Source organism: Hydra viridissima, unplaced genomic scaffold (assembly GCF_058129835.1).
Source record: "Hydra viridissima isolate aposymbiotic clone 2 unplaced genomic scaffold, HvirCarnegie_v1 scaffold_7, whole genome shotgun sequence".
Lineage (NCBI taxonomy): Eukaryota > Metazoa > Cnidaria > Hydrozoa > Anthoathecata > Hydridae > Hydra > Hydra viridissima.
In genome coordinates this window covers 5,449,353-5,575,394 of record NW_028324306.1, presented here as the reverse complement: position 1 = coordinate 5,575,394, position 126,042 = coordinate 5,449,353, and the positions used below count along the sequence as shown (strand labels likewise).

The 126,042-nt window shown below is 29.8% G+C and overlaps 10 protein-coding genes and 2 pseudogenes across 19 annotated transcripts; 4 read left to right on the top strand and 8 right to left on the bottom strand.

Annotated features, from left to right (window-relative positions):
* Nucleotides 1-7,121: 7,121 nt before the first annotated feature.
* Nucleotides 7,122-10,960, bottom strand: LOC149885806 (uncharacterized). The gene is made up of 4 exons (XM_090093693.1): nucleotides 8,800-10,960; nucleotides 8,443-8,661; nucleotides 8,100-8,321; nucleotides 7,122-7,906 (listed from the first exon to the last, which is right to left on the bottom strand). Exons 1-4 carry the CDS (start codon nucleotides 8,845-8,847, stop codon nucleotides 7,862-7,864), a joined length of 534 nt encoding a protein of 177 aa, XP_089949819.1. The 5' UTR covers nucleotides 8,848-10,960; the 3' UTR covers nucleotides 7,122-7,861.
* Nucleotides 10,961-35,563: 24,603 nt separating this feature from the next.
* LOC145184824 (DNA ligase 1-like) lies at nucleotides 35,564-49,958 on the top strand. Of its 4 annotated transcripts, none has more exons than XM_090094411.1 (25): nucleotides 35,564-35,675; nucleotides 35,773-35,830; nucleotides 35,971-36,012; nucleotides 38,291-38,508; nucleotides 38,611-38,865; nucleotides 39,013-39,127; nucleotides 39,225-39,314; nucleotides 39,771-39,827; nucleotides 39,913-40,009; nucleotides 41,514-41,589; nucleotides 41,685-41,749; nucleotides 41,877-41,978; nucleotides 42,187-42,263; nucleotides 42,524-42,801; nucleotides 42,919-43,130; nucleotides 43,239-43,349; nucleotides 43,528-43,599; nucleotides 43,681-43,749; nucleotides 43,903-43,978; nucleotides 44,268-44,350; nucleotides 48,633-48,785; nucleotides 48,894-49,028; nucleotides 49,216-49,278; nucleotides 49,356-49,448; nucleotides 49,553-49,958. In XM_090094411.1, the coding sequence occupies exons 2-25, from the start codon at nucleotides 35,811-35,813 to the stop codon at nucleotides 49,643-49,645; spliced, it is 2,652 nt and encodes an 883-aa protein (XP_089950537.1). In that variant the 5' UTR covers nucleotides 35,564-35,675; nucleotides 35,773-35,810; the 3' UTR covers nucleotides 49,646-49,958. The 4 variants fall into 4 exon arrangements, with proteins under 4 accessions (XP_089950537.1, XP_089950536.1, XP_089950534.1 ...); XM_090094410.1 differs by having other exon boundaries at nucleotides 35,565-35,675; nucleotides 39,222-39,314; XM_090094408.1 differs by lacking the exon at nucleotides 35,564-35,675 and adding an exon at nucleotides 36,212-36,347.
* LOC145184828 (uncharacterized) lies at nucleotides 45,605-48,092 on the bottom strand. 2 transcript variants are annotated; one of them, XM_080060603.2, is made up of 2 exons: nucleotides 47,972-48,092; nucleotides 45,605-47,239 (listed from the first exon to the last, which is right to left on the bottom strand). In XM_080060603.2, exons 1-2 carry the CDS (start codon nucleotides 47,972-47,974, stop codon nucleotides 45,791-45,793), a joined length of 1,452 nt encoding a protein of 483 aa, XP_079916729.2. In that variant the 5' UTR covers nucleotides 47,975-48,092; the 3' UTR covers nucleotides 45,605-45,790. The 2 variants fall into 2 exon arrangements, with proteins under 2 accessions (XP_079916729.2, XP_089950538.1); XM_090094412.1 differs by lacking the exon at nucleotides 47,972-48,092 and adding an exon at nucleotides 47,314-47,850.
* A 1,602-nt stretch (nucleotides 49,959-51,560) lies between the features above and the next one.
* LOC145184826 (integrator complex assembly factor BRAT1-like) lies at nucleotides 51,561-61,879 on the bottom strand. 2 transcript variants are annotated; one of them, XM_080060600.2, is made up of 11 exons: nucleotides 61,152-61,879; nucleotides 60,731-60,906; nucleotides 59,727-59,857; nucleotides 57,934-58,124; nucleotides 57,464-57,616; nucleotides 57,109-57,301; nucleotides 56,760-56,943; nucleotides 53,143-53,219; nucleotides 52,738-52,936; nucleotides 52,472-52,644; nucleotides 51,561-52,341 (listed from the first exon to the last, which is right to left on the bottom strand). In XM_080060600.2, exons 1-11 carry the CDS (start codon nucleotides 61,430-61,432, stop codon nucleotides 51,664-51,666), a joined length of 2,436 nt encoding a protein of 811 aa, XP_079916726.2. In that variant the 5' UTR covers nucleotides 61,433-61,879; the 3' UTR covers nucleotides 51,561-51,663. The 2 variants fall into 2 exon arrangements, with proteins under 2 accessions (XP_079916726.2, XP_089949116.1); XM_090092990.1 differs by having other exon boundaries at nucleotides 61,148-61,394.
* A 120-nt stretch (nucleotides 61,880-61,999) lies between these two features.
* LOC145184670 (uncharacterized) lies at nucleotides 62,000-70,862 on the bottom strand. The gene is made up of 6 exons (XM_090092989.1): nucleotides 70,736-70,862; nucleotides 65,636-65,797; nucleotides 64,533-64,945; nucleotides 63,019-64,247; nucleotides 62,765-62,873; nucleotides 62,000-62,518 (listed from the first exon to the last, which is right to left on the bottom strand). Exons 1-6 carry the CDS (start codon nucleotides 70,848-70,850, stop codon nucleotides 62,033-62,035), a joined length of 2,514 nt encoding a protein of 837 aa, XP_089949115.1. The 5' UTR covers nucleotides 70,851-70,862; the 3' UTR covers nucleotides 62,000-62,032.
* Nucleotides 70,863-74,566: 3,704 nt separating this feature from the next.
* Nucleotides 74,567-80,380, bottom strand: LOC149885805 (transmembrane protein 121B-like). Of its 4 annotated transcripts, none has more exons than XM_090092993.1 (3): nucleotides 80,242-80,380; nucleotides 76,925-77,004; nucleotides 74,567-75,842 (listed from the first exon to the last, which is right to left on the bottom strand). In XM_090092993.1, the coding sequence occupies exon 3, from the start codon at nucleotides 75,827-75,829 to the stop codon at nucleotides 74,873-74,875; it is 957 nt and encodes a 318-aa protein (XP_089949119.1). In that variant the 5' UTR covers nucleotides 75,830-75,842; nucleotides 76,925-77,004; nucleotides 80,242-80,380; the 3' UTR covers nucleotides 74,567-74,872. The 4 variants fall into 4 exon arrangements, with proteins under 4 accessions (XP_089949119.1, XP_089949118.1, XP_089949120.1 ...); XM_090092992.1 differs by lacking the exon at nucleotides 80,242-80,380 and adding an exon at nucleotides 78,896-78,999; XM_090092994.1 differs by lacking the exon at nucleotides 80,242-80,380 and adding an exon at nucleotides 78,763-78,793.
* A 6,674-nt stretch (nucleotides 80,381-87,054) lies between these two features.
* On the bottom strand, nucleotides 87,055-88,562 carry LOC145184704 (uncharacterized). Its single transcript, XM_080060449.2, has 2 exons — nucleotides 87,801-88,562; nucleotides 87,055-87,400 (listed from the first exon to the last, which is right to left on the bottom strand). The coding sequence occupies exons 1-2, from the start codon at nucleotides 88,473-88,475 to the stop codon at nucleotides 87,119-87,121; spliced, it is 957 nt and encodes a 318-aa protein (XP_079916575.2). The 5' UTR covers nucleotides 88,476-88,562; the 3' UTR covers nucleotides 87,055-87,118.
* A 4,798-nt stretch (nucleotides 88,563-93,360) lies between these two features.
* On the top strand, nucleotides 93,361-94,614 carry LOC149885804 (52 kDa repressor of the inhibitor of the protein kinase-like). Its single transcript, XM_090094268.1, has one exon. The coding sequence runs from the start codon at nucleotides 93,361-93,363 to the stop codon at nucleotides 94,612-94,614; it is 1,254 nt and encodes a 417-aa protein (XP_089950394.1).
* Nucleotides 94,615-96,780: 2,166 nt separating this feature from the next.
* Nucleotides 96,781-98,112, bottom strand: LOC145184571 (uncharacterized). Its single transcript, XM_080060286.2, has one exon. The coding sequence runs from the start codon at nucleotides 97,893-97,895 to the stop codon at nucleotides 96,936-96,938; it is 960 nt and encodes a 319-aa protein (XP_079916412.2). The 5' UTR covers nucleotides 97,896-98,112; the 3' UTR covers nucleotides 96,781-96,935.
* A 1,352-nt stretch (nucleotides 98,113-99,464) lies between these two features.
* Nucleotides 99,465-101,599, bottom strand: LOC145184707 (uncharacterized). Its single transcript, XM_090094187.1, has one exon. It carries the CDS (start codon nucleotides 101,244-101,246, stop codon nucleotides 100,293-100,295), a length of 954 nt encoding a protein of 317 aa, XP_089950313.1. The 5' UTR covers nucleotides 101,247-101,599; the 3' UTR covers nucleotides 99,465-100,292.
* A 5,865-nt stretch (nucleotides 101,600-107,464) lies between these two features.
* LOC149885803 (uncharacterized) lies at nucleotides 107,465-108,409 on the top strand (annotated as a pseudogene).
* A 209-nt stretch (nucleotides 108,410-108,618) lies between these two features.
* LOC149885802 (uncharacterized) lies at nucleotides 108,619-111,120 on the top strand (annotated as a pseudogene). Its single transcript, XR_016454179.1, has 2 exons — nucleotides 108,619-108,834; nucleotides 109,316-111,120. The product of XR_016454179.1 is annotated as an uncharacterized LOC149885802 (transcript).
* Nucleotides 111,121-126,042: the final 14,922 nt, after the last annotated feature.

Genomic DNA, 126,042 nt, shown 5'->3' with positions numbered 1-126,042 from the left:
GATAATCTGAAGCGCAATTCTTAGTAACTGTTAAGCAGTTCATCAAACAGTTCCTTGTAGTTTTGACCTTTTATTTCAGCATCCCAAAGTAGTTGTTGTAGACTTTATAAAAGTTTTTATCCCTTGATATTGCGCATTTCAGTTAAAAAGATTCCACATTTGAAAACAAAAAATAATTTTTTCTGTTTAGATTAATTCATTTCCTGATAGAATTTTTGTAACTAAGTAAAGAAAAAAGGAAAAACAGGTTGTTTGATTTTTAAACTTCTAATAAACAGTTTTTGACAAAACTATGACAAAAAGAGTAAGTTTTCTCAGATACCACACAGATGAATAAAGATGATCACGAAGAATCTAAGGGTATACATGCAATGTTAAAATAATATAATAATATACGTAGTTTGTTCAATTTTTAATTATTTTAAATATTTTTAATGAATTACCTGAAAAATGTGAGGTTCACTTGAAATGCATTAAGGAGAGATCTGTTCCATTCATTAATAAGTATTATTCAGATGGTGAATATGTATTCTGGCCTGATTTGGCATCATCACACTATGCAAAAATTTTAATCTTGCTTAGGTATGTGCACATACCAAAACAAGAAAAAAGTGCATTTTGTTGAGAAATCGTATAACCCTGCAAACTTGCCAGAATGTCATCGTATCAAAATTTTTCTGGAGTTTTTTAAAAGGCCTTGTCTATAAGAGTATTTGTCATGCAGAAAATCTTTAAAAATTACGCTCTAGAATCAAGTATTGCTTTCATAAAGTTGATATTGAGCTCATTCGGAGTTCAGCTTAGTCTATACCTGGCCTAAATGATAAAGTCAGAAGGAATGGTTTAATTGAAAATAACTGATTGTATAGAGAAAAACTAGAATGAAAATACTTTCTAAAACATTTTTCCTTTTTTTTTTTACCTAATACCTTAAAAGAGTTGTGTCGTTAAATCCAGTCTCGTTTTTTAGTTGTCACCCGTTAAAAAAAATTTTCCTTCTCGTAGACTATCAAAAAGTTATATGTAAAAAGTATAACTTTATTTTGTTTCAGGGAAAATTGCTATATCATAACGATTTAATTCTATTTACGTAGTTAACGTTTATTTAAGCGATATTCCTTTTATGTACCGTCAAGCCGAATTTACATGCGAACGCTACAAGGAACATTTTGAAGAGCATTTTGTTCCGGTAACATTTCTTCCGGAATAATGTTCCGCCAAACGTCGCACAGTAGAGTATTTATACGAAAAAGTTGATCAAAAGTCAATTTTCAAAATTTTGTCAAAACCTGTTTTTATTGGTGCATTGTTAAAGCTTAATAAAGGTTACATCCCTAAATGGTCATTTCGGTTACCCATCTCCCTCCCACCTTATAGGGGCAGCTTTAAAAATCGAGTAATTGTGGTAATGAATTCAATTGTTTTTTAACGTTCCTGTTGACGAGCATTATTACAATTGTTTTTTGAGTTTGTGGTTAGTGACAAATTTTAAAAATCATAATTGATATTGAAAGAGAAGGTAAGATAAATTTTTTGGTATATTTATTTTCTCTATTTTATATGTTACTATCACATTTCTCATCAATTATATTTGATGTAAAAAATTTAACGTTTTTTTTATATACACGATATTAAAAAGTGTTTTTGAATATCAATTAAGCCTTATTAAGCTACGAGCTTGTGCTTCACGTAAACCTTAGATATTCTATTTACCATTTTAAAAAAAAAAAGTTGCGCATGTACGCGCCCTAAGGTTTTTTTAATTTTTTTAGTCAATAAGGCAAATACATTTTTTTTGTGATTAAAACTTTTATTTAATTTAATTCATATTTTTATTGTAGAATCTCAAGCTATCGTAATATAGATGACTAGACAATCACTTTATGAAGTCTTGGAGCAAAGTTCCGAGAAAAAAATTGACGACAAATTCGTGTTTTTATTAGAACACCTTAAAAACATAACTAAATGCCCTGCAAATGAAGAAAGTGCACTAAAAACCATTTTTTCACCTTTTAAGTTCCAATTTAAACAAAAATGGGATAACGCTAACCGTAAAAGAGAGCGTTTTTTAAAAAATAACAAACAATGGCTCAATACCACCATAGCTCTACCAACTTGGACGGTAGCAAAACCCGGCCGACCGTCAAAAGAATTTTGTGAATCGAGTTCACCAACGAGAAGGCGAAAAACAAGGGTTTTAAGGGAACATATACCTTGTGGGCAGTTAATGTATGCTGCTCAAATGAGTCAACGTGCTGCAGGGAACAGTGACGCGTCTAACGTTATAAAGGAAATTTTATTTACACCAACAAAAGCCAAACAATATAGAAAGAGTGACACATCTACTGAAGATATCATTAAAAAGCACACACCATCAGAAGCGTTGTCAATTTTTGTGGAAGCTGATATGACTAAAAAACAATATGAAATTATTCATGGAGCCAACAAGAATATCTATCCATGTTATTCACTTATAAAAAAAAGCCAAAGAGGAATGTTATCCACCAGAAGAATTGATAACAGTTACAGAAACTTGTTCAGAAATTAAATTACAAGATCTTTTGGATCACAGGTCAAAGCGGTTATGTTGTTATATGAATGAAATTATTGAAACTTTAAATGAAAAAGAAAGAAATAATTTAGAATTGATTTCGAAATGGGGTTGTGATGGCTCGCAACAACAAACGTTTAAACAAAAATTTCAAAACAGCGATGATAGCGACGCTAAGATATTTCAAAGTTCTTTTGTGCCCCTACGGCTCATATGCCATATTGGTAACCAAAAGAAGGTGCTTTGGCAAAACCCAGCACCATCATCTACAAGGTATTGCCGACCAATAAGAATCCGTTTTATTTGGGAGAGCAAAGACGTAACGAATGATGAAATCGAATGCGTAGAGAACGAAATAAAAGGCTTGAGAAAAAGTGAAATAACAAACGCTTTTGGTGGTAATTTGCAAATAAAGCATGTATTTCTTTTTACTATGATTGATGGAAAAATTTGCAATGCTGCTACAAATACGACATCAACAATGAGATGCTATATATGTGGGCAAACTTCAAAAGATTTTAATGACTTGAATAAAAAAACGACAGAAAGCCGTGAAACACTGAAATTTAGGCTATCAATACTGCACGCCAGAATCAGATTTTTTAAATCCTTGCTGCATATGTCGTATAAAATACCAATAAAAAAATGGCAAGCAAGAACAGAAGAAAAAACAAACCATCGTAAAAAATCGGAAAATAAAAAGATTAAATCTATTTTTTTTTACATTTCATTTACATTTCGCAAACCATCTAAATCTAAATTACTTTTTAAAGTAAATTACTTTCACATGACTTAATTTTAAATTGATTTACATAGACAAAGAAAAAGTAAATAACATTTTTATGTTAATTACTTTTACTAGTAATAATAAATTACTTTAACAAGTAAAAGTTACGAATTTTTAAAATTAACTTTATGTAAGTAATTTTTACTTGTAATATATTATTTTACTATGCTACTTTTTAAAAAATGAATTACTTTTAAATATAAATATATTTGATAATTTATTCTAAGTTATGTAAAGTAATATTTGTTTAAAAGTAACTTTTTTTACATCAAAGTAAGTAAAATAGCTATCCCTAATAGGTTTGTAGCAACTAAATATAAAAACTTTAATCAAATTAGAGCTTTTATAGCTTTACAAGTTTTCTCTCCTTAGGAAAATAATTTCAGATTAATTTCCGATGGAGTGTTTAAATGCGGAGGGAATTTGCGAAAATCTAAATCGGCTTTTGCAATTAATTCACTCTTTTTACAGATTACCATCGCAATTTAATCAAATACATCTTATTATTAGAAATACTTCGTATTTACAGTGAAATCTCGTGATAAATCATCAAATTACATCGTACCTCGAGAGACCTCGTAAGAATTTTGATGTTTTTATTAAGCTAGGGATTCTCGAAACGTTTCGGGAAAAATCAATCGAGAAAATTGTTACGTTACGATACGAGAGGTTTCGATCAGTTACGAGAGCGATTTCGAAAAATCAACTAATTTCTCGTAACATTTCGGTTACGTTACGGGAAATTCCCGGTTGTTACGAGAATCATTACGAGAACGGTTTCGAGTTTCTCGTAATGATTCTCGTAACAACCGAAACTCATTTTTCCCAAATTTTCATTTTCTCATTACGAGAATTATTTGTGTTTCGGGATATTTCGGGATATTTCGAGTTATTTCGAGTTCCCAAAATGATTTGCAAAAAATTTGATTAACCAGTTAATCAGTTGAAGGACGCATTTTTAGGACATTTGACGAGCGCAACAGCTGAATTTCGATACATATCGAGAAAATGAAAAAAATATTAATAAAAAATTTTCAATGGTCATAATTTGCTTTGAGGATGGTTTGCTTTTGCAATGTGACGTAGTTTGAAGAAGTGATGAAGTTAAAGAAATAGTCAAATCGCGAAACGTCATAGATTGTTCGGGATCGAACTCACGACTTTCTAATAACGGGACATATGCCTCAGACCGCTCGACCATTGAAACAGTCTAATAAAATTTTAAAAAAATACATTATTTAAATTATACATAGTACATTTACTTTTTAAAAAATTAACAAAAAACTGATGAATATAAATACGTTAAGAGATGAATATAAATACGTTAAAATACGTTAGCTTTTCTACTTTAATGTAAAGTAATACACTACAATAGTTATTGTAATTGTTTTCATTAAAACAATACAATAGTTCTCGAATTTTATTGTATTGTTAGAAGAAAAACAATACAATACTTATTGTAATTGTTTTTCATCACAACAATACATTACTAAAGTAAAATTTTGTTATTGTTTCTGTAATGCTTGAGTCTTCTGCGGCTGAAAATTCAGCCACTTATAGACTAAAAATTGCTTCTGCGGCTGAAAATTAACGCATGCGCAAAGTTACATCGAAATGACAAATAAATGATAACATCAAAAAAAAACTAAATTCTCAAAAGATTTTCCAATCGATAGGTCGCTCATTGTATTTTTTAAATTATCTTCAAATTCTCTTCAAATTCCTAAAAGATATCTCACAATGATATTTAAGTTAAGAAAATGAAGTAAATTAATATGAATACTTGCGCATGCGTTAATTTTCAGCCGCAGAAGCAATTTTTAGTCTATAAGTGGCTGAATTTTCAGCCGCAGAAGAATTAATCTTCTGTAATATTACGATACAATTTTATTGTATTGTAATGTGTAATTGTATTTAATTTTTACAATTACAATTACAATAGTCCTAACCCTAGTCTTGATAAGTAATATAATAAAAGACTTTAAATTGATATTTTCAACCTTTAATTGTGTTTTTTAAAAAAAGAAAACAAAATTCAGCTGTCGCGCTCGTCAAATGTCCTAAAAATGCGTACTTCAACTGATTAACTGGTTAATCAAATTTTTTGCAAATCATTTCTGGAACTCGAAATAACTCGAAATATCCCGAAATATCCCGAAACACAAATAATTCTCGTAATGAGAAAATGAAAATTTGGGAAAAATGAGTTTCGGTTGTTACGAGAATCATTACGAGAAACTCGAAACCGTTCTCGTAATGATTCTCGTAACAACCGGGACCCGATCGAAATAAATTTCTCGAAAGTTTAAAAACTTTACTCTCGTAACTCAAAAACATTTCGAGAAGAGTTCCGTTACGAGTCTCGTTTCGTAACGTATCGAAACAAAAATAGTTTCGAGAATTCCATGCTTAGTTTTTATTTTTCCAAAATTTCTATGAAGGTTTTTTCGATTAATTACCGTACTTTATTTTGACCATCGGTCGCGTATTTTTACGATGGAAAAAAATCCAAATACGCACTTTTGCTTATAAACCGATGCATCGCCATCGTAAATCTTGTAAATCTCGTACGAGATTCCCGCGAGTCATATGGCGGGATGCTCTAATTTCGCGTAATTTTATCGTTGCATTTTTCGTAAATGGCGCCTTAACATCATTGTGCATAGCTTTTTTCTTTTTGTAATGTTGACAATAGTAACATCGCTGGCAGATTTATTCGTAATGACAGTCTCCTGCAATTTTTGGTATATAAATGGTTAAAAATTATGACAGCTTAATTGATAGACAAACCTTTTGAAAGAACAATAGTTCTCTTAAATACTCTTCGAATAAAAGCAATTAAATTTTTACCGCATTTTATTATTGCAGAAAGTCAACGAAATGACGCATTAGGATCAGCTGTCCTGTTATTAGATTTCCGAAACGGTTAATTGCAAGGACACCTCTTCATCAACCATCAATTTTTATAATAATAACTTTTTTTTTTCAGATTCCAATAAGATTCTACTTTCCTACGGATAAATATATCTTAAATGTCCGTATACTTAAATGATATGTAAAGCTAGTTTACGCTTTTAACGGGTTCTAGAAACAATAACCTGTCTCTTCTTTCAGAAACATTTATATTTGGGAAACTTATACATGTATTACGAAAAACAAATGTAAAAAGAAAAACAAGAATATTCATCCATCATGACTGAGTTTCACAGAAGCAAGCCCTTTGGAAGTTTGACTGTTTTCAGAAACAGTGCATCTATATGTTTCAAGTATCAATTTCAAAAAGAAGAGAAGTCTATTAAAATGTATTATGAACGGAATACAAGCCAAATTGCTTGCGTTTATGCAACAGTCCGGCTGCCTTAGAAATTTTTTTTAAAAAAAATCTCTTTCGCGACAATGAGTTTTACCTTAAATTGACGCAATCACAATCAACAGCGATAAAAGTCTTTAGGCAATTTCTCCAAAAAATCATCTATCAAAAAATATTGGCAAGTGACTAAACTCCTACAAGAGCTGCACTTGGATGGATGTTTTTATAAAAAAAGCTGGCATTATCCTATTTTGCCACAAGAGACCTAGCAACCTACAGAAATATATCTTTAGATAAGCACATCAAATGTGGCGCGTATTGTTTTTATTTTTACCTACTGTCATTGCATTACGCAAAATCTGTATTCTTTTTTAAAAGGAAAATTATTTATAATGCCATAACCAATAATTCAGGTGCCAGAATTTCACCAGATTTAACATTATTTGGGTATTCTGAACAAAAAAGACTACAAGAACAGTACGTAAACAATTTCATTTTCTAAAACGTGGTCAGCAAACTTGTAAACAACAAAATACTGTCACTAAGTCTAAAATAGTGGTTGGCGCCGAATCTAGTCAAGACTTTCCTTCCTACTCTAAGAAAAACCTCTTTGAGAATCGAAATTAGAAAAGAAAATTGATGCACCTTATTACTGCAAAAAATAATCTTGCAAGCACTTATCTAATCATTTTAGTTTTTCTATAAAATTTAAGTTTAAAAATAAATGCAATTGTAAGCATATAACAAGAAAAGTCAGCATTATTAACTGTTTTGTATGAGCAGTAAAAACAGAATTTATCGTAATAACAAACAAAATAGAAATCAACAGCTTACAATAGTATCTGTGCGTGCAACTTAATAAGTTATATAAGTAGTTAATATAAGGTAATGCTAGGTAAAACAAGACACAATAAGAAGTGTTACAAAATTTTTTAAATAAACAATTAAAACGCTTATAACAAAGTAAACATTTAATCTTAAAATTACACTTTTATTACCACCTCATGAAAATAAAACAAGAAAAAAAAAAAAGAAAAGATGATTAGAACCATGTCTCTCGAAAAGAAGAAAAAATTTAGTTTTTTGGTTCCTAAATTTAACTACATCGTAATTTCTGAATTTCCGCTGTTGTATTCTATCAAATTTATTAAACTGATAAAAAAAATTTAACTGTGATATAATAAGAAAGTTCAGAGTATAATTCATTATGACATCAATCACGTTCCACATAACCTTTAAATTGGGTTTGATCTTGAAACTAAACAAGTTTAGTTAACAGATGTATTTCAAACAGTTCAGACTTCCTTAACAGTGTTCTAACAAATTGTGTGTTAAAAATTAACATTTAACACAGAACTTGATCAATTAAACATTTATTCTTCAATATAGAAATTTCAAAAATTAACTGTTTAACCAGTAGTAAATTCATGACAGAAAACTCTTATTATTACCTGAAATGAGCTCATATTAGTTAAACGCTGCAATTCATTAAGGATATGCTGTTTCTCTCTTTCAATACGGTAAAAATTTTCTGTGAGATCATGGTTTTCAGACAAGATTTTTTTTGTATTATCTTTTTGCCTTTCTAACTCAGCTTTAGTTTCTTTTAATTCACTGCGAGTTCTTTGAAGTTCTCTGTTAGTCATCATGAAATCTTCTTTATAAGTCATCACCTTAAAATTACACAGATTGTAAATATTTCATTGTGAACTATGATACCCAATGATTAATGTACTTAAAAATATTTCTACAGTTTGGTTTTATTAAAAGTGAAAAATACAAGGATAAACTAACTTGTTGCTTTAATGCCTCAATGTCTTCAATGGACGCAGAGTCATTCCTGGTATTTACAGGACTTGGTGGTATAGGTTTAAAAGGCGGAGATTCAATTTTTCCTTTTGATTCAAGTATAATTTTTTCCTTTTCAACATTCAATAACTTGTTTTTACATTCATCAAGAGCTGAAGCAACCTTTTTATAATCTTTTTGCCACTGGTGGTTAACTCTTACCAACTAACAAATTAATTAAATTAACATAAATTTTTAAATTCTGCACCAGATTATATACTTTGGCTAAATTCACATAAAAAAATCTTAAGTAAAATATTGATCAAAATAGTATGTAGCAAAATAATTTTGGTTAGCACAAACCTCTTGAACAGTGGATGAAAGGCCACAAGTGCATGCTTTGTTTTCCATGAATTTTTATTTTCCATTAACTGTTATCTATTGATGTTTAATTCTGAAAATATTAAAAAATATTGTAATTTCAAAAAAAGCTAGTATTTCTATGTAACATTTACATTGTATTTAAGCATCAGTGTTTGGAAAAAAATCATTTCAAGACCAATGTCAAGACTTTTTCATTCTTGTATTGATTTTTGAATGTCTAAAGAAAATACAATACCATGAAGAAATACCAAGATTGGATTAAAGCATAATGAAAAAGATTTCATAATCTAAAGTGAAAAATATGACTTTGGGTAAAAATTACAAGTTTATTTCAAAATATATTTATCAAACATCTAAAATTCTTCATGTTTAAGCTTCAACTTTTTGTTGGTGATTTTTACTTAAAATTAAAAAATACACCAAAAGACAAAGAATGACACACACACACAAAAAAAAAGAATGAAAATATGTGGCTTTAGGTGTTAGCTGGTTATTGGATATTGTGGTTGTCCGGAAATTAGCATTTCATTATCAGGTTGCGGAGCAGAGTCAAACTTGTTATTTGAAACAAGTTTCAAATGGTGAATCATCAATTTGTGAAAATTTTGTTGAACAAATAAAAGTTTGTCAACATTTCCCATTTGGAGCATTTTTTCTTTTAAGTATTTGTTTTCTTAAAAGACACAATGCTGACACCAGGTGAAAAAGCTCTCTCAGTGCTTGAAGAAGCAGGAATGCACAGCTATCTCCTTTTTTAATACATTTGTCCTCATGGTTTTTCCACTAAGAGTGGATGGTTTCATTTCCATCTTTGATGTTCAAGGCATTTCTTCTTAGGAGTCCCATTCAGCTTAGATTGAAGATTTAGATGAATTTGAGGTCAAAAAAGAAGCTCCTTTTATTGGCTTGACTTTGAAAGATTCTTTTTAAAATACAAATAGAATAGCATGCCAGAAGTATTTCTATTTATATTAGAATATGGCTTCTGGAATAGTTTCTATTTTGAAAGCTAAGTAGAACCATTGGCGACTTAAAATGTTTCTAAATAATTTCTTTTGGTCTTAGCATTTTTGTAACGCAAATCAATTCCAAGTTTTGTTCTAAAAAATAACTTCTTCTTACTGGAAAACAATACACAATGAAATACCCTGAAAAACATGTACTGCAGAGTTCATAAGTAAAGAAAAAAACATGTATTGCAAAATTAAAAAGTTATGAATTTTATTATCTGTGGTAATTTATCCAAAATGCAAATACATTTATTCCATGTTAAAATAATTTTCAAAAATATTATTGAAAAAAATTTGTAATTTAAAAATCTGAAAAAATCTAAGTTTAAAGATATTTTTGAAAATGTCTTAAATATTTCAAAATGAATCAATAAAAAAAATTGTTTGTTCTTGAAAGAAATAATAAGTTAATAAGAATAATAATAAGAATAATAAGAAAAAATAATTGTTATTTCTTGTCAAAAAATGCATTTTAAGATTTTTTATTTCAAAACATGGACACGTAGTTCTAATATTTATCAGTTAATGTCAAACATTTTCTGTCTTGTACTATAATACATAAAAATTGACAAGAATTTCAATAAGCAACAGAAATTGAGCAAGCTCTCCTTTCAACAATTTAACAATAGGAGCTCACTGTAAATTTATTTGATTGTTCACAGTCAGAGTAATCAAAACAACAAAATTTAACATAAGATCTTATGAAGTAATTGTATTAGGTGACATTTTCAAAATTATGTTTGTGTATAAAAATATTGTATAGTTTTGTGTACAAAATACTTTAAGGGACAGTTATCTATAAACTTAATACTTCTAAAGGAAGTATTTTTTTATATAATAAAACTAAATCGAAATAGATATTCTTCATAAAAGCTAATGATTCGTTATAGATACATCAGAATACAAATATTTTATAGATCTACATAGTTATTTAAAAATTTTGTAAAATAAATTCCATTGGATTTCTTTTTAACCTTATTTTTCCCAGATGGTTTTCACCAAGGTTATTTCCTAAAATTCAAACTCATTGAAACGATAATAATGCATTATGGGATATCAGTTTAAAAAAAAAAAAAAAAAATACAACTTAAAGGCGGATTTCTTTTTTTCTCAGTTTAAACAAAAAAGACGGTTTGTGGTTGGTCTTCGAGAAGTTCTCAAACATTTGAAGGTGAAAAAACTAAAAGCGAAGCGAAAACGAAGGTTTTAACTAAAAGCGAAGCGAAAACGAAGGTTTTCTCAAAGGTTATTTCCTAAAATTAATTGCATTATGGGATATTTGCAGTTCAAAAAAACAAAAACAAACACAACCTAAAGACGGATTTCCACGGAGCGAATTATTTCGTGCGAAACGAATTTTTTCGCGGCTCGTTTTTCGCCGAATCAGAATTTTTATTTCCACCATCAAGTTGGCACGCTTTTTTTTGCTTGAAAACATGTCATTAATAAGAAAAAGGTTGTTATTGATTAGTAGAAAAATAATTATTTTAAAGAAACTGCAAATGAAACGAGAAAAATTAAAGAAACGATTTTGGGTAAGGAAAATTTATGCCGAACTCCTACAGAAAGGAGAGTTTCATTTATTAGTTCAAGTTTTACGTTTGCACGACCAAAAATACTTTATTAAGCATTTTCGTATGTCTCCAACAACTTAAGAAGAGTTGCTTGCGTTTGTTGCGCTTATCATTGTGAAACAAAGAGCTATAATGAGAGATCCTGTTAGTCCACGTGAGAGGTTGGCCGTAACACTTAGATTCCTTGTAACAGGAGATGCTCAGTGTACTATTGCTGCAAGTTACAGAAACAGTGTTTCCACTATTAGTAGAATTATTAGTGAAACGTGTGCAGCCATTTTGAATTCATTGAAAGAGAGGAATTTTCTACACGTCCAATCAGAAAAACGTGAATGGAAGTCAATTGCAAAAGAATTTGAAAATATTTGGGATTTTCCGCATGCTATAGGTGTAATAGATGGCAAGCACATTATTATACAAGCTCCCCATAATGGAGGGTCAAAATATTTTAATTATAAAAAACGCATAGCATTGTCCTTCTAGCAGTTTGTAATGCTAAATACGAATTCGCTATGCTAGACATTGGTGACTCGGGAAGACAGAGCGATGGTATTTGTTTTAACTGCAGTCTTGGTTATGCAATTGAAAATAATAAATTAAATTTTCCTGATCCCAAAAATATTGGTTTTTTTGAAAAAATATTACCATGTGTTTTAGATGCTGATGATGCTTTTGGTTTAAAAAAACACATAATGAAACCGTATCGTAATAAAAATATTCCTTTAGATCAAAGAATATTTAATTACAGACTTTCAAGAGTCAGAAGGTTTATAGAAAATACATTTGGTATTGCAACAACACGCTTTCGTATATTTCGCAAGCCAATTATTGCTAATCTCGATAAAGTTATTTTAATTACTCAAGCGGTTGTAGCTTTGCATAATTTTCTTATGAAAAAAAGAAAAATGTCAACGAATCAGTTCCTGTCTCAATTTAAAAGTGAGCAAAAACTGTATATTATTACTTCTGTAAAGTTTCTGAAGTTAAACTAAAAATATTGTTACTCTTAATAAAAAACAAAGTCGTTTAGATTCAAATGTTTATTTGTGTAATGCATTTATATTTGCATAACTTTACACATAAAAATAAAGCATGAGGAAATAAAAAAGAAGTCATGAGATAAAAAGCATCTTCATAAATTTATGGAAATAAACTTCAAAACTTACTATTAAAGGTGACAAAAAACATAATAATAAACCATATAGTTTCAGGGTAATTTCTAACAATTTTAAAGCGAAATATTATGACACTTTTAAAGCTAATATTATTTAAAGACAAATATTATACATTTGATTTATAAGTAACAGTTGAATCGGTGGAATTCATTTGCAAGATTAACTTTTAACAGTTGGCACATATGCTTTTAATCATATATTAACTACTGTATCACACTTCAAAAATAGCTTTAAATTTTTAATTTTAAAACAATAATTTTCATTTCAATCTAAAAAGATCAGTTCATCTAAAGAAGTATTTCATGGAGCATATAAACCTAAAAGTTTTAATATATATTCATATATATACATATGAATATATTAATCTAAATTTCTTCTTGTTCACCGTATTTCATATTGAAAAGAAGTGTTTTTATCTTTTATCTGTTTTTATCTATCACAGCCCGTCTGAGAGACATCTCTGTCTCTCAACCACTTTATTAACAGGTTGTTGTCGGCCATTTTTAAATTTATTTTATTTTCAACAATTTCGATGTGTGTGTTTTTCAACAAGATTGCTGAGTTTGCATATTTTAAAGGATCTGATTGGTTCCTTATTTAAGGGAATAAATTCGCAACAATTAAAGTTGAAATCTATCCAACTTTTTTGCGAAAAGTAAAAAAATCGTCTGGCGATGAAAAATATTTTTGTGCGCATGCTCAGAAACATTCGCGACGAAAAAAATCGCGTTGCGCGAAATATTTCGCTCCATGGAAATCTTTCTCTAATATCATATTGGTACACAAATCAATTGTAATTGCATAGAAATACTGCTCATAACAAAATCTCGTATTCGATAAAATTATTTTTCGTGAGAAAATTATTTCTCAGGGAAGTAAACCTCGATTTCATAATGTAAATGAATTCGCAAGTTATTTTTAAACAAATTTTATTTTTCGTTCGGCTTAAGTATACACAAGAAGAGTATACTTTAGAGAAAGTTAATAAACTAATCGAATCAATTTCAAGCTGCTGCATGGAAAATATTAAAAATAAGGATTATGCTATTAAATACAACTTTTTATCTCAAACTTAGTTGGTACAAATTTTTTTGTGAAAAGAAATTAAAAAGTTTTCTTTCGTAATGGCAAAAAAAAAAGTTTTTCCCTTAATAAAAATTTCGGAAGTTTTTGTTGCTCACATTCTTAAGTAAATTTAGAAGATGCTCGTTGTTAAAGAAACCATAGAAGCAAAAACCTGAATAAATAAAAAACAAAAAAACAAAGAAAAAAGAGTGTTTAAAATATCGCTCGTGTGACAGTTTATATGTTTACTTTGAGGACTTTGGATTGATAGAGGATTCGAATTACATATTTATTTTTCATATTTGTTCTATAATTTCTTGATGGATGATGTTATAAAATAATATTGGTTTTTCATACAAGAATGCTAGACTCAGTATTCTTATTAATCATGCAGATTTATTTATGTCATTTTTGTTAATTTAGTTCTTGACCAATTCACGTAGCATTTTTACAGTAAAGAAAGAAACTGGAAAAACTGTAATTTAGCTCCTTAAAGGAGTACTATAGCCTTTGAATGGGGGGGGGGGGGGCATGTATCCCCTCTCAAGCCTACATCGAAACGCCATTGAGATATATTATGGTGCTTTATTATTTACCATACATATTGGTAATACAATTATCAAATAAATACACCAGTTTTTTGAATTTCATTAAGGACAGTTTTATACCTTTTAAGAACTGAGTAATTTATTGTTAGGAAATAGGGTTATTTTCTTTAAACTAAATCTTTGATGTGAGGTTATTCTTAAAAAACTTATTTTCTTTTATTAGCATAGGAGTTTTACAAACATTACTACTGTTAACGTAAGTAAATCCTTGAGAAGCTTTATGCTCATTGAGATTTATACTAAAATTTGATAAACTTTTTTTTTTTAACTCTTGAAGTTTGCTTAAAAACCAAAATGTGCTATGATGCATTTACATTGTTCATATCGGCTATGAAATGACGATACTGCCAAGTCAAATATTGTTTTAAAACAGTTTGTTTATTTTTTTGCATCTGGAAATATTTTATTATCATTAATTCAATAAAACGCTATTTTTTAAAACAACTGACAGAACTTTTTTTTTACTAGAAATAACCGGTTTAACTTGTAAAAGAGCATTGAATTTAATTGCGCGTTGGCGTTTGGTTTTTTGCTGTTTTAAACAAAATTTGTTTAAAACAGCAAAAAAGCAGAGCAAAGCACCATTTAAGAAGTTCAATTTTTTTTTATTATTAAATATATTTATTAAATTATTATTAAATAATAAAACCTTTTATATAACTTTAATAGAAGCTTATTTTTGACACTTTATCAAAAAAAAATTGGTTCAAAAAAAGGTTTTATTATTTAATAATAAAACCTTTTATATAACTTTAATAGAAGCTTATTTTTGACACTTTATCAAAAAAAAATTGAACTTCTTAAATGGTGCTCTGCTTTGTGATGATCTAATTAGCATTAAATCTTTTTTTTCTGCTGTAACCAGGGATACAATAACTCCCTCGTTGTATTGACCTTTAAAAAACAACATAAAATGCAAGATTTGTATCCAAATATTTGATTGCAACACAAACTTTTGTTTGTATTGCAATCCATATATTTGGATACCAAAAATTGTTAACAATCTTAAACAGCACAATTCCATTTTTTGACGGTATAAAAGCTATGATCATTTCTGCACTTATGTAATTCTATCGAAAGTGAACAAGATAAAAATCTAAAACTCTGACTATTAGGCATTTTTTCAAACCATTGAAACTCCAAAAATCACAAGTCCATCAACTTCATTTCGATTGGTGCTGTTTTAATTCCACAGGGCTGCGTTTGAAAAAAAATTTCTGTTCCTGGGGGGTTTCTTAGGTAATTCCTAATGAAATTGGCCTTCTAAACCCGAATATGACATTCATTTTGCTTAATCAGCTCAGGTTATTGAAATATAGCACACCTAGTCTTTTTGAGAAAAACATAATTTTCAAGAAAACTCTCATTTTCATCCTATTAATGTAATACATTGCAATAGTCAGCTAACATGTTTATGTCCAAATATCCCAATAGGTACAGATGCCATTTTATTGCCAATGTGTAGGAGTACCTTTAGGCTTCTGCTAGAGGAACCAATAAAGAGCCTCCTTTCTTTTGGTTGGTAAGGAACGCTAAGTGCCTCTATTAAGCCTTTTACATCATTGCAATATGCCAACGAGCAAGAAGAATCAACTTCAAAGAACTTTCGAAACTTTTTTTCTCTGTTTTTATACCAATAGAAGGTAGTTTCCTTGGAGAGGAGATCGCTCTCACTAAGACGGGAACCAAGAAGTTGTGCATTCTCTTTAGAAAGACCCAGATCTCTGGTCAAGTCATTTAATTGACTTTGAGTGAGTGGTCTTGGCAAATTCATGCTAGACGTTGGCTTATACCCAGCAAGCACACAACGTTGAAACAACGTTGAAATAAAGTTGATCAACGTTGATCAACGTTATTTCAACGTTGTTTCAACGTTGTGTGCTTGCTGGGTATGCATAGCAGTCGAGAGAAATTTCGGGCCCCGGGGAAGTTTTCTTAAGGTACTGTGAAAACTTCTTCAGTTCATCTAGCTGTGCAACCCTTTTCGAAGAAGGACTTTTTCTTGCTTATTCTTACTTTATCTCTATATAAAAAGTTTGAATTTGGTTTTGGTTCTGGTATTTCAAATTTTTCTGGATATAGATTTCTCCACACCATATTTTCAATCTTCTTTAAGCTAGCTTCATCTTTATTGAAGAATGAATAGTATTATTGTATTCTTTGACTAGATCACCAAAAACCTTTATATATGCATGAGTTGAATTGCCAGTAACTTATTTCTATTTTTTCTTCATTTTCTGTAGAGTATTATTCACTTTATTACAAATTTCTTTAACTTTATCAACTCAAATTTAAATTCGGCTTATTTTCATTAAATAAAGTTTTAAATTTGTTTACTAAAGTTTAAAACCAGTTTAATGTTATAGAGGAATCAACCAATCATATTTGGAAAAAATACTTATAACTTTTAAAAAGTATTTTACACCTTCATTAATTTTGGAAAATGCTTGCATATCAATAAGATCAGCAGTCTATATTTCATCTATAATAATGATAACAACTTTTTTTTAGCAAATCTTCTCTTCAGTTATCTATGCAGTTCATCAGCGAATTGAGAAAGATTATGCACAAAAGATGTACATGTTTTTGGCATTTTTTGGTGTTTTTAAATAATCAGATATTAAATTCCATTCCAAATTTCATCTTTGCTCTAACAATCTTTTCAATAATAGATTTCCCCAATGATTCTCTAAGCGCAAGATTGTTAACACTATCCATTTTTTTAAACATTAGTTTGTCCCATACGTTATTGAAAGTTTAATCTACTCTTGTTCAATATATAGTGTACATCATGATGATATACAGTTTTGTCAACTCTATAGATTTGCTCCTTTATGGATAGGTAAATTGATCTAAAGCGGTAGCTAGTTAATAATAGAGTGTAATGTTCATCCACCCTTTTTTTTTGGATTATCCACTCTTTTAGTAAATTGAGTTTTGTAGCCTCACATAATTGATATCTTTCTTGTTTCCATTACGACCATTTTTAGAAAGGGTGACTTATTCACCATCATGTTCTTTTTCTTATTTGCATTTCATACAATACGTTCTTTATATAAAGTTTTTTTTTTAAATTTTAAAATACCCTTATGCCAATATATATATGCCATCATATAAAAATATCCCTTTATCATTATCAGTACTCAAAGCCAATTTATTTACTTCTTCGGTATATACTTCATATTTATAATTACGAATTACATTCATAGATCTCATGATATTTGCTTTTCTAACAATCAATTTTCAACTATTTTTAACAAATATTTTCTAGGAGATTTAGGAAAAAGCAGATTTAAATATAAATGTCAATTTGATTATATACATCAAGAACAAAAATAGGGAAAATTGTTTTAAAATCAGATGGTGTTATGTTTAGGTTAGATACAAGCTAATTCATATTTTAAATTTTTAATCTGATTGAAACTTTGAGCTAATAAAAACAGAGTCTTAATAGCACGTCAAATTCTTCTCTGTGTAAAATTAACATCATAGTCAACAGCAGGATATCTTAAGGATTAATTATGATGCAAATGTTTGTCAAGTTCTTTTTATCAAAGATAGCAGGATTTGGGATCTGATCAATCAATTGACTCTAACTATCAATGATTGATTTATATTGTTTGGTGAAAAAATCTAAAGCATTCTGTTGACCCATACATAAACATACCTATTGCATCTTATTATTTTACTCAGAGGTATTTTGAGACTAAATGATCTCTTTTTTCAACATTGTCAATCTTTAGTATAGACGTTCTTTTTACTAAAGATAATAAAACACACTTCATGTTAAATGAAATAAAAAATTCTTGTTAAATGAGATAAAATTATAAAATTTTTATAGTACTTTTATCTAAACATTATCCAAGACTCTTTTCTATTCACTGGTTGCTTGTTCTCTAACTTTATCAACAAGTGACATTTTTTCATCAATTATTTTACAATTGATTTGCCTTATCTCTTCCCTCATTTGTCTATACTTTGCTAATTGACGTTGATCAACGTTATTTCAATGTTGTTAAAACGTTGTGTGCTTGCTGGGGTATTACTAATTCCATTTGAAATTATATGATATTTTTCACTCAACTTTTGCTTAATGACTTGTTCAGATTCTAGTAAACGTTGAATTTCATTAATCTTGAAATCTGTATCAAGATCCAATAAAATGATAATTTTTAATGCTTGTTGAGAAACAAAGGGTAGAGCTTTGCTCCATGGCTCTTTCAGAGCTAATGCTAGATGAAATTTTGTTACTTATTTCAATTCCATTTATATAAATAAAATAAAAAATTTATCCCTCCAAATAATTCAAATTGCATCAACCTTTTCAATTACTTCATCCATATCAGAATTGTTTTGAATGCTAATGATAACACCATCAACGCTTTCAACTAAACTTTCATTTTTTAAAGTCAAGAAATAATCAACATTTCTCAGAATATAGATACAACAGAACATAATGATATAACTTTAGTTGTACCACCAGGCATTGCAAAGATTTCTTGAGCATAAATTTCGTCTTCATAAAAATGATGTCTTTAAAGCAGCTTTTTTCTACAATCTGGTTTCAATCTTTCAAAACACAGTTTTTGGTTGTTGTATTGTTTTTACTTCTTAAGGATAAATAAATTTATGAACAAGCATTTCTTTCTGTTAAAGAAATTTTTTCTCAAAGTATCATTTCCAAATAAATTTATTTAGCTAAAAGGGCAATTTGGTCCTTGTAGTAAACCGTATCCTATAACTATATAGTCCACATAATTCACGTCCAATTCTAGATTCAGCATATAGCTAAGTATAAACCTTTTCTATCACAAATACTGCTACTCTTTTTAAGATAAATTCCACCTTCAATTTCAGTCATAAAAGCTACTTGACTTATGCTCATTTTAACAGTAACTCATTTGCCTCTCTCAAATACCTTTATAATCTTTTTCAGTTGTAAACAGTTTTGAGGCAAGTACATTTTTATTTTTATATGGATTTTGGTCTATTTTTTAAATTTATACAAATAGGGGAGACCGGGACTAGTTGGCTACAGTTTAAGTATTTGAGCTCTGTGCATTTCTGGATGAACTTGCTGGGGTAAGTTGCCTACACTCTCAGGGTGTAGGTCTTTTTTATGAAAACTCTTGATAATTTTTATCCAACAATATTTTTTGACATAAACTTTTATTGCCCTTAAGTCAATCGACTAGACTTTCCCTCTATAAAAATAGCATCAACAACATTTTTTGTAACATTTTTAGAATTTACAGGCCTATCTACTTTTTTTTTACAATTTGGCATGTCTGTAGATCTGAAGTGTTATATAACTTAAGTGAATTTACGGCTAATGCGAAAAGTTGTAAGTTTGCACATGGTACCAACTAGCTTTTTGCTCACAAAATGGCTTACAAATCCCCAAAAACGTGAAATATTGAGAAACACAAAACGTGACTGGTTAGAGTAAATCATACAACACCTACATCTATTCGAGTTTACTTGTAGCTAATGCTTTTGCTTTTTAAAATTGAAAAAGTAATATAGTTACAAAAATTACGAAATTAGTAAAAAAAACACTAAAATCGCTATAACTTCTATGTGCATTCGCTTATATCTCTAATACAACACTGAAAGATGAATTAATTAAGAGAGAGAGTTCCATGTGAATTTCGGAAATTTCTGGTGGAAAATTCCGTAGTTAAACGCAGTGTGTTAACTTACCCCTACAGCCAACTAGCCTCGGTCTCCCCTACTCACAATTCAATTTGATTTCACAGCATCTTTTATTTTTTTAATTGGTATTTTTCATTTTAAAATAATATAAAATTTTTACAATAAAAATACTAAATAAGCGCTTCATTATGCGGAGCACAAACAATTGCACTATCTTTTCTTATCAGCTTCTACAATATTTGTTACTCTTTGATAATACAGATCATAAATGCAACACCTTATATTATATTCAACCTTTTCATTAACAAAATTTATCTCATCAATTAAATGTAATTAATGGAAACTTTTCTTTTGATATCTTTTCCAATTTAATCTATTTTCGAGAGATTTTTTTTATTTCTGTCATAGATTCAATAAATTCTTTGTTGGACTCGGTAAGATATTTAATAAATTCTTTTAAATACGGTCTTCAATGTCTAACTTTTCTAATTCTTTATTAAATTCTTTTTCATTTTTATTAATATATTTTTTGAATTAGAATGATATGCATGAACAATACTCTTCTATAATCTTCCATTTCTTATTATCTTACCTACCTTTTTCGAACATAATTCAAATTTTTGGCGCAAATATACTTCTAAGATCTTCGATTATTATGAACTTCGCCAATATCAGTTATTCTTTGACAATGTAAACAGCAAAGAAGATTTTTATAAGACTTGATACAACTTCCATTATATACTTTATTTCTATCCATCTCTTTTATACATTATTTATCAATATCGCTTTTATCTCTACAAACTTTGCAAGAAGTTTCTATCAAATTGTTTTATCTTCTTCATTTCAGAATGAAACACATCGATATGAACCTACTTTATATATAGCTGGTAGTCCTTTCATATTTATACAATTACAACTATTATTTAGCTTAATAATATTACGTTACTCTTTTTCAAAGATATCATTTGTAAAATCTTTTGATCGTTTTAATGATCTCTTTTCCAACTTAGCAATGCTTTTCTGTTGTTACAATCTTTTCTATTGATTTCTGGCGCAAATATATTTTTTAAATAAAAATATATTCAAAATATTTATCTATAAATCTTCATTTAGATATGTTAAACCCTCCATTAGCTCATGAGACACACCAATGCAACTATTTTAAAGTTAAATATAAAAAATATAGAATCTCTGACGGTATTCTAAAAATTCTCCAATTTTTGTCATAAAAACATATAATATCCATTAATATTTCAATCTCATTGTTTTGAAGTATGGATTTAATGTTCAGAAAATCATGATAAAATAAAGATTAAAATCAAATTAATCTTCATTAAATGTTAATTTCGAATTGTGTCGAAAATAAAATCTCAATGTCTAAATATATTTATGTCAGTCTCTTTAAAAATATTTCTATTATTTCTATTATCTAGATAAACATTTAATTATAGACTGCAAATTTCCCTTTAAGATCATTAAAGTTTATTAGATTTCATTTAATAGCAACTTTACAAGTGAATCAACAAGGACCTGGTATTATGGGGACTGTTCATTAGATATAAAACAGCGTGGAATGATATTTAAATTTGAATCTTCATTTATGAATATTATTTCATTCACATTTAGGAAAGTAAATTGAGATAAATAGAATACTTAAAAAATTTAGCGATTAAAATTTATTGGTAAATCTTTGATGATGAGAGATGGAGAGAATGAATTAACTTCATTCATTTAAATATAGTTAAAAAATTATTTGTAGTAGAAAAATAGCAAACTTTATTCAAAAACAAAAGTTTAGCATAATTAAAAGAATGTACTTCTCTACTATTAGTTTTATGGGAAAATTCTGTTGAACCAGTAGGATTACAACATAAAGAAGTTCCATGCAAACTTAATAATTATATTTGTAATAAATTTGGAAAATATTTCAGAGCCTAATCTATCAGCAAAGTTTAGCGGTGACATTTTAATGAAAATAATTTTTAATACTTCTTGTAAAAACTTTTTTATAAGTTTTGTACAGTGTCCGACAAAAAAAAAGCTTAGATAGACGTGCAAGAGAACTCAACTAAATTTCTACAACTGATATAGAAAAAAAAAAAAAAAAAATTTTATTTGGGGCATTGATTCGTAGATCAGAAAAAAATGACGAAAATTTGAGAATTTTTATTGAAATAACGAAATAGACCAAACTAATACTTTGTGGTGAAGCCACGGCTTTTGATCACTGCCTTGCACCGACGAGGCATACTCTCATCAAGTGATTGTAAGAGTTCCCCAGAAATGTTCTTCCATTGATTTTGAAGAATTTGAAACAACTCTTCTTCATTTTTTGGAGCTCTTGTCTTGATTCCATGATCCAATATACTCCAGAGATTCTCGATAGGGTTCAGATCAGGACTTTGAGCTGCCCAAGAAAGAACCACTATTTTTTTGTTCTTCAAATAATTTTTCACATTGTTTGCCGTATGTTTCGGGTCATTATCTTGCTGAAAGACCCAACTTTTATCTTTAAAAAGCTCATTTGCACTAGGTATCAGTTGATGAATTAAGATTTGTTTGTACATTTTACTGTCCATAATACCAGGAATTTTATACAAACAACCAACACCCGATGAAGTAAAACATCCCCATACATTCACTTTTTTATCGTGCTTTACTGTTGGCTGTGTTACTAATGGATCGTAACGTTCATTATGTAACCGCCAAACACGCGACCGTCCACTGAAGCGCAAACAAAATGGTGACTCATCACTCCATAAAACCTTTTTCCATTGTTCGATTGTCCAATTCTGATATTGCTTTGCCCATTGAAGTCTTTTTTTCGGGTTACTTTCAGAAATAAATGGTTTTTTACAGCTCCAGTAAGATTTAAATTTCCCAATAAAATGGATCTTTCGAAGAACCGTCCGTTCGTCAACATCCAGTTTAAAATTTCTCTATATTTCAGCCGCTGTTATCTTTCTATTCTTTCGAACCTCTCTTATAATTAATTTGTCCTCTCTGGCAGCTGTTTTACGCCTTCTTCCGCTCCCTACTTTGCGTTTAAAAATTCCCGTGAAATAATACTTGAACAAAAATCTTCGAATTGTAGTACACCATCGATTCAATTTTTTTCCAATTTCATGGTCAGTGTATCCACTTTCATGCCATGTCACAATTTGGCCCTTTTCAAACTCAGTGAGTTGATTTCTTTTCTTTTTTTGAGTTGTCTGGCGCATTGTTCGACTTGGGTGCTTTGATAGAAAAAGGACAATTGAAGCAAGAAAAGTAATTTAGAATTACGTTTTCGCTCACAATAAATTTTTTTTTTCACAACTCGCCAAAAGTTTGTCCGGAATTCGACATGTCAAGCTCTAATTGACAAATAATAAAATGACGTAAACATGTAGTTGTAGTTTGCCCAAAGATATTTCTAGAATATTAAAGATACACTATTGAAATAAATTTTTTTTTCCTTAAATAGTATTAAAAAATATATATATTGTAAAGAATATTTGATTGTCATTCTTTTTTGTTGTAATATTTTGAGAGTTTACTTAAGCTTTTTTTTTGTCGGACACTATAACTGTAGCAGTTTTGTATAATAAGGACTCAGTTATAGATCTTACAATTGGATTTACAGAATATATGAAAAAATTATTTTACTAAAATCAATTATATGCTATCCAAGTAAGCACACAACGTTGAAACAACTTTGAAATAACGTTGATCAACGTCGATCAACGTTATTTTAACGTTGTTTCAACGTTGTGTGCTTGCTGGGATTTGTAATAAATAGTATGTCATATTTTCTTAAAACAGTTCCATCTTATTCCATCATACTCACATATACACCACATGTTGCACATGCTTCACCACATGTTGCTTCACCACATGTTGCACATGCCTATCTTAATTTTTTATGCTCACACACACCTGAACCTTAACATTACACATGCACAGTTACATTCATATTTTCACTACACATTTTCATAACAATTATTTTTAGCTCTAAGGCGAATACTGAACCCTTTTTTAACCCTCACTCAAACATATTCTGGATTGTGCTGTTCTATCATGCTCACATTGATACTTAACCTACTTTGCTATTAAATAACCTCTATAAGTAATACATGGCTTTAATTATTTTTCACACTTTATAAACTGCTCTTTCACTTTATTTTTCTTGCATCTTATAAAAATTTTTAATGTCATTTTATAATACAGGAGAAATTTTTTTCATTTTTTTAAATGATATTTTTCAATCCTACAATCATTGAAATTTGACCGCGCATTGATGGTTCCTTAATGGTAGAGATAAAAGTGCCTATAATTTCTACCACAATCTTTAAAAATGTTTGAAATTTGACTATTTTTTAATGGTTGAGCATATGATTGAAAATGGCTGATGCATGCTGGGACTTTTCAGGTTAATTTTAAACATAGCTTAATGGTAAACTTAAGTAGTTGTAAAATGAGAGAGCTAGCCCAGCTAGTACACAACGTTGAAATAATGTTGAAATAACGTTTTATATGTTTCAACGTTGTGTGCTTGCTGGGTAGCCCAGCTAGCTTTTTCATTTTATAACTACTAAAAAAAAAAAAGTCTACAAATAGTATTTCTACTTATAGCTGAAGGGCTCAGTGGAAAAATTACATAAGTGTAATTTGACCGTTTTGAGAAAAACAAGGTCAACGTCTTTAATATGAGACTGAAACACCTTGCATTTGTTTAAATGGACTGAAACTTTTATCAAGCACACACTGCTTCATATTTGAAAAATTTTTACATTTTAACTTAACTTTTTACAAATTTAAACATTTCCTTAAAAAAATGTTGATTTTGTGGCGAAGTTTTTTTTTAGCTTAACAAGCAATATTTAGGTAATTAAAATGTTTTTTCAAGTCTATGATAATTCCCAGCTGTTGTTATACTGTTTCAAAACATAAATTGATGAAAATTTTACTGAAAGTTCAAACAACTTATCCGTTTGCATCTACCTATCACTTTAGGCTATATTAAATGCCATAAACTACAGATACCAATCATATTTGCCTTCTTAATTATTTTAATACTTATTAAAAAATCATTTTTTAAAAAAAAAACTGACATTAAATACTTAATGAAAAATAACTATTATCCTTTGATTATGTTTATATCAAAATGTTTACTTCTTTTTAAAACAAAAATATGATATAAGCAGAACCTTTATAATAAAAAATAAAAGAAGCTAATAAAATTATTGCTATATTACAGGGTTAATAAAAATAGGAATAATGCTAATTGGAATGTCATAAATTATTTTACGACCTTGGTGCTGATTTCGAACAACTTTTTTTTTCAATAATTATTAACAAAACATTTAAGTTTAATGTCGAATTCAAATTCATCCACTGGCTCATCCTCTTCTGTACAGATGTAAGGAAAACTGGTACAGATGAAGGGAAAAGTAGAAAGTTACACTCTCCTGAAGGCGAACATGTGACAGAAGTGACTGAATATCGTAAGTTTTCTTATCAATTTCCAGGTTATCTGTAAAAAGATGTTCTACATAAACAATCTTCCAAGAATCATGAAAATTAGCCTTTGATTAGAAACATACATCATGAGAAAATAATGAGAAGTTTCAAAGATATAACTCAAAGCCGTCGTTAGGTACCGTTAAAATGATAATAGTTAAATTAAATTATCGCATTAATTCTCTAACAACTTTATAGTTTTTACTAAAAAGCCGAGGCTAGAGATAAACATTTAATAAAAAGATAACTGGAAAATTTGTTTCAGAGAACCAGAGCTTAGAGGTCGAAATAAAAATACTAAATGAAAGTGTAGATAAAACTAATTGCCTATGCCAGAGCAAAACCTGATTTAAGAAACATTAGCGGACATATAGAAAAAGAAAACTTTGAGAAAATATCAGGGAAAGAAATTGGAAACAAATGGAAAAACAAAAAAGGTAGACTTTGAAAGAATAAAAGAAAGTGAGAAAAAAAATATTTTGGAGAGGAATTTTTGCAAAAGGAAGAGAAGAGTTTTTACAAAAGGAAGATTTTTAATAGATGGAAATAACTTCAGAGTAAACACTCGGACATGATTTCCATAGATGTTAGGAAAGGATTTCTTAAATAAGATTTGATTGCGTCTTACTAATTAGATTCGATAAAAGAAGAATATGAGTTGAAAATATGAAAATTTATCAATTGCTGTTTAAGACGAGAATGATCAAGAGTAAGAATCATTGTTATATATATTTCGACTCAGAAGTTAGTATATCGCTATTATTTGCATTAAGATTTAATGCGAAAGCTTTTCGTAAATCTAAAGTCAATGAGTCTACCATTATACGAACATACACGAATCATGCACGAACCATACACAAACCATGTGAACTACACGCAAACTATATGCGAATACCATTCAACGAGACTCATCCACCCACTCACATATTGAAGACAAGACAAAAAAAAAAAAATTTAAACAAAATACAAAACCCTACTATAGACACCATAAACACCGCCCTCACACTATCATTAAACACCTTGATAAAAAAATCTGTACTCATCACAACTAGATGGCGATCAATGGTCAACGATTGGTAAAGAAATGCCATATATTCAGAAGTTAAAGTAAATGCGAAGAATTCCGCAATGAAAATTTTCGATCTTAATTTAACTCCTGGAGTTTTTGATGCTTAACACAAAGTTCTCAAAACTTGCAATATATATATATATATATATATATATATATATATATATATATATATATATATATATATATATATATAATAGAAGTGGTTATCATTGCCAAATTCCGCAAATAAACTATTGATCATTAAGATCAATAACATTAAGCAATTGAATTATGCTAAAAGTCATAAAAATAAACGCAGTTTTCGGGAATTTAGTAATTTTGTTAGATGATAGTAAATTCAAAATGTTTTTTCAAAACACCAAATTCAAGTGTGATGCAAACCAGGTACAGCGTTTCAGCCGAAAAATTTAACGGCAACAGTTTTTCATGGAGGGTTTTTCAACAGTTTTTCATGGTTCTGGCTTGGTATGGGACGGTATTGGTAATTTTGGTAAAAGAAAACTAGATTTTATTGATAGAAAATGTACCACGTGTTTTCAAAAGCAAGCTTCGAAATCTACTCTAAAGTGCTGAAAATCATATTTAGTACAGTAATGTGCAAAAATAACTCAAAAACATATTTTTTTTGAAAATATAATTATTTTTGAAAATCCTATTTTTTAGAGATAAATTTTTGATTATTTTCTTACATATTTTGATAATATAAAAAATAATGCCACATAATGCCATTATTCCTAATATATGCTAAACTTCCGAAACTTGTCATTTTATAATGCCGACTGGAAACGCTGATACGAACTCTTCTACTTTTAATGAGTTAAATATTTAATTTAAAATAGAAACTAAAGTAATTAGTATTTTTAGTACATTGAAAAGTAATTAGCATGTTCTATTCATTGATTTTATTTCTTACTAAAAAGTGTACCACTGCAATGTTTCCCTTCTTACCAATTCTGCAGATATTTTATAAGTGCTATATTCACTAAATTTGGCATGAGTACCAATATGAGATCACACTTCTTACAAAAGTAATAATTTTTTAAATTTAGTTGCTATGGATACTTGTATGGAAACAACCTACAGATACCAATCATATTTGCCTTCTTAATTATTTTAATACTTATTAAAAAATCATTTTTTAAAAAAAACTGGCATTAAATACCTAATGAAAAATAACTATTATCCTTTGATTATGTTTATATCAAAATGTTTATTTCTTTTTAAAACAAAAATATGATAGCAGAACCTTTATAATAAAAAATAAAAGAAACTAATGAAATATTGCTTAGTTACCGGATACTTTCCTTAGTTACAAAGTGGTAAATTGATATTTGAATATTTTATCGGATTTTTGACCCACCTATATTGAATAACAATTGAGTATTTAGGTAAATAATGTTTTAGGAATAATAAAAGCAAAAAGTAGTGCAAGAAAGCATTATTAATTTTAAATTACATCAAAAAACTATAAAACAATAATATCGTTTGAAGATTGTTTAAGTAATTGTAAAACATCTGAAGGAAATGCTTTATGATTTGTTTGGTGTGATGTTGATTTACGCAGTGATGAAATAACAGATCACTGGAAGCTAGGAGTCTATTAATAAGATCAGCATTTGTTGCTTTTCTGGATGTTTTTCGGCTGAAATTTTCGCGATAAGATTTGAAGTCTTTATTTCTAGCCTCTTGAGCTTCCTCTGGGTCCGATGTCCGATGGGTATTGTAAGGCTTTTAATTATGTCATGTCCATGTATCAATACTTTGTGAACTGATTGAACCATGTAATACCATGGATAAAGGGACACATATAGTCTAAAAGTGTCAAAACAATAATCCTTGAATTTTAAGCAGTCTATTTCATATCCTGAAGAGAGCTTTACTAAGATAGTGTAAAATCTAAATATAAGGTTTTGATCAATACCCAGAATTTCAGCTGTTTGTTCATATGCTGCAAAAGCACGCCTTGAACTATTGCCATCATTGCTTGTTCCAGAACCACCACTTTTAGGGAAATCAACAAGTCCCATTTTGTTCATAAAATCAGTCTGAATCTTTCGTTTAGCTACAGATGCCTTTTCTTTGTGTTCTTTAGATCTTGCTTGCCACTTTCTTGTTTCATTTTATATGCAATGTGAAATACCATCTCAAAAAATCGAATCCATGCATGAAGACTGGAAAGATCATATTTGAACTCACTGTTAAGTTAACCTCTTAAGAGGTTAATTTAATCTCTGTTAAATTAACCTAATAAGAATTATGAATCTCATTTTCATACATACCCCCAATATTGTGTACTTAGCGCAATTAAAATACTGTTAAAACTACGTTAATGCAAAAGTGAGTTGTTGCTATGCAAAATTTGGTACCATAGCAACCAAGTTAAAATATTCATAAAATCTGAACGGGGACGAACAATCAATTAAAACTCGATTGAAGCATCATATAGCTCAAATAAATATAAGACAACACATGGCAAATTGTGGTAATTATTAGTTATTGTGCGGCAAAAAATAAGTTTCTTAAGAAATTTTTTCTTTAATCTGTGATTATCAAAGTATAACTGAGATAACATGCTATGACAAATTTATTTCACACATTGGTTTTTTTTATCTCTAAATACTCTAGAATAACATGTACTAATTTTTTGTTTCAAAAAGGTAGATGTAATTGAAATATAACACAGCGTTGATGTCACCGTTAATTACTTATAACTTTTTTTTTTTATCTCAATATTCAAATGCTTAGAGTCCTGGTAACTAAGGGATTTAATATCAATAAATTATCAATAAATTTCTCCTAATATATGTAGATACTAAAATTAAATAAATAAAACAACTAAAATTTTTCCCATTTTGTCCACCTACTGGCTCACTGTGCAGTGTGAGCGGTGCTGGTGGTGACAGGGCCTCGTTTCTACTATAGGGTTTTCGGTATAATAGGATTCTTGTGCGATACATTTCGTAAAAAAATTAAATATAAAGACTGTTGGATTAATGGTTTGTCAATAATCATCAATAAATTATCGGTTTAGAGATAACAGTCACTAAGTACAGTTTTATTAAAAATTGAGTCAAACGGGACTAAATAATTACTTTTTGACGTTTTATTGTGTAAAAACTCGTGAGCGACTATAATAAATTTAATTATGTACTATTTACACAACCGTCCGTAATCATTCGAATGACTCTACTTTTTTACTGTTTTCAATGTTTTACTAACAAATAGAAGGAAAAATTAAAAAGAAAAAACGATTTCATATTTTTAGCATTCTCTATAACAACTTTTCTATTTTTTGAAAGACTATTATATGCAACTCACTTTTAAATTTTTCCCACATCTTTTTTACTCTTGGTCATTAATTTTTAACTTCAAAAGTAAAACTAAATTGGGGAAAGATTGGGTGATTGGCGAGGCCGAATCATTATTTCAAGTATTTTATTTTTTTTAAATTCACTTAAATGATTCCTTCTTAAAAAGACATTATCTTCTTAAAAAATGAATGGTTCTCCAATCATCCAACTTCCTGAAGGAATGACGTAATTTTTTAAAAGGCCCAAATATAGTTCTTTCGTCATTATTTCCTCTACTTTAACAATATCACCAGTATTATTACCACTACCAAGTTTTAGATTTGACACCAAAAAGAAGCTTTACATTTTTTTGCAATTCGTCCCATTGAATATTTTCTCGTAAATATTGTCGATCGTGTTGCTAATGATAATACGCGTTTTTTTCCCTTTTTTTTTTTTTTATCGACTTTAATAAAAATGATAAAACTAATTTAAAAAATAATTTTCGAGCTTCACTCTGGCAAAACTATTCTATAACTTAACCTTTTGAAATGTAATATAAAGCAAGAGTTAAATGTTTACATTTTTTAGCGTCAATAACCTCACCATGAAAATTGGTCTTGAAACCCGCAGAATCATGATTTATTTAGAGAGTATGTTTAAGTAAAGAAACCATTAACACCCACTTAAGATTTACATTATATCACTATTAAATAAAATTTATAAATTTTACAAAAAAAAAAAGATAATAAAAGAAATTAAAGCATTTTTCTAAATATTTCTATGTCATTCGAATGACATTATGGAAAGTTTTCTTTTTTTCCGAGTCACATGTAAAACCTTGTTTTCTTCAAAATGCATAGTTTGTGCTCAGTTAATGTTTTCTTTAAACCGACATAGTATAACAAAAAATATTTTACTCAGATGCTCAATAAAGATTTTAATTTAACAAATTCAAGAACAATAAGAAATACCCTGAAAGTTGCCATATAGCAGAAGATTGATCTACGATACTGATATGAATAATAAAAATAGTAAAGCTTAAAAAAAAGTGAAATCTTTAAAATAGTAAAGCTTAAAAAAAAGGGGACTGAAATTAGTAAAGAAATATTTTTTTTTTTTTTTTAAGTTGAAATCTTCAAAATTAAAAGATGAAAAATATTCAAATTTATTTGTATTCCGAAAAAAAACTACCTTAAGTGATAACAAAATATTAACTTTCCATGCCAGCATAAATACAAAAAAGAGATCTATTATCATTAATTGAATTTTTAAACATCCCACCAAAACACCATACAAATAGAGTAAAACAAGTTTGTTGACTTATTTTTTATTTAACTTTAAAATGAGCTAAAAACAACTCAACACTTAAGATCACATAGTCAAAGAAAATACCAAGAATATAACAACCAAATTCAAGGTCAAGGCCAGCGTTTTTAAGACCAAAGCAAAAAATTGCTTTGAAAATATAATCTTTAATTTCAAAAATGCGTCACTTTTATAAAGAATCGAAACAAAATATTTTACTTTTGAGGCATTATCAGGCTTCTAACTTCTATACAAATTCCGTAATCAGCAGTTGAAAAAAATACTTCAGCATAATTTAAATAATAAATAAAAGTATTTAAATGGTAAAACACAAACATAATACAGGTAACCAATTACAGTTGTGAAAAAAAATAAATGACTTTTAAAACTAATTTTAGCCTTGCTAATTCAAAGTATAAATTACTTACGGTTTGGAGCCAATTTAAAGTTTTAAATGAATCGTCAAGCTTTTTAGCCGAGCAATTTGTTTGTAAAACTCGTTATTCTTAATTTTCTAAAAACTTAATGCCAATGACTATTGACAAGTATTAAACCTATTCTTTTATCAGATTTATTATTTTATAAATCTATTGAACTTCAAATTTACAGTAGTTGATTGTAAACTTGAACGTAAGCTATATTATATTGGGAATTTCCTAAAAAAATTCCATTATGGAAAAAATTCCATTATGGAAAGAGGGGGACAGGAGGGAAGGGGAGGCAAGAGTAAGAAGGAGAAGAGGACGACCGAATCGACTAGACGCACTGTATGTCAGGGATAAGCAAATATCCCGTAAGAGAACCTAACTTTTGATAACTTTTATGATAAATTCAAAAAGATTTTTCTTTTTATTAAAAATAAGGAAAAATGCAAACACGTTCATCGATTTTCAACAAAAAATTTTTAATATGTTAATTCATTTTTGTATTTGTTTGGATGCACTCGTGTATTGATGTTTGTTTATGTATTTTTTGATAAATGATTTAGTTATTAAAAATATTTAGGTTTTCGAACTAGATTTTAATCAAACAGAAGCAAAATGGAACGGAAAGTGTTGTTGCTTCAAATGATGAAAAATGTCCATCCATCTATACCAAAGAGAAAGAAAAAGTAAATGTAGTGGTTTGTATCAATCTTTTGAAAAAAGTATAAAAACTAAATAGATTTTTAGGATAATTAATTCTTTAGCCCGGCATAAAGCAACTCTGGTTTTTTATTTACTTTTTTAGAAAAAAATTTCTTGAAAGTTACTTGAGCACAAAGATTGCTGAATGTTTATTATTGAATGATTTGCTAATTGGGTGCCTAATAATGGAATGTAACATAGTCCAAACTGTAATATTATCTTTAATGACGTCTATCTGACAGTAACAAAAGAATGGGATCTATCTTACACTAAGACAGCAGTTGTTAAGACAATGATCAGACAGTGACCTCAATGAAGACGTCGAAAAATATCATGAACAGGTAAGTAGTATCTTGTAGGTAAATAATAAGTAGCTTGAGTAAACAAAAGTAAAAACAATATTAATTAATAGTAAATAAAGATAACATCAGCAGTTAAAAGTTCTCTCTTGCAATCCTTGAACGGCATTTGTAATCTGCCATTATTCAAGATATGAGCTTGATTTTCTCAACAACAAAAAATCATCCATCTGATTTAAGGTAACATTATTATCGATCCCATTTTTCCGTTTTATAGATCAATTTTCTGTTTCGTTACATAGCAATTCCTCAAATGTATTGCAAATGGAATGTTTAAACATTTATGTGGAATAATAAGTTGTGAAAAGTAAATGCTATATAATAACTTTCAAAAATAAATTTTTCTTACTAAAACTAAAATGTGATAATGTAAGCTTATCTCCAAATTAAATATCATACTAAAAAAATATCCCTGTAATTAGTTAAAGCTTCGAAATATCTTTGTGATTAAAAAAATAATAATTACAAATTCTTAATTACACACCTTTTATTTTTAAACAGCGACGAAAGTACTGGAAAGTTCGCGTACTTCACGAAAGAAATCTTTAAAGCTATTGAATCTGTGTATTACGCCTATGAAACTCTTCCAAATTTAGTATGACACTTCCGATGTAATAAAAAGCCTTAGCCAAAAAGATGTATGCCACATGAGATGTTGTTCTTCAAACCAAAAAGTTGCATTACAGACTAGAATTGCTACAACTTAAAGTAATGCTAAAAGCATTGGTATCACTCATAATGAACCTACAATCGCCAGATATCAATCGATAGTACCCGGCAGAACGTGGAGACCATTCACTAAATGGCATCATAACTATAATTTCAAATGAGAACAGAAATCGTTTAGGTGTCATTTTTCTTTCAAAAAAAAAAAAAAAAAAATACAGGGGGTCATTTTTTTGGAAAAACAAAATTAAATGTTTGTGATACAAATCATGAACAATTTAGAACAATCGAATCACGGGTGACTTCGAAGTTATTTTGTTGTTTAAGGAATTATTTAGGTTACGCTCCTTATATTGGAGATGATGACACTTCGTCGTTTTCTAAAGTCGTTGCTTTAAAACCTTTTAACGAGATATAAATATTGAAGAGGTTAAATATGGTCACGCTCAGCAACGAATTGGCACTCGCCTTCAAAACTTGCGCTGACAACTTGGAGGGATAAGGCTTGTTAATATTAATAGTCATTAAATTATTCTAGATGTTGTAAAGTAAAAGATTAAATACAGAGAAATCAATTTGTTCCAAACTAGCCTCCCATTAGTCATTCAAAAAAAAAACAGTTTACCGAAATCAATCTCATAAAGATGTCTAAAACATACATATGTGGGTAAAAATTTTTTGTAATTATTATTAAACTCAGCTATTATTTCATTCAATAATTGATTTCAAAGAATTATGACAGTGTTTAAAGCTTTAGGCGTAAATAATGGACGGCGATTCACAGAAGCTACAAATTCTTACAATCTATAACGCATATTGAAAGCAAATTAGAAATCTACCAACAAAACCAATGCAAGAAGACGGAATCGGAGAGTGCTTTACGAAGGATTTTTGGATAAAGGAGCTGAAAAAGAACCATACCTTTTTTGTTAATCAGGAATGTTTTAAATGAATTTTTTTTTTTGTTTTTGTTTTTTGAATTTTTTTATATTAAGTTTTTTAACAAACTGAACAAAAATAAAACAAAATACCTCTAGATTAGTTTATTCTATTTCTTTGAAACTAGAAGAGGTCTGGTAACAAAATAATTATCTTTACTTTTTATAAGTTTACATTTACCCAGCATAACCCACACTGCAAAGCTAAAAATTTTTATAGCAATGACTATAACTTTTGAACAATATCAGCTGAATTTAAAAAATGATACCTATTTAGCAGTTCATTAGCTGAATTAAAAAAGAGCGCTAAAAGTTTATTTTTTCTAGAGATTTTCTAAAAAAAATGTCATAAAATTGATAAATGTTGAATAATAGAGGCAGATTATATAAAAAAATGTTAAAATTAAATAAATTACATAAAAAAGTAATAATTTTGATGCAATAAATGCTTGATAAAGAAGTTTATTAGAATTGGGGTAGACCACCTTAACATAAATATCAATGAAAATTTGTAAGGTGGTGGAAAGTAAAGTTACTTACACAATAAAAATATCTCCAACTCTTATAAATTAATGATGATAAATTTATTTTAAAATGTATATCCCTTTAAAGTTACACATTAATAACATACATATTAATAACATATGAGGAATATATTAATAACATATGAGGAATATATTAGAGCTGATTTTAAAACAAACAGTAGTTCGCTTTAACGTTTTATGTTTTCCCTCATGCTTTTTCCCTCGTATTGTTTTAAGAACTCATAGAAAAACTGAGCGAGCAGTTGCAAGTCACAAATCAGCTCATTTCTGATGGCTTTTATCTACAATTTAACACTTGTAAAAGCAACTTAAGAGATTTCATACCCACTTTAACTATAACTACGAATTACGTCTACCAATATAGGGAGAAGATGATAGAACAGCAGTAAAACCGGCAGCTTAAATAATTCAAGGCGGCTTGAACAATCAAGTCTATTTAACTTTTTCCTGTATTATCCCTCATGCTTAAACAGGCATGAAAGCGATTAATAAAAAGTTAGGAGATGAAAAAAAAAAAAGAAAAGACTTTCGCCACATATATATAAATTGCAATTTTAAAACATCATTCTTGCAATCCCCTCTCCCCGACCACCATTAATATTTTAAAGCACGTGGAAAGTGATGCCTGGGAAACAATGCTCTTTCATAAAAAGCTGTGCTTTGTTTATGCTCTGTGTTAATTAAAGTCACGATTTTTATATGGATTTAATACAATGTTTCCGCTGGTGCATCATGTAACACTAAACTTACCTTATTTTTTAACATACCTTTGCGTTTGTTTAGCTAGAAATGTTGATATAAATTTTTTGAATTATTTTCTGTTAATAGTTTCCCAGTTTTTTTTTTTTTTTATAAAAAGAAAAAAAAAAAAGGTAAAGCTATGATATTAGCTTTTAAATAGTTAATAGGACGAAAAATATATAAGATGTGAACCTGTTAACGACGGTCCTCACAATTTTGTGTAAGTATGTAACCGCATCAACAACAGCATATATTTTGGATTTTTCTGGTGATTTGCAGGTTCATAGAGTTTTATTTAAATACTTTGTTCTTTGCAGATTAAGTAGCTACACATTTAATTAACAATTGAGAAGCAATGCCTCAGAAAACAATTGGGTATGTAAAGAATACTTTAAAAACTTTATTTTTTATTGAATTAAAAAGTAGTTCTGAATTTCAGGAATATTATGCTTAAGCATATGAATTGTTTTAGTTATAGTTATGTAACAAAGCTACTTTACAATTTTTATTTATAGTTCATTTTTCACAAAGAAAGCTGATCAGAAAAAAGAGAATGGGTAAGGGTTTCTTCAATAGTTTGCTTTATTGTAATATATTTTCTTCTAAAGCTTGTTTTCATATAAAAAATTTTTAAAATCAAAGAAGCTTCAATCTTAGTTATGTTGAACAACAACAAATGAAAAAAAAAAAAAAAAACTCAAAATAATCTAACAAATAAAAACCTAAATAGTTGTGGGCAGCATTTTCTTATTGTAGGATCTTTGAAGAGAAAAACATGGATAAATCTGTTACATGCACACCATATACTGTTGCGAATAAGAAAAAACTCTGAGCCTTTTGGTAACAATCACATGGTCTTGAAGAAAAGCTTGATAATATCTTCTGTTAGAAGGTATTGAAATGTCCTTCATTAAGAGACTTCCTTTAAAAATAAAATGGAATTAATAACATATTGTGTTTGTGCAAAATATAAGCAAAAAGGGATGTTATTTTGGGTTTGTAGGTAGGCAAACACAAATGATGACTGTCTAGGGATTTTTTAGATATTGTGAGGTGAGCTCTGATTCTTCTCATACTGACAACTCTGAATCTTTTTTTTTTAATGCTTCATTACTTTTAAAAACATTTCGATTTGAACAAATACCATCCAACTGCATAAACATTTGACTTTAAAATGAAATGAAAGTTTTACGAAACTTTATTATAATATAAAATTTTTTTGAAATTTTAACAGAAAAATAACATTTTAAAAATAGAGTTAATTTAATAAGTAGCTATTAATGATAAGACTTCCAAACTTGATAGATTAATTTCAAGTAATTCATTACCTCAAGATAAGAATGTACCATTTTCATTTTTTTTGTTTAGTAAAGAAAATGTGAAAGCAAACTTTGAAGCTGCATATAAAGTTTTAATTTCTCAATTTCAAAATTTAATTTCTCAATGCATAAGAAGTATTTTCAGTTTTTTGACAATCAATCAATATAAACCTAATAATTGGTGCATTTCTACTCTAAATTTTATATAGCTAATTGATTTTATGCTCTTACATGAAAACTAATAAAAAATTGATATGGTGCACTCTTACTTTGAGGTGACAGATTTTATCAAGTAATTTGATTTTATTAGTTGACCAAACTTTCTTAAATTTCTTGTCTAAGGTTTATTTGTTATGGAATTATTATCTTGTTGTTTCAGACATAACACTTCCTAAGTCAAAAAATTGAATTTGAAATCATTTTCATTTAACTTACAATTTTTATAATTTAAAAAAGTTTTAAAATTCTTTGTGTATATTTTCTTTGTTGTGGAAATGTATTAATCTTTTTGATTAAACTAGACACTTCAGTGAAAATTCATCAATTATTAACCCAGTTGTTTTTTTAGTAACTAAAAATTGTTCAAATGTTTGTTATACTTTAAAAGGGAATTGATCCCACTGAGTCCAAACTTTATTCAAATTTTTTGCATAAAGAGCAGGTTTTTCAGCTAATTATGAAACACTTTATTTTCCAAGCATCAATTTGCCTATTTGCTAAATTTAGAACAAATTAAGTATTAAAGATAAAAAAAATATTTTTGAAAGAGTAGAATTTTGCCAAAAAAGTGGATGGTATCATTTTTAGACAATTTGAATCACTGTACAATAGGATATCTCCACTGGGACTTTTATGGAGTAAGTGGAGTTGTTGATAGATAGCATTTTGCATGAAATGGGTTATGGGAAAGAATATATTAGTCAAAAAATGCTAGAACCAGTAAAATCCAAAACATCTTAGACAATATTATGACCATTGCAATGTCTTTAAATCCTGTTTTTCACTTATCTGCACTGTGTCATTGGCAAAAATTTTAAATTATTTGCCAATTAATAAAAATTAACTTTTATTACTGACATAATTTTGCTCTTAATTAACTTTTTCAATTTAGTTTTACATTTGCCTTATCAATTAGTTACTTGTTTTTACTGTTATGTTATGATAAATTGTTTATCTTAATGTTTGTTACAAAGTTACATAATGCTTAACTCGTTATGAAACACAAATCTGGAATAAATAATTTTGTAACATTTAGTTGATTAGTTGATTTTATAAAAATTATTTGATTTTTTCATGTTTATTTTCAGATTAAGTTTATGTGATTGAAATAATAAATTATTTCTTATCTCAATTTTCAGTTGTTTTTTTTCAATTAACTATTACACTACAGCATAACCTTTTTAATTATTCAGCATTTTTTTCATTCTTATCTCTAATACTCATCTAGAATTTAGGACTTTTTTAAAAGTATTTTTATAAAATCTGCTTTTAATTATAAACTTATTTCATTTTTTAGGCTTTCAGAAAGAATTTCTTCTAAAAACTTTGAAAATAATTCTAACAAAAATAAGACTAATAAAATTGGTGAAAAGACAGATGAGACAAGTAGCGAAGAAAAACCATTAATTACTTTTAATGATAAAAATGATAATATTGCTGATTCAAAAAATTTAGAAGGGGAGTTAGCCTTAAAAAATTTGAATAATGAAGAAGTTCCAATAAAGAGAAAAACAGGTGTGCAAAGTTTATTCATTTAAGTGTTTTTTAATTTTTTCCTCTTATAGCTTTGAAGCTTTATATTAGATGTGTAATTTCTGTAATCAAAATGAATTTCAGCAAGGAAATCAGTTGTTGGACCAAATAAGACAATACTAAATGGTGCAAACAATCCAGAAAAAACAGAACTTACTTGTAAATCAATTGAAAATCAAGAAATAGAAGACTCACACGGTATAGAACCATTTGATAAAATTGAAAACGAAAATCATAAGGTTTTAGAGGAAGTTACTGAAAATTATTCCACAACATCAATAAAGAGAAAAAATAAGGAAGATTCACCTGAAAATGAATCAAAACTGTCAAATTTCTTTGGTAAATGTTATATACTACATAATCTTTTATTCCTTTATTTACATTTCTTTCTTGGTCTGAAGGATCTCTTGTCAATAAGTAATAGATAAGTTTTAATTGGTTTTAACATTTAAAGGGCTTACTCTTTAAAATCAATAATTTTTTCAGCAAAAAAGCCACGCTTAGAGAGAAAAAAAAAATCATCTCCAGCTCCATCAGAAGGAACAAAGAAATCAAATGAGGAGTCATTAATAATCATGCATCAACAGCCAGCAATATCCTGGTAATAAATATGTTTAACATGGTTTTATTATAAATTTATTTTTTTGACAAATTATTCTTCTAACAGAAAATGAAATTTTAAAAATTTACTTCAGTAGCAACTCTGACCAGGTGAAACCTGACAAATATAGCCCTGCAAGTTCTAGCTATCATCCTATAAACAGTGCCTGTTGGTGCAAAGACCAGAAGTACTTTTTTTAAAATATTTGTATTATATTTTCCTTTTTGGTTTAATGTGAAAAAAAAAAAAGCAAACCTATAATTTAATTTATATAAAATTTAAAGTAAGAATTCCACATTGGATGTTCTTTCTCCAGTTCAGGAAAATTTTGGACATATAAAGTAACTTATGTTTAGCTGTATGTACAAAAATTAACAATCTCTAATTCTTAATAAAAATTTCTCAAGACTGTGTAACTTCTTTGATAAATTTACAACAAATACTTAACCTTTTGAAAAAAAAATACAACTTATGATATAAATTTCATGAACGTTATCATCTTTATCATATGAGTTTACAATATATGCTTATCTTACACATCCTAAAGTTTGCATCTGTAGAGATAAGTTATCATGATACAATTAATATCAGGGCTTTTATTTTTGATGCTGAAAAACTTATGAATTGCTAATTGTTTTTTTAGAGTTCCATATGAAGCATTAACCAGGACTTTTCAAGAAATTGAAGAAATCTCTGCAAGGTGTTAAATTTATTTTTGAACCTTTTTTTTTTTTTAATGTTTTTCTTTTTTAAGGAATATAAAACTTTAAAAAGTTTTTCTTTAGATTGAAAATTCAATCAATACTTTGCAACTTCTTTCGCTCAGTTATTCTTTTGACACCTGATGATTTGTTGCCATGTGTTTACTTATGCTTAAATAAAGTAAGTTTGTAATAATTTAATGTTAATGACTTCTGTTTTTAACTATTGATAATTTAAAATGAAATATAAATCAAAAATCAATATTGACTTTAAAAAAGGTTTTTCTTTTTTAATTTTAATTTTAATTTTGATTTTAAAAAAGGTTTTTCTTTTTTAATTCTAGACAAAGTTTATTCCCTTCTGATTTATTTTAAATCAGAAGGTAACAAGCTCAAATTAAAGTAAATATCTCAAATTAAAATGATAATTCAAAATTTATCAAAATGGCAAGTTCTAGCTGCAGAATTGAAGTAGTTGCAAATAAGTACCCCTTTTACTTGAATCTGAGTACGCTCTCCATGAATTTTGTATTCACAGACAAACTTTGCCTCATCAATAATCTTGCCTCATCAATAATCTTGCCTCATCAATAATCTTGCCTCATCAAAAACCTCATCAAACAAAAATAAATACATCTTTCACAGAGGTGAAAGATGTATTTATTTTTGTTTCTTTAATGCAGATAGAATAAGGAGAAAGTAAAAAGTTTATATGGATGGATAATTTTTTTTTTTTCAGATGGAGGATGGGAAAATCCCATTGTAGTAACAAGATTTTGTATTAAGAAAATCAGGATACCCAAGAGGGCAACCTGATTTTTTTATACCAAATTTTGTTGCTACAATGCTACAAAATGTATGTTTTTGACAGAAAATTAATTCAGAACAAGCAGTATTATTGCTAGGAAGTAACATTAGTAATTGGATAAAAATATAAAAAAAAAGAGTTTGTCCCAAAGGTTTCCTTTTGATCTTTTGAACTGTATAGAAATAGCAGCGTCAATTTAGTTAACAGTGCAAGAGTGCACACCAAGGCATTTTGACATATTGCATCAAGTAAGTCTAAAACTATATAGTATGATTATAAGTTGATGTAAATACTTGCTTATAATCAAATTAATTAAAACAGTTGAATACTATAAAAAAAAATTCTAATTATACATATTTGATTTAGATTACAAAAGGTGTACCTGATTATATACTAAAATAGACCCTTGAGGAAATTCAACTATATTTTGCATAAGTAAATTTAAGCCTCGGTACTTAAGGTGTAAAACTTTTGTTTTTTTCAAATCTCTGGGAGCAAAAAACATGAATAACTAAAATCAATTTTTTGAGCCATTACTGGGAACAAACCCATAGTTGATAACAAGTCTTTAATTGATAAATTTTAAAACTCTATGATGTGATTTTTATTAAGTCTTTTGTTTAAATGAAACACAATACATAGAAGGCTTTACAGCTGTAGAGATTACAGCTCAAATGAAAGATTTCACAGATTCCCAGATTCCACAGATTCCTAGATAATGAGTTTTTTGCTAAAATTACTGCAGGGGTTGAAAAATTCATAACTATAACATAAATGTTAAACTTTTATACATTTAGTTAGCTCCAGCTTATAAATGTTAAACTTGTACATATTTAGTTAGCTCCGGCTTATAAATGTTTAACTTGTATATATTTAGTTAGCTCCAGCTTATGAAGGAATGGAGCTTGGAATTGGTGAAAATGTTCTCATAAAAGCAGTATGTTCTTCAACAGGTGCAGTATATAAAAATTTAATTTTGAAATAAAAATAGTGTTCCCTTATTTTTAAAACAAGTAGTTTTACTTTAAGTTGCTCACTTCACTCTCAGGCAAAAACATGGCTCAAATAAAGGCAGAGGTAGCAGAAAAAGGAGATCTTGGGATTGTGGCAGAGGTTTTTTTTTCAGATATTTTGTATTTAAAAAGTTCTGTATTTAGAAAATGTTTTATGTAAATAAAATCCATCATTTTAGTTAAATCCTGATATTAGGCTGCTGCTGAGATTTATCAATCATCTTTAGAACTGTCGCTCTAATCAACGTATGATGTTTGCACCTCCTTCATTGACTGTTCGCAGTGTGTTCCATAACTTGAGGGAAATTGCTAAAATGACAGGTCACTCGGTAATTTGTTCATATCACTGTAAATCTAAAAATTTTAGTTTTAAATTATGTTTACATTTGATACTTGACTACATATGGTATTATAGGTAAATTTTTAAAAGTTATCATTTTTAAAGCAACTATAAATTTAAATGGAGTTTAAAATAATTTTTTAATTTACTTGAGTCTTTTCAAACTACATTCCTCAGACACAGTTTTTACTTTTTAGTCCATGGCAAAGAAAATAGAAAAGATACAGCAAATGTTTGTGGCATGTAAAAAATCTGAAGCCAGATATTTAATAAGGTAATAAAATTTGATAATTTTATGCAGAGGAATAAAAGTATTAATTTATAGTGTCATTTAAAAAGCTTTTATAGAAAAATCCTAGTTACTCATCCCTGAGAAAAAGGAAAAAAATGAGTTAAAAGGCTTTATGTAGAACATAATTAAAGTAGTTCTCATTTTCTAGAAGAACTAGAAATCGTTTAAAATACTTAATCAAAACCTTAGAAAAATCACTTTTAGCAGTCTAATTTTAGAATTTAGATTTTTTATATTTAAAGATCGCTAGGTGGAAAACTTCGAATTGGCCTTGCTGAACAATCTGTGTTAGCTGCTTTAGGACAAGCAGTTGTGTTAACACCTCCAGGCCAAGAATATCCTCCAACTGTGGTTGATGCAAGCACCATAATGTCATTAGAAAAACTGAAGACTGAGTGTGATGAGGCTTCTTTGACCATAAAAACTGCTTATTGTGAATTGCCAACATATGATGTTATTATACCTCAGCTTATGTTAAATGGCTGGAAGAAACTGCCATTAACGTGTCATATAACGCCAGGTAAGTGTGACTCTTCATAGTTCTTTGATTAGTGGATAGGTGTGGTATCTAGTAAAAGATTGCTGTTACTCTTGTGTGTGATAATGGTTTATTAAATCATATGCAATAAATGTATAGGAATACCTTTAAAGCCAATGTTAGCACACCCTACTAAAGGAGTAAGTGAAGTTCTAAAACGATTTGATGAGGCAAAGTTTGTCTGTGAATACAAGTATGATGGAGAGCGTGCTCAGATTCATTTGCTTGACAATGGAGAAGTTCGTATATATAGTAGGAACCAAGAAAACAACACCTCTAAATATCCTGATATTGTGGCGCGGATTCCCAAGGTCTTTTATTTGTATTTTTTTAACATTAATTTCAAAATTGTGTTGTAAATCTAGTTTAGAAATTTTATACTTTTTTTTATTACTCTAAAACAATTATCTGTACTTAAGGTAATAAAAAGCCATGTTCGTTCTTGTATCATTGACACTGAGTCTGTTGCTTGGGATCAAGAGAATAAAAGAATTCTTCCTTTTCAAGTTTTGACAACAAGAAAAAGGAAGGTTTGTCACTATTCACCAGGGACTGGTGATTCTTTATTTAAAATGTAAATTATTAAGAGATTCCCTGGTGCATATTTAAAAATCATAATCATATTTAATTTCAATGCACAATTAAATAATTGTTTATGATAAAAAAAAGATTACTAATGGAATTATTTTAGTTCCTTTGATTTTTAAGGATGTTGAAGAGAAAGAAATCAAAGTTCAAGTTTGTGTTCATGCATTTGATTTGCTGTACCTCAATGGAGAGGTTTTTCAATTTTTTCTTTTTTTTATTTAAGTTTCACTTTTTTTAAATTTATTTTTAATTGTATTTGATTATCTACTTTAGTCTTTAGTTGGTCAACCATTCAGTAAACGAAGAGAATCTATGATGTCATCATTTAATCAAGTTGAGGGGGTACAAATTTAATTTGACCATGTGTGTATGTGTTTGTTGATATAAAATTGAAAACCTTTTCTATTTAGAAAATTGGTCTTATTTTTTTAATCTTAAAGTTGCTTATGTTTATTTGATAAGTATTTAAAGTTGCTTATAAAATAAATTTTTCAGGAATTTGTGTTTGCTACCGCAAAGATATTAAGTGACACTGATGAAATTTCAGAATTTCTTGAGGAGTCAATACAAGGTTTTACGAATTCACTGAACTCTCTATCAGTTTACTATCCTTTAAGTTATGTTCATGCTGCAGCTATTATCTTTAGTTCTTCTACTTTTTAAAGGATCTGATAAAATATTTAGTTAGATCAATTCTTTTAAATATTCTTGTAAGCAATTAAAATGCAGCAATATGAATTGCTTAGCATAAATAATTGACTATATACTTTAATTTGAATGTTTTTGCAAGCATTATTGCTTTTCATTTGCTTTAAACAACAGAAGAAGAAAAAAATGGCTTTTGAATTTATATATTTCAGGTAATTGTGAGGGACTAATGGTTAAAACTCTGGATGTTGACGCAACCTACGAAATAGCTAAACGATCGCATAATTGGTTGAAGGTAAGAATCGTTTCCAAAATGTATTGCAACTAAAAATAGCATACTCACAGTTACAGTGTTAGCTATTCATAAAGTATTTATAGTAATAATATTATTTTGATGTATTTACCAACAATACATTTAATGTTTCATCAAGTATTTTGTAAGGGTAAGAGTTAATTAGGTGTATAATGGAGTAAAATTGAACTCGAAAATAGAATTCGAAGAATGTTACATATTTTGTATGTTTTTTTTTTTTTTGAAAATGTTTTTGAAAAGCAGTTAAGACGGAAATAGATTTTTAGTATGATGTCAGTTAGCTTGAAATTAAAGCATATACCGGAAAGTCTTTCGTTTTGTTAGGGTAACGTTGAAATAAAATGTTTTATATAATATTAAATATGCTTTATTTCAACTACTCTTAAAGATTTCTATACCAAATAGTTAAAATATTACTGCAAAAAATTTCTATTTTTTAAACTTAACAGGAATTGGGTTTGTAAGAGTCGATAATGATTACTATTTCTAAAGATTCTTGAACCTTCTATCTTTAGAATAAGAATCTATTAAATGCTTATTGTATTTTAAATGATGTTAGTTATGCTAGTATGAGGAAATTTTTTGTTTGCACCGCGTGATAAGACTTAAGATGAAACAGTTTCTTGATACTTGAAGTTGATTGGTTGTTTAGAATCAGATTTAATTGTTCAGCGAACTCGGTTGCGCTTAGCACGTTCCTTACGGGATGAAAGTCTACGCGTATTGTTTTCCGTGGAATTAGTTTCATTCATTTTAAAGCATATTTTCACACACTCTTTGTTTGACTACATATCGATTGTCAATTTCTAAAGTTGAAGCAAATACGGAGTTTGATTCTCGTCCGGTTTTCACAATTTTTTGATTTAAGGCAACAAAACAATATTTTTGTTGTAGATTATTGACAAAACCTTTTTTTTTTTATCGGTAATTTAAGTAGAAATACGAACAGGAAATTTTTCGCTTTAACATATTCGATTTTTAACACGTTATTTGATTGTATTGTTTTTTCGTCAACCTTCGAAAATTCTACTATTAAAAAATGGTAAATCTTTGCATAAAAGATCATTTAGTGTATATGTGAAAATACAAGGCGAAAGTATGAAAAAATCAGATGCGGGATGCTAATATCTTAATGATGTTTTCTAAAGATGATTACTTAAGACTTTAGTGGATTGTTCATTCAAAAAATTTCAAACGATCGAGCGCTATTATAGTTGGTAAACACAACACGCTGAATTGAACAACTTCGTAAATATTCTTGAGAATTTTAGATACAATAAAATTATATACATCTACAAATATAATGCCATAAACTCTATTAGTTTCTTCACGTTTTTCTGTTGTTTTTGTAAACTAACTGCAGGATTATGTGATTTTTTACAATTCTTTTGAGTGCGTTTTAAAAGTTTTAAAGAAGCTTTGTCATTTGCTTTGCCTGCCAAATATTCTACTTATTGGTATGCATTTGGTCGTTTCCTTCTCTTTTCTCAGGGAAAGTTGAATTTCCTTTGTTGCTGCGCTTTTCTCCTTTTCTTTAACGACGTTTATGTGGTTAATAATAATTTCTTCGCAACTTTTATTGGATAGTCTTTCAGCGTACGATAACGGTGTACTACCTCCTTTAGTTTTTAGACAATAGTTTGCGCCGGCTTTTAGAAGAATTTTTAGTGCACTTGTATTGTTGGTTTCCACTGCAAAGTGCAAGGCTGTTCTACCTGTTATGTCTTGCAAGTCTAAGTTTACTCCGCTTGATGTAAGCAATGTCACGCAGTCGTTGTGCCCTTGTTGAACGGCACGCATTAGAGGAGTAACATTTTGAGAATTAGCTTGATCAAAGTTGACTTTATGCTTCAATAAAAACTCAATACATTCCTTGTGACCATTACCTGCTGCAAAAAGAAGTGCATTTTGTTTACCGCGATATTGTATGTTTGGGTCAGCACCATTAATTAGTAGAAACTCTACAACTTTCGAATGTCCGTCTTTTGATGCTAAGATCAATGGAGTTGCACCGTACTTTGTTTTCGCATTTACACTTTCAGGGTCATATTTTATGAGAATTTCTAAGCATTCTAAATGACCTTGACCAGCAGCAAAATGGGATGCGGTGCAGCCGGTAGCATTCCTAAGATTGGTATTAGCACCGTGCTCTAGTAAAATGTTTAAACATTCTTTTTGACCGTGCCATGCTGCTTGCATAACAGGAGTAAAACCGTTTTCATCAGGCAGATTCAACTGATAATTGTTGCTCGTTTCAAGCAATACTTGGACAATCATTTCCATGCCATCACGAACTGCTTCGAAAAAAGCAACCCCCTCGTAGTTTTCGCTCAATTGTTCATCGTCCACATTACGCGTTTTTGTCAGTAGATTATAGTCATCGATATCGGACGGTTCGTCTTTTTTTGGAGCATTTTTGCGCGCTTTTTTAAAAGAGATCTTTTTTTTAATTCGTGGAATTAGTTTCATAGTTTTTTCTTCCGCTATTATATCTTCACCGATATCTTCGGTCTGCTTGACCACTGATACGCTTCTTTCGATTAATATTTCATTTCCATCTTGCAAACGCTCATCTATGCAGTCTGCTAAACTTTTTCGATTGTTTTTTTTTGAGATTAATTCTGATGGTTGTTCGGCTAGCTCTGATTCCATTTCGTCGATTGCTTGATCGCTTGGTTGGTTCTGCATACTTTTATGCGAGGCTAACAAATGCGGACTTTTTCGTTGCACTGTTTCAAGTACTTCTTCGTCTACCCTTAAGACGCTATCTGCGTCAATACCGTCATTCAAAAGTTTCTCAACTGCAGCACTATCTCCTTTCGCTATTGCACGGTGTAATAGTTCTGAACGCGGTCTGTATTCTTTTTCGTTCTATATTTGAAAAAAGTCAAAATAAAAAGTTGGTTTTGATAAAAATATAAATTTTCAATCAAAAAAACATTTACCTTTTTTTTTCTAAATTTACTATGAAAGTCTTTTTATTTGTAAAATTAGCTAAATGTGTTTGACATTCAGTTTTAAAATTATACGCATGTTTCTTGTTTTTATGTGTGTTTGTAAACAAGTTTGCCTTCGATAAATTTTTATCATGCTTGGCCCAGTTAATATTTGCACTTCCCCATGCTTAATTTTTTTTTTTTTTCACCCGTTGTTTATATTGAAGCATATTTTGTTTAACAAAATTGCACTTAAACTAAAGCTTTGCATTTCTTGATAAAATCTGCTACAGTTTCGTAGGCTGTGCTTTGCAACATATTGTATTCTTATGCTTTTTATAAAAAAGACTCAATAGATGCGATTCAAACAAACGATGTTTAAACGGTGTTTGCGATTCAAACGAACCAATTTCGAGTAATTTCGACTAATAACTTAACAATCTTTTAAAGTATCACTGTTTGCTTGATTTTTATGGAAACTAGGTAAAGTTACTGATGAATATAGTAAAAAGTTGAATGTTTTCGCGTTGAATCGTTGAAGATATTGACATCTAATCGTGTTCTAAATGCTTTATAAAAACAAGTTCTAGTAATGCTTTTCGCCGTTGTTGATTCTTCTCTGTTCAATAAAAATGTTTTTTCACACATACGTATTAAATTATCTTACCATTTGTGTAATTCCCTCTCTCGGTAACTGTTTTTCTTCCCCTTCTTACACGTTCAAAGATTCAAGTTCGCTCTGATGCGGACTATTCTGAAACTGTTTGATTGGATTATATATATTTATTGGCAATTTATTATTTGATTGGATTATTATCTTTTCAACGTTTGGTTTTTGATTGGTTGATGACTTTCTGACGTTTTGTTATTTGCTAACAACATAATAACCCTTTCATGTTTTCTGCTCGCAGCATGCTTTGAGAAAGAAAAACAAGTGAATTACGATAATCCACTTTGTAATACACATATAAATATGAAACATATGTTAAACTCTTAAACGTCTTTAATAAGTGCAGTTAAATGAAGTGGGAAATGATAGGATGAAGGGGAGGGATATAGGTAAATGATTCAAAATTTGAAGTTAAAATGGGCTTTTAAAGCTGGAGTATGTACCTTTTCTTTCGACTCTTCATTATGGATGAAAGGAACTTGTTGATTACGGTTCCTTTCGTCTATAATGAAGAGTTGAAAGAAAAGTTTGGTAAAGTCTAAGTAAATAAAAACGATTAATTCAAAATTATTTTAAATAAACAAAGTCGCTTTTTTTACAGCATCGAATATCGATGACCGTCCCCCTCCTTCTCATTATGAATCAATTTTCTATTTAGCTTAAGAAAGATTATTTAGAAGGTGTTGGAGACACACTTGATCTTGTTGTTATTGGTGGTTACCACGGTACCGGTAAAAGAACAGGAAGATACGGTGGATACCTGTTGGCATGTTATGATGAAGATAACGAGGAATATCAAACAATTTGCAAGGTTTCAACTCGCTCCTTTTTTGTTTCAAATTTTCTTTTGATTTGTTGGCTGCCTTGAATGCTTTTGTAATCATTTTATCTTATTTAGTATATCATCTTATTTATTTAGGCTGGTACTGGCTTCTCGGACGAACAGTTAGCTAAACATCATGATTTCCTAAAAAATCATGTCATTGAAAAACCACGCTCATATTACCGATTTGATGACGGAATGAAACCCGACCATTGGTTTGAACCAGTCCAAGTAAAACTTCCTGTTTGTGTATACAGTTACTACGGAAATACTTTATTATAATGAGATATTATATTACACTTGCACTTGCCGCAGTTATTGTTTTTTTTTACTTTTATTCTTATTCGGTCAAACGATGTAATAGGATGCATCTTTTCGTACAGTTTCATTCTCAGGTTTATTTTTGTTTTTTTCTTAGGTTTGGGAGATACGAGCTGCTGATCTGTCGATCTCTCCTATACATAGAGCAGCAATAGGAATAGTACGTTCTTTTTAAAAATTTGTTTTAAAATTTGATTTGTTAGTTTTGTGTTAACTTAAAATCTTTTTGAAATACAGGTTGATCCAGATAAAGGGATATCTCTTCGTTTTCCGCGTTTCCTGCGTGTACGTGATGATAAGAAACCTGAAGAAGCCACATCGGCACAACAGGTAATTTCCATGTGCAAGCTGAGATAACTTTGTTGCTAGTTTTTACACTGATTCAATTTGCTTTTCTTGATTTTGACAATTTTTTTTGTGATTTTGCTTCTTAGGTAGCCGAACTTTATAACAACCAGGACCAGATTAAAAATGCCAACGATTCAAAACATAAATCCAAGATTGAAGACGAGGAGTCGTTCTACTAATGAAGATCTCTTTTGCATCCTTGAAATAATATTAAACAAAAAACTCTTGTTTTAAGATGTTTAGGAATTCTTAATTAGGCTACCGTATTATGGAGAATAAAAGTTGAAACCAAGTTTAGACTCACATTATCGATTTTATGACGGATGTTTATTTCGTAATCAAGGCGACTGCTTACATAAAAAACATTAATAGAAAATTTTTTGACTGGTATGTGAAACGTATTTGTGAAAACCAAGTTTATATTTGGAACTTATTCAAATTAAATAAATTTTAATACATTGACTTTCAAAAGTACATATCTGATTTAAGAAATGCGTTGTTTTGATTTTTAAAGGTAACTTGTGTAAGTTTTAGTTTAATACACCGCAATCAAGAAAAATTACGTTCAGCAAGTCCTTCATTTCTAACCTAGATTTTTATTAAATTCCCATTACGCAACGCATTTGGTTTACTGAAGAGATCTGCGGAACCATAACAAATTACAAATAACATTACAAATAATAACAAACATTTAACATTACAAAAAATTTATTTCAGCCCCATTCGGGCAACGCATTAAAGTGCTGTATATTTGTGTGTAAGCTAAAATGTATTCTCGCAGTGTTTCTTTAAATCATTTCTCTGTGTAACAAACCAGGATGAGAAATCAAGTTGACTCAGAAGCTATCGAAACTAAAAATAAAGTGGTTGTTGAATTAATTCTTAAATTGATTAGTCAGGCCGATTCTGGGGTTCTAGTTCGGTAGTTCCTTCTCTTGTCATATAAAAAGTAAAATTTCTTTTCAGTACAGGAATTTCTTTTTCCTAAACTATGAACCCAAAATAAATACTGGGATTTGATCTGATGCTTCATCCCTTTAACAGAGGTAGTGTTTTTAAAATGGATTGTCAGTTTAACATCTTTCGTAAAGCTTTCATCAAAAATCATCAATCTTATGTAAAACGTAACTCTACCTTAAAATCTGCAGTCATTTGAGGCAGAGGATAATCCTATGGAACCCAGAATTTTGTCAAAAAAACAGTCACCGATAGAAAAAGAAATTGACTAATTCATTGACCTTCCCTTACCATCAGAAAATGTCAATGTTTTGGAATGGTAAAGAATAATTATTGGTTGATTGCCCAATTTGGCTGGAGAAACCAAACTTCAACGAGATCAAGTTGACATTCAGAAGAATTATCAAAAAGTTAAGATGGACTTCGGAAAAAGAAAGCAGCAATTTGAAAAAAAAAGACTAGTTTTAAAAAGTGATAGTCGATATTCAAAAAAAAAAAAAAAAAAAAAAAAAGATAAACTTTTATATACTAATAAAGCATGGATGTAAATTATTTTTCTTTCAAGAGTATTTCAGCATTGGTTTCAAATTAAGCTAACACGGAGAGTAACATTTTGTAAAGATAAACTAAGAATTTTTTTCTCGATTTTTTTTTTTCTTTGCCAACAAACGTCGTTTTGCTAAACAAACGTCGTTTGTTAAAGCAAAATAAATGTTGTCAAAGTTCGTTTTTTGTTGTTTTTGTTTTGACGATATGGAGTTGTTTTTTGGTTTGTTTTTGAAAGTTGGAGACTTAATAATTATAAAATAAATCAAGACTGAATAAAAAAAAACCTTTCAAATAATATCATTTGTGCGACCAAAGCTGTGAAGCTACTCATTAGTTCATTTTTTAAATAACTATTAAATTTGCAAGGTTGGAACCCGTCCTTTCAGTTTTCTGTGTTCTTTTGGCATCCTGCCAAAGATTTCAAGTATTAGCAAAATTCGAAGAATTCATCAGTATCGTGCTTTTATTCTCCCTTAAGCTTAAGCAACATTTTTTTATATTTACTCTAAAATTAGTCAATGCCATCATGGTTCAACTTACTATTCTTAAGCAAACATTAATGGATATGGAATAAAAAGAGCCTTGTAAAAATTTTAAATTTAGTTACTTTATCATTTATTGTGCTTTAAAAACGCGAATATATTTTGAAAAGTATACTAAATCAATTTTTGTCAAAAGTAATAAAAACTATTTAATAGCAATCTAGTAAGTTTGAGTCACTCTCTTTTGCAGAACATATAATATCTTCGAGAAAAGATTGCGGATCACTTTTGACAGTGTCATCTAAAATGTTTATATCCAATAATAATGAATCCAAATCTAAGCATCTGAAAAAACGTACCAAGTTATTTCCGTTGAGAAAACCCAATTTTTTAAAGGAATTTTCAAATTCCTCGATTGTTGTCACACAATTGTCAATAGAGTCTTTATCAAATACTTGTTTCTCGTTGATAATAAGAGTTCGTAAACACCTTAAACATTTGACCGATTCTATTTTGACTGCATATTCATCATCACACAACGTCAATAAAATAAGCGAAATAAAATTTTCGTGTATAAGAAAATCTGCAAAATCGTTTATCACAGATTTATCATTTCCGACACCAGATATGACTGCAGTCCACAAGATGATGTTGAGTTTTCTAACTTCCCAGTCCAAATCGTTGGCACAGTTTTTAAGAATACTGAAAATCGATTCTCTCAAAGAATTTACGCACGAATTTCCTGGTTTAATAGTAAATACGTTGTTTAGAGTGTTCGAGTTAGAGACACAGCAAAGAAGCATTTCTAAAACGCTTCTGCGAGTAAAGAAATCATCTTGGCGATTCGGACAAGTAAAGTCTTCTGCAAGTCGCTTCCATAGAGATTCCTAGAACAAAACAATGATTTAATATTAGGAGCGTCTCAGCTGTATTTTGATTAGTTGAATGTTATTTGTAAAAATGAAAAAAGCATCATAAAAACAACCTTAAACCAAAACTAGCAAAGTAAAAGCTTACAAGAGAAAGTGAAGTTTCTTGTTCAAACAGGCGCCATATGGGAACGAACAACACAAGATGAGTGAGTAACTCAATAGTTTTTGATCGAATATAACTTTCGTTGTCATTCAATAGAGGCATGATTTTACACCAAAACAAATTGTTCGCAAGAAACTCATAGTGACTCTTATTCCCTAACAAACCGAAAAATTTTAAACTACAACTTGCTGTCAAGACAAAGTTTAACTCTAAAAATGACAAGTCGTTGTAAACGTCATTTAACTCACCTTTAACTGACCCCTTCGCTATTTGAATCAAAACATTCAGTAACGAATCTTTGACTTCCCAACAAATATCCCAAAGTTTCATATTTAAGAGTTCTGCTAAACACACATTGTTAACTAGACCTAGCGCAGTTATAAAGCGAAGATTCTCGTCGTTTTCACCAATGTAACGGGCTAACAGCTCCAGCAAAGAAGAAGTGACCTTGTAGAAATAATACTATCAAGCATATTACATAATTCTCTGTTGCTTATTTTCTACTTAATATTCGCTACTTTTCAAAATAGCTTAGTTTCAACGCACTCCATTTACCTTGGGTGACTTGCTTTGCATTTCAAGAACTATTTTCACAAAGATTATTCAACTGGAAAGTTTAAAAGAGGTTAACAGAGTACTTTAAAGCTTCCTACCTGAGGAACCTCTGCATGACTTTGTAAAGAAACAACTATACATGTTGCAAGTTTCTCATTTACGTCTTTGCTTAGATCTAAAACAAATATTAAGTGTCAAAATCAAAAGTGCGAATAAGAAAGACCGATTGACCGAGAGAAGTTATTCTGAAGTATCCTAAAGCTTTTTTAGAAATATGATTATAAATTTTCCAAGAGATAAGAATAAATCATCATATACATATTTAGCAACGAACTTTTAAAATTTTCAACACTAAAAGTTAAAAACTGACATACAAATTTAGTCTACTGAACTAATATTTCCGCAGTTCTGGATAGTGAACGAAGCTGCTCAGCCAGAAGATTAAGATGTTTGTTAGTATTGAGAAACTAATACCTCACAGTGGGGCATAGAAAAGTTCTTTTAGGGGAAAATTTAACTATTAACATCTAGAGTCATAAGTAGGTAAAGTGGGGGCTAGGCTTCCCACATTTTTTCCTGAAACAAAAACTTTTTTTTACTAAGATTATTTCTTTTACCAACTTTTTGTGTTTTAAAATATTGAAACCTTCAATATTTTTCTTGTACTTACACACAATTTGATATACAAAAAATAGAATCTCATACTTTAAATCCATTTGATTTTCATATCTCAAATACGAATGATTTGAGATAAAAGAACAAAACAAAAAAAGGAATGTTAAACTCTTACCTCTCGAAACAGAAATCAATTACAAAATTAAAAAAAACCTGGTTTTGAATAAACTTCAACTCTGCTTGTAATTTAACTTAAGAATCTTTCACAAATCTATACCGGACAGGTCAGAAAAATTTGCTTAAACAAGAATATTAATTCACAAGATAAGATTGTCCAGTGAACCAACAGTTCACTAGATGATTTCTTTTTGCCTAATTTTTGATTTTATTACAAAACTCTCTATATGAACTTCCAAAGCTCTATAAAGCTGATCAAAAGATTATGCAAAAAACTATTTTTTGTAGTTCAAACTTTAAACAACAAAAAATAATCAAAGTTTTTTTTACTTCAATTTATGGGATATTTTTAGGGTTGGGAATCCCGGGATCCCGAAATCCCGGGATTCCGTGGTTTTTAAAAATCCCGAAATCCCGGGATTTTTTTTGAAATCGTTTTCAGTTGAACATTTTTAAATTAAAATTTCTTAGCTTAAGATTTGACTACTTTTGTATTAAAAATTCCTGAATTATTTTTTTCGTTTGATTGCAATCAAATTCGAACTTTACAATTTCGAAATTCTTGCAGTTATGTTTTTGAATAATTGGATTAAAGTTGTTATAATTGAAATTGGATTGTAATTACATTCTTACAAATTTTTGGTTCTTAGTCGCATTTATTCAAGTTTCTGACAATTTTTCTCTCGAATAGACGTTATCTGTTTGTGACTGTTTTATAGTACAAGTTTTAATAAAAAATAAAATTGCTGGTTAACTGAACAGTAAATTTTCTCAAATTATAATGGCTTTGTACATGGAATATGACAAAAAAGTGATTCTGCTGTTTGGAAACATTTCTTAAGTTTGTAAGTCTACTGACTGCAAAAAGCAAAAAAAAACCTGAATTCGGTGTAGGAGAAAGATTTTCTTTATCTTTCGATGAATGGACATCACTGTGTAACTGTTGCTACATGAATAATTTACATGCATGAAATTGTCAGTTCTGGAGCTTAGGCTTAATTCGTATAACGGGATCAATGTCTGCAGATAAGTGTATTGAGCTATTAGAACAAAAGCTTGCACAACATGGACTTGATTTGAGAAAAGATATTGTTGGTATTATGACTGACGGAGCAAGTGTGATGAAAAAAGTTGGGAGGATGTTACCTGTAAATCAACAGTTATGTTTTGCCCATGGTGTGCAACTGGCCGTTATTGAAGTACTATATCAAAAGCAGGATATAGAAAGAGAAATAAATCAGCAAGGCGAAGATGAACAATCAGATATAGAAGACGATTTTTCAGAGAGTAACTCTTGAGAGAATGATGATTTTTCTGACAACGATAAATTGGTTGATCTTGATGCTAGTCATAATTGGCATCGAGGAAACCAATGTAATGTTACTGAGGTAAACTGTGGTCCAGTGATCAAAAACGTACGAAAAGTAATATTAATGTTCAGACGATCACCAAAAAAAAAAAGATATCTTGCAGAAGTCTGTTGCGGCTGAATTTGGGAAACAAATAGCACTAATTAAAGACTGCAAGACAAGATGTAACAGTCTTCTGTCAATGCTTCAACGCGTCTATTTATTAAAAAATTAGATACAAAAGGCATTAATAGACATAAGTCTACCGGAAGGTGAATCTTTGGCTTTATCTAATATTGAGATTAAAACTGTATCTGCTAACATTAATGCGCTAATCCCAGTAAAAGCAACAGTTGAGGCCCTTTGCCGTCGGGATGCTAATTTGTTTACAGCCGATGTTGCCATAATTTTTATGTTAAAAAAACTTAAAGATGCTAACAACGTTATAAGTCAAAAGTTGCATTCATCTCTCGTTCTTCGAATGCAACAAAGGCGTACCGATGCAAGTGGGATCCTTCAGTATCTGCACAATGGTAGAACCAACATTCAGTCCGAATCTGAAATAGAGCTAGTAACAGTTCCGACTTCAATAAAATGTTGCAAATTAATAGTTGAGTTACTTGAAAGACTAGTCCCTACAAATCCAGCTACATCATTAACAGCTAATGAGTCTGAATCAGAAGTTGAACTTTCTGTTTCAAATGAGGCACTACTCGAAATTGTTTCTGATTCTTCTGACTCTTCATTTGAATCTATTTCTTTTGCTCTTAAAAACAGCAAAAGAATCACAGACGAACTTATTAAAGCTATAAAAAAAGCACATTTGCCCAGCATACCAACTCAATGTGAGACGTTATCGATGAAAATTCAAAAGGAAATGGTGTTGTTTGGAAATGGCGTATAATTTTTTAATGACTATTAAGCCTACCAGTGTGGAATCAGAACATGCTTTTTCTGCGGCCGGACTTTTTGCAACAAAAATAAGAAGTTGTCTGGGCAATGAAACTTCGGATGTGCTCTGCTTCCTCAAAACGTATTTTAAAAATAATCAAAAATAATTACATGTATTTTATATCTACAAAAACAACAAAGTCTTTATAATTTAATAAATAAGTATGTATAATATTAACAAACCAAAGAATTTCCTTGTAATTTGAAAGTTTTTTCTAAACATACTTTAATTGTCTTTTTAATTTCCTTAAAATTTTTCTAAAATAATATGTTAAAATCTTTCAAAAACAGGTATTTCAAAATCCTGGGATCCAGGGAATAGGTAAATGTAATCCCGAAATCCCAGGATTTTAAATATAGCACGGGATTACAAACCCCAGATATTTTCCTCTTCTGGGGCCATTTTGCATCTGTGCAAACTAAACGAATGTACATGCATATTCCATATGTATATTTAAGATAATACTTGGTTTAAATATGCACTTTCCTGAATTTTTATAAAAAATTTTTAATAATAAAAAAGAGTATACAGAAAAGGAAAAGAAAAAAAAAAAAAAAATTCTTTCATTTCTTAAACTTTGAGAATCATTCTAAGTTAAAAAATCACAGAAATTACCACTTACTCTGAAAGCTCATTGACTTAATATATGCACAGCACAGCCTTGTAATTTTCTTATCATTAATCAAACAAATGTAATTTGAATTTAGTTGTTCATCTAAACCACAACTCAGTGAAATCTGAAGTACTTTAAATATAAAAATTTGCCAGCTTTTCATCAGAGTAGCAAACAGATGATCTGGAGTTTCCTGGAAGAAAATATTCCACAGATAAAGTTAAAATGCCTCAGAATATTAAGGCAAATAGTTGCTGTTGCTAAGGAGATCTCATAAATATGTTCAGTTTATAATAAAGATTTCTTTTAGAGATTTGTTTTAGATTTATAACAATCTAAAGATTTCTTTTAGACTTACAAGAGGTATATTCATTTTCTCTATATTGTTCATAAAGTCAATTGCAATTACAAGGTATTTTTTCCAAGCAGTTTGAACTATTGGCAGAGCGTTATTATCGTCTTGAAATGGTGATGTAAAATTGCTATCATCTTGAAGAATGCCAGCTAACATCACTCTCAATAAAATGCTATTCCAAGTATCAGGAAAATAACTGGAAAAATAGAACCATTTTTAATGAAGAAACAAAATTTATAATAATTTTAAATTAATTTATTATATAATTTTTCTAAGTAATATTTTTTGCTACTAAGATGAATCAATTACTTAAAAATTTCCCATGCAAAGAAAATTACGATTCAAAAACTTGACTTACAAAGATAAATTACACTGAATAAGACTTGAACAAAGAGCTGGTACGTAATGATTCAAAACATCATCAAACTTTATTGATTTTATAAAAGAAAGAACTTCATTGTCTAATTTCCCTGCACTCTTCAGCAAATCATTCCAATTGTCAACACCATGTCTAAAGGCAATAAATACTATTATGAATTACTTGAAATGTTTAAAGTTATCTGAACTTTTTTACTATATTTTCAATAAAAAAAAAAGAGATGTCAAGTTAAAGTTAACTTTTAAAGCTAGAGACATCAGCTTTTGCAGATTAACACATTAGAATCTAAACTTAAAAGTAAATTAGATTTTGATTAGGAAATATGGAAGCAAAAAAAAAAGCTGAAACCATAAAAGTGAAATAAATATAAACTACAAACATTAGTAGTGGTCAATTTTTTAAGAATAGAAAAATTAAAATTAAAATATCCACACCAGAAAGAAAAATACCTTGACATAAAAGAAAACAGAGAAATCAGCCTCTCAAGTAAAAGCGTATTCTTTTCAGCGAGTATTGATGACATGCTTGTTTTTATTATATCTGAGTCAGTGCAAAATAATTTAGCAGAAGAATAATTTATTTCAAACAGTTTGGTGATGGCTTCAAGAATGTACATCATTTGCTCACATGATAGTGAGCGCTAAAATATTAAAAATAAAATTACCAATGCATTTAATCTCCTAAATTTAAAAAAAAACAACATGATATAAGATAGACAATGTAATCAAAGAAAGAAAAAAAAAAGAAAAAAAAAAAAAATATTTTAAAAACTTTTTGTTTATAACAAAGGCACACTAGGAATTATTTTTTAGAAATAGGATTAAAAATTCAAAAAGTTGCTTGTCAATGTTTTTGAATTGCAAAAGTCCTTAAGATGATAAAAAACACTTCCTAATGTATATTTGTATTGATCACTTTTTATTCATTATTCTAATTGTCAATAAATTAAATCTCCAAAAACAAATAAATTCTTTTTACTCCCAGATTCTGTAAGAAGGTCATTGTCAGGGCTTCTGATGACTCTTATTAAAAACAAATTTGCTTTCCCGTCTTTATGTGTGTATACATATATATATATATATATATATATATATATATATATATATATATATATATATATATATATATATATATATATATATATATATAATTATTATTGTTTGCTATTTATTTCTATATAAGTTTATTTTTTATTTTATAGACTTTTTAATTGCTAAAATTATACTTTTGTTATAATTTTACTTTTAACTGTTTATTTACTAAATATGGCTGCTGATACTATACATCTATAAAGTGAAACAATTTATAATAATCATTTGTAAACAAGAACTACATCGATTTATTATTTTATTACATGCAACAGCCATAACATAGTAAGACAGAAAAATTTCAGAGACAAAACCAGCAAAGTTCCTAATCTATATTCAACAGATTCTGTTCACCGAGGAACTTTAGACTGGAGTACTTTAAACTCATATTCACTTTACTATGCATTTTTCTTTTGGTCAAAGTAACTTTACTTCAACTTTTTACATATTTGTTAAACCACTAAAAAATTAGATTATCTTTTTTAGAATGTTTTCTCCAGTAACAAAAAAACAAAAAAACTTTCATTATAAATATTTTTCTTTTAGGATACAATTCATTATTGCATTAGGGGATATCCATAAAGTGCATATGCAGTAAAATCACTGATTTTGGACTCTATCCCCCCTTGTACACACTTGTATGCTTTTAATGATCCCCTCCTTTAATTTGTGTACATATGTGTTATTTAATTAAAAAGAAACATCCTCCACCCCTTCCCTAAAAAAAAAAAAAAAAAAAAAAGTTTAAATAGAAAAGATAAAAACCAGTTTGCATAATAAAAAAAAAAAATCAGAAAAAAACAAAATATAGATTTTTAAACTTGAACTCAGAAAAAAACAAAATATAGATTTTTTACATTCAACAAATTGATTGCTTTATGTTAACATACAGATCAAGTTTTAGGAATAACTCTTGAGAAAGATAGTCAAACCATGTATGTACTTGATATCTTCCATACTCCCTCCCCTTGTACACACATTTAAGTTTTTTAGTAACTCCCCCCCCCCCCCCACTCATACCTGCATACGTGCTTTATGGAAGCCCCCTAATTTACTTTCCTCTTATGATATACATTGCAAATCATTTTATAGATTAATATTTTTAAAGTAATGCATTGATTAAGATGAAAAACCTAATTAAAAATTAATATTACCTTTTTCAAATATTCTGCAACACACACACACTGATTGGTATCTTGAAGATATTGAACAAGAAATAAGACTGCAGATTTCTTCACATAGAGGAAAGAGTTGCTAAATGTCATTAGCGTTATATCAAGGTAATCTAAAATTAAAAAAGCAGTATACTACATTGATAATATAACAAGTATTCAATAAAAATCTTTGAAGAATTAAAAGGGCCACTATTCCTTTAGCTTTAAACCTACTAATTTAACAAAAATATATTTAAATCAAGTATACACTTGATACTTTTCTTGTCTAAGAACAATATCACTGTTTTATCATAATGCGATGAGGCTAGGTCAGGTATTACCTAACAACATTCTGATGGCCAATACCTAGATTAGGTATTGACCATCAAATGATGCTCTTTGATAAAAAGAACCAGCTGCTTATGGATATACTCCTTTAACTAATGGTATTGTTTGACTGCAAGACCAACCAGAACTAAATAGTGCTTTGATGACTCTTTTTCTGAAACATCACAAGATACAACTAAGCAGCGTAAGATATATGCTTAAAATAGTTTATGCAATGTTGCTTAAGTATTCCGTTAACTATGCTGTGCCCAGAAGTGATTATGTCAGATGTAATCTGTCTCAAAATATACTTAAAATATCTTTTAAAGTGGTCCAGCATGAATTTTTTGCCACAAGATTGATTTGACAAATAGAATTTGTAAATTTTCTCCCTTTATATTTTTTATATCAAGCTCATTTTTTTAAAAATGTGTGATAAGCAATGTATTACATATACTATTATTACTAAGAAATGTATCATATATACTATTATAGAGAATTACAGTTGCAACAAAATAGGAAGGTGATAAAAATAAAAAAACCTGCGTAAAAACATTTTTTTAGTCTTCAAACTTTTCACAGAATTTTACTTAATCTCTTAAGTGGTTATAAACATTATATCATTTAATTGATGCTGTTTTAATACCTTAAACTCTCAACATACTCAGTATACTAACCCTGCAATCTTACAAACCAATAGCTGTTTTTAGCCAGGGAGGCAAGACATTTAAAAAACCCAAATTGAACAGTAGCATTAGAAATCAGTGGGTGTGTTAGCAAACGGTTCAACAATCTCAGGATAACATAATTGTTTTCTTGAGAGAGATCAAAAGATCCAATATATCCTCCTAACCTATTTTTGAAAAATACAGAAGATTATTCTGAAATTCACATAAAATGCTCAATCAGATGCAGAAGAGCAAATCAACTCAAAAAAAGAAAGACATACAATTTAAATCTTGAAAATTCAAAAAAATTATAAACGATAGCAAAATTATATTTTTAGACATCGCTCAAAACCATGGGTATTAAAAACTAAATAGAAAAATTACTTGGAAAACTGAGTGCTTGTTTACAGCTGAAAAATTGCTTACATGCCTCAATGCAAAAGAGAATGCTGTAGGTTGCTGCCAAATCTCATCACATGTTAGGAAATCAGTGCAACATTCTACTGAAGATAGTTTGCTTGAAATAACTTCCATCCAGTTTAACAATCTTTCAACTGCTGTGTCATCAACAATACTATCAGGATTATATTTTAGTATCTCAAACACTATTGGAAGCTGCTGTATGAACCCACAGTAATCAGATGGCTGCTTCATGGTCACTTTTAAAAGATCTATTTGTTTAAAATAAACATAACTACTTTGAAATATCATATTGATTTAAAAATACACTAAGGAAGTTGTTGATTAAAAACTGGTAAGTTAATATTCACAATTAACAAACAATAATTTACACTCAATACAATTTATATGAAAAGATAATAGTTTTAAAACAAATAAGTTAACATATGAATACAAAGTAAATAAAACAATTAAAATACTGCATATTCTAGTGTGTAAGTTAAGGCATGAAGCCATTTAGAATGGGTGAAAAAGGTAAAAGTCTACTGATATACAGTATAATTTGACTTAATGCATAAGCTGACATTTTTAACCTATTCTAAACAGCATAAAATCTCCACTTACCCATAAAAACACTGCTTCTTTCATTTTTAAAGTTATAAAATAGTTCTCATTAATTCTTATAAAACATTTGATTAGTAATATTCTTCAGTAATATTTCTTCAGTACATTTAAATACAATTAGATCAGTAAAAAAGACAAAAATAAAAGAAAAGAAAAAAGACTTTTTAAAACTCTTTTATTTTTACTACAAAAACAGTTACTCATTTAAAATCATTCATTGAAAGAATATTACTTAAAATAGGAATAAAAAATATATATATTATTTCTATTTATTTCAAGAATTTAAAATTAAGATTCACTGCTTAATAAACTTCTAAACATCTCTGTAACAGATATTATGTCTAAATCATTAGGATGCTTTACAAATACATTATCAGTTCCAGTGCTGCATCCATAAGTCATATACAAACTGTTAAAGCTAACTATGTTAAAGTTCTCAGGAATGCATGAACAGAAGTAATGGACAAATGATTTAAATTGTTTATGCTCTAAAGTGTATACCAACAATCTGTGAAAGAGAGATTTATGTTTATGAGAGTTATTGTTGTTTTGTTGCAGTATTTTTACAGCATCTTCAACAAACGAATACTTAAGATAAATATCACATGCTTTGTCATCATCATCTGGTGATAAGCGCAAAAGTAGTGTGCAATAGATATGAACTTGATCAGCTAACAAGTTTCCACTGCCACCGCCTTGATCAGCTAACAAGTTTCCACTGCCATTTGAATCTGGTAGATAAATCATGGTAAAAAGATTTGTAATAATTGGTATCTAAAAATATAAAGTGTTTGAATCCAATACATTTTAAATTGACTTTGGGAATGCAAATATCTTTTCTGTAGTTCTATTTTCATGCTTTGAAAGTAAATCAACTAAATAAATTACAATGTAATGCATATTTGATTATCATGTATTCTAATTTTTCAAATGCTTTACTCCATATTTAACACAGTTATTAAATAGAACATGTTAATTCAATAACAGCAATTTTCAGAGGAAAACACGCAAAGTACTTACTTCCAAATCTGGATGCTTGTCACAAATTTCATTTAACAAAGTAAGAAGAATCTTTGGAGAATCATCCCATAGTGCGGTCCAAAACAAACCAAAGATGCTGCTGTCCAGCCTAAAATACAAAAAACCAATACAAAATAAAAAATCTAAATAAATACAGAAAGATAATCTGATTGGTCAGTGTTTCAAGGTCAATGAACTCATTTCTTCCTAATGAGTTTCTTTTATTGCAGCTAATTGTTGCTTTAAAAAATTACCTTGTAATTGCCTGATATAATAAACCATACAAATCATCGTCAATCTCATGAACTTCATGAAAACCAGTGGCTTGCATAGGTAGTAAGCTGTTTAACAAAATGTTTATAAATTTACTTCTGTTGAGTTCAAACAAAAAACATAAACTTTTGTCTACAAAATCTGATTGCATCTCAGAGTTTGGTAAACTCAATAAGTTTTGAAATTCTTTACGAAAAATCTCCTCATCTTCACAAAAGTGTTCAGAAAGTTCATGTGTTGATAAACAATCTGTTATTTTTTCTTCAAGAAGCAAATACTCATTAAACAAAGCTAAATAACTTGGATCAAGGTTGTCCTTATTTACTGATTTTAGCAACTTTGAAAGCTTAACAACAACTTTTTTTTTAATTAAGCTTTGAAAATCACCATCACAAAATAAAGTCAAAAGCAGCACAGGATCATTAATTTGATTAAGCAAACAATCAATATCATTAATATTAAGAGCCTCAATATCATCTTTCAACAACTCTTTGATTTTCATAGTTTCTTGTAATGCTAGCTCTGTTGAGAGTTTCGAGAGATTCCAATTATTTAATATTTTAAATGGATAATGCAAGGGAGTTCTAGCATTTCGACTAATACCTTTGTAAATATCAACTTTCCTTCGCAGCAAGCAACCATCAATTAAAGCAGACGTCTTATATTGATGCTTTTCAAGACTTTCCTTATCTTGTTTGGTTTGTGATTCTTTAAGCTGTTCCAGTATGGATTTAGCATTGAATGCCCATATACCAAGATTATTCCAAATTCCAATAATTGGAAACATACCTTTCTTCACCCAAACCTTTGGTGAAGTACCGACATATGATTCAGTCTTCCATAAAAAGAGACCATACTTTACATCAAAAACATTAATTTGACCATCACTCATTAAAACCAGCAGCAATTGGTTAATTAAATAAATACCTGTGACTTGTTTAGCAAATATATCAGTTTCCATTGTTTCTAAAGTACACAAATGTGAAGAAGTAACTTCCTCTAATTCATTACTAGTTACTAGATGAACTTGAAGATCCTGTTGCAATACTACTAACTCTCTAGTAATTGGATGAGATGCAACCGCAACGAACTTTATTTCAGAAGAAGGTGAATCAATCCATAAGGAAATACAACCTTTTGTAATACTCTGGTAATCAGTGGTGAGTGCTGGTAAGCTTCTTGTACTAAAGGAGTCTCCCCACATACGAACCTTTAAAAAAGGTTTTGTGAATACTAAAGAATGTATAATGCATTGAATATATAGAATACAAAAATGAATAACACAGACCTAATAAGTGAAGTGGTGTAAAAGATAATTCAAATAAATTTACACAAGTCTGGGAAAAATTCAGAAAAACAAGAGCTAAGAAAAATAATTTTTTTAGGGCCAACACCTCAAAGCTGCTAAATTAAAAATGTGTTGGCCTGTGTAATAAGGGCTTTACACTTATAAAAATATTAAATATATGTTAATAAAAAGTACTAAGGTACTTACAGTGATTTTACCTGAGGAGTGGCACCAGAGAAGCATCAAACCAGGTAGAATATTTGAAATAAAACAAAAAGTAGACTGAGCTAGAAGATAAACTGACATTGGTAAGCAATTATGAAGTAGTTGTCGTGTATTTCTCAAAGCAAACCCTTCATTAAATTCAAATTCAGCTGAGCATATGCAACATTGAGATACCATTACTTTTTCACACCAAACCAATAATTTATTTTGACTGTCATAAGTATAAGACAACAATTGACTTCCTTTTCCCTTACATAATGAGATAGTTGTCTCATATTTCCATTCAAATGATGGGCGTTTGAATGTCCACACAATAAGCTCACCTGATTTTGATATAATAAATGTGTACTCTAACAACTGGTTATCAACAAATACATCCAAAACACTTGTGATTTCTATAAAAATTGAACAAGAATGTATCTAAAACTGCTAGCCATTAAGCATCTGCGTCTTGTTATTTTTTTTATTCGAGACGAGACAATGATATCTGGGACTCAATTTTTAAATTCCAAAAGAAAATTTATTGTCCCGGTTAATAACTGGATAGTTTATTTGCCAATTTTTTCCGGGTCATTTCTTATCTCATTATGCTTGTCCCGATTCATTTCGAGAAAACGATTCCAAGACGCAGACCCTCACTAGCCATTTAACTGGATAACAGTTAAGATATTAAGATTTTATAGAAAATATCTGCAAAATAAATAATTGCTTCCAAGAAACTGGAATTCAGAATGATTATTTTTAAATAGGGATATCTATTCAAAAATATCAGTCAATACATTTTCTTTAAAAATACTTTTTAGTGTAGTCAAACAAATGAAAAAAACACATTTACAAAAAATTAGTGCACCTAAAAACCATTTGATTAAGAAGCACTGCAGAGAAAAATTATAAATTTGCAAAGTTGCTTTTAAAGAATTTTAAAATTTTAATACACTTTTTGTAAGTAAACAAACTATTGTCTGTTTCTCAAAAAAAAAGCACTTTTCTTAAGATTTTTTCTTTATCATTTTTTAGTAAAAGACAACATTGCTACATAACACGTTTATAACATAATAAGTCTTAAACATAAAATTTTTTGTTACTGTTTGGAGAACAAGAAAGTAAATCCTTTCCATCAACATCATATGGACTAACTACTGGTGTTTGATCAAAAGCAATTAATTGCAGATCTCCAACAAGAACCAAAACATGACTTTGAAGAATAAAAACATTTTGAACAACAATAGAAGATTTCTCTTTTGAGCCTAAAAGTTAAATATATACATATACTTAAATATATATAAGGGTGGGTATATGGTTTTTTTTGTGTTACACTATATACAAACAAATTACAAAAATTTTTTTTGAATTTAATAAAAGTCTATGTGGCTTGCAAAGATATAACATGCTTATTTGCTGCTGTTGGGCTAAGACATGAACCTATACAATGGAAATTATTTGTATACAGTTCAACTAGAAGTCTCAGGCAGTTAATCTTCATAAAGGAACCCACTCTCTATTCAGATGAAAATAGACTACCAAAATGTTAAACTGCTACTTGAAAAAAACAAAATATAGAAAACTTAAGAGAGAAGCTTGTGAAAATTTCAACATTGGCTTTTTGTTAGGCCAACAGGGTTGATTACAAAATACTCATGTTTTCTTTGTTTACTAGATAGCAGGGCAGATGATGATCACTACCATAATGTTCAGAGGCCACCAAAGAAGGAACTACAAGTAGAATAGAGAAAAGGTTTTGTTACCACCTCTTCACATAAATTAGGATTGCTAAGGCTTTAGATTTTAAAGGAGAAACTCTTCAAGAAATTTGAGTTATGTTTCTAAAGCTCTCTGAAATTAGGTTTGCTATCAAATAAGTAATTATTTAAATATTCAAATAAGTTTTTTAAATGAAGTCATGTAAATGATTTTTTGGTTATTTAAATGGTTCTAAAAAAAAAAAAAAAAAAAAAAAAAAATATAAGTGCACTAAAAGTTGGAAAATCAGTAGATTGTATCAAATGAAAAATGTTCTGGGTTTTGAAAACATATTTGATATTTAAACATGGTTTAAATATCAACTCCAAATATCTTTCATCAACATTTTAATCAGCAGCCACAAAATAAATGCTTTATCATCTTAAAAATGTTAAAAATGTTAAATTTAAAAAATTTCTGGAATAAAAGGAATATAAATCAATTGAGAAAAAGAATGGTCATATGTCAATTATGATTTATCTTAGAACTAAGATTAATCCACTTAAACTTGTTCTGAAAGACTAGTTGCAGTAGATCTTGTTCCTATTTTTAAGCTTGAGAAAAGCGTTGACAAATGGTTGGCCTACACAAAACTTAAAAATTCTAAATAATAGATACAGAATAAAAAAGGATGCCTTGGAAATAATGCAAAAAAGTAAAATCCAATAATTTGATGGAAAACTTTGACATGTTTAAAAAACCAAACAATCATTTTTCTGTACCTTTAGATGAATGGACAAAGAAGAAAATTTGTTTGCATGCGTATTTAAATTTGGATTCTTTTTGAAAGGAAAAGTTCAGTCTCTGGACATGTTAAGAATTAATGCTTGTCAACAAAAAAACATTTGAAGTGATTATTAAAAAGCTTAAAGGTTTTAACTTAAATCATGATCAAGATATTGTTGACTTGGTGACAGTTGGTACCCAAAACTTTAAAATATTGCCATCAACAAAGTTAAGAAGAAATGGAAAACAATAATATAATTGAATTGGCAAATAATCTTTTTGAAACTATAGTATACATTAAAAACAATAATTTATTGTACTACAAAAACATTGTGACAAAGCTAATCAAAATTTACAAGAACATGCGTAGTAGCATATCTTTTAAACAGTATTTTTTTTCATTTGCATCTTGTTTATTATTGGGATAACTAAGGGGAATCAGTTAAAAACACACTGAGAAGTTTCACTAAGACTTTTCAATAATAGAAAAAAGATTACAAGATCACTGGGATGATTCCATGATGGGAGACTATATATGGTGCCTTGTTAGAATAGGCAACAATGATCAAAAAAGAAAAGAGCACTCTTTAAAGCTCTTTGATATTTTCAATTTTTTTTTCAATTCCCAATTTTAAACAATTGAGTGTATTTGAAAAAATTTGAAGGTCATTATTGAACTGAAGCTCAAAAAATACATAAGAAAATTTCTACACAGCCAAAAAAGAAAACAGAGAATACAATTTCAGAACTTGTCACATCATATGAGGCAAATATTACTAAGAATTGGGGAAAAATGCAACAAAAGCCTGCCTTGAAATACTTGGTAAATTTGATCTTTAGAATTCAAAAACAATGACTTCACAAGTAGACTTTACTTTAAAAGAGGGCTCTGAAAAATAACCAACAAAATAAAAACTATAAAAGTTTACTTGTACAACTTTTAAATATATTTAAAAAAGGATTAAATACTGAAAATTTTTTTAAAATATAGCATGTATGCTTATAAATTTAACACAATTTAATAAGTATACAATACTTGCTTTTTATGCAATGTTTATAAACCTTTCTATAATTCATAAAGAGCTATTGTTGGTTCTCTTTGAATGTAAGGGTTAGCGTGCCAGCAATTATATCACAACCCTTAAACATTTTAATCAGGTACCAGTAATTCAGGAGGCAATTTTCAACACACTGACAAATAGGTCAATTGCATTAACAGCACTGTTTATTTCTTTGAAGAACCGATGGTTGACAAGATTAATGTAAAATGTACAATTTTCTATCCCACTTGAAATATTTTTTTATACCAGAGTGTAAAAATTTATTGCTTGTTATTAGATATCAATAAAGATTAACACCTTGATACTTTTGAGTGATTGTAAGAGTGATTATTTAAATTTGTCAGGAATTTTTCCTATATTAGTAAAAAAAATGTATTGCTAATAAAGATTTTTAAGCTTTGATTATACCATTTTTTGAAAACCTTTATAGCAATGCTAAGTTATGATTTATTTCAAATAATGTCTAACTTAAATGATGTTTGAACCAAAGTGGAGCAGTTAAAATTTAAAGGTCATGTGTTTGGGTTGTTGATTTTGTATGGATTTTCTTCTGGAATAAAATATTTTACCATTATATCTTTTCTACCTTTACTGGGATAAATCAGGAAGACTTAATTCTCTTTAGGATCATGACCAATATTAAATGAGGTCAAGCAAGTATTATTTAGTTATTTATTTACTGCCGGCTTGAACATTAATAGGTATTTATCATTAGATACCAAGAACAAATACAGTATACCAGAGCAAGTAACTCATACCAAGAGGTATAATTTGAATAGATAACTTCTTCAAACAGATGATAAATTCTCATCTATGATCCTCATGTATGTTTGCTTTATTGTTTCAACTGTTTATAGTGGCTATGTGATTTTTAGATTAATTTAGTATAATTTTTAAACAAAATAAAAAAATGAAATAATAAAATGATGCATTTGAAGATAATTAAATATCAATAGTCAGGCTGCAAGGGAAGAATTTTTTTAAAGTGATTCAATATAGTTGGCTCACAGAAAAAGTACATAAAGAAAACATTTATACTTTTTCCAATAATTTCTTATATCTTAGGCTACTCAATAGCCTGAAACTTATTGTTGAACTAAAAAATAATCAAATGCAACAGTGATGAAGGTGCATAGACTTCATTTCATTAAAAAATTCATTACTGTTCAGAAATATTAACTTGAGTTTTTTTTATGAAAACAAACTCCACAGTGTGGGGATATATTGAGGCCAGTGCTTGTTAGCATCCTAACATTGGCTGCCACCACCTGGCAGTGGGTTGAAAAGTCAGAATCATATGACAAGGCTGTCTACTTAAATATTTCAGTAAAACATAAGTTTATATACTCCAAGATAAACAAGAGTTAAGAAAAGTAAGAATAAATTCAAGACAATGATATGCCAAGTTCCAACTTATAAGCATTGTCGAATTAGAGAAAATGCTCAAATATTTGAAAAAACCACAAGAAGGAGTGTCTATATGTTAATGATTTAATGTATTTTGACCACAGCATGTTGACCCATTGATATTTTGCCACCAATTGAGCTAAATCTGATGTAGTGAAATAACTGTCTCATTGTTGTTCTAGACAGTATTTCAGGAAATATGACTGATTGTTTAAAAGCTTGTGCACTATCAAGGCCTAAACTCCATAGAGGTGAAGTCAATAGAAATCTTTTTAAAAAATTCTTGAACTATGTTGGAAAACATTGAAAAATAATTTGAACAATTATTGAGCACTAATTTCTAGAGCATAACTAAGGATTTCTACAAATGATTAAATATTTGACACTGCTCAAATATTTAATCATTTGTGGAAGAGCATGGATACAAATGACAAGTTGGACATCCAGATTCTTCCAAGGCACATCAAAGATATGTTGCATATATTTCAAAGCAAAAATCTGTCTCAAATTAAATTTTTAATTCAGTTGTTATTTGTTGATAACTTCAGGATAATAAAAAAAATTTAAATATTAATACATAATTTAAAAAAATATATACTTATGAATGAGGAATTAATCTAGAGTTTAATTAAAGAGATTTGTGTGTCAAGAAAAATATTATCTAAATATAGAACTGTTATAATTTCCAAATATTAACCCTTTCATGTATTAGTTAATTTCTGTCAAATTTACAAGTTATATGGTTGGTGTGTAAGAAACATTTCATTTCTTAATTTATCAAACTAAAGTTATTAAAAAAGAAATCAAATGTTTCTTACACACCAACCATCTCTACTTCTTTCAATTAATGCATAGAAAATCAGCTAGTATGAAACAGCTCATTAGGAGATTATTTTTTTAACTTGTTGTTGTACAACATTCTGCTATGTAGAAATGCTAAAAAATATTTATGAATCTCAAAGAAAAAAATAACATGAAATATAAAAATATTTTGCACTACACTTTTTTATAACTTGTTTTTTCTTGTAGTTTTTTTCTGTAATATATATTTGTGTTGAAATATATATTGTTTCTGTTCTATATTGTAAAGCTAGTGTGAATAAATGAAAATAGTGCTGTAATTCTCCAAGACTAGTCAATATTTAGAGTGAAGATTTAATTTTGAAGAACTAATTTTGAGCAAGTATAATAAAAAAAATATGGTCAAGAAAAAAAAACAATAATGTATCTCAATATCTCTGTAATACTCACTTTTATTTGATAAAATACTTCTTTTTCGAGGATAACTGCAAGTAAACAATTGATACAACTCTTCATTACAATTAAGGTTAAGTAGTACATCTTTTAGGGGTATAATATTGAACATACTGTAGCATATCTAAAAAAAAAGTTAAGAAAAAAGGATTGTACTAATTTTTCAACAAAAATATTTACAACTTATTTAAAATTTTTAAATAGATTTTAGTAAAAGCCTTTAAGTTAGCTTAACATAAACAGAATATTACAAAGATAAAACTGTCTGTCAAAACTTTCTTTGTCATAAAATTTCTATATATTTAAATTTTCATATGCATGATGCATTATCAACTATTTAAACTTATATCCTTAAAATATTCTGAATTGACTTCATTTTTAAACTAAATTAAAGATTATGTAGAGAAGCCAGATTGTACAATTAATATGCTGAGAATTATTCGGTTAACAATATTAATTTCTTAAGTATACAAACTATGAATTAGATATCTCATATTTACGGACTTCTTGCACTAACAGTTGGAACTGACTAATTGAAAAATAATGTTTAGTATTCAAAACTGCTTAATTTTTATCTTTTATTTTATTATCAATAAAAATTAGTACTCTTGAAAATATAACTTTAAACATAGTCTGATAGTGACAATTTTTTTTTATTTACAGTTTGTCACGTTTTAGGAGAGAGTGTGATTCATGTCATGCGCACAAAGTGTTTTGAAAACAAACGGGGTAAAGTCCCAAAAACGCTAAATTCTAAAAATTTGATTGTTGGAAGAAAGTCTAATTCTTGTTTTTATTGAAATGTCAGTATACTTGATTCTTTCGCTTGATTTATCCGTAAAAATTTACATAAGGTAAAAAGATTTTGATGTTTTTTTGAATTTATGTATGAGATATTAAAAAAATTTTTGCTTCGGTTGTCAGTATTTGATTTCCGAACAGTTTTATAACAAGCAGTTATTAAAATAGTACCGCCATCATTGTTTAAAGAATGTTACATAAATTTTGTTCGAACCCAATTCTTCGTGTGAGTAAAATATTTTGATATAATTATTGAATTTAATCTGTTTTCGATAATCACAAAATAACTTTTTCTTTAAAGGGGAGTACCAAATGTCTTCTAACAATTTCATCATTTCCCAATTTTGTTATAAGCCTTTTATTTTGCTGTAAGCCTATCAGCCGATTACAAATATAAAGGACCAAATTTGCAGTTTTGCTGCACCGTCAATATCGGTAAAACCATCTACAGTCTTTTGCGAGGATGTCAGATCAAATAGAATGTTGTATATAAAGAATGAAAAAAAGATTCAATTTTTCAAAGAAAAAATAAACTAGTTGAAAATAATAATGCTGCATTCAAATTTCTAATATTATATTTTTAGATATAACACATATATAATATAAATTTAGGAATTTAACTATACAGTCAAAAACATTTGTAATTTGTTTGATACATTAAATACCATAGTAAGTGTAAATTTTTGTAAAAGCATAAAATATTATTTGAAAGTCATTCCAATCATTTTAAATTCTATTAAAGATGTTTTCATAAGTTAGGAATTATTTTAATGGTATTTACGAAGATGGAAAGAAAATGAGATTGATACTAAATCTTATAAAGGAATGTACTTTTAAAACAAAATACAAAATAGTATGTGAATTTATAATTGCACCATGCGTAGCAAATGATGGATTTACTATGAATGCTTTAACGAATTCCCTAATTATGATTTTTTATTTTCAATTAATGTCCGCGTGTTAAAATTTGACTCTTTCTGAGCTGAATGATATGGCCAGTGTTAAGTTTCTGATGCTTACAAACTTTTACTTAAACTTTAGCCCCATTTTCAGCCCAGAAGATATAAATACAAATGAAATTTTCTAACCATCGGAACTGACCAATTCAAAAGTCATGATTTGTGAAGATTGCTTTTTCTGAGGTGCAGACCTTATCTTATCTGGGTTATCTAAAATCTTCAATGGTGAGATCTTGAAGGGAATTTGAGACCGGATTCACTCGAGCTATGTTTTTGATTGTCTTAGCTCAGTCGGTCTGGATCCTCCTTTTGATCTTGCTAAAAACATCCTGATTAACAGCTGAAATAGGTCTGGCACTTCCAGGCTTCTTTTCTGTGATCCTACGAACCTTTAAACAGTTCTTCTGAGGATCTTGAGATAAAGAACATTTTTTGTCTGATTTTCAGTAATATAGAATTAGATCGCTTAGATAAATATGTAGAACAAGCACCTATACCAGCATATACACAAAAAAAGTAAAAACGGGGTAAACGAAAAAAGAAGGACTTACACAGTGGCATATTGATAAACATCTTAAGCAAGAAAAATAGTTGATTGGAAAAAAGCGAATGCACTGGGTCAACAAGCTCAGTGTCTACCTTCAACAGATCCCAATGACCCCAACTACAAACGCTTGTGGTGTGTGGGTTATGCCGATGACTTTTTGCTTGGATTAGCAGGACCTAAGAATAAAGCTAATAAGATCAAACGTAAAGTAGGTCAGTTTTTAAATAGTTATTTAAAAATTGAGCACAATGCTGATAAAACCTTAATTCACTCGTTAATTGTCAAAAGCCAAATTCCGAGGGTATGAAGTACATACACTCAAAGAAGACAGCGAGCATGATCACAACGGTCGTCGCCGTATTAATGGAAGTATTGGATTAAGTGTAACTACCAAGGTATTACAAGAAAAATGCAAGAAGTATATGAAAAACCAATTCATTTACATTAACGCAAAATTGATGATGCTTATGGCATATATCATAGTACCAAGCAGAATATAGAGGAGTTGTATAGTATCACCGTATGGCATACAACTTATATATACTCAACAAACTGAGGTATGTAACGGAAATATCGTTAGCTATCGAAAGCTATCGGAAACAGTTCTTTTGGGACCCTGAATCTCATAAACTGATTTTCTCGCGTAAAGAACTTTAACGAACTCCACGATTTTTTATTCGCTATTCTTTGAACAAAGAATTTTAGGGGTAACATACATTTTTTAAATCTTAGAATGTATTTAAATCTTATGGTGAAGACGTTTTTCCGGAAGATTGCTTGGCACGATAACAAAATCTTATCAAAATTTTTGTGCCAAATATTAATACCCGTACGGTAATATGGCCCGTAACTATCTAATTTACAACACTTTCCCCAGGCTCCATTTTTTCCCTCAGATCTTGACTCTTGCGAATGGGCCAGAAATGATTTATATATTCAAAAATACCTGCAACATGCTCATCCTCGGACACTGGTCCAGATAGGCAGTTCAACACGTTTAAAGGATCAATTCACGTTTTTCTAAACCCAGCTTTGAGGTTGTGAGCTGCATTTTCAATTATTACCTATATAAAAGCTTTCCTAAGAAACCTAAAAATTTCACCAATAAAAAAAATTGCAGAAAATCCTTTCTTTTGCTTCTTGAATGAAATTTACCCCCACGGCTTAAATAAATATTTCTCTCGTGGCCGTATTGGCCCGTAACACAACAGATCGATAAAACTGATTTAAATTAATAACTTGAACAGAAGACTGTATTCAAAAAATCAACAAAACTTCTCCCCCCCCCCCCGCCCTAAACTTCTAATTACAACTCAATGAACACATTAGCGGAAATCAGTATCTTGTTGTTCATTTATTTCTCAAAGCCAACATTATCAAGGAAGCACATCCCACAACAAAATGGAGAAGAATTCTAATAAATAAACGTGTTGTTAACACATAAATTCAAAATGTTCAAAGTGAATTATTCAAACATAAAAAAAAAAATTAATATAAACTAAAAAAAAAAAAAAAAAAAGATCTTGACCAAACATTTATTCAAAAAATAATTATTTGTAATCCATATTTACATAATACATGAATTAGCTGTAATTGAAATTTCATTAAAACACTACTAAAATATTATACATTAACAGTATATTTACAAACCCCTGTAAATCATAAATATAATAAAATAATTATCCTAATATTTAAAATACTAAAAATAGGAACAACAAAGTTGTCCTAAACAATATTATTATCTTATTAAAAAAATTAACAGAAACGTTAAACCTCCATTTTGGTCTCATTTCAAGGCAGATAAAAAGATATCAATTGTTCTAGATGTTAAAATTCCCCATCAATAAGAACCTGCTCAGTGCCTGACTTGGGTTTTTTAATAACAATTTTACAGCTCATATAATGATTGTTATAAGATGCCGCTTTGAATAAGTTCTTGCAATTTGGACATTTTTTGGGTCTCTCCAGCAAATAATATTCAATAATCTCATTAATTCCAAGGAAAATATATATAACATTTTTCATTAAGAGAACAGAAATTTCAGAATTATGAGAGTACCATAAAAGTATGCGCAAAATTAAATTAGGCAAATTTACTAAAAATACAATCATGCAATTATAAAATAATTTAAAAGAAAAACCAGTCACTCTGCCTGAAAGTTGGTTGACATGCAAGTCATACAGAGTCAATGTTGGAAGTGCAAAGTTTAAACAGGCAAAAAAAAGTGTTATTATCAATATAGTTCGTGGAACAGAATGACGATCAAAGAGCAATTCTAGCAAATCCATGCTGTCAAAAAGATCAAATGTAACAGAGGAACCCAATGATGATATATACAACTTACGTTCAGATCCTATTTCTGCACTGTGGAAACCAAACACCATCAACAAAAATATTATAGGAGAGCAAGCTAGACTAGTTTTTAAAAAATTTGGCCCATATAGATTCCTTTCACTCAAGTTATGAACATCTTTAAGGAATATAATAGTTATTCGAGGGCATAAAAAGAACACATATGATAACCACACAATGAAAGCATATTTAATTTCAGGGAGAAAAGAATTGTCTTGAGGATTAACATTAATAATGTGTTGTTCTTTGAACTTTCGATGTAAATAAAATAAAATAAAGATCCAGATTGACATAACAAACACATCTGCAACATACCATGCCCACCACATTGGATTCTGATAAAGCATTGACATGTATTTGTTTAACATAAATCCTTGAAAAGACAAAACCAATATTGAAAGACACTTTGCCATAAACGATAAGCTGTACATTTTTGTTGCAAACCTGAAATCAAAAACACAATAGAATTTTAAAACATTTCAAAACATGCTAAGAAAGGTAGGAGCAGTGGTGATATTCGAAATTTTCAACAACCGGTACGCTTAAAAAAAAACTTTTAGATTATATATATTTACTTTTACACATAATTATTTATTTACATGAAATAGAAACAATAATATTAAAGTTCTAATTTAATAAGTTCCATATTAAATTTTGGTTTTCGCAAGGTGTAATGGGGGTTGCCTATTTTACACGTGTATCACTTGCCAAATGATGTCTTTGTCGCAACCATAATTTAACAAATGGATTTTTATATAATTGAAAATTTATATAATTCATATAAAAAGTTACGAAAAGCGACAGTGAGGTATATTTAAATATTATAAATAAATATAAATATAGAAATTAGTCTTTTGAACCACACACAAAATATAAGTCACAATTTAATGTAAAATACATATCATATTATCAATTTATATAACTATATTTCAACCGGTACGGAAAATTTTGAAAGTTTTAACAGCCGGTACGGTCGTACCGGACCGTACCGGTTGAATATCACTACTGGGTAGGAGGATATCAATACTCAGGGTAAAGGATTGCTCAACACCAAATGACACATGGATTGTATTTACTTCATCATACACCAATTCATTATTTCAATTGTAAGCTATATCAAAGGTAATACAAAGAATGTAACGTATAATTTAATACATAGAAAGAATTAAACCTCTGGGTCCCTTTGGAGAGAAAAAAAAAGACCCAGTTTTTAGCAATCTATTTTAATACATGCTGTTAAAACTTTATAAAAGATTCATTACAACGTAAAGTTTGAAAAAAAAACTTCACTAATTATGCTCCCAGACCTTGATGTTATTTTTAAATTATCATGTAATCTTTTAAAATTATTATGTTTTTGCATTATATATTTTACTGTGTTAACATTTAAGCAACCAAATTTTGCGATAAATGCTCCTAACTAAAACGTTAAATTACGCTGAAGTCAGCATTTACCAAGAACATATTCTGCAAAAAATTTTTTTCTCCAAATAAATATTTAGGAAAAGATAAAAAAAAAAACTTACCTTAAGACTTTTATTTTAGTGTATTGATTTGCAATCCAACCATAAACCCTCGGGTTTTCTTTTTCAGTTTCCGCGCAGGCCTAAAGGATATATATATATATATATATATATATATATATATATATATATATATATATATATATATATACATACATACATACATACATACATACATACATACATACATACATACATACATACATACATACATACATACATACATACATACATACATACATACATACATACATACATACATACATACATACATACATACATACATACATACATACATACATACATACATACATACATACATACATACATACATACATACATACATACATACATACAGTGCTCGAAGTGGGAAAAAAAAGGTAGCGGGATGGTTTTTAATACTTTCTAATCACCATCCCACCTATCCTAAAATTATAGATTTCGTATTTTGTGTAGATTAAATAAAGGAATTATAAATCCCTAGAGTATCCCTATAGTAAAAAACCTATATTAAAAAAACAACTTGAGGTCCGTTATATTCTTAAGAGACTGTCACCGTAAAATATTGAGTTGAGTTTCACATCAAACGTCATTAAGCAATCAAAAAACAATGATATATTTAAACATTTTATTTTTAAACAAGTCTTATTTTTTTGTATTTACCAATTTTTAAATAATTGAAAAAAAATACCATCACATTGAGGAAAGGATTGGCAAGTTTCAATACTCGAAAAATCTGTCACTTCTTTATTTATTTCAGTGTCAAGGTGAGTTTCCACTCATCCGTTTTTGCTACGGGAAAGGAAAAGGGAAGGGAAAACTAATCACGTGAGCGTGCGCAGTTTGTAATTTAATTTTGAAAATTAATCACTGCGCATGCTCAAGTGATTAAATTTCACATCCCTTTCCCTTTCCCGTAGCAAAAACGGATGAGTGGAAACTCACCTTCATTTTCCAAATTACTTTTAAAACTATCACTGCTTAACTTTCTTTTCCTTCCGCTTGCTAGCCATTTACCCATATTTAAAATAAGTAAATTTTTTTTAAATCATAACATTTAATGTTGAGTAAATCTACTGTGTACTATATTTTATTTCACCAAAAAAAACTCTAATGATACTTTATCGAAAAAAAAAAACCAATGTCGCTTTTTGTTGCTTGGTAACTTTTTATTTAAAATACAAAAGAAAAGACACAATGTTTTATAATTATCGATTTAGTTTTTGAAATTTCTACCGCAAATTTTTAAATAACAGCTGAGACTTTAGTTCATTTAAATTCTTTAAAATTGTTTTTACAAGTTTATTTATAGGAGGAAAATAAAATAAAATTTCCATTAATTTATTATGTACCGGGATGGCATCCCACCCCAAAATATGCATAAAAAAAAGAGGTGGGATGGTCTTCAAAATTTAAAAAGGTAACGGGATGGCATCCCGCCCCATCCCGCCTCACTTCGAGCACTGCATACATACATACATACATACATACATACATACATACATACATACATACATACATACATACATACATACATACATACATACATACATACATACATACATACATACATACATACATACATACATACATACATACATACATACATACATACATACATACATACATACATACATACATACATACATACATACATACATACATACATACATACATACATACATACATACATACATACATACATACATACATACATACATACATACATACATACATACATACATACATACATACATACATATACATATATACAAAGCAATAAACCATAATTAATGTCTAGAATGTTAAAAAATTAGCAAGGTTTCTCAAGTATTGTGTACTTTTTAACCCTTTGCACTTGAATGGCAACAAAATGTTGAAACAGTAAATTCCTCAGTAACTCGGGAGGCGAATTGTTTTAGATAAATCATTTTAAACACTTATCTATTTGTTTTATTGAAAATTTTCATCTACCTTTTGCCACTTTTTTTCTGAAATCAACTGTTTTTGTGCACGTTCGCAAAAAAGTACGCTTGAGTTACTGGTAGGTCATACAAAAAAAAGTCCCGAGTGAAAAGAGTTAATTTATAAGATATTTTTCAAAAACGTTAATCCCTATCCGGAGGGTTGGGAACTTGGAATGAGGGTTGGAAGATTGGTAATGGGATGATGGGTGAAGAAATGTCGATTTAGCCGATTCGGCGTTTGGCAGCCTCCTCACTGTAGACGTAACAACCCCGCCAAAGTAGCAGTTTCCTTGATTCCAATTTTTTTTAAATTGTGTTAAATCGTTGAAATTCTACAAAATACAACACCGATATCCAAGAGGGTAAAAATTGTATTGATCAACATACCTTAAGACCTCTTTTTCAAATTTCACTCGTGAAATGAGATGTCCACAATACCCGGGGAATTATAAATGGATATTTTGCCACTTTTAATTTCTCAATCGATCAATATGTTTATTTAGAAAAAATTAACTAGTAATAACTCATTTTCATCAGTTTTTTTTAGCTCAGCCTAGCGACATCATAAAACAAATAGATTGATAAGAAACATATTTTGTCGAACAGCTTATAACCAGCCTGAATATTGACCAATCAAAAAGTTTGAGTTAGTCTGAAAAGAATTCTACTCAAAGGGCTATTGAGCGAAAATTTCAATTAACTATGTAATAATTTTAAAATATGCTTATAGAAAATAGATATTAACTTCGTAAAACGGATTTTCAATAGAGTAAAAGTTCATTTTGGAATAATTTGAAATGAAATTAGTGAAGAAAATTGAAATTCTCTTATAAAAACGAAAGTTTTGTGTAGGCTAAAGGTGTCGTGTAAGAACGTTGTTGTTTCTCTGTGTGATCAGGTTTGTTTAATCTAATGTTCGAGGGTTAAATGGAGCGAACAAAGTTTTTTCTGTCTCTTATTTTTGAGCTTCTTAGAGTTTTCTATAATTGGTTGTTCTTGGTTCAATGTCAATTTATTTAAGTGTCAAGATAAGTCTCCGTGTGTAAGTCTTTACCTAATCGCTGTTTTTAATTTTTCTTCTATACACTTTCTCTTCTTATTACTTATTTACTTGACAGGATAGATAAGTCTAAGTGAGTACGTTTTTCCTAATTTCAAATTTTACATCTCCTTCTTCACAATAAAGAAGCAATATCCAAATCTTATTTTGAACTAAGTTTTTGAGCAAATTTTAGGATATATTTAATATAAATATTTAACAATAACTTTTGAACTCTTGCAAAAAATTTTTGTGATCAAACGTTGTAAATTTATAATAATATAATTAATGACTTTAAAGACATATTTAAATACCTGGAGCAAGTTATGCTAATTTTGGTTGCCTTCATGATTTTCCCTGTATTACTACACGATTTGTATTAGCTGCATATCTATTACCAAATGTAAAAAGTATATGTAAAGAGTAACTAAGCGAGATTTTACATTCTATCTTAACTAATTCACTACCTCTAAAAATATCACAACGAAAAGTAAAATTTTCTCAATAAAAAAATAAGTTCAAATAGAAAAATAATCGTGTGACAAAAACTTTTTGTTGTTTAATAAAATAAAGTTAAATCGCTGATTTATTTTAATTTACCACCTCTAAAAATATCACAACGAAAAGTAAAATTTTGTTTTGTTTAATAACATTTTCTTTTTTTCAAAGGTTGAGTTTGAATTGCAGGTTTCTGTCAAATTGGGCCTGATAAACACAAGTTCGTAAATATAATTCTTGGAACGCGTTCCATTTTAAAGCTATGATAAATTTAGGTAACATCAATGGAATAATATAAAACGTTTTCCATGAAATGTTAACATGTTTATTAACCTGTATTTTAAATTTTAATACAAATATAGTTGTACTTTACGCTTCTACATAAATTGTAAACAAAACTAGCGCAGGTTTAAGCATTTAAAATTTCTTTTTCCATTTGTGAATTTTAAAAGTCTCTTGAATTAAATACTAATAGTAATCCGATTACATTTTGGCATTCTATCTCCCTTGGTGAATTTTATTTATCCATTTAACATCCTGGTGAATAGGTTGCTTCTCACTCATCTTTTCAAGATTCGGGAGAGAAAAAATCGAAATGCGAATGAAAAAAAACAGCATTTTTAATGATATTTTGCAGTCATTTTTTATATTTTGTTACTAAAAACTCAGCTTTTTCATCTTTATAATTGTTTAAAATTCTCAATTTAATTCCTTTAGAGACATCAAACCGGTGGTTGTTTCTTGGTAAGATTTTCGTCGTATTCATCGATTGTTCTTCATAAGTTTCCTTATTTGTGGACCAACAAGAATGTCTTCTTTCAGTTTAAGATAACGTAATTTGTCAAAAATACTTTTAAAATACAAAAATCGTTAACTGTTTTTATCCATAGCTTTTACAAAAATTTTCACCAAACCAAGTTCTATGTGTAAGGGCAGGAGAATAACATTTTCGTGTGAAATAAAAAGTTCTTTTTTGACATTCGATTTACCACAAAAAAAATCTGTTATTTTTGGCTAATCTTTACTTTTATACACTTTTTTTTTGTTTTATAAGAAACCGAGCAAATAGGTCGATACCATAACGTTTCTTAATTTAATTGTACTTTTTTACAACTCTAGTATTAGAAGTTTCTTGAGAGCTTCATAAATTTCAGATTATCAAGAGAGAAAAAGTAAATATCATAAAAATTGAAAACATGTCATCAAGATAAAATATTTTACAGTAAAATAAAAAATCCTTTGAATTACATTAATATCGTTCAATGTAATATAATCCTCAGGTTTGTTGCTGAACAGAACACAAGTTAGGAAAAAAAAAAAGAAAAAAAAAAAAAAAAACGTGTAGTAATTTTTGGTACCTCTTTTGTCCCATGAACAAAGAAAACAACAATTAGGTCAAACTTATTTCTAATTTATTCAACTATCCTATTTATTTAACTCAACATCTTCTTCATAATTACTTAAATTATAAGATTGCTCATGTGCGGTGTCTGTTCCTTAAGGAAACGAGTATTTCTTCTCTTGAGGAAATGCTTTAACTTTAATTGTTTAATTTTATTTAAAATATTTAAAAATCCATCAAAAACTTGAAATAGAAACCTTTATCAAAATAGTAAGAGCAAATCTTTTTGTTTACAAAAATTGACATCTGTGGTTTGAAGAAAAAAATCACTACAATCATGATTGTAGCGATTTTTTAATTTAGAAATTGCAGCAGTTTTCTTTGCGTAAGAAACTTTGTTTAATTTTAGGCACCGCCGATTCGGTTCGTAAAATCCGCAAAAAGCCAATCCGACTTATTTTGCGGATTAAAACAGTCAGTTCGTAAAAATTTTTCGGATTAATAATCCGAAAACTAATTTACGAACCACTCGCGAACTTTTTTTTTGCGGATTCACTTCGCTGTTCGGATTATCAATCCGAAAAATTTTTACGAACCACCAGCGGATTTTTTTTTTTGCGGATTCTCTTTGCAAATTTTTACAAATCAATTTAACTTTAATTCGCTTAGCGAATTATACGAATCGCGTTCCGTTCGCGTCACTATTAAATAGTGTGGTCCTTAAAAATTACATTTTTATTATGCGCGCGTCCTATAAATAGTGGATTTCTTAGAGACTGCCAATCCGTTACTGTTTATCGGTTTGCGGATTGTGCACCGAATTATCTATGCTAAACGGTTCAAATTACTTACGGATTGATTTGATCCGAAAATAATGTATCGGAAAAAAATTCGTTAAAATTTTTTCGGATTGTTTTTTCGGATTGCAATCCGATTCGATACTTTCGGATCGGATTGCAATTCGAAAAATATTTTTCGAATTGGAATCCGAACCGATATTATTTTTACGGATTTATTCGGATTCAGAATAAAAAATGCTTTTGAAATAAGATTCATTTTTATTTATTTATAATATTCAAATATACAATGAAACGAAATGATTTCCTCGTTAAGAAATAAAAAAAGTCAAAATCACACTGAAAGTTAATCATTTTCCAAATTCATTTTCTGGTCACACAATGCCTTGAATTTTACTGAGTTGCTTAGTGTTTTCTTTCATATATACCAGCATCTCAACCTTTGAGATTGAAAGATTGGTTCTTCTAGAGCTTTATATATTCCCTGCTGTTGAGATAACTCTTTCAGATGTTGATGATGCAGCAGGTATACAGAGGTTTTTTCTGGCCAGCCTTGACATTATTGGGTAAATATACTGGTTTTGTTTCCAGAATTCCAGTACATTTGTATTTGCTAGAACTGATTTTGAATTCAAATACCCCTCAATTTCAGCAGAAATGGCTTTTTTGGTGCTTGTTTCACCTCCAGGATTAATGTAACCTGCACCAAACACTTTCTTCCTCAGTTGTTCAGTGAAATCAAAGTTGTCATATCTTCATCATCCAACATTGAAAGGGAAGGAGTGCTTTGGCTGGCCAAAATTTTTTTTTGACAGTTCTTCCATAGCTTTCTTTCCTGCAGTTTTGACTACTTCAAATTTTCCCCCCTCATCCACAAAGAACATGCTCTTCCTGTTAGGATTTAAAAAATGAGCAATAGAGAATTCAATATTCATCAGCTCCCTTTCGAATCTTTTGTTTAGATCTTCATTGAATTAGTGAGCAAGCTCTAATGACACCTCGGTTTTTGGCTTTACACAGGCCTTACATTTTGCCTTGTTTTCCTCCACCTAGTTGAAGAATTCTCAAATATTAGATAGCTTAGGCATCTGAAAAGAAGAAAAAAATGAAATAACATAAAAATGGAATAAATCAAATTATTTGAGTTTTTCATTATATATTTGTCTTAACAAAAAATGATATTTTTGAGGCATGCATAAAGCTTTCAATAAAAGAACTAATCATTTAAAGGTTATTTGCCTTAATTGTTGAAACGAACGTAACAACTTTTCAAACTAGTTTTTATCTCTATTTTTATTTCTATTAATATTTAAGTAGAAGAAACATAACAATATTAATTTTATTGGACCAATCCACTAATTGAAGCAATCCGCAAAGCGAAATAATTTGCAAAGGTATTCAATCCACAAAAAAAACAAAAAAAAAACCTCAAATATTCAGTTTGAAATATTCTTAACTTTTAAATCAAATTAAATAATAATGGCTTACCGTAATAAATGTAGGTGAAGAATAGTAGACTTGATCTGTTGAACGAATTGTTGTATGTTAAGATTTCCAAATAGAACTGATTGAAAATGAAAAAGAAATCCACTATTTATAGGACGCGCACATAATAAAAATGTAATTTTTAAGGACCACACTATTTAATAGTGACGCGAACGGAACGCGATTCGTATAATTCGCTAAGCGAATTAAAGTTAAATTGATTTGTAAAAATTTGCAAAGAGAATCCGCAAAAAAAAAAATCCGCTAGTGGTTCGTAAAAATTTTTCGGATTGATAATCCGAACAGCGAAGTGAATCCGCAAAAAAAAAGTTCGCGAGTGGTTCGTAAATTAGTTTTCGGATTATTAATCCGAAAAATTTTTACGAACTGACTGTTTTAATCCGCAAAATAAGTCGGATTGGCTTTTTGCGGATTTTACGAACCGAATCGGCGGTGCCTAGGATTTCTTTTTTATTTTCAATCAGTTCTATTTGGAAATCTTAACATACAACAATTCGTTCAACAGATCAAGTCTACTATTCTTCACCTACATTTATTACGGTAAGCCATTATTATTTAATTTGATTTAAAAGTTAAGAATATTTCAAACTGAATATTTGAGGTTTTTTTTTTGTTTTTTTTGTGGATTGAATACCTTTGCAAATTATTTCGCTTTGCGGATTGCTTCAATTAGTGGATTGGTCCAATAAAATTAATATTGTTATGTTTCTTCTACTTAAATATTAATAGAAATAAAAATAGAGATAAAAACTAGTTTGAAAAGTTGTTACGTTCGTTTCAACAATTAAGGCAAATAACCTTTAAATGATTAGTTCTTTTATTGAAAGCTTTATGCATGCCTCAAAAATATCATTTTTTGTTAAGACAAATATATAATGAAAAACTCAAATAATTTGATTTATTCCATTTTTATGTTATTTCATTTTTTTCTTCTTTTCAGATGCCTAAGCTATCTAATATTTGAGAATTCTTCAACTAGGTGGAGGAAAACAAGGCAAAATGTAAGGCCTGTGTAAAGCCAAAAACCGAGGTGTCATTAGAGCTTGCTCACTAATTCAATGAAGATCTAAACAAAAGATTCGAAAGGGAGCTGATGAATATTGAATTCTCTATTGCTCATTTTTTAAATCCTAACAGGAAGAGCATGTTCTTTGTGGATGAGGGGGGAAAATTTGAAGTAGTCAAAACTGCAGGAAAGAAAGCTATGGAAGAACTGTCAAAAAAAAATTTTGGCCAGCCAAAGCACTCCTTCCCTTTCAATGTTGGATGATGAAGATATGACAACTTTGATTTCACTGAACAACTGAGGAAGAAAGTGTTTGGTGCAGGTTACATTAATCCTGGAGGTGAAACAAGCACCAAAAAAGCCATTTCTGCTGAAATTGAGGGGTATTTGAATTCAAAATCAGTTCTAGCAAATACAAATGTACTGGAATTCTGGAAACAAAACCAGTATATTTACCCAATAATGTCAAGGCTGGCCAGAAAAAACCTCTGTATACCTGCTGCATCATCAACATCTGAAAGAGTTATCTCAACAGCAGGGAATATATAAAGCTCTAGAAGAACCAATCTTTCAATCTCAAAGGTTGAGATGCTGGTATATATGAAAGAAAACACTAAGCAACTCAGTAAAATTCAAGGCATTGTGTGACCAGAAAATGAATTTGGAAAATGATTAACTTTCAGTGTGATTTTGACTTTTTTTATTTCTTAACGAGGAAATCATTTCGTTTCATTGTATATTTGAATATTATAAATAAATAAAAATGAATCTTATTTCAAAAGCATTTTTTATTCTGAATCCGAATAAATCCGTAAAAATAATATCGGTTCGGATTCCAATTCGAAAAATATTTTTCGAATTGCAATCCGATCCGAAAGTATCGAATCGGATTGCAATCCGAAAAAACAATCCGAAAAAATTTTAACGAATTTTTTTCCGATACATTATTTTCGGATCAAATCAATCCGTAAGTAATTTGAACCGTTTAGCATAGATAATTCGGTGCACAATCCGCAAACCGATAAACAGTAACGGATCGGCAGTCTCTATGTAATATACTCAAAAATTCTGCGTAATTTTGTTTATAAGATTGTAGTTTACGGAATTGATTTTGCGTAAGAAAAATATTGCTTTTTTGCGTAAATTAGGCATTTTTCAGCTTTATAGGATTGGGCCCAGGTCAACATTCGAACCTAGTTTTTGGAACCATTTGAAAACAATATACCATTCAAAATTGAAGTAAATCTGAAGATGCTTCATTTCCAATAAGCTGGGAGATTTAACATGGAATTAACTTCACATCAACTTATTTTCAAAATATCTATATTTTACTTTTTTAAATTTTTATTGAATTAAAAAGTAGATAAATTAAAAATATGAAGAGTTTAAATTGAACTTAGAATTTAAAGAATTTTTATTTTAAGCTCCTTCCTATGTAATTATTGAATTTGCTTAAAAAAAGAAACATATTTGAAAAAAAAAATACTTGCAACCAATTTTTTTTTTTTAATTTTTTGAAAAAGAAATTTACAGCTATTACAAAAATAAAAAATACCTGAGTTTTGATATCTTAAGTGACCTCCTCAAGCCTGATTCAAAAAATGCCTGATATAACGAGCATTTTGAAGCCACAAGTTCCACGTTTTACTAAACTGTTCTATGTTTATTCTACGTTTAACATAAATTCTTTTGTAAAATTCTCTGTAATTTTTATATGCAGAAGGTTTACAATAGTTCGCCATTTCTCTCGTTTTACGGAACTATTTTCTGTTTCTATCAAAGAATCGTTATACCAAAATTCTATTTTCCAACAATAACGAAAGGAAGGAAGTATTATTTTGTTAAAAATATCCCTAATTTCTAAAAATAACTTTTTTACAAATTCCCTTAAAAGTTATAGCTTTAATCATAAATTGACCAAATTATAATTAAGGCTATTATTTACCTTGACAACCATAATTTCATATTAAGCACGGAAAACTTTAAAGTAATCTTTTTTCTTTATCAAAAGCGAATATTTGCTTTCAAAAAAAAATTAGGTTCTAAGAATAAGATTGGAGTAGTCTTTGCTCCAAATATTCAAAAGAGTTTACTGGTTGGTACCTGTCTGAACCATCAAGACAGGAAACAACCACATCATTGTCTGGTTGGCAAAAAAATGCTATTGATTGTCGCGGCTTTTCAAGTTTTTCTGGAATTATAACGCGATGCCTTGTTGACTTTATTCTTCCACTGGTCCATCTCTCAAGTAAATCAGCTGCGTTTACAACGATTGTATTGGGTATCGGAGTAGCATGGATAAAATTACCGGCTGGTGACAGAACCTTTATCAAACACATTGTTAAGAAACAAAAAATGTACTAATGAAATTAAGTTGCGTGAGTTTTTCAGAAACCAAATTGATTAACTCCACTTTAAGTTAAACTTTTGAATTTTTTAAAGATTCAAAACCTCTTGATTAAGATCTAAATTTTATTTTATTCAAGGTATATTTTTCTAATAGTAAAAATTAATATCAAATGATAAAAATAATTTTATATTTAAAGGGAATTTTAAAAGCAATGTACAGAATTTAATCAAATATATCCACTCTTGTTTTATGAAGTTAATCAATTCAGCAAATGACCACGGCTCTTACGCCAATGTAAAAATGCAATGATATGTTGTAATACAATAATAGAGTTGAGCAAAGTTTTATACAACAGAATTACGAAAATTACATACCTCCAAACCTCCTGCTTCATCTTGAAATAATAAAGTAATTGTTCCGTAATCAGTATGCTCACCGCAACGCAATTGAGAGGGTTGAATAGTCGATTTTTCTACGACTGGATAATAAAGGCTTCTTAAAATTGTAGTGTTTTTTCCCTGGACGGATGTAAACTTGTGCGCTTTCTCAAGAAATTCATGATCTTCAATGTTTAGAACAAGATTTAACAGTCGTAAAAGAGTCATTGTTAAAATGTGGCATTTTGAGTACATTTCTGCCATTAAGTGAGCAAATCTCGCTGGTAACTTTGACTTGATATTCTCTGAAATCCAAGGCAAATAATCGAATGCTTCTTTTAAATCAAAAGGTTTTTCTCTGTCAAACGTTTCAAACTTAAAAGGAATGTATCCAAAAGTGTTTGCCACGTTGGTTGAATCGCACAAAACCTTGATTTTTTGTTCCAAAGTCTGTTGGAAAAACTCACGTGATGAATCGAATAGACTTTCAACAAATTCGTGTGAAAAATTAGTTCCTTTTAAGTATATAAAACCCCATTCTTGAAATCCTTTAAGAAGTTCGTTGCCTAATTTCTTAATAAGTTCGTCATTCAAAAACTCTGATGATGGAACATTTTCATAGCTATAATTTTGGTAATAGTACGAAACATCAACGATTGGAAAGCTCGCCATTTTCTTTTGCAGCACTTGATAAAGCTTGTTTTATGAGTTTACTCTGCGGAAAACTTATAAAAACAGAAACGCGTCGTTGGTTTGTAAACTGATTGCGCAAAAATAACACGAATATAATATGTTCTAAAAACAATAATCTTAAACTTTAAAGCGTTGTTTCCGTTATAAATATAGTCTACAGACAGCTGAAATGTTTTTAAATATCAAGAACGATAATCTACCGAGAAGTTTTTATAAATGAATATTCACCACAATGTTTCGACCTACCAAAAAGTTACTAAATTAGGCTAAGAGTTTTTAAACCTGAATGCCTAAGAATACCATGAATTTCCTTTTTTTTTTTATTATTGACAGCGTAATGAAAATGTACTACGAGAATGTAAAACGAGTTTATTTTGCAAAACGAGAAATAAAAAGGAAAATTTACCATCCAATAAACCCACATTATCACAATTGCAATATAAATCAAACACCATTATTGCGAAATATCCTAGTTAACAACTGTCATTTCGCAGGATACATTTTTTGAGCTTTGGAAAACATCATTCATAATAATCGAACAATAATCGTTGAATTTTCGAACAATAATCATTGAATAATCGAGCGGTGGAGGTCTTGATGTTATTGATTTAAACATCAGACTGTACGACAAAAAATTTTTAGCAACAATTATCTTAAGTATTTTGCACTTATTTCAAGGTGCTGATTTTGAATCTAAAATCTGTTTTGCTCTATCATGTCTATATTTTTACCCACAAGTTACACCAAGAAATCAAAATTTGTAGAAATGTATAAAATCGCTTGAAGAATGTAATTATAATATCACTAGACTCAATTAAAAAATAACAAAATAATACAATTATAAAAATAGTATTATTGTAAAAAATAATTCGAATGTCCTCTTCAAATCGCAAAATGCAGAGTCAGGAAATGCTGTCATCACACGCGGATTGACTCGACCTTGATACCTGGTTTCAATACCATCGCTCGCTTGGTAGTAACTTTGACTATCTTCATCTCACATCTATTTCAAATCTGCAGAAAAAAGGTTAATGACTCTTTAATAAAAGGAATTTGATCTACTTTTTACACTTTGTATAATGAATTAAATATAAAAGTTTAGCTACCATTGCTTCGTAATCTTAGCTCCGGTTCTTTCCATGAGAGTTTTTTACTGTAAAATATGGAAAGTCTGGCGGAGTATAGTACTGCGAATATGGCCAAAATTCGCAAGAATAAATAACGCAGAGATGAGTTCTGCAAAAACTTTATACGTAAACAATTTCTTCCCTTAAGATAGTTGACCATGCAACTGTTTAATAAATATCATTCCGTTTGTGGGGTTTTTTGTAAAGCCGAATGTAATGTCTATATTGGATATGAAAAGGGAAAATGTACAAGCCTACAATACTAGTATTATAAACGTCTGTAGTGTCCTTATTTCAGTTGGCTGGCAAGGAAATGTCTTTCTAGTCCTGCCTCTTCAAGCACTTACGTAAGAGTACTTTTATCAGCTGAACATATTGCTTTAGAAAAAGGACCAATCTTAGCACTGAAAACACAAAAATGCTTGCATACATGAAAAAAAAACATGAAGAACATATTAATATTTGATTAATTAACACTTGATTAATGTGATTCAGAACTTTCCCGCATATTTTCTCCTTTCCGTTTGTTTTTTTTTTTTTTTATTTTTAATTATTCTTTAAGTTACTTACTATCATAATAAACTTCGTTGTTGCATTAATTTTCCGTTAATCGTTATTAATAATAAATACAAGTTTCAGTTGTATGATTGTCGTAATTGATTAACTTTTTTAAAGCCATTTAAATCCTATTTTCTAAAAATGCCCACTGCGAGATTTATGCATAAACCAAATAAAATATGTTGAACAACACGTTGAATTATTTGTCAAATATTTTATTTTGGTGTCAAATACTGAACTTTTATCTCAATTGCATAACTAAACTTGCTAATTTTGTTTGTAAAATTTTCAGGGTTGATACCACAATACAGAAGTATGAGCTTTCTTCAGTAGCTCACTTGTTTAGAATAGTTATGATTGATCAGATCTAACATCAAGTCTGGGATTGATAGTCTCTACTGGTAAAGTTAGTCAGTACTGAGCTAAATGATTTATTGCGTTGTGCGGACCAAAAACTGAATACATGCCTGATGAACACCGTAGAGAAGATCAAGGGTGCATTTTCAGCAGTAGGTGGACTACTAGGCTAAATATTTTGTTAAAATAAGATTTATCAGTGTTTATCACATTTGTGCTCAATCTTATATAAGTACGAAAATTCTTTGTGTATGAAAACATAGTTATTATTTCATAAATATAAAAAATGTCATGTAACAAAATTGAATTATCTTATCTCGGGTAATTTTTTTGATAAATAAAATAAACTAAGAAGCTTGAGAAATTTGGAGGTTATAAATTTTTGAAAAGTATTTCAGCTAAAAAAATGCAAGCAATCTATTTAGTGTTAGAGAATTTTTAACTCTGAACATCAAGGTGACAGTAAAGTGTATTACTTTGCAATCATTTAAAAGTTGGAATACGAAAAGTTGGAAGTTTAAAAAGAAATAATATTGAGCACATTAATGAAAGGGCGACGATCTTTTGTCTTTACAAAGTTTGTTAGTTTAGGTTATGTTGGAAGTTTGGGTAGGAGTTGTGATAGAGTTGTTAATCCCTTTTAGATTTGAAAACATCCCTTTTAGATTTGAAACTAGTTGCCTGAATGGGACTAAACTATTGATTTGCAATCTTACAGTATAAAATAATATAGAGCTGTTGAGTCTCCCATTAATACAAGAAGCATTCTACAGCCAATTGACGTGGGTGTATTTAAGACTGTGAAAATGCCTGGCGAAACTGCCTAAGCACTAACTATGACGAGAGCCGTTACAGCAATATAGATATGCGTGCACTTAATGTCAGTGGCGTACCGAAGGTGGGGCGGGGGGCGGTCCGCCCCAGGCCCCGTCAGCCGAATTTTGTAATAGTCAACATTTTTGTTCTGTAATCATAATTATTTACAGCAAAAATGAACCTGAAACATGATCGTATCTGCTTGCCAAGATAATAAACACCCACAGCAAACAAACAACGATGTAAGAAATTGAAATGAAATCTTGGCTAATAACAACCACCGTGGCTGTTTTGGAGGCCCTCCGCGAAGCTTCCTCCCCCACACCCGCGAGTACAAATAAATATATTCGCCCGCCCTATCTACGAGTCTATGGTTCATGATGATTCAGGCAGACTGACGGATGTTTATGTTGTTTCGTTAATGTGATTAATAAACTCTATCATTCAGTACCTCAATAATTCGAGAGCAAATCAAGTCTTCAGTTCGTCATCACCAAGTTAAATGGTAAGTTATAATTTTATTCTTGCATATAGGTCTAACAAGGCTGCGTGAGAAGATTTTAGTTATCAGGTTAAAATTTTATATCACACGTCGTTTTATGTTAAAGCCACATAAGGGGCCTGTCCTTAAACACTATCCGTATTGTCAATTTAATTACTTGGTTTTTAATAACTAATTTTGAGCTTAAAAATGAGTAGGCCTAGCCTATTTTGGTAAACAATAATTTTTATCAGTAGTACGAAAACACTTAGTTTTGATATTGTTTGCTCGTCCTAACGAATTTCCCATATGGAAGGAGCTATTACCATAGGTGGAATGGACAAATTTAAGCCCGAGACCATGATAACATTCATCTTGGGGGCCCCATATTCCGAAAACAATAAAATTAAAATCGTTTTTTTTTTAAATCCCCCATATTATTCTTATGGTTCATAAATCCAATTAATATCTAGCTTTTTTGTGAACATAAATAAATATAATAAATATAATAAATATAATAGATATAATAAATATAATAAATATAATAAATATAATAAATACAATAGATATAATAAATATAATAGATATAATAAATATAATAATTATAATAAATATGATAAATACAATAATTATAATAAATATAAAAAATATAATAAACATAATAAATATAATTAATACAACTAATATAATTAATATAATTAATATAATTTATATAATAAATATAATAAATATATTAGATATAATAAATATAATTAATATAATTAATATAAATAATAAATTAATATAACTATTATAATTTATATAATAAATACAATAAACACAATAATAGTTGTAAATATAATAAATATAACTATCATAATAAATAATATATTAAATCAAAACAGAAAACATACAACTAACTAAATTAGAGGCACATTAATATACAATGAGAACATCTAAATTCCCCTTTGAACAGCTGCTCTGAAAATACTCGTTAAAGCATTAGCAATAATAGGGAATCACACAATTCCCTTAAGAAAATTCTAGAATAAACAACTCCCGTGGAGACAGCCAATCTCTGCCAACCTGTCTCTAAAATAAAACCACGAGTAATGACAAAAAGTAATCCCAATGAAAAACGTTATTAAACACACCTTAAGAATTGCCTAACTTTATCCGTGGAGACATGCGAAGCTCTGATGCGTAAATAGAACAATAGGCTATTGAAAACCTACAACGATAGAACAATCGAATTTTAAAACCAGAAATTTTACATTTTCGTGTGCTCACATTTCACTTTAAATAGATATCTACTAACAAGCGAAGTGAAAACATCATTAGTTATGCTGTTACTTATACTGAAATTTTTCAAAGAAAATAGCCGAAAAATGTAATTCAAAACTTGACAGTTTTATCTTACAGTGTTTATTTATTAGGTTTGGTTCGTTTTCAAACCCCGTAACGCGAAGGTTTGTTTTATTTTCTAAATACTTTATTGTCTTAAAGTAGAACAACTATTTTCAGAGTCAAGAGACCTGTTGATAACATGAAGCGAAACTATTTCAGTGGATGGGAAAAGAAGAAAAAAGAAAAAGCTAAAGAACAAGAACTACAACGGTTGTCGGGTTCAATACTTAAATTTACTAAAAGGGCACTATCCCAGGCAAACAATGAAGCAGGGCCAGAGGAGGGCCCTGAATTTTTAGAAGGCCCAAGTACAAGCTATGGCCAACGGAATGAACAAACAAGCAATGAAGAACAAGAAAAAGGAGAAGAAGAACAATACAAAAGGCAAGAAGAAGAAGACATAACCAATTCGATACGTTCTGAATCAGACGCAAATTCAGTACACGAATCAGAAGATTTAACATTAAGTTATGATGTTGGAAACTGGCCCACTCAAATGCCAGATTATCTCAGAACCCATGTTACAAGACAAGGCAGTGAAATTTACCAGAACTTGGAGGGGCCATTTGATCCAGTTTATAAACCAGGAGAAAATTCAAAGGGTCAAACTAGGCAGCTGACAAAAAGCTGGTTTTACGTAATGGAAAGAGAGAAGAAGAAATGGAGAGACATTTTGCATCTTATCTTAGATATAACACTTTTTTTGGCAAAGCAGAATTTACCTTTTCGAGGCCACAGGGAAGACTTTGCTTCTGAAAACCGTGGTAATTTCTTGGAATTTGTCAGCCTCCTTTCAAACTATGACCCTGTTTTAAAGGAGCACAGCATACGGCTTCAGCAATCATTGGAATCAGGGTTGATTCCAGTTTCTTATTTATCGCCTGCAGTGCAAAATGAGTTTATATCTCTTTTAGGCGATGCTGTAAAACAAGAATTAATCTGTGAAATCAAGAAAGCTAAATTCTATGGCATATTGTTTGACAGCACGCCAGATATATCCCACACTGAACAAATGAGTCAGGTCATAAGGTATGTGAAAATTGATAACAGGAACGTGGAAGTGAAAGAATCATTTCTAGGTTTTATTCCTCTAAGTGGAAAAAAGGCAGACTCCATAACACAAGAAATTGTTCAATCTCTTGAAAAGGACGGCTTGGATTTAAAGCTTTGTCGAAGCCAAGGATACGATAATGCCACGACAATGTCTGGCATTCATACAGGAGTACAAACCAGAATTAAAGAATTTAATCCAAAAGCAATATTTGTGCCTTGTGCTAACCATTCGCTTAATTTATGTGGCGTACATGCTTTTGGTAGTATTTCTGTTTGTGTCACATTTTTTGGAACTTTGGAAAGTGTGTACACGTTTTTTTTATGTTCAACACATAGATAGGAGGTCCTAAAAGAAACCGTTGGAGTGACAGTGAATAGACTTAATGATACCAGGAGTGCTCATCATGATGCCGTGAAACCAATCTACAAATATTTCGAAAAGTTGGTTAAGGCTGTGGAAAAGCTTTCTGATGCTTCTGAAAACCTAGATACGAGAGGAGCAGCGGAGGTGTTGATGACAAATATTTGTAATTTTAATTTCCTTTTCTTCTTGCATTTGTGGTACCACATTCTACTCGAGGTGAATCATGCCCAAAAATATCTTCAAATCGAAGGTATTAGCTTGGAAAAGTGTGTTGTGAAGCTGAAAAGTTTGAAGACCTTTTTAGTAGAGAGTCGAGAAGTTCTGGTCCATAATGCTGTAGAATATGCGACCCAGACTTGTGCTGAAATGGGCATTGATATTGAAAGCAGAAAACACAAGCGAGTGAAAAAGGTGATGCCAGGAGAAACTGCTGAAGATGCAGGTTTAACTCCACAGGAAGAATTGAAGCGTGTTATGTTCGAGTGCATTGGCCACTTTGATGTAGAATTAGAAAAACGTTTGACCTCGATGAACACTGTGTATGAAAAGTTTGCTGTTGTACACACAGGTAATCTTTTGAAGGCAACTGATGAAGAAATTGTAACCTATGACAATCGGTTTTCAGAAACTTTCAATGATGTAGATGAGGAAGAAATGCTGCCTAAAGTAATGAGGCTAAGAAGGCATCTGAAGGTTTCTGGCATCAAATTAGACATTGCAGCTGCATGGACATCATTGAAAATGCTTCAGTTTATCATTAAAATGGACTTTCGTGAACCGTTGCCAAACGTGACTGAAACTCTTAAACTGTTTCTAACTATATGTGTGTCCGTGGCTTCTTGTGAGAGGAGTTTTTCAAAATTGAAATTAATTAAAAACTCCGCTCTACAATGAGCCATAATATCAGTAGAAAACGAAATTGCAAAACATGTGAATTTTGATGAGTTAATCAAACGATTTGCAGAAGTCAAGGCTCTCAAGAAAGTATTTTAATGTATTTCTAGAAGTAACTCTTTGCTGTAAATCTGTTTTTTTTTTACTGTACATTCTACATCATTGTATTATCATTTAAAATAAATAATCAAAACTAATGTTTTAGTCATTTGTGTACATAAATGAATTTCTATAAGTGATAAAATGGCGTTAATGTATATATATATATATATATATATATATATATATATATATATATATATATATATATATATATATATATATATATATATATATATATATTATAAACATATAAACTGATAGATAATGATAAAGATGGTATTTGCTAATTTTTGTTTATTACAAACGTTTTCAAGAAAGTGGAGAAAGATAATGTGTTATACATACATTTATTAATGTAGTCTATATATATATATATATATACATATATATATATATATATATATATATATATATATATATATATATATATATATATATATATATATATATATATATATATATATATATATATACATATATAAAAAGGCCCCATTTACCAAGTGCCGCCCTAGGCCCTAAAACATGTTGGTACGCCACTGCTTAATGTATTATTGAAATGCTTAAAGGTTGTAGGTGCGTTTTCCTGAGTTAACGCAATTAACTTATTTGAGGTTTGCGAGACATATCCATTAAACAGAGAAAAGATCATAAGCGAGAAACTTTCCGCGTCCATCACGTTAACATCAGAGTAAACAGCAATTTAATTTAACACATCAGAGTAACAGCAATTTAATTTTTCATGATGATTAACAATTGTTCATCAACATTTCTGTTAATGAACAATTATTAATCATCATGAAAAATTTTCAGTATTCAATGTTGACTTTAATTTTAATTTTCGGGCATTTTTTCACTCTCTATCCCGCTGTGAAGGGGCAGCGACTGGAGAACTACACCTCACTTCTGTCTTGTAGCCGCCTATGGCTTCTAGGGGCTCAACTGAGTAAAGTCGCCATGGCCTCGTTCATCTTCTCAAAGGACCTGTGGCACAGTTGTGGGATGAGCTGCACAGAAAAAAAATTTTCTAAAACACTTCTATCTTCAAAAATACATTTGGGGAGTTTGCTAAAAGAGCAAAAGGTAATGGCTCTTTTAGCAAACAAACCACAACCTTAATTTAAAATTCATAAAGAACAGAAGATTTAATGAATTATTAACTTTAACATCGAAAAATTCATTTATGCCAATCAAAAAAAAGGCTATATAAAAGCGAACCTACAACAAAACAAATTCATAACACATTTGTAAAAGTACACCTATAAAATTCATATATCTTATTCAACACATTTACATGGTTTTTGTCATAATTCCTCAAAAACCTGCATGCAAATGGTTTCTGATTCTTGATTTTTCATAATGTTTGCCACACACATTTCATAATGTTCATCAAAATTTGCCACTTTGTAGTAATATTTGCAATTGTCACACAATTTTGGCCTTTCGTCAAAAAAAAACTCAACAATATCTTTTATACCAATCAAAATGCACATAACATTCTTCATTATCAGAACAGAAACATCAGCATTATTTGAATGCCATAAAAAGGATCGCAAAACCAAATTTGGTAAATTTACCAGAAAAACGTGAGCACAAATATATCCTATTTTGAAAGAGAATCCTGGTACCCTACCAGAAAACTTATTTACAAACAACTCATACAATGCCATCGTAGGAAGGAAAAGATTTATGCAAGCAAAAACTAATGTTGACATTAAAAACGAGCTTGGAACTCCTTTAGGTTCAAAAAGTAACTCCAGTAAATCCATGCTATCAAAAAGATCTAATGTTACACTAGAAGCCAAAGATGATATGTATGCTTTACGATCTGGATCAGTTTTTCCGATGTGATACCCAAAGATCAGTAATAAAAAAACTAGCGGAGTACATGCCAAGGAAACTACTAAGATATTAGGTCCAAAAAAGTCCTTTTTATTTAAAGTAGGAGGATTTTTTCGAAACAATATAACAATTCGTGGCAATAACAATGAAACATAAACTATCCAAGCAATAAAAGCATATTTGATTTCATCAGGAAACTTTGTAGGATCTTCTGCATCCACTGCAACGGAAGACTTTTGTTTAAACTTCTTATGCAAATAAAATAAGATAAATGTCCAGAGACCTACAACGATTGCATCTGCAATATACCAAGCCCACCATTTCTTATTTTCAGATAAAGTTAAATACTTGTTTAATAAGGTACCTTGAAATATGATAACTACAATACATCCAAACTTGAAAAGCAAAGGCAGCTTGTGCATTTCAGTTTTTCTGTTAAGGTTAAAAAGTAGACATTTGACAGGTGTGCATAATTTACAGCTCTAAATGATAATTGCAAAGTGTAGAAAGAAATAGACATTGGGTTAGACTAGATCGCATTACTTTCCACTCAAAAAAGCTATTTCCTTATTTTTCTATAAAATATTACAATTCATCATTAAAAACTCATTGCACTTTATGAAATGAAAGTCGATGAAATCGTACTGCTTAATCAAGCTAAGTTATAATCATTCCGAATTAACCAACCGAGTTTTTTGAAATCAGAAGTAAAAACAATTTTTTTCTTGTTTCTTATCAAAGCGTAACAGAAGTCAAGCGAACTGTTGTTCTAGAAAAATAAATTATTATTATTTTGATCTTATGTAATAACCAATCAAGGCTGTTCAAATTTTTATTTGATCAAAATTAATATTTTGAATTTATCGTATATATTTTAGTATTTGTATAAATATATCAATTATTAGCTAAACTTGGGTAAAAATTAATTAAGAAATTTTTTTTTGTACTTATTTAAAGATGAAGCAGAGTAATGCAGAGAACTTTCTGCTTTATCTAAAGGTGTAAAAGATATTTAAAATGCTTTTATTTCAGTATCAATTTATCCAATAGGGGATTCGGCAAAGCGTTCAAAAATATCATCGCAATAATTGAGGGTTACTTGTTATCTAAAAGTCCAACAAAAGGCATACACCAGGGTGAGAATGGTATTAAAGGTTTAACGAAACTATAGAGTCATAATAGAGCGTCTTAGAGGCAATATTTCGTGTCTAAGGGCTTTTTCTTGTACCGAAGAAAATTTAACAAGTTATTTGAATACACTCTAAAAACAATTTCTTAAAACATTAGCTTTAAAAAGCAAAATTCCTTTAGTGCAATTTAAGAAACTTTGACAAAGTTGAATTTTCAGGCGATCAAGGCAAACAGAATGTAATTTGCTAACGCAAATTATTTACAGAACTTTCGTGGAGAATAGTATATCTGATGCATAAAACTACAAGGTTATAACTAAAACTGTATTAAAAATTAGGTTACTTATACATAAAAAATAAGGATACACTTACATTAAGCTGCAAAAAAGCGTTATGAAACACGTCAATTTCACGTCTTAATAACCGGATGAAAAAACATTTTGATATTTAATTATCACCTTAATAAATATTTCTGCTAATGAACATGTGTTGATCTTTATAACAAATTTTCAGCAAACTATGTTGACAATAAGTTTTGGGTATTTTGTCACACTATAAAAGAGCGGGAAACTAAAAACGACCCTCCCTTCCTCCTTGTAGCAACCTCCGGGTTCTAGAGGCCCCAATATAGTATAGTTGCCTAACACTCGTTTATCTCTTCAATGGGCCCTGTTGAGCCAGTTGTGAGATGAACTACATGAAAGGTTTTTCAACGGTATACCCTATCTTCAAAACACATTTAAGGAATTAGCTAGAAGAGCAATAGTTTAACAAAGATAAGCAAATTGCTCTTTTTGCAAATAAACTACACAACTAACTTAAAACTCTTGTAGAGCAGAAGATATAATAAGACGTGAGCAGTTTCTCTTTGCTATGTATAACTTTTTCTTAGTAATAATAAATATATACACTTTGAATGTGAGGATTTTTTTAAATTTAAGTATTCAAACTAATATGAGTGGTAGTGTAGGCATTTATTTGTAACAAGGAAAAGAACCTAATAAAAAATTTTAAACAACTGTTATTTTGCATAGGATACAAATAAGAATAAATGTAAACTCAATTTTTTATAAACAATAAACAAGAAAAATGCACGAAACTCAATGCTAATGGTTTTTTAAAAGAAAAGATATGCTTACCCATATTCATCAAAAAAAAATTTTGAGTCTCTTACAAAAAATTGATAAAAAATTTATAATTAAACTTCATAAAAAGAGTGGCTTCTCCATCAGAAACTCAATGAGGATAAAACATTTTGAAGAATATAATTTTTAAATCAAGTAGTTGAGAAGATTTTTAACCAAGGAAGAATTAAATCATTTGAAAAGTACACCTACAACAAAACAGATTCATATATCTCATGGAATATAATATTAAAAAATTCTATTCATATAACAAACAACTTTAAAACTTTTTTTATAAAGCCTGATCAAGAAACAAATTAGTAAAGTTGTTTTAAATAGTTATTATTGCATCTAAGATATATTTCTTCTATCAATTAAAAGCAAAATAAAGTAATGAAAATATTGAAAAGATGGATATATCAAACAACTGATGTTATGAAAGAAACAAAAGCTTTTAAAAAAACTTTTAAACTAAATGCTATGAAGCATCAACTCACTGGATTTTTAATCACATTCTAAATGTGTTATAATAAAGTTGGTGAAGTTGAAGCCTATTTGGTTTTTGTCATAATTCCTCATGACCTAGCATACTAATGGCTTCTGGTTTTTTTACGATGCTTGCCATACACTTTTTAGAATGTTCATCAAAATTTGCCACTTTGTAGTAATATTTGCAATTGTCACACAATTTTGGTCTTGCTTCAAAAAAAAACTCAACAATTTCATTTATACCAATCAAAATGCACATAACATTCTTCATTATTAGAACAGAAACATCAGCATCATGTGAATGCCATAAAAAGGATCGCAAAACCAAATTTGGTAAATTTACCAGAAAAATGTAGGCACAAACATATCCTATTTTGAAAGAGAATCCTGGTACCCTACCAGAAAACTTATTTACAAACAACTCATACAATGCCATTGTAGGAAGGAAAAGATTTATGCAAGCAAAAACTAATGTTGACATTAAAAATGAGCTTGGAACTCCTTTAGGTTCAAAAAGTAACTCCAGTAAATCCATGCTATCAAAAAGATCTAATGTTACACTAGAAGCTAAAGATGATATATATATTTTTCTATCTGGATCAGTTTTTCCATTGTGATACCCAAAGATCATTAACAAAAAAACTAGTGGAGTACATGCCAACGCCACTTTTAAGAAATTAGGTCCAAAGAAATCCTTTTCATTTAAAATGGAAGGATTTTTTCGAAATATTATAACAATTCGTGGTAGTAACAATGAAACATAAACTATCCAAGCAACAAAAGCATATTTGATTTCATCAGGAAACTTTGTAGGATCTTCTGCATCTACTTCATCAAGAAACTTTTGTTTAAACTTCTTATGCAAATAAAATAAGATAAATGTCCAGATACCTACAACAGTTGCATCTGCAATATACCAAGCCCACCATTTCTCATTCTCAGATAAAGTTAAATACTTGTTTAATAGGAAGCCTTGAAATATAATAATTACAATACACCCAAACTTGGCCAGCAAAGACAACTTATACATTTTCAGTACTTCTATTAATATTAAACAGTAGACATTTTACAGATGTACATAATATATAGCTCTAAATAATAATTGCAAAGTGTGGAAAGAAATAGACATTGGATTAGGTTAGATCACATACTGTTATTTTCGACTCAAAAAAGCTATTTTCAAATTTTTCTATAAAATATAGCTATTCTTGAACTAATAGCACTTAATTAAATGACGAAACTGAATTCCTTAATCAAGTTGAAATTGTAAATCATATTTATAAAATATCATTAACCGAATTTTAAAATCAATACTAAAATATACGGTAATAATATTTTTTTCTTGTTTCTTATCAAACTGAAGAAAGCAAGATTTAGAAGAACGCATTTAAGTACTTTTTAAATTAAAAAAACTTTAAAAGTAAAGGTCCGGGATTTTAACTAACCGACCGGGGCTTTAATTAAATTTAATAAAAGAAGGCCGGGGCTTATTAAATAGCTATTTAATCCAAATTATTATTTCACTAAGAATGTGTAACTTATTTATTAATTAAATAAATATGTCGAATATATATATATATATATATATATATATATATATATATATATATATATATATATATATATATATATATATATATATATATATATATATATATATATATATATATATATATATAAATAGGTGTCGAGTCCACGAGGGCAACAGGGGTAGTAGCCCCCCCCCCCCGGAAATTTACATTTATATTATCACGGATTATTACGGGAGCGAAAAGATACTCTCGCCCTCATGATAATCCGTGACAATATAAACTTTCAATCTAATGAATTTATAAAGTGTTGCAATCAAAAAATCACAGATTGTGGGGTCAAGTAGAATGACCTATCAAGTAGAATGACCTATGGAAATCTCTTATTTTCTACCAGGATCAGTTTATATGTTTAATCTAGAAATTTCAATTAAATTAATCAAACAAGCTCTTTCACACATGGCTGGGTGGCTTGTTCAAAAAGTTAAGTTATGTGATAGGTGTGAAGATACACTCTTTCTCAGTTCAACTGACAATCCATCAGCTTTTATGGCTCTAGTTTGTAAAGTATACACAACTTTTATGAAGTTCATAAACAAATATCTTGAAAGAAAGGGACTGGCCGTGATTCTCATCAATAAAGTTACAGAATCTTGTGACATTCAGTTTTTGTATGATCTGCATGAAGAACATGCACATAATTTAGAAAAAAACATTGTTCGGCTTTTTGTTATTACAAGAATTTTTTCTTTCATAAAATTTTTAAACAGGAATCTGAACCCACGTAATAAGTCAAATTCAAAAAAAAAAATTGCATGCATTGTTCGTAATTGATATACGTGTTAATATATTTTCAATATATTTTTATGTAATTAAATGTGTATTAAAAATTTTTATGTTTTACGATTGTATGTTATACAAAAAAATAATAAAAAAGATTTGTTATCTTTTCTCTGTCATTTCATTCTTACTGAAACTTCTTAAATTTAATCTATAAAAAATTTAAATATCTAACAACAGAAATAATCTATAAAAAAACAATTTTTGTAAGTTGCAGAGAAGCTCCGGTAGGACATCCCAGAATGCAATTTCGATCAATTAACGGGAGTTTCGCTAAGTGGATAGGCTTTGGTAAACAATGTTATAAAAAGGGAATAAGGAAGGAAACATCATATTGCTGCAAGAATTGCATATCAAAGCATGCACTCTGTCCTGCATCGTGCTTTGAAACTTGGCATACCAAAAATAATTTGTAATAATTACAAAATTATCATAAATTTTTTTGGCATTTATTTATTTTTGTTTGATTGTAAACTAAAATTTCGTGTAAAACTCCCAAAAACACTTTGTGTGCACAAAAAATTGATGATTTGAGACATTAAGCCTGTCATTTTCGTTTTTAAATTTTTGTTGTTATAGCCGCCATAGTCTCATTACTTAGTGTTTAGAGTCTGCTGGCGCCATGACGGTTATAGCCACAACCTAATTAGAGGTGCTGAATTAATCAAAATTATTTTTACTTAAGCAAAAAAAGTAAAACTATACTTCAAATATTCTAAAAATTAGAAAAACATATAGCGTTAATTTACGAACTTCACTTGTTCCTACTGTCCGTCAATGTGTTAAATGAATACTACAGATAAAAACTTTAATATGGATCGATAATATTGGCATAATACATTAGCAATATCAATCAAATGTTAGTATAATGACCGATAACATACTTTCAATTCACATATAAAAGCGGATGAAATATTATTTCAATTATGAACAATTAGCAACGACTTGCCGTTAATAGGGGAGAGTAGCCTAAAACGGGCCCCTTTTCAAAAAATGACAGAACAAGGTAGCTATAACCAACCGAAAATTACAAACAAAGTATTTTTCAGGAAATTCAATCTATGCTCTACAATTTAACATCAAAAAACTAAAGGCGTGGTTTTGCCTAACATTAAGAAATAACCTTTGAACAAAGAGATGCTATGCTAAGTTTTATTTTTTTACTTATAGCAGTAAAGTTGTAAGGATTAGTTATATTTATTGTTCAATGCTTCAGGGCATAGCATTGTTTTTTTTATTGGGTTTTTTATTTTTATCAGTTTCTTTGACGGAGCGTGGTTTTTTTTTGGCTTTCGTAATTTTTTTTTTTCTCTTTTTTTTTCGCCCTCTTGATTTCTGTTAATAACTTTCGGTTTTCTTTTAATAACATTTTTATTTTGATTTTCTTTCAAATTATATTTGTATGGACTGCTTGTCAAAACAGCAGTAAATCCTTGTGCTGATGATTTTTTTTCCACGGAGTAATAACCTTTGGAGTAGAAGAAATTTCTGTCAGGGGAAAATATTCGGCTTTATTTGATAATTTTGGTGGAACAACTGGTTCTGAAAAGTTGAGAGTTCGTGTCAGAACTAACACATGGTGTTACAACTTTTAAAGCCTGAAGTTCAATGAGCAGATCCTCGTTTTGAGCAACCTCTAGAATCTGCTGTGGCGAGATTAATGTTTGTCCAGGAACATCTTCTGTTTTTTTTTATTGAGCAATTGCAGAGCAATATCAGTTGAAAGTGCTGAAAGTTCTGTAAAAACATTTCAATTTATCGGGAAAATGCCAGTCTTAACGAAACTATTAAGAGCAGTGATAGTAGATGCTGCTCGTAAGTAGCTATTTTTAAACAGTTCGGCTATTTGATAAATTGTTACAACTCGTCCAGGACGATTTCTCAGCCAATTGTCAACCTCTTGTGCATAATAGGTTATTAAAGGCTTCATAAAAGCTACATCTAAAGGTTGAAGTCTATGGCTACAATGCGGTGGAAGACACAACAAAATAACGTTATTTTAACGAGCTAGATAATTTACTTTGAAATTTGAAGTATGAGTTTTGTGCCCATTTACTATTAGCAAAACTGGTTCATGCTCTGTTTGGTTGGCATGCTTTATAAAGTGCATGAACCAAGTAACAAATATCACTTTGCATCCAACCTGATGGATGACACACAGCAATTGAACTGGGCGGTGCAGCATCATGGGCGTTCAGACGTCATGTGAACCCTTGGAAAAACAAAAAGAGATGGTACAAAAATGCCTGATGCACTCATGCAGATTTCCACTGTGACCAACTGCCCATGCTCAGCAGAAGTAAGGCATCCAACCTGCTTCTTTCCAAGAATAGCAATCACTTTTGATGGCTTATTTAGAACAGTAGTGATGCCTGTTTCATAAACATTATAAACTCGATCTGGAAAAAAGTGATACTTTTCCTGCAATTCTTGCAATGAATCAAAAAACTTTCCGACACTGACTTGATTAAAGCCCTGTGCTCTTGATGCAAAAGTTGGCTCTGGTATTCTTACAGATAATTGTGGGTGTCGAGTTAAAAATCCACGAAACCAATTAGCACCAGCTTGTTCATTTTTTGAACTGAACCTTTTATGGAGATTATTAAGTTTAGCAAACTGGCATGCAACTTTACGCAAAAATTGTGGTGTGAAACCAAAAAGCATAGATTCCATTTGCTTAATATGAGTAACCAGCTCATATTCCATTTCAATAGAAAACACATTTCACTGATCCAAGTGATTTCAAAGAGGCTTGTACACAGTTCAAATTATGTCTATACCTTCTTTGCAAAGTACTCCGTGGAACATTGAACTGCTTGTATGCTTTTTTTAATCCCATTTCTTTTTTTCTTACAGCCTCAATAGCTGATGACATAGACCTCTCACTCCAACACTGCCTTTTGTTTTTCTGACATATTTCCCCATATCTAAAACAAGAGGAATTGATAGAAAAAAAGCTTATAAAATCAGTCCAATTGGACTAGTTTGGATTAGTTTAATTAAATTGGCCAATTCAATCGATTTGTTTGTAATATACAATCTTATAATTATATTTTAGAAACTCTTTAAAAGTATAATAAAAAAAAACACACGAAGTTTAAAATAACATTTAGATTCAGTTCAATATTATATATTTAAATATTTAAATAATATGTATACATTGTACGTAATAAGAATTAATAAAAATTATTGCAAAATCTATAATTTAGTAAGATTTGCATATTTTCACAAAAATGTACAAGTTATGATCAATATTCAAATATATAGGTAAATAAATGACACAAATAAAAGATTATAAAAACTTTTAAAAATACAAATACATAGTGTTGCTTTAAATAAAAATAAAAATAGCAAAGGAAGTCGTTGCAAATACCTTTTTCGAATAAAAACAATATTGAAAGGCTTTACTACTTTAATAATATCGCTAGTTTAATCTTTTTTTAACTGACTCTTAGCTGAAATATCTTGCCGTAAAATTTTACTAATAGCACAGATGAAATGGGGCCCCGGGGCCCATTTCATTCTTATGAGAATAACAATTATTTATAACAATTTACATTTTTACATTTGTTCTGAAACAATGCCTAAGATCAAAGCTAAAACTCAAGATTTACGTCTTGAAGATATTAGGCAATACGTAATAGGGGGAAAGTATGCAAACACTGTTTTGAACAGTGAAAAGCGAGGACTAAGAATAGCGGCAAACAATTTTACCGGAATAGGCGAGTCAGTATTCATAACTTAATATTCAAGAACTTTCCTTTTAATTTAAAATATTCAGTTTTAAGTTAAAGCTTTTTATGCATATTTGAATTATGCTTAAAAAATGGTTAAATTTTCAGATGGACAATTATACTATGATAGAGATGAATCTTTACGACTTGTCTGATATAGTCAAGTAAAAAGAGGGTTCTCAAAGAATGCCATAATCATGCTGGCGGGCTACATTAAGGAATATTAAGAACACAATATAAAATTAAAACTTAATACTATTGGATGTCAATTATATCTAATGTGGAAGCATGGGTTAAGTACATGTTTATTACTTGTTTTTTACGTAGGTTACCTGTTTATTTTTCTAATAATATCAAGAAAATAAACATGTAACCTACATTAATAATATTCACTTTTCAGTTGTATAAATCATATTTTCCTAATTAAGTAATAGATAGTCTATATTATAGATCGAGACATGTGAACAATGTCACTCATTTGAAAAAATAAATACAATTGCACCACAACTACACCCAATTCAGACTTCTAAAAGATGAGCAGTTTTAGAAGTTGATCTAATTTGCCCATTAACAAAAAAATTAAACGGCAATAAATACGTTTTACCAATAGCAGATTTATTTACGAAATAGATTGTTGCTAGGACATTTCCTGAAAAATCTGCTCCTGCTTTAGCTACTCTTTTGGTTAACACTTTTTATATGTATGGTCCACCAAAAAAAGTAATCACTGATCAAGGAAGAGAATTTGTAAATAAGGTAGATGCTAAAAATGTTTCTAAGACATTCGTTTTCTTTGTGGTATTTAAATTTTTTTGTTATTTTTAATTTTTTTGTTATATGGCTTAAAAATAAAATTTTACATTTAATGGATATTAAACATTCCGTGACATCAGGACACCAACCTCAAAGTAATGGTCAAGACGAACGTACAAATCAAACTTTTAAGCGTGCATTAAGCAAGTATACTAATAATGAGATAAATGACTGGGATAAGTTTTATAGTCTTTAAAATTTTAACTCATTTCCCCTTTCATTTATTACAATCATTTTCTTTTTTGATGGTTTATATTAGTTACACATCTGCAATTGCTTATGGATTGAACATATCATGCCAGAAACCTACAAAACTTACTCCATTTTAACTTATGCATTTAAGACATCCTCCTGGTATTGAGGTGATAAATGTTCAGAATGAGACTTATAATTATTTAACTAGTTGTTTTTCTGAAAAAATATTTGATTTTGCAGTACAAAAGCTAGTTAATTATTGTGAAGTTGCAGAGAAAAAAGTCAAAGATAATATAAAAATTGCTCAATAAAAGCAGTGCAAACAACACATGAAAAAAGTTACAAAAAAAGGTGAAAAGACATTTACATTTATAGCAAATGATCAAGTGATGAAGTTAAATGCAAGAAAGTGTGGTCGCAAAGGTGAGCCTTTATCTAAGGAGTGGTTGGGACAATATACTCTAACTGTTTTAAATGCGTAAGGTCAATTAACTTTAAAAAATCTTAAGGGTGAAATTTTAAAGACAAAAGTAAACGTTTCTCAGCTTAAACCTTATTATCCATGTAAAGACATAGAAACTAATATTCAACGTCTAGAAACAACTCATTTAGATTTGACCCAGAGTCAAATGCAGTCCAAAAATCTAGACCTAGTAAAACAACGTCATTACAAAATCGGTCATATAAAATAAAATACATTGACCGAATTCATTTTTACTCACCCAAAAATTGCATTAAAGTTAGTGCATCTGCGTTTGAGAGTATTCTGAATCAAAACATGTTAACAGATATTGAAATTGAAATCAAGCCATATTAAATCAATTTTCTGCTAATCAAGATATGCGAGACACTTTACTAGGAACTCATCTTACGTTCAACAAACAGTAGTAGGAGATGCTACATATTTTGCATGACGGGTCCCTTTACTGGTTATTGATTAGCACACTTGTTTGCAGTGATGAAATTATTAAAAATTTTACTCAATAAAGAAACAAATGCCAACTTTGCATGTACAAAAACAAATCGTTTCAATTATATCGTCTTCTAAAAATACAGTTATGTCTCTATACCAACCATATTAGCAACAAATTGGATGAACTGACTGTGGTTTGTTTGCAATTGCAGTAGATATTTCGTCCCCTCAGTATTATCTTGTTCTATCTACAAATTTTTTTTTTTTTGCAAAAACTAATTTTTATTGTTTAAAAAAGTATAATGTATTATTTCCACTTATTAATAAATTATTACCTTCTCTGCTTCGTCAAGATTTATTCAATTTGACTTTGTTCTAATTACAATTTTACGTATTTTGTTAGTTTTATCTTATTCTATTTCACTTTTTTAAAACATTTTAGTATTATAATGTTCTAATGCCCAAATCTGCAAATCAATGTTGTAGCGCAAGTCACGTGACTTTTTATTTTGATATTTTCAAAATGTCGTCAAGTAAGTTTATTGGTTTAGTTACAAAAGAAACAGTTGACTTTGAATTACTTAATACCGACTCGTAAGTAGTTTCTATTACTATGGTAATTTTAAAATTTGAAAATAAAAAGGAAAATTTTATTTTTCCGATAATTGGATTCCATTTTATGTTCTTTTAACGATAAAATAGTCAACTATTATATCGTGCATTATCAACTATTATATAAATATCGTGCATTAAAGGGTTAAAATAACTTAAGACTAGCTCTCATACACAGTAATAGTAGTTAACTAACTATAAATCTATATGTATAACTATATATATATAACTATATGTATAACTATATATATTGTGCCTTTAAATAACTATATATATATTGTGCAAAGTCTTTAAGTAAGACTAAATTCTTTATATTATTTATTTCCTAACTGTAAAAAAATAACTTATGTTACCCTGCTAATTACGATGCTTAAGAAATTCCAATTGTCATCAATTTTTGATTTTTTTAAAATATTATGTTGTTTTTAAATGTAGCTAAAGTTTATACTTTTTATTTCTACAGTGTCGATTCAAGTTTCCACAATAAGCTACTGCATACGGATTTAGAAATAGTTGTGCCAATAGAGCAACTCTTGACAAAAAAAAAAGTTGGACATAAAAGAACCAGAAATCCAAATAGCTGGAAATGCAATGTCAATAAAAAAAGGCGTCAAGCTGGCCAGGAGTATAAAAGCAGGAATAAAGTGATAAGAAGAAAGAGAGAGATCAATAATGAGAAGGACTGTACTAACTGTAAATTTAAATGCCACATTTATTTTCCGCAAGAGCAACGGTAGTTACTATTTAACAAATTTTGGGGACTCAATGATGACCTCAAAGCACACTTTTATAGTGAAAATACAACACGTATTGTGAAAAAAACTAAACGAACACTTGCAATTTCATTGAGGCGGCAATACTCATTTGCCTACTTTTTTCACCTGACAGGGATTCCCATCAGAGTTTGCAAACCTTTCTTTTTAAACACTCTTGACATAAGCCAACAAAGAATTTCATATTTTTATAAACATTTCCAAACAGATACAAACACGCCTACCCCAAGAAAACAAGGTAAACATACAAAAAAGAAAATTCCTGACGCGGTCAGAGATGGCGTTAGGAAACACATATATAGTATTCCGGTTATAGACTCGCACTATTGCCGTGCTAATACAAATAGAAAATACTTTGAGTCTGAATTGTCTATTAGTCGACTGTATGAGCTTTACCAAGACTTTTGTCAGCAAAAACGATTTCAACCGGCTAAAAAGCACTTATACTCTGAAATTTTTTTGACTGAGTTCAATATTTCTTTCCAGCAAAGAAAAAAAGATAGGTGTGATAAGTGTGAAATTTTTAAAATCAAAAGTGCTGAAGGTATTTTAAGTGATTGTGAACGAGCTCAGCATCTAAGTCATATTGAACAAAAAGAAGATGCACGCAAAGAGCTCAAAAAAGACAGACAGTCAGGACATCCTGTTCTCTGTTTTGATTTACAAAATGTTTTAACAGTTCCCAAGGCTGAGATATCCAACTTCTTTTATCTTAGGAAGCTGTCTGTTTATAACATGACAGCACATCTTTCTTTAGATAAAGATGTTTATTGTTGTATCTGGTCTGAAAGCCAATTTGGCAGAGCCGGAAATGATTTGGCATCTGCAATCCTACGAATTTTAGAATCTGTGCTTACCACCCATCCACAACTTAAGAACCTCATTTTATGGTCAGATTCTTGCGTTCCGCAAAATAGAAACAGTGTTATGAGCACGGCAATAAAGCATTTTTTAAATGCTCATCCTGATGTTGAATCTATCACTCAAAAGTTTTCTGCAAGCGGACATGGCTGTGTTCAAGAGGTTGATGCGGTTCATAGCAGCATTGACCAAAAACTAAAAAAAACTGAGGTATACAGTCCACTGGGTCTGATCAGAATACTAAAGTCTGTTAGGCGACAGAAACCTTTCAATATCCTGCAGATGAAAGATGTTGATTTTTTAAATATTCAAGCTGGAGCTAAAAGCTATAACTTTACCAAAGTGCCCTTTACTCAAGTAAAGCAATTAAAATACTATTCCAATCATCCTTTTACTGTTTCATTTAAAACAAAACATGCAGACGGCTTCACCTCAGTTTTTGCAGGTGCCCAATCATTAAGAAAAAAGAAATCTACAGCATATCCCATAACTGCACCAAAACTGTCAATTCAGACCAAAAAAAGCCACTTACTTTCAAAAGAAAAGAATGAAGATATTAAAAAAATGATGCTTTACATGCCTGAGATTGATAGAAATTATATGGCAACTCTTTGTGTTTAGTAATTCATATGCATCTCCCATGTACTTTTCTTAATTATTTTTATGTCTTAATATAATTGTTTCATGAAAAAAAAAATGTTTTACTTGAACACAACCAAATAATGTCTAAAACAGGGGTGGATCCAGGTCATTGTCCTAGGGGGGAGGGGGTTATATGACCAAAAAAAATGATTTTTTCAGCTAAAACCACTGTTTCATTTGATCATTTTTCTAACTAAGTTCAATAATTCTTTCCGGCAAAGAAAAAAAGATAGGTGTAATTAGTGTAAATTTTTTAAAATCAAAAGTGCTGAAGGTACTTTAAATGATTGTGAACGGGCTCAGCATCTAACTCATATTGAACAAAAATAAGATGCACGCGAAGAGCGTAAAAAATGCTTATAAATTAGTTTACTACTAAATATATTAAATGTGTATATAATTAACTTTTTTTTGCCAAAAATTCAAATGTTGCAAAATAATATTTTGTATTTTTATTTTTTTTTTAATTTCTATCAATAATATTTTGAAGATTGATAATTCTTAGGATAGGGGGGAGGGGGATACTCCCATCTTTGTATCCGTCCTTGGTAAGAAATACATTCAAAACATTCATCAAATAAGACATTTGTGCATGTTTGGACAAACTATAATTAAAAAAACCCAAAGAAATTGACATAGAACATTATACAATTTTTGTATTTTGTAAAGTTTGTCAGTAATTTGTTCTATCTCAAAAGTCAAAAATCATTTTTTTAAACACTAAATACACAATAATTTTCTAAAAATGGTTTATAAGGGTATTATATATTGACCTTGACAATTTTATAATAACAAAATTTGGTGCAAAGTTTATTTTGAACATTTTTAGGGCTTTTGAAAATTCAAATGCCTTTTTTTCAAAACCATAGTTTAGCGACATAGAACAAGATAATACTGAGGGGACGATTTGTATCGGATAAAATGTTAGGTACATTTCGTACAATCAATCTTAGATGCGCCAACATTTGCACAATTACTTTAAAACTAAGAATTTTACAAAATTTCCAAGATCATATTTGGAAAAGACAGTTCATAAATTTAAAAGTGGTTCTGGAATTTTTAATGTTTGTTAATGTTCCTGTATATTGTGTAAATAAGATTCAAAAAGTTGTTTAGTTTAATAGCTGTAAAAATCATTTTTACATTTCTTTTGAATCAATGGCAGAAGCTTAAAAGTTAGTGCATGGAAATGTATGTCGTGTATTATTTAACAATTAACTTTTAATATAGCTCGGATTATTTTGGTATTTTACTTTAGTTTTAGCTTTCCTTTGGTTGTTAGTTGAATGAGTTATTTATGATAAGTCTTAAAAGATTATGCAATTTTTTTTTTCTTTATTTAGGGGTTTTAGTATATTTTATGAGCTTCTACTTTATTTTATTAGATTTTTGAATTAAAGTTACAAAAAAAACAAAAAAAACAAACAGTTTATTTATTGTTGCTTTAAATTTGAAACAGTTTTTATTAAAGTTTAAATGAGTTACGCTTTTAATTTAATGGCTTGAATTAGTAATGTTAATTAGACCCTTCCAAAATTGTATGAAGAGGACTAGAATTTATCTCATCCAGAAATGAGAATTGTAATAATATTTATTTACATAAAACAGTTTTACCATTGTTTAGACGAAGCAGGAAAGTCAGTATTTTTTCTGTTTGATATTTGTAATGATTTGATTTTTTTTAAACTATAAACTAGAATTTTTAGAGCTAAACTATGCATTTCACAAATTTAAACTGTCTACTTTTTCTTTTATATATTCTTCCTTTTTTTATTTCTTTAGTTTTAGCTTCAATCAATCATTGAAGTTTGGCTATTTAATGGCACTTTAATAAAAGTTCAAGGTAAAGATGTATTTCTTTCACCCATAAATCCCAATTTACCTTTTGTACTAAGACTTTTTCAGTTACCGGCTGGATTAGCTTATTCAATAACAATCAATGAGAATCAAGAAATATGTTTGATAGGAAATCCTGTAACACGTAGAACAACAAGACTTTTTTTTCGTTTTTCAAAGTTAATATATGAACTTTGATATATATATGGTAGGTGAACGAAGAGAATTACTTGATTCTTATTTCATAAATCAGACATCAGATCCTGATGATTTTAATGATACACTTGTTTAATACATTTTATTCTATTTTTATGCGGATAGAAAAGGCAGCAGTTGCCGTGAAAAAAAAACCACACTGTCGGTTTTGTAGACTTTGTAATGTAAAATTTGTTTTGTTACTTTAAATTTTTGGAAAACAGGTCTTGCATTGTAATTGTGTATTACGGCCACAGGCGTTGACGTCACTGTTATGCTTTTTGAATGTTAAGTCATAAAAAACTCAAAAATATTTCTGATTACTAAATTACGCTCACAGCATAACAAACGTGAGGCATAAAGCTCCGTCTTCCATAAATATGGAGTCAATTATGTCACATTAGAAAATATTGGAAGGAGCCTTTAATTCAAAATATTACATACTTACCTTCTGTAAAATATTACTTACATTTTTCACTGAATTGATATGTCCTTCACACTTGACAGTTTCTGAGCGATCATCACTCTAAATTGCACCACATATCATTACCAAAAAGTCTCCATGTTTAACCATCGACTGAAGTCTTTTTATATCAAATTCTTGACTACAGAATCTCCATACCCATACTCTTCAATTGTCAGAAAATAATGCGAATCTATTTCATCACAGAAAGTAACAGTGTTTCAAAAGATCAAAGGTTTCTCGACAATCTCATGAGCCCAATCTTTTCTGCGCTTGACATTAGATAGGCGCAGAAAAGGATTTCTTCTCGCAGCTCCACCTTGTTAGCCCAGCTTGTGAAGATACCTGATAGCTGTTTTTTGGGTGACATCAGCTTGTGCTGCTACATCTTACGTCTTAGATCCTGTATTCATTTCAACATATATTTCGACAAGACACAAGGTTCTTTCAGAGGGCTCAGGGTGACCTGGATGAGGTTTTATGCTACCCTAGGTTAAAATTGAGTATAATGTTTTTGGCTGTTCCCGAAGAAATGCTTTGCGCAGAAACTCCCTGCTCAACTAAATCATTAAAAATGACTCTGTAAGCGGTGGTGCATGTATTCCAGAGCTTGTTCGCTGAAGATGACAAGGAGCAATTTTTTAATGGCAATAAAATCCTTGATATGAAAGAATACTGCATGATCTTTCGAAGTGATGGTGATGCCTTGCAGGGAGACGTAGGAGCGGTGAAACTAAGCAAAACAGGTGGTGACCACTAGGCCATCCCTTAATTTTTTTTTGACAACCAAATTACATGCGGAGTCGCTAATGAGTGGCGTAGAGGTCATATTTATAAGTCAAATTTTTTTATTTTTTATTTTTTCCTGTTAGAAGTATTCGCGCCGGTCGTTCGAAGTTACGTACTTGGCAATTTATGACCAAAATAATCCTTTAAATTTGATTTTATTAGGTTAGAACAAGAAAAAGTAAACTATTTACTTCACAATAAATTAGCTTAGTACTGGCTGTTTGACTTGAAAATGTTAAAGTTTAATATTTATCCCCTACCTGTCATTGATTTCTCAAATTTATTTCTTGTCTCAAGATAACCAATTCCAATTTTTTCTGGGATTTCTTCAATGCTATGTACTTTTCTAGATTTTTCTTGACATGATACATCATCCTTTTTTCACTAATGACTTTGAAGCCAGTTTTTCTCCAAGGAATTAAGATTCTGGAAAGGATACAACTGACATTGCAAAATTCTTTGTTTGTCATGCATTTTAATCTATGAAGAACTTCCGTAAATTAAAAACATAACTTTAACATATCTTTACTAAACTAAACTAAACTACTACTTACTAAACTTACTTACTTACTAAACTTACTTACTTACTAAACTAAAAACATATCTTTACAATATTTGACATAAAACATGAAATAACGTTCTTATCAATTTATTTCTAAAGCTGAAAGCTTACTGGAAAGTTTTGGACATTAAAGGACAAGTGACGAGATCCTTTAGTGCTGTCTTTGGAAATTGTTCTCTTAAAAATAAGTAGCGTTGGATAACGTGAATCCTTAGGGGCAGCTGGTTTTTTTCCATTCTATCCAGAGTGACGTTAATTAGGAACATGTTCTTGCGACTCGATCTTCTTTTTTTAAACCCTTTCTTGGGACAGGGACACACCTCAGATACTTTTGTTGTCATAGCTAGCTTTAAAACAAAATTTCATAATGTTAATCATTGTTTTATAACACAATAAACATTTTCATAATTTGTATGAAGTTTAAAATTTTTTAAAATTTTATTCAAAATATTATAAATGTTTAAATAACCTAATTTATTTAACTATAATTATAAAATATAACATGCATTATTATGTTATGTTGTTATAATAAACTTACTTGAGGTGAAAGTAATAGTTTTTTTAATATCAAAAATTGTTAAGGAGTTCGATAAACAATTGTTTTCTAAACTGCGCTTTTTTTAAATTTTACCCGATTTTTGCGTTTCTAAAATACCACCTGGTAACAAATTTGATAATAATAAAAATGCGCACAATCGGTATGGATAAAAAACCTTCCATTCTTTCTATTGACGCAATTAAATTGTTAAAGGCTTATAAATTTCTATTCGCGCTGATCATTTGAAACTGCCCATAAAGACTCAAAATATGTAAAAAAGTTAAACTTTAAACGAATGGCGCGAGTATTAATACTCATCCAAAATAAAAAAAAAAAAAAAAATTCATTAACAAACCAATACCTTAGGAAAATTTTGAGACACTCCGTAAAACAAAATTCGTTCATGAGGGTCAAAATAGGATGGCCTAGTGACCACATCACCAAACTTTTAAAATGTGTCAATCAGTCCAAAGACCTAATATGCACAATCTGACTCAGCCAGCCTTTGAAGAAGATCTATGTTTTTTAAAAGTCTGTGGCAGTCATTTCCTGCAAAATGACCTCCATAAAATGGCGGAATCTGAATGTGAAAGGCTTTGGGGCATTCCATGGATTTCGGTCAAACTTCCATTAGGGTCTTGAGCATATGGTTGACAACTCCAACGAGATGGAACTCAATTGGAAGAATCGCTTCAATGACAACTTTATTGTCACGTGCAGAAGTCAGAGGTTTATGAACAACATTTTTGAAGACTTTAGCTTTCCTGAGGTCGCCACCGGAAGCCTTGAACTCTCTGTACAGGCATCTGATGGAACCCAAGGTCCGTAGGTTTCCAGCTACAGCAATATTTAGAGAGTCAACATTTCACAATGTTAATGTGTGAGAGCTGGAACTGCAGGCCAATGATAATGTTTCCCAATTTTAGGTCACATGATGTAATGAAATCAAGCTTGTCAAAAGGAATAAGCGAGAGAACTTGTTTGACATTTTCATAGTCCTCTGAAAGGTTCTCCGCAACAGCAGCTAACAGTTGTTCCTTGACGCCACTGCCCTTTGCTGTACGGGATGTTAAAACCTTTTTTGCTTTCTGGATACCCAGACTATGTTAAACAGTCTGTACATGCTTTGAAAAAAGGCTTTACCTGGAATCAGAGGAAGCGGGCGACCACCTTTGGCTTGTGCGATTCGGAAAGTTCAATGGGGACATGCATCTTTACTGGCAAATACAGATGATGCTATTTGTTCACTGAGTTGATGTTCTTGAGACACAAGAAGCCTCATGTTCTCTCTAAACTTTGATAGTGTGCTGTTGTGTGGATGACAGTTCTTAACATGAGTCAGACATTCTAAGTATCTTTTATCTGCCTTTAATCAAAGCGACTGATTAGACCCCTGGAGTTGTTGTTTTTCGTTACTTGGGTACAGCTAAAAAAGTTATACTCAATTCTAACCGACGTTGATATACTCTGCCCTCTCGGTATTGTCCTCTCCGGTTAAATTTCATCATCACTCTTTTTAAACAGTAGAAAAGAGTATTGAAAGATTTTCAGATATTTTACGTTGACTAAGACCACCTTCATCTTGACCACGATGCGAGGACACATCGTGGTCGACATGAAGGTGGATAGGTCTGATATTCCTTGGGTTCGTTGTATACTGCAATATTGTTATTTTAAGTTTTATCAAATAATCTAAAATAATTTAACAATATTATTACCTGTAAATAATATTAATCATAAATAACATTTATCTTGGTGTCTATTTATTTCTATCATGTTTGTTTTTTTCTTTTAAACTCTTTTTGATAACCACATAGTTTTTAGCCTATTTGAAGCCTGTGTATAGCACAATTCACATCTCCTAATTATCAGCCACCTATTTAACCAAATGAAAGTTAATGTTATCATTTCTTTTGTATATTTTTAAGTTTCATATTGTAATATTTTGACCATAGTGTTACAAAAAAAACTTGTAAATTTGGTCAAGACAGTAAGGTTAACAATTCATTAAATGGACAACTTTTTTTATTAGTCAAAATGACTTAACAAAAGCTAAATGGTTCCAATCGTAAAAAACTGACATGCAATCTACAATTGTTGTACTTAAGATCAGCTTATTGTAACAAAGAGCTGCAGCAATTATATATTAAAACTTCTAAGAGCAACACTAGGTAAATACCTTAGAAAAGATTTTATAGTTGGAGTCAAATATGCAACTTTTCCCAAAATACCATATGATTTATAAAAAAGTAAGTAAAAAACGCTACAACTAAAGCAAATCTGGTAATTGGATTTGGGAAAATACAATTTACGAAATATATTTCACTACTCAGCAAAAGTTACAAAAGAAAAAAGAAAAAAAAAAAAGAATAAGTATGTTAACCCATAAGAAAATAGGTTAACATACTTATTCGAATGGTAAAGGAGCCGGGCTTGAACAAAAAATTAGGCTCGTTTATTAAACAAGCCGAGCTAGAACATCATAGGCTCGTTCATATAGGCTGGATTAAAGCTCGAATATATATATATATATATATATATATATATATATATATATATATATATATATATATATATATATATATATATATATTATAATAATATATATGTAATAAATAAAATTGTGATATTATATATATTAGTATGTAATAAAAATAGCTTTAAATTAACAGGTTACAATAATTATTTCGAGTTTTAAACCAGTCGAGCTCGAGCAACATGTAAAACGAGTCGAGCCCAAACAATACTAATCCTTAACGAGCCGAGCTCGAACAAAGAATCATATGTTCAAAACGAGCTCGAGCCGAGCCTGAACACTCTTAATATGTAAACGAGCCAAGCCGAGCCCTGGCAAGCTTGGCTCGTTCTGCTCGATTTACAGGCCTACCGGTAGGTTTTAATTGGAGTATTTGTGAAAATGAACGGAAAAAACAAGTAATAGGATAATTATGATTCACAAATACCATTTTGCCAAATATTCGTAGCAACATATCAGAGTTACTAATAGTTGTTAACCATGATTTTCACAACTCAGTTGAATTATTATCTGTTGCTAATGAAAATTTTCATTTTTTGCATACTTAAGGTTGATAACTTTGAATCATTTTTTTGTTGACTTACTTTTTTTTCAAAAAAAATGTACGGTGAAATCTTTCTGCGTTGAAGTTATAAAATTTTTCTTCTTGTGTTATAAAATATTTCTTTCCGTCATAAAAATTTCTTACCGCAATCTTATTGCTGCTGTGGTTCTCTGTAATGTCCTTTTGCCAAGGTGTGAATGCCGTCTTCCAAAATGAATCTTTTATCATCGTTAGCGCTGAGTGCGACTTTGTTTATTTCTTCGGTGTAAATGTCGTGAAGATGGGATTGGATGACGTTCATGGTTGCAAGCTGTTCTTTTCCATTCATTAAGCAGTTTTTGTAATCTTGATGATTTTTTTTTTATCAACGAAAATTTTCTTGATACCTTTGCATTTTTTGTGTTCTTTTTCTTCAAGGACATTGTAAGAGTAGAGTGTAGGTCTAAGTCCGACAAATTCTTTAATTTGCTTTCCTTCAGTCTCGTCTTTGAACATTTTGATGACTTTTTTGTTAACACCCACTTTGAACCCGACATTTTTAATGGCAGGATGTTCTTTGTCAAATCCACTCGTGTCAAATTTTTCTAGTACATCATCAGCAATGTCTTTGTAAAAATCTTCTGTTTCAATTTCGTAAAAGAGCGAGTCTGTATCAGTAATTAATAATCTTCCCCGATCGCCGTATTTTTGTTTAATGTAGTCGTAATGGAATTCAGCCATTAAAATTTTGCTGATGTCGAGGATGCACATTCCTAAATAAATGGGTTTGTTGTAAACCAACTTTGTTCTTTTCATGTGAACGGCGATCAAGTTTTCATCAAAAATGGTGCGGCTTTCGAATTGAGTTTTTTTGGATAATTTTAAGGCTCCTTTTTGTGTAGTGACAAGTCTAACGTCAACATGATTTTCGATGTTTTCCGTGGTTTTTCCAAACACAGAATTGTTCATGAGTTTGAAAAAATTCTTCTCAAATTCGTTGGGGGCTTTTGCTCTTAAATTGGTGTTGAAGTCGATGTATGGCTTAATCCAAGGTTCTTCTTTAAAGGTGAAACCTCTATGAATTTTTGTAATGGTCAATCCCATTCGTTCATACAGTTTTAGGTTTTCATGATAGACAACATATTCCTTTTTAGGGTTTAAATTTGGAACGAGTTTTTCTACTTTCCCAATGAGCATTCTTTCAAAGGGTAATCTTGTGTTTGACGTGAAGGTGATCAGGGTAATCCAAATCGACTTCAAGAATGCATGGCATGGATTTCCAATTTGAGAGTTCGTCTTCAGTCATCCATTTGAGTCCTTCAACGGAAAGATTTTTGCTTATCGCCCATCCGTACAAGTTGTTAGCGTCCAAGTACTGAATGAATTTTGACGGTTGTGAAGGATCGTACGAGTCGCTCATGTATTTGTTATTAGCAGTTCCAAGTCGGTTTGAAATCATGCTGATTCCACCTCGTACTCTCTTTTGTATCATGCGAAGCATATCAGGATCGCTCAGAAGTTCTAATTCAACTCCGATCATTTTATAGCAAGTGCCTATACCGAGTCCAGGGGAGGTGTAATACCAAACCGGACCATAATAATTCATAAACACGTCTCTGAAATTTTCAATAACATCTGCAAGTATAAGCACGTCTGAAACGTTGTACAGCTCGTGCCAGTCTTTAAACGTGACACATTTAAATTCGTTCCAAAGGTTTTGAGCATGCGCATATTCTTTATCTTCTATTTCAGTGTCGTTCAATTTGGAGTCGAATGCTTTAATAGGTGGCAATGCTGTTTCGGAGAATTTTTCAATTGAGTCTACCCATTCGTAAGGGTAAACGCCTTTTTTTCTTAATAATTCAAACTGCTTTCCAGAATAATATTCAGCAACGTTTTTGCACTGATCGTTGGTTAGATTTTTAGCTAAACTGACTAAACTTTCAGACATGAATCTGAAGCTGTCAATAAACCTCAATTCTTTCCACACTTCCTTTAGTTTACCATTTTTTCTTTACTCTCTTACTTTAATGCTTTTTGTGAAGCTGATGTATTTTTCATCGTTGTTGGGGATGCAATTGAGTTTACCACCTAATTTCTTGATGAACAAATGGCAATCGTAACCAGACAAATTGTGTAATAGAATGGGTATGAATTTTGGAATTTGATATTTTATGTTGCAATCTTTGTGAGCAGCTCCTCGATACTTTCCAGTCAAATGGCAGTGGACTAAGACTTTATCACCGTCAAGATCTTTACTGCAAATGTGACATTGTGTTGCATCTTTAAAATTCTTTTCATCCTCATCAGTCACAACTTTCTTTTTCTCCCAATAATGTTGTAATAAATCAATCTTGTTGAAAATCTTTGTAAAGTCTTTTCGAGACTGTTTACAAATTTTTGCGCAACGTCATCATCATCGCTTTCTGCTGTGTACGTGACAGGTTTTCCCTAATAAATGGTTTCATCGAAGCATTTGATGTAAAAGCAAAAGGAGCTTGTAACGTATTTTTGGTATTGTTTGGTGTAAGAGTGTTTTGAGTCGGGAACGCAAGTGTTGACAGATTTGATGAAACTTTCAAAGTCGGCATACACCACAAACGGAACTCTCATGGATATTTTGTAGTTTTTAAACTGAACGGTTCCTTCTTTAGGAAGTTCGATTCGGACCGAGATGTGATTATAGCAGTCAACTCGATGTTTTTGGAGCTTTTCTTCTTGGTCATAAGCTTGGAGACAATTTCTGCAAAACTGTTGTTTTCTTTTTCCTTTTGTTACTGAAGAGCTTGCAAGTCGACTGAAGTTTTTAATCACGCAGTAATGGCTAGTGTCGTCGTTTGAAATGAGTAGCAAATCAACAGTATGCTTTCGATCTAAAATTTTGGGTATTCGTAAATGATGAAGTATTTTTTCATCATACCCAAAGACGTTGATGCTAATGTCTGGATGATATTTTCAAACTTGTCGATTTGATCGTACTTGACAGAAAACTCCATTTCTTCCCATTTTAACTCTTCTGATTTTTTAATGAGCTCATTGTCAATTCTTTCGTTGTCTCTAGATTTCAGATTCAGCGCGCTGGTGACAGACCATTTAAAGCATTGATTGTCGTCGTTTTCCATGTTGATAATAGCCTTTTTGTTTTTCAGTTCATCAGGAAGCTCGATGTACGAAGAACCGATGAAAGGTGCGTAATCAATCATGTTAACGTCTATTTTCAAAATTTTGGAAACTTTCCAATTGGATCCTTCTTTGTTGTAATTGGACATGTTTTCAAGAATTCTTTCTTTACATGTTTCAAAGAATTCCCTTTTGTTAGTGGATTCATAAACAATATCGCATTTGGACGGGAAGACCACAGTGCGAAGAGTTTCTTCTCCAGTAGCAATGTTCGCACGCGTCATTTCACAGGTTAAAACAAGATTCGTTTTTGTGTTTTTTTTAATGACTTTGATCGCGGCCTCTTTGACCATGTTTAAAAACGCATTAGGATGTTGATATTGAACAGAGGGGGTGTAAGAAAATTGCTTAGTGATGTGATTCAGCGCATGCTCAGTCAATTTAAACTTAACGGGACGAGGAGCGGGAGCCGGTGCTTCAAAAACAAGACCTTTGAGAGACTTTATCGTTTTTTCCACTCCATTTTTAACACTGCTCACGACATTCTTCACCGTTTCTGGAACGTATGGATCAATGAGAGCATTTATTTGGTTGAAACTGTTGGAAACGACCGTTGCAATTCTTGAAAATAAACCAGGTTTTGGTGCAAGAACAAGTCTAGGTGTGATGACGCTCGTTGAATCGGTAACCGGTGTGTCAAGGATAGATGGTTCAGCTCTAGTCACCCGATTTTGCAAGCGAGCAGGTCCGAATGAAATCAAGTTGTTGGAAACAGGACGAGGAGCAGGAACCGGTGTCACTCTCAAACTCAGCAAAAAACAACTAATGCACAACTCTAAAATGGAAGGAGGTTTCATCGGTGCGTTACTCCCTTTACTCGACACTCTAGCCACAAGAGTTGTCCCTGCTCTTGCCACTGGACTTCTTGCCGGTGTTGGCTCTTCTGCCGGTTCTGCCATGGTCGACAAAATCGCCGGACGTGGCGTGGTTTACTTAAACAAAAACGGAAAAGGAATGTAATTAACCGCAGCTGACTCTGGCTTATACTTAAGACCTTGGTCTAAAAGCGTCAATGGAGACGGGCTCTTCTTAAAAACTGGCAAAGGCTACGAATCTGTTGGATCCGGTTTATTACTCGGACTCAATTCACCCTTCTCAAGCATTCCCTTTTTAGGCGCCATTCTCTAAAAAATTTTTTATTTGACAAGAATAAAAAATTCAGAGAAAATACACTTTTACCGTTCCCATTTCTCCTGTGGACGAAATTATCAACGCCTTTCCCACAAACACATCTAACACGCTCGAAAAAGAAACTATTTTTGAAACTCGATACAGCTGCTCAGACCGATGCACCACATCAACCTTCACTTCATCTTCAGTTTCTTCTCCAAACTTAAAGCTCTCAGAAAAAATACCGCTTGTCTCCATTGAAAATATCAACACCCCTTTCTCTAAAGCCACTCTAAATTCCGATGTCGGCTTTATCATCTTACACATATCGCTAAACCTCGAAGCCGAAATTCTTCTCTTTGACAGAAAAGAATAGCACTCACTCAAATTCACGTTTTGAACGCTTTCCGTCACCACCTTAATATTATACGCAAACTGGTCTAAAGATCTCACGGCGATTTCCAAACTTCCTGCATTCAAAATTGACAAAGTCAACTCGCTACCACTTTTCACCGTTTTAAATACCTTGCTCATATAACTCTCAATGCCCACATGCAACGGCTCCTCAAAATCAAAAACGTACTCGTCAAACTGATCTGCAAAAAATTCCACTTCAAACATTAACTTTATCGTTTTTATTTTCACGCTAATTCCTTCTTTAGTTATCTTCAAACACACCATCCTCATATTATTGAACGAAAGATCAAACAACGCTTTCATTTCACCTGCATGCTTTGTTCTCGCTAAAAACATTTTTTTTTTTTTAAAGAAGAAAATGAATTTGAATCATTGCGGTAAGAAATTTTTATGACGGAAAGAAATATTTTATAACACAAGAAGAAAAATTTTAGAACTTCAACGCGGAAAGATTTCACCGTACATTTTTTTTGAAAAAAAGGTCAACAAAAAAATGATTCAAAGCTATCAACCTTAAGTATGCAAAAAATGAAAATGAGCCAGAACCCGCAAAAGCATGCAAAAAAAATTTATACTTAAATTATGGTTAAAATATCAAAAAAAGGTAAGTCGCGCAAAAAATAACCAAAAAAAATGCTCATGCGCCAGAATCCGCTTTTTACATCTACTCCTACACATTGTTCTCACTGGACGCAGCCATTAAACCGTACTGTGTTTGGCTCTCTAAAAACTTAATATAATACTGATTGTCAGGATTTAATGACTATGTATTCAATTACAGTCAACAAGTCCAACATCAGTGGATTATTCAAGAAAATTTGCAACAATGCATTCACAGCTGCAAACATGGCATCTGATTTTGGAGCATGTTGTATATATCCATACAATCCGTATGCTATTCTTCACTCTGTTGATCTGTTATTAAACAATAAAGATTTACTAGTAGAGGAATATTTTCTTTTGGGGAATAGAGATGTCTGCCATAAATTCATACATAATATATGTGTAAAAAAAAAAGCAAGAACAAAAAACTACTGTCCCATTTGAAGTTCATTAAGATATTATTTGATCAACTCATAGGTGAGTTCTGCGGAGATTGATCAAGACCTACAACCTTAACACATAAAATATACTGGACAAATGACTGCACCTATTGCGAAAAAGCAAGAAAAGAGATTGTCTTGTGTATTCCAATAGACAGGAAAAAGGACAAAGACGCGAACTTCGTATTACTGTGATACATGCCTCGGTAAACCACAAATGCATATGGGCAATTGTATCGAAAGATATCACACTTAAAGAAATTTTAAGTCCTAAAATTTATGTTTTTTTTTTTTGATATAAGTTAGAATATGCTTCTTAATAAAATAGCTAAGAAATGAATGTTTTGTTTTATTACAACGACTCCGTATTTTTCCTTCATCACAGGTATGTACATGTAACAAATATAGTGCTGGATTATAGGTATACTCTTTGAGTTACTAGGCTGGAGCGCAAAGGGTTAAAAGATATAATTGTAAAAGATTTTGACGATAGTGATGTTGATAGTGATAATAAAAGTGATCTCGAGGATACAAATTAGGAAAGGATTTGTGCATGTAAAGTAATTTCACTTGCTCAAAATCTGAGCCTAGTGTAAACGAAAGTTCTGATGATGAAAGTATTACTAATAAAATAACTTCAGCAAATAAACTTCTTAATCCTGTACATCGTTGGCATAAAGTTTCTGTCCTAAAAGAAATCAACACTTTAATGGTAAGCCTTTCCAGAAGCACTTTATCCAGAACTAACACCTTATCAGCACTTAAAACAAAATTTTAGTTCTGAAATAATTGGTCTATTTGTATAATAGACAAATCTGTATAGTGCAAATTTAACAGGTAAGTCAATAGTGGTGACAAACGATGATATAGAAAAATTTAACGGCATTTTAGTTTTAATGTCGATAGTTAAGCTTCCACATCAGAGATTTTATTAGAGCAATAAAACTCGTATACCAAATCACTTTCCTTAAACCACCTTAATTATGACAAATTAGTCAAGGTACGACGTCTAATCAACTTATTTTAAAATCTTCAAAGTATCCCACAAGAAGAAAGTCATTAAATATATGAGCATATTTTACCATTAAAAGGAAGATTTTCTGAGACAATACCCTCCTAATAACACATGCGGTGTATCAAGAATGGTATACTATTTTGTGATTTCTTGTGGAAAATGTTCGTTGAAAAAAGTCGAACTTCCAGGTCTGTTGATGGGAAGCAATGTTGTATATCGCTTGACACAAAATTCAACTAGAGTATTAACTAGAAAACCTATTTTGATAACTATCGATATTCTTCAATTTCTAAAAGAGAAAAGATTTATGGCTGTAGCAACAATCCGTAAAGATCGCTAAAATGATGTTGGCAAAAAGTTACTTAATGAAAAAGATCTTAAAAAAGCTGGAAGAGGCTCCTCTGGCTATATAGCTGATAATAATTGAGGAGTTTGTATAGTGAGATGGTATGATAATAATATTGTGCAACTCATCTTAAACTGTATAACACTTGAACCAGGTGCTACTGCTAACAAGCAATCAAAAAAGGATAAAAAAAAATTATGACTATTGGATCGAACAAAGATTTTTGGAATTTATAATGCCCATATGGGAGGAGTTGATTTATGTGACAAACAGTGCCACTAGAGACATACAGTGTGGTTCACCGTACGTATAACATGGTATGCACTTTTTTTATTACTGTGTTTGCATATCTGAAAAAAAT

What these genes read in the sequence shown, in the direction of transcription:
- LOC149885806 (XM_090093693.1), bottom strand. Translation starts at nt 8,847, where the DNA reads ATGGAAAACAAAGCATGCACTTGTGGCCTTTCATCCACTGTTCAAGAG. An exon ending in TTTCATCCACTGTTCAAGAG is followed by an intron (nt 8,662 to 8,799) that starts GTTTGTGCTAAC and finishes TTAATTTGTTAG; the next exon opens with TTGGTAAGAGTTAACCACCA. An exon ending in TTGAGGCATTAAAGCAACAA is followed by an intron (nt 8,322 to 8,442) that starts GTTAGTTTATCC and finishes TGTAATTTTAAG; the next exon opens with GTGATGACTTATAAAGAAGA.
- LOC145184571 (XM_080060286.2), bottom strand. Translation starts at nt 97,895, where the DNA reads ATGCACAAGCTGCCTTTGCTTTTCAAGTTTGGATGTATTGTAGTTATC.
- LOC145184707 (XM_090094187.1), bottom strand. Translation starts at nt 101,246, where the DNA reads ATGTATAAGTTGTCTTTGCTGGCCAAGTTTGGGTGTATTGTAATTATT.
- LOC145184824 (XM_090094407.1), top strand. An exon ending in AACGTGTCATATAACGCCAG is followed by an intron (nt 42,802 to 42,918) that starts GTAAGTGTGACT and finishes ATAAATGTATAG; the next exon opens with GAATACCTTTAAAGCCAATG. An exon ending in TGACAACAAGAAAAAGGAAG is followed by an intron (nt 43,350 to 43,527) that starts GTTTGTCACTAT and finishes TTGATTTTTAAG; the next exon opens with GATGTTGAAGAGAAAGAAAT.
- LOC145184670 (XM_090092989.1), bottom strand. Translation starts at nt 70,850, where the DNA reads ATGTTCAATATTATACCCCTAAAAGATGTACTACTTAACCTTAATTGT. An exon ending in TTATATCAGGCAATTACAAG is followed by an intron (nt 62,874 to 63,018) that starts GTAATTTTTTAA and finishes TTTGTATTTTAG; the next exon opens with GCTGGACAGCAGCATCTTTG. An exon ending in ACAAGCATCCAGATTTGGAA is followed by an intron (nt 62,519 to 62,764) that starts GTAAGTACTTTG and finishes TTATATTTTTAG; the next exon opens with ATACCAATTATTACAAATCT.
- LOC145184826 (XM_080060600.2), bottom strand. Translation starts at nt 61,432, where the DNA reads ATGATATTTCAAAGTAGTTATGTTTATTTTAAACAAATAGATCTTTTA. An exon ending in TTGGTTTGTAAGATTGCAGG is followed by an intron (nt 59,858 to 60,730) that starts GTTAGTATACTG and finishes TTTTAATTTTAG; the next exon opens with ATTACCTTGATATAACGCTA. An exon ending in AAGAAACTTCACTTTCTCTT is followed by an intron (nt 52,342 to 52,471) that starts GTAAGCTTTTAC and finishes GTTTTGTTCTAG; the next exon opens with GAATCTCTATGGAAGCGACT.
- LOC149885804 (XM_090094268.1), top strand. Translation starts at nt 93,361, where the DNA reads ATGAAGCGAAACTATTTCAGTGGATGGGAAAAGAAGAAAAAAGAAAAA.
- LOC145184704 (XM_080060449.2), bottom strand. Translation starts at nt 88,475, where the DNA reads ATGGCGAGCTTTCCAATCGTTGATGTTTCGTACTATTACCAAAATTAT. An exon ending in ATGAAGCAGGAGGTTTGGAG is followed by an intron (nt 87,401 to 87,800) that starts GTATGTAATTTT and finishes TGTTTGATAAAG; the next exon opens with GTTCTGTCACCAGCCGGTAA.